Genomic DNA, 103,422 nt, shown 5'->3' with positions numbered 1-103,422 from the left:
ACCCTAACCCCCTAACCCCTGCCCCTAACCCCCTAACCCCTAACCCTAATCCCCTAGCCCCTAACCCTAACCTCCTAACTTCTAACCCTAACCCCCTGACCCCTAACCCTAACCCCCTAACCCCTAACCCAAACCCTAAAACCCTAACCCTAAAACCCTACCCCTAACCCTAATCCTAACCCTAAACCCTAACCCTAACACTAACCCTAACCCTGAAACTCTAACCCTAACCCTAAAACCCTAAACCTAACCCTAAATCCCTAACCCTAACCCTAACTGGAACCCTTAACCCCAACCCCAACCCTAACCCTTAACTCAAACCCCAACCCCAACCCCAACCCCGACTCCAATCCCAAACTCTAACCCTGACCTCGACCCCAATCCCGACACTGACCCTGACCCTAACCCTAACCCTGGCCCTTGCCCTGACCCTGACCCTAACCCTAACCCTAAACCCTAATCCTAACCTTAACCCTAGCCCTCACCCAAACACGAGCTCGGCCCTAACCCTAACCCGAACCCTAAACCTGAACCCTAACTTGAATTGTAACCCTAACCCCTATCCCTAACCCGAACCCTAATCCTGAACCCTAACCTGAATTGTAACCCTAACCCCTATCCCTAACCCTGAAACCCAAACCCGAACCCGAACCCTAACTTGAACCTGAGCCCGAACCCTAAACCCTAAACATGAACCCGAACCCTAAACATGAACCTGAACCCTAAACCCGGACCAGAACCCTAAGCCTGAACCCAAACCCTAAACCCTAACCGGAACCCGAGCCCAAACCCTAACACAAACCCGAGCCCTAACCCTAAGCGGATCCCTAAACTAACCCTAAGCCGAACCCTAACCTTAACCGTATCCCCAAACCCTAACCCTTAACCAAAATTAATCAAGCAAAAAATCTAAGAAAAATTACTCTTATTCAGTTATCAAATGAATTTTGCCAAACAAAACTTAAGAAAACACAAGAAAGAGAACAAAAAGAATAAGTAAAGGCTCATTTTTCGAGAGTACTCACCCCATCGGTGTTGAAGGGACATGGAGTGCAAACATGTGTGTCCAGAAGACAGGATATCTTTGCTGGCTTCTGCTCCACATTCCAGGTCTCTTTGAGGTCGATGGGATTCATGACCTTAGAATCCCTGCAATGACTACACCATCAGCTCTTCTAGGGTAAAAATACCACAAGGTTTGATGAAGCAAAAAGAAAGGCTTAATTTGGCATATATTTAAAGAGGCAAAAGTAAGAAATGGACAAGCATGCTGCCAGAGCCACGTCTGTCCAGCTCTCTGCTCCCAGTTCTTAACGATGCATCCTAGCAGGCTGCATTCCGGGATCCCTTGAACATCCCCCACTCTCCAGATACACACACTTACACACTCACACAAACTAATCCACCGCACCAAGCTAAAAACAGGTACCTAGAGCCTTTTACACCCTCAACGGTCAATTCCTCTTGCTGCTTGGGACTCTCCTGAGGCCTTACCTAGGAATTGCCCTGTTACTTACCAAATAAACTCAGATTCCTAATGCCCTCAAAGGCCAACTCCTGCCATTACCTGGGACTCTTCTAAGGCCTTAGCTAAAAACAATAAATAGCTAGGTACTTACCAAATAACCCGGGCACGTTTCATGCCTCCCATGGAGGAGTCACCATTGGTCCAAGGTGGATCAGCTTTCAGAGCTGCTCCAAGGTCTCCAGGAGAAATCTGGTGGCACCAGACATTGGGGCAGGTCTGTTGTCTGATCCATCTCAAGAACCAACCAGATGACTCCTGGCTGGCTTGCCAGGAACATTGCCCAGTGGAAACGTCAGGTTCTGCTTGGCATGACTCATTTGACCAATAAACAAGAGTCCGAGGGGGGAGAACACTAAGGTGCATTTATTTTGTTGTGCAAAGAAAGGAGTCAGTCAGACCTGCTGCCACCAAGACTGCTCCGCTAGGGCAAGGGGAAAACTTATTTTTAAGGGGCTTACAAGTAGAAAGTTTATACAAGTTAGGTCAGCAGCATTCTTAATCATACTGTGCAGGTGCAATGGAGTTTACATATAACTTAACACATTGCCAGGATTTTTACAGGCAGGCCAAGCAAGGAACTAGGCTTCTAATGCAAAGTTGTAAAGAAGAGTATGTCTGGAATTCAGGAGATCCCTTAGGGCGTCTCTTAGTATTTCCACGCCCTGTGATTAAAGTCAATGGAAAACTACAACAGCCCAATTCTGACATGACCGTTAATAGCACATACTCTTCAGGAATGAAAGTTTGGGTCACTCCATGTCTTAGTTATCTAGCGCTGCTTTAACATAAATACCACAAGCAGATGGCTTTAACAAAGAGAAATTTATTCTCTCGCAGTCTGGTAGGCCATAAGTCCAAATTCAGGGTGTCAGCTCCAGGGGAAGGCTTTCTCTCTGTTGGCTCTAGAGGAAAGTCCTTGTCATCAATCTTCTCCTGGTCTAGGAGCTTCTCTGCACAAGAACATCTGGTCCAAAGGATGTACTCTGCTTCCAGCATTGCTTTCTTAGTGTTAAAATGTCCCCCACTCTCTGCTTGATTCCCTTTCACCTCTTTTAAGATAAAAGGTGGTGCAGACCACACCCCAGTAAAACTCACTTTACGCTGGATCAGGGATGTGACCTGAGCAAGGGTGTTACATCCCACTTTAATCCTCTTTAACGTAATCTAATATTGCCTCATTAACCACAGGCAGAGATTAGAATTTACAAGAAAAAGGAAAATTATATCAATCACAAAAATGGAGGGCAATGATACAATACTGGGAATCACGGCCTAACCAAATTTGGGGTGACACAATTCAATCCATAACGCCCCACCAGGCAAAGAACCACGACCAGCTGAGGTGCTTGCTGAGGGCAAAAGAATATGGAATGGGTGGTGGAAGAAGACAGTTCTAAATACCAGTTGCGACCATGTGACCAGTTGCAGAAATGAGGACTGTAATTGTTGTGAGTATTTATGCTTTGTATGTGTGCATCAAATATTTCTGTTTTCTTCACTTATAAAATATAAGATGTAAACAGGGCTAGTGCATTCTCGGTTGTATGTGTGTTCATTGTATCATGTTATGCTCAAGTATGACTCTATAATTGTCTTTATTCAGTGATTATGTATAGTTTAAGGAGATGTGTACAAATGTCTACTTGACAAGGGGTGGCCCGTGATAATTAAGGTTGTGTGTCAGCTTGGCCAGACCATGATTCTCAGTGGTTTGGCAGTCATATGATGTTGTGATCACTTCCATCACGAGATTTGATATAAACTGAGCACCTCCATGATGGGATCTGCTTTGAGTAGCCAATCAGTTGAAAGGGAGTTTCCTGGGGGTGTGGCCTGCATCAAATATAAGTGGACATTCTGGCAAGGCTCCTGGAGTTTTCTTGCTCTGAATCCTGCAGCCGGCTCCTGTTTGTCTGACCTCCAGTTCTTGGGACTTAAACTAGTAGCATACCTGCAGTCTTGCCTGCCAATCCTGGGATTTGTCAGTCTTCCCAGCCTGTGAGCAAGAGCGCTGCTCTCTGACCTGCTGATTTTAGGTTCACCAGCCCTTGCAGCTACAGGAATCAAGAGAAGCCTCTACCCTGACCCACAGACTTGGGTTGTAGCAGCCTCTAGAACCGCATGAGGCATTTCTTTGATATAAATATATATATATATATATATATTTCCCCCACACGTCTGTCAGTTTGTCATACTGTGGGAGCTTCTGTGTTGCTGTAATGCTGGAAGTTATGCCACCCGTATTCAGATACCAGCAAGGTCACCCATGGAGGACAGGTTTCAGCTGAGCTTCCAGACTAAGACAGACTAGGAAGAAGGACCTGGCAGTCTACTTCTCAAAAGAATTAGCCAGGGAAAACCTTATGAATAGCAGCAGAACACTGACTGAAATAGTGCCAGAAGACGAGCTCCCCCAGGTTGGAAGGCACTCAAAAGATGACTGGGGAAGAGCTGCCTCCTCAAAGTAGAGTCAACCTTAATGACGTGGGTGGAGTAAAGCTTTCAGGACCTTCATATGCTGATGTGGCACGACTCAAAATGAGAAGAAACAGCTGCAAACATCCATTAATAATCAGAACCTAGAATGTGTGAAGTATGAACCTAGGAAAATTGGAAATCATCAAAAATGAAATGGAACGCATAAACATCGATATCCTAGGCATTAGTGAGTTGAAATGGACTGGTATTGGCCGTTTTGAATCAGACAATCATATAGTCTACTGTGCTGGAATGACAACTTGAAGAGGAATGGTGTTGCACTCATCGTCAAAAAGAACATTTCAAGATCTATCCTGAAGCACAACGCTGTCAGTGATAGGATAATATCCATATGTCTTCAAGGAAGACCAGTTAATATGACTATTATTCAAATTTACACACCAATTACTAAGGCCAAAAATACAGAAATTGAAGATTTTTATCAGCTTCTGCAGTCTGAAATTGATTGAATATGCAATCAAGATGCATTGATAATTACTGGTGATTGGAATGTAATTGGTGATTGGAAACAGAAGAAAGATCTGTAGCTAGAAAACACGGCCTTGGTGATAGAAACAATGCCAGAGATCGAATGATAGAATTTTACAAGACCAATGAATTCTTCATTGCAAATACCTTTTTTCACCAACATAAACGGTGACTATACACGTGCATCCAGCCAGATGGAATATACAGGAATCAAATCACCTACATCTGTGGAAAGAGAAGATGGAAAAGCTCAATACCATCAGTTAGAACAAGGCCAGGGGCCGACTGTGGAACAGACCATCAATTGCTCATATGCAAGTTCAAGCTGAAACTGAAGAAAATCAGAGTAAGTCCATGAGAGCCCAAATACAACCTCGAGTATACCTCTAACCATTGCCGTCGAATCAATTCTGACTCATAGCGACCCTATAGGACACAGTAGAACTGCCCCATACGGTTTCCAAGGAGCACCTGGTGGATTCAAACTGCCAAACTTTTGGTTAGTAGCCATAGCTCTTAACCACTATGCTACCTTGAGTATATTCTCCCTGAATTTAGAGACCATCTCAAGAATAGATTTGACACGTTGAACACTAACGACCAAAGATCAAACAAGTTGTGGAATGGCATCAAGGACATCATACATGAAGAAAGCAAGAGGTCACTGAAAAGACAGGAAAGAAAGAAAAGACCAAGATGGATATCAGAGGAGACTCTGAAACTTGCTCTCGAAAACATCAACCAGCTAAAGGAAAAGGAAGAAATGATGACGTAAAAGAACTGAACTAAGAAGATTTCAAAAAGCAGCTCTAGAACACAAAGTATTATAATTACATGTGCAAAGAACAGGATATAGAAAACCAAAAGGGAAAAGCACTCTTGGCGTTTCTCAAGCTGAAAGAACGGGAGAAAAAATTCAAGCATCAAAAGAAGATGGAAGGAATACACAGAATCATTATACCAAAAAGCATTAGTCAATGTTCAACCATTTCGAGAGCTGGCATATGATCAGGAACCGATGGTACCGAAGGAAGAAGTCCAAGCTGCTCTGAAGGCACTTGCGAAAAACAAGGCTCCAGGAACTGACGGAATATCAATTGAGATGTTTCAACAAACAGATGCAGCACTGGAGGTGCTCACTCATCTATGCCAAGAAATATGGAAGACAGCTTCCTGGCCAACTGACTGGAAGAGATCCATATTTATGCCTATTCCCAAGAATGGTGATCCAACCGAATGTGAAAATTATAGAACAGTATCATTAATATCACATGCAAGCAAAATTTTGCTGAAGATCATTCAAAAGTGGCTGCAGCAGTGTATTGACAGGGAGGTGCCAGAAATTCAGGCCGGTTTCAGAAGAGGATGTGGAACCAGGGATAACAGTGCTGATGTCAGATGGATCCTGGCTGAAAGCAGAGAATACCAGAAGGATATTTACCCGTGTTTTCTTAACTATGCAAAGGCATTCGACTGTGTGGATCATAACAAATTATGGATAACATTGCGAAGAATGGGAATTCCAGAACACTTAATTGTGCTCATGAGGAACATGTACATAGATCAAGAGGGAGTTGTTCTGACAGAACAAGGGAATACCGAGTGGCTTAAAGTCAGGAAAGATGTGCGTCAGGGTTGTATCCTTTCACCATACCTATTCAATCTGTATGCTGAGCAAATAATCTGAGAAGCTAGACCATATGAAGAATAGGGCATCAAGATTGGAGAAAGATTCATTAACAACCTGTGTTATGCAAATGACACAACCTTGCTTGCTGAAAGTGAGGAGGATTTGAAGCACTTATTGATGAAGATCAAAGACCACAGCCTTCAGTATGGATTACACCTCAACATAAAGAAAACAAAGATCCTCACAACTGGACCAATAAGCCACATCATGATAAAAGGAGAAAAGATTGAAGTTGTCAAAGATTTCATTTTACTTGGATCCACAATCAACAGCCATGGAAGCAGCAGTCAAGAAATCAAAAGACGCATTGCATGGGGCAAATCTGCTGCAAAGGATCTCTCTAAAGTGTTGAAAAGCAAAGATGTCACCTTGAAGACTTAGGTGGGCCTTATCGAAGCCATGAGATTTTCAATCACATCATGTACGTATGAAAGCTGGATGATGAACAAGGAAGACCGAAGAAGAACTGAAGCCTTCGAATTGAGGTGTTGGCAGAGACTATTGAACATACCACGGACTGCCAAAAGAACGAACAAATCCGTCTTGGAGGAAGTGCAATCAGAATGCTCCTTAGAAGCAAGGATGGCGGGACTGCATCTCACATACTTTGGCCATGTTTTCAAGAGAGATCAGTCCCCGGAGAAGGACATCGTGCCCGGTAAAGTGCAGGGTCAGTGGAAAAGAGAAAGACCCTCAACAAGACAGATTGACACACTGGCTGCAACAACAGGCTCAAACATAACAACGATTGTGAGGACGGCGCAGGACCAGGCAGTGTTTGGTTCTGTGGTGTATAGGGTTGCCATGAGTCAGAACTGACTCGACAGCACCTAACAACAACATATGTATGTATTTATGTGCTTTGCTGGTTTTGTTTCTCTAGAGAACTCAGCCTAAGACAGTTACTATGGAATATCTAATTTTAAAAGAAGCTATGCTGTAATGAGTGAGTTAGATATAAAATATAGATCCAAATAGCTGATAGGCTGAATTTAGATGGGATTAGTTAGGAACTGTAGCCTCAGACAACTGAACGAATTGAATTTAGGCAGGATTACTTAAAATCACATTTAAATACAGGTGAACGATTATCACTGAAACCTGCGAAAGCTGGAACTCAACAGGACTGCCTTGTTTTTCCAATTCTTGCAAGTTTTTTGCCTTGACAGGATGCAGTCTTACCACTTTTCTATCATTTGTTTTGGTGGAGTATATTTGAGTTTTCCTCCTCTGACAGTTTCTGCCTTACACAGTTTTCAGATTTCGGAGGTTTTACTGTATTTTGTGCTAACGATGTTAAACTGCTCTGTCCCATAGTAACAAAAGAGATAAAAATGTTAAAGACTTTTCTTGGACAAGGAAAGGACAACAATATTATTAGCATAAAACACTGGTTTTCTGCTTAAGAAGGACAGACGCTAATTAAACTAAGAGTTGTTATTTAGAAGCAGATTACAAGAGATACACTGGGACATGCCTGCTGAAGATGAACCCCCAGGGAGATGGCTTACGTCACAGGTCCGTTAGGCAGCTTTGGTGTTAGGAATATGTTTTATACAGACTTTGAAGAAGCATTAATAGCCTAAGACCTCATGTGGCTTGCAAAGAGTTACTATGTATTGATTAAAAAAAAAATTATTGATTACTATGTATTAATTCAAAGGCTAGTAAGAGATGGACAGCACAAGTAACCAAATTTCCACTGCTTTCTCAGGGACACGAACAAAGTCAAAGAGTCAGCAGGAGTGGAATAATCATTCTGGAATGCTCCTTGATCCTCAGGGTAATGCAGTGCTTCCATGTATTTGCAGAAGGTGAACTACAGTGCTGAAAAAGGTTTTAAAAGTTTTTTAAAAATTTAAGTTTTAAAAGAGGCAGATTTAAAAAGAGATAATGGGGAGATAATAAAATATTTCACCCTGTATTTGTAAGCCTCTTAGAACTCATCCTTGAAAACACAGATTTGAAGATTGATGGAGAGTGTTTCAAAGGGGATAACTGAAGACATCTTCTAGATAATTCTGGTGCTCAAAAAATCCTTTTCTTGGGGCTTCAGTTTTATGTGATTGAACAGATATGTTTACATCTATTTAGAAGGTTTCACTCAAGAAATTTAATACATCAAAAAGTAGGAAAGACAACAGTTTAGCTTAATTAGTAAAGATGTCTGCCTTGAGCATTGTGCTTTTTCAAAGATTTATCTGTGTGGGAACAAGTTGACAACAGCATCTCGAAAGGTTAGATGAGAAGCTAAGGGACCAGTGATTATACGTTGACGGTGGTAGAATAATTTGGAAAGGGATAGCAAGAGTGGTTACTTAACTTGAAGAATGTAATTAATGTCACTTAACTGGACAGGCAGAATTCGTTGAAACTCTATGTCCCGTGCTGCGTATATTTCCACAAAAATAAAATAAAATCTAGAAGAAATATGAAAGAGAAAATAGTTATATATTAGCTATTCACATTCAGGATGTATGTGCACTATCCTTTTCTATATAATAATTACTTAGCAGTTAATTAGTAATTATTATATAGAATAATTAACATGCCCAAAGTAAGTGAGACAAAGTCTCACTGTCCTCACTTCTAAGGGGCATTCTGGCTGTAATTCTTCCAAGACAGATTTGTTCATTCTTCCGGCAGTCCACAGTATATTCAATATTCTTCACCAATACCATAATTTGAGTGCATCAATTCTTCATTGGTCTTGCTTTTTCATTGTTCAGTTTTCACATGTATATGAGGCAACTGAAAATATCATGGCTCGGCACAGATACACTTTAGTCCTCAAGATGATATCTTTGCTTTTTAACATTTTAAAGAGGTCTTTTACAGCAGATTTTCCAATGCAATATGTCGTTTGATTTCTTGACTGTTCCTTCCCTCAGCATTGATTGTGGATCCAAGTAAAATGAAATCCTTGACAACTTCAGTGTTTTCTCCATTTATCATGATGCTGCTTATTGGTCCAGTTTTGAGGATTTTTGTTTTCTTTATGCAAGGCGCAAGCCACACTGAAGGCTATAGTCTTTGATCTTCATCAGTAAGTGCTTCAAGTCCTCTTCACTTTCAGCAAGCAAGGTTGTATTGCAGGTTATTAATGAGTATTCCCCTAATCCTGATGCCAAGTTCTTCTTCATACAGCCCAGCTTCTCAGATTATTTGTTCAGCATACAGATTGAATAAGTATGGTGAAAGAATACAACCCTGATGCATACCTCTCTGGATTTTAAATCTTGCACTATCCCCTTGTTCTGTTCAAACAACTCCGTCTTGGTCTCTGTACGGGTTCTGCATGAGCACAATTAAGTGTTCTGGAATTCTTTCTTTGCAATTTTATCCATAACGTGTTATGATCCACACAGTCAAATGCCTTTGCGTAGTCAAGAAAACACAGGTAAACATCTTTATGGTGTTCTCTGCTTTCAGCCAAGGTCTATCCGACATCGGCAATAATATTCCTTGGTCCCTCTTCCGAATCTAGCTTGAATTTCCAGCAGTTCCCTGTTGATATACTGCTGCAACCATTTTTTAATTATCTTCAGCATAATTTTACTTGAATGTGATATTAATAATATTGTTCTGTAATTTCCACATTCCATTGGATTACCTTTCTTTGGAATGGGCGCAAATATGGATCTCTTCCAGTTGCAATCCACCACAGTATGACAATCTGACAGACAAGTAGTGGAGACAAATAATCAAGCCAATCAAGACCAAATGTTAGCAACTATGTAAAGCAACAGTAATTCTCACCTATAGCTGATGGTGGTATAAACTGGTACAACCACTTCAGAAAACAGTTGGCATTACCTAGTAAGGTTGAATATGTATAGATAGGTCCAATCCTATAGCCCCACAATAGCTACAGAAATGTGCGTACTTGTGCACCAGGACACAAGTATTGAAATATTAATTAGCCACATCATTTCACTGTGGCAAAAACATCTAATATCAGTAGAATGGATAAGTGAGTTGTGGCATATTCAGACCATGGAATATTATGTAACAGTGAAAATGAATGGCCAGTAACTACATAAGTCAACATGGATGAATCTTTTTAAAATAATGCTGAGTGAAGAAAATTTCTGCTTAGTGCTGCATGTGGTGTGATGTGGGCTGTGTGCTGGATACTGTATGTAGTGGGAAGTTGTCATAAATTGAATTATGTCCTCCCAAAAATATATGTATCAACTTCGTCAGGCCATGATTCCCAGTATTGTGTCCTCCATTTTGTGATTGTAATTTTATGTTGAGAGGATTTTATGTAGAGTAAGGGTGGTGTATAGGCATATAGGTATACAGATAGGTACAGACATATACGTATGTGAGAATAGAAGTATCTATGCCAAAACCAAAACCAAACCCATTATCATCGAGTTGATTCTGACTCATAGAGACCCTGTAGGACAGGTAGGGTTTCCAAGGCTGAAAATCTTTACAGAAGCAGGCTGTCACGTCTTTCTACTGCAGAGCAGTTGGTAGGTGTGAACCACTAACCTTCCAATGGTTAGCAAATGAACACTTTAACCACTGTGCCAGTAGGGCTCTTTAGAAGTATCTCTATGTACATGCAAATGCTGATATGTGTGTACAAACACGTATTTTCGTTGAAGACACAACTACAGATACTCCTTAGACATAATCTAACACCTCCCAAGACTGGTTTTCTGGATTTGAAGATTCAGGACCACGGTCTCGTGCGACAACTCAGTAACTCAGTCAATTGGCACAATATAGTTCACAAAGCTTAAGTTCTGCATCCTAGTAAAGCAGCCATCTAAGATACAACTATTGGTCTCTCCTCATCAGGAGCAAAAGAGTTAGAAGGTAACCAAAATTTCAGAGAAGAAACAAATCTATAGCGCTGATAGCCTACTTGAGCCATGGCCTCATCTACCCTGGGACCAGAAGAACTAGATGGTGCCCAGCTACCGCCACTGATCATTCTGATCAGGGTCACAATTGATAGTCCTGGATAGAATGGGAGAAAAATGTAAAGCAAAACTCAAACTCTTAAGAAAAAAAAAAAAAAAAGGCCAGACTAGTTGAGACCAGAGGTCCCTCTTGAGACCATAACCCTGAGATACTCTTTAAACCTTGAACTGAAACTATCCCCTGACATCACCTTTTAGCAAAACAGTGGAGAGGCACACAAAATAAAGGATATTACCCGTAAGAATGGTGCTCTACTAAAAAATCATTTGTATGAAACCAAAAGGTCAACATTTACTCTAAAGCAAAGATGAGATGAAGGGGCCAAGAAACTAGAGTACTGGAAATGGAACAAACAGAACACAATTAAAGACAATGCTGACACACTGTGGAAAATGTAACTAATGTCACTATATGAGCTGTGCGGAAATTGTTAAATGGGAACCTAACTTGCTGTGTAACTTTTCACCAAAAACACAATAAAATATTACATTTAAAAAAGAACGCAATAATAAAAACCAATTGATCATCTCAATTCTTGCAGAAAATGTATTCATGAAATTTCAACATCCATTCATGATTTAAGAAAAAAGAGATAAAAGACTCAGCAGTTAAGAACAGAAACCTATAGTTAATAGTATATTTAATGATATAGAATTGAGGCCTTCTACCTATGAACTGGATTCAACTTCACAGTGGAAGCCCTAGGCAGTGCAATAAGGCAAAAAGAAAAAAAAGAAGGGAGGGAGGGATGGATGAAGGCATGGAGAAAAGGAGTAAGAAAAGAGGGAAAGAGAGAGAAAAAAGAAAGGAATACAGATTGTAAAGAAATAAAGCTTTGTGGAATCAAATTTATATTAAAATGGATATTTTATTTTAAGAAGACTTTTCCTATCCATAAACTTAAAAGTTCCTGATCCAAAATCAATTCACCAGTGGTTTGTTTGTTGTTTTTCTTTCCCTCTCACCAAAAGTGGCTCTTAGTTATCTAGAGCTACTATAACAGAAATACGACAAGTGGATGGCTTTAACAAAAAGAAATCTATTTTTTTACAGTCTAGAAGGCTACAAGTCCAAATTTAGGGCATCAGCTCCAGGGGAAGTATTTCTCACTCTGTCGGCTCTGGAAGAAGGTCCTTTTAATCTATCTTCCCTTGGTCTGGGAGCTTCTCAGGACAGGCACCTCCAGTCCAAAGGACGCACTCTGTTCCTGGCACTGCTTTCTTGGTGGTATGAAGCCCCCCTGTTTCTCTGTTCACTTCTCTCTTTTATACCTCATAAGAGATTGGATCAACACATAATCCAATCTTTTAGATCAAGTCCTGCCTCATTAACATAACTGCCACCTATCCCACCTCTTTAACATCAGAGGTAGGATTTACAACACATAGGAAAATCACATCAGATGACAAAATGGTGGACAATCACACAATACTGGGACTCATGGCCTAGCCAAGTTGATACACACATTTTTGAGGGGCCCAATTCAATCCATGACAGTTGCTAAATGACTTTTTTTTTCCTGTTCCAAAGAGCAGATCATAAGAAAACCATTAACTTATGATTAAATGAGAAAGGCTCTAACTTCTTTAATTTAATATTCTAGAGGTCTCAGGGCTGAAGGTGGATGAAGGGGGTGAATCTTCCCAGAAGTTCCCTTTTTAATGTTAACTCAGTAGCCATCAAATACTTCATCAACATGTAACCAGTACTCTTTAAGTAAACATTATTTAAGTCTCTGTGAATTCTCCATTCTCTGAGAGTGGTTTTCTTTTGCATGAGAGAACGTTTCCCCAACTTGCAGGTTGTTTATTAAACCACAAAGCAATCAAACATTGTGTTATTCTTTTGAATTAATACATGATTATATTTTTAACACTATTCAGAAACAACTTGATTACCTATGTGGCAAATCTCAAAGAATCTATAGAAATGCTCCCAGAACTAATGAGTGAGTTTAACTAGGTCACAAGACAGGTCAATATACAAAAGTCAATAATACCTGAAATGTACTAAAAAAATAGCAATGAACAAATGGAATCTGAAATTACAGCACCAGTGAAAATGAAATCAACCATTTGCCATGGAATTGACTCCAACTCAAGGCCACCCCACGTGTGTCACACTAGAGAGACATGCTCCATAGGATTTTTGAAGGCTGGATAGATTGCCAGACCTTTCTTCTGAGGTGCCTCTGGGTGGACTCAAACCTCCAACCTTCCACTTAGTAGCCAAGTACGTTAGCCATCTGTACCATCCAGGGACACCAAAAAATGATATTCTTGGGTATAACAAATACGTGCAGGATTTGTTTGTTGAAAACTACAAAATACTATATATATCAAAAAAGATCTAAATAAATCAAGAGATATACTTTGCTCATGGTTTAGAAGACTCAATAGTGTTATGTCAGTTCTCTCCAATTTGATCTATAGATTCAGTGCAACTGCCATCAAAATTTTAGCAAGTTTTCTGTGGATATCAACAAGATTTGGAGCGGCAGCAGAACTGGTAGAGACAAAACAATTCTGGAAAAGAAAAAGAAACTTGCAGAACTCCCACTGTTTGTCTTAGGCCGGCTTCTCTAGAGAAGCAAAACCAGTGAAGCGCACATATAGAGAAATTTATATCAAGAACATAGCTTCCATGGTCGTAGAGGCTGGAAAGTCCCAAGCCATGGGTCAGGTTGGGGCTTCCCCTGACTCAGGCAGCTGCAGGTGCTAGTGAACACAAGATTTCTAGGTCAGACAGCAGGTCTCTGGCTCACAGGCTGCAGAGGCCAACAAATCTCAAGATCGGCAGGTAAGATGGCAGGTAAGCTGCTAGCTCAAGTCCAAAAAATCAGCGGTCAGATAACAGGAGCCAGCTGCAGGATCCAGAGTGAGCAAAAGCCAGTGAGCTTTGCCAGAAAGTCCATATATATTGGATGCAGGCCACACTCCCAAGGAAACTCCCTTTCAACTGATTGGCTGCTCATAGCAAATCTCATCATGGAGGTGATTACATTATACCAGATCTCATTACGGTGGTAATTACATCATTAAAATGCTGCCAAACTACATCATAACTGCCAAACCATTGAGAATCATGGCCCAGCCAAGTTGACACACAACCTTAAACATCACACTATTCAACTTAAAAACTTACTATAAAGCTACAGTAATCAAGAATATGGTATTGATAAAAGGATGAACAGTAGGACAGAATAGAGAGCCTAGAAATAGACCCATATAAATGTAGCTAATTGGTTTTCTGCAAATACATAAAGGCAATCCAATGGAGAGATGATAGTCTTTTCAACAAATGGGGCTAGAACAATAGGACATCATATGCAAAAAAATGAATGCATACATCACACATTATACAAAAATTAATTCAAAATGAATTATAGACATAGAAGTAAAATGTAAGTCTATAAAGCTTTGTCTTAGTTATCCAGTGCTGCTGTAACAGAAATACCACGTGAATGGCTTTAACAAAGAGAAATTTATTCTCTCACAGCGTAGTAGGCTACGAGTCCAAATTCAGGGTATCAGTTTGAGGGGAACACTCTCTCTCTTATCAGCTCTGGAGGAAGGTCCTTGCCATCAGTCTTCCCCTGGACCAGGAGCTTCTTTGTTCAGGAACCGCAGGTCCAAAGGACGCTCTCTGCTCCCGGTGCTTGGTGGTATGAGGTCCCCATGTCTCTCTGCTTGCTTCTCTCTTTCAAATCTCAAAAGAGACTTGCTTAAGACACTACCTAATCTTGTAGACCTCATCAATATAACTGCCGCTAATCCATCTTATTGCATCATAGTGATAGGATTTACAACACATAGATAAATCACATCAGAAGATAAAAGGGTAGACAATCATACAAGGGAATCACGACCTAGCCAAGTTGACATATTTTTGGGAGACACAATTCAATCCATGACAAGCTTCTAGCAAGAAAACAGAAAAACTCTATCTGACTTTAGGTTTAGCAACGAGTTTTTTATATCAAATCCAAAGCACAGTGCATGGAAAAAAGAAGTGAATAAATTGGACTTAATCATTTTCATTTCCCTGCATAAGCTCTCCAAGTGCCTAAGGGAAAAAGTAGTAGGACATAAAGCCAAGAGGTATCAGGGCACTAGATCATCAAGGGCCTGGTTTTCACAGAGTGAAACCACATGGATTAATCTGAGAACTGCCGTTTTTACCCTGTTGTGTCTTCTTACCCATGAAAAGGGACTATCCATCATTCTGCAGTGTATAAGTATGTGGGATGAGATGAAGCTGATAAGGCAAGGTCAGGAAAATTCTGAAGTACTATTGCTGAGGAGTTTGAAATTTACCCTTTTTGCCAGTGGTTCTTAACTAGGGGTGATTTGCCCCTCGGAAGACATCTGACAATGTCTGGAGACATTTTGGGCTGCCACAGTTGGGGGCAGGGGAGTTGCTACTGGCACCTAGCAGGTACAGGCCAGGGATGCTGCTAAACATATGAGAGCCCTCCACAATTATCTGGCCCAAAATGCCACTAATTGCTGAAGTTGAGAAATCCTGCTGTGGGCAATGGCGAGTGTCATCACCAACTTTAACTTTTAGGGAGATCATGAATAAATAGGAGTGATAAAGGACTGTGGTCAGAGACACAAGTAAGGAGACCTCTCAGGAGTTTGGAGGCCTGAACTAAGGCAGTGGGGAAGAGAGAGCGGACCTCAGAGATTTAGAAATCAAATCATTTATTACTGAGAGGAAAGAGGCAATGAGGAAAAGGGGGAAGGAAGAGGAGTCCAGTTTTCTGGCTGGGAGGATGTAGGTGTGATGGTTAAGATTTTGTATCACCTTGGCTCGGCCATGATTCTCAATGTTTTGGCAGTCATTTAACGTTGTGATCACTTCTCTGTTGAGATTTGATATGCGATCACCCCCATAATGGGATATGCTGTGAGTCAGTACCGCCGGGGGCAGAGCCTGTGCAGGCTCAACGCCCCCCTCAGGCCTCAACTCTCTGCCCTCCGCTGCCTAGCTCTTCCTGTTTTTCTTACCGGAGGCTTTGCTCGTTATGGATCCTGCAGCTGGCTCCTGTTTGCCTGACCTCTGGTTCTTGTGACTTGAGCTAGCTGCTTACCTGCGGTCTTCCTGCCAGTCTTCGAATCCATCGATCTTCACAGCCTGTGAGCAGCAGCCTGCTCTCAGGCCTCCTGATCTTGGGTTCACTGGCCCCTGTGGCTATGTGAATCAGGAGATTCCTCCTTCCTGACCCGTGGACTTGGGATGTTGCATGCTCTACAACCACGTGAACCATTTCCTTGATATAAATCTCTCTCTATAAATATATTTATATGCATTATTGATTTTGCTTCTCTAGAGAACCCAGCCTAAGGTATGGGGTATGGTGGTACATCCCTCAAGATAGGAAACTGGGGAGAGATTGACGGGGTGCAAGCAAATTAATTGAGTGTTTGGGCCATCCAAGCAGACATTCATTTATTGCCATTCCACAATTATTTATTAAGTCCTACCTACGTTCCAGGGTCCCTAAGTGGTGCAGTTAATCCATTTGGCTGCAAACCCAAAGGTTGGTTTGAGTCCACCCAGAGGTGCCTCAGAAAGGCCTGGCGATCTACTTCTGAAAACTCAGGCACTGAAAACCCTAAAAGGCACAGCTCTACTCTAACACGTAGGCGGTTACCAGGAGTCAAAACTAACTTGACGGCAACTGGTTAGCTATATTCCAGGTATTATTTTAATTTCTACGAATGGGCTGTGAGCAAGACCCTCACAGAGCTTACATTCTAGTGAATAAAACAAATGTATTTATTACACATATAGTATTTTTTACATAGTGATATATAAATATGGAAACCCTGGTGGTGTAGTGGTTAAATGCTACGGCTGCTAACCAAGAGGTCGGCAGTTCAAATCCGCCAGGCGCTCCTTGGAAACTCTATGGGGCAGTTCTACTCTGTCCTCTAGGGTCGCCGAGTCAGTCGACTTGACGGCAGTGGGTTTTTTTGTTTGTTTGTTTGTTTATATACAAATATGTGTATATACACTGATTTTTGGAGATGTACAGTCAGCAATTAGATTATGGATTTCAACTGCCAAGAAAAATGTGAGTTGCACATAGATTTGTTTTTTAATTTTTATTGTGCTTTAAGTGAAAGTTTACAAATCAAGTCAGTCTCTCACACGAAAACTTATCACATACAGATTTGAGAGTTATAAATGTACAGATGATAGTTGAAACTGGAGTAGAACAGATTGCCTAGGGATCAATCCCCTACACAGAATCGTTTCTACTGTGATTTTCTCCACCTTAGGGAATGTCTGCAATCTGTGTTTAGGTGCTGTATCAGCTATCTATCACTGCAATAATGTACTGTAATAAACCATTTGGAAACCTAGTAGATTCCTAAAAGAAAAAACTAAACAGGTGTATGTAGTAAGTTTTGGGATGGTTTATTACGAGCAAATGTTAAGACAACTAGTTTCAACGTAGTTTTTATTATTACAAATAAAAACAAAGATGATACTCTGCCTTTGGCCAGATAGGGTTTACAAAGTCATTAGCCACTCTGAGGTATAAATCCGTGAGAGCAGTTGCCTTTTGAAATGAGTGCAGACTTCAGCAGTCAGCCTGAGTGCCATGAAAACCTGCTTTGCCAACACCTGCTGTAATGTGGATTATGTAGTGTGGCCTGTATAGAGGGGAACTTTGAGGTATCGTTCAAGTTCATATCTGGGAGTTAAACAGGGTCATGGTACCTGAAAACGAAGGTGTAAATAAGCACACTGAACTGGAGAACTAACTGGCTACTCACAATCATCAAACCATCAACAAAGGTTAGCCAGGGACCATAATTAACCTGATTAGTGACAGCTAACTCTTTGGGGACCTACCATGCGCCAGGTGCTAAGTACTATACAGACATTAACCCTGCAAAATAGGTCCCGTTTTTACCACCGCTCCTCCCCAGCCCCTGCCTTTTTTTGTGTGTGTGTGTGGAAGAACTTGAGGCTGAAAGAGAAGTAATTTGCAGGCCGCTTGCAGCCATGAAGCCAGGACTGGGGCTCCCATTTGCCTGCCCCTTAACCACGAGATTACACACCACCATGGGTCCGGCGTGGGAAGAAATGGGGCAGCCGGTGGCCTCAGATCTGGCGTGAGTGGGAGCGGAGCCTTCACGGCAGGGTGTGCAATTCCCATCAAGAGCTCTCAGGCTGCTGCAGGAGGCCCGACGAGCCACTTGGGGCTGAAAGATCTATCTCGACCCCACAAACCGCTGTCCTGTCAGGGCTTTCCTGTTGTCACAAAGTTAGAGGCTCTGAGCACTTGTATGGGTCAGACAAGAGATCGGGGGCTCAGGAAACTCACAATCTGGCGGAGAGGCCACCTCTCATCATGTGGAGCAAGGTCCCAGGCCCTCGGGCCGCTTTCCTTATTGTAGAAGAAAGTTCTGAATTCTGCATTTCTGTCTCTGTACATGAGGGATTTTCCTGGGTCTGTGGGGACTGCAGAGCACGGGAACGCTCCCCTTCTCTCCTCCAAAGTCTGATTCTCGCCCATGCAGATACAGTACGTTGTTTTAAACAGCAAAGGTCAAAGATTCCTTTTTAGGCAGACAGAAGACAAGCCAGCGCCGCGTTACGGCTGAGGAAGGGACGGTTCTCTCTTGCGGGCTGAAGTGCATCGGGCAGCTGTGGGGCTCAGTGACGGAGGGAGGATTCTCTACTGCACTCAGAAGACCTCTGCCTCAGGCTACACCAAGACAAAAAACCAGACGCCGGTGAGCCCTAACTAACGGCGCCCCCCTGCATCAGAGCACAACTGTGCCCCACAGGGGCTCCAAGGGCTGCGGTCAACCCTAACTCACTGCGCCCCCATGCATCAGACCACTGCTGTACCCCACAGGGTCTCCAAGGGCGGCGGTCAACGCTAACTCACCGCACCCCCACGCATCAGAGCACAACTGTACCCCACACGGTCTCCAAGGGCTGCGGTCAACTCTAACTCACCGCGCCCCCATGCATCAGAGCACCGCTGTACCCACAGGGTCTCCAAGGGCTGCGGTCCCATGCATCAGAGCACAACTGTGCCCCACAGGGTCTCCAAGGGCTGCGGTCAACTCTAACTCACCGCGCCCCCATGCATCAGAGCACAACTGTACCCCACACGGTCTCCAAGGGCTGCGGTCAACGCTAACTCACCGCGTCCCCATGCATCAGAGCACAACTGTACCCCACAGGGTCTCCAAGGGCTGCGGTCAACTCTAACTCACCGCACCCCCATGCATCAGAGCACAGCAGTACCCCACAGGGTCTCCAAGGGCTGCGGGCAAGGCTAACTCACCACGCCCCCAGGCATCAGAGCACGACTGAACCCCACACAGTCTCCAAGGGCTGCGGTCAACGCTAACTCACCGCGCCCCCATGCATCAGAGCACCGCTGTACCCCACAGGGTCTCCAAGGGCTGCGGTCCCATGCATCAGAGCACAACTGTGCCCCACAGGGTCTCCAAGGGCTGCGGTCAACGCTAACTCACCGCGCCCCCATGCATCAGAGCACCGCTGTACCCCACAGGGTCCCCAAGGGCTGCGGTCCCATGCATCAGAGCACAACTGTGCCCCACAGGGTCTCCAAGGGCTGCGGTCAACGCTAACTCACCGCGCCCCCATGCATCAGAGCACAACTGTAACCCACAGGGTCTCCAAGGGCTGCGGTCAACGGTAACTCACCGCGCCCCCATGCATCAAAGTACAACTGCACCCCACAGGGTCTCCAAGGGCTGCGGTCAACTCTAACTCACCGCACCCCCATGCATCAGAGCACAGCAGTACCCCACAGGGTTTCCAAGGGCTGCGGTCAACGCTAACTCACTGCGCCCCCCTGCATCAGACCGTAACTGTGCCCCACAGGGTCTCCAAAGGCTGCGGTTTCGAAAACAGATTGCCAAGCTTTTCTGAGGCGCCTCTGGGGGGACTTGATCCCGCAACCTTTCAGTCGCAGCTGAGCACATTAACCGTTTGCACCACCCAGGGGCTCTTCGGGTAAAACTGCCCCCCCCCCAACACTTTCAGACTCACCCATGCGCTCCTACTGGAAAACCCACACGCCGCCCCCCGACCACTGCCGACCCAGGCGCTCCTACTGGGAACCCACACGCCGTCCCCCGACCACCCGGCAGCCCGGTCCCGACACACGCGCTCCTACTGGGAACCCACATGCTGCCCCCAACCACCTCGCAGCCTGGCCCGACCCACGCGCTCCTGCTGGGAACCCACACGCTGCCCCCAACCACCCCACAGCCCGGCCCCGACCCACGCGCTCCTACTGGAAACCCACACGCCGCCCCCCAACCAACCCCGCACCCTGGCCCCGACCCACGCGCTCCTACTGGGAACCCACACACCGCCCCCCGACCACCCCCGACCCACGCGCTCCTGCTGGGAACCCACACGCCGCCCCCTGACCACCCCCGACCCACGCGCTCCTGCTGGGAACCCACACGCCGTCCCCGACCCACGCACTCCTGCTGGGAACCCACACGTTGACCCCGACCACCTGGCACCCCGGCCCCGACCCACGCGCTCCTACTGGGAACCCACACGTTGCCCCCGACCACCCGGCAGCCCGGTCTCGACCCACGCGCTCCTCCTGGGAACCCACACGCCGCCCCCGACCCAACCGTTCCTGCTGGGAACCCACACAGCGCCCCCCGACTACCCCCGACCCACGCGCTCCTACTGGGAACCCACGCGCCGCCCCCGACCACCCGGCACCCCGGCCCCGACCCACCCGCTCCTGCTGGGAACCCACACGCCGCCCCCGACCCACCCGTTCCTGCTGGGAACCCACACAGCGCCCCCCGACTACCCCCGACCCACGCGCTCCTACTGGGAACCCACACGCCGCCCCCGACCATCCGGCAGCCATGCCCCGACATGCGCACAACCTCTGACCCCCGCGCGCCCCGTGTGGCGGGAGCGCTGACTCTCGCGAGAGCCGGAATCTCGCGGAGGCCCGAGGCCGAGTCCGCACCAATTATCGCGAGAGGAACTGTAACCTCGTCAGACCCAGCCTGTGGCTCCGGCGCCGACGGCGGGAGGGCATGGCCGGGCCTCGGCCGCCTTGGAGCCGCCTGGAGCGACAGCAGGAGCTACAAGTGCGCGAGCTGGTCCGGCGAGTGACAGGCCTCCAGGACGAGGCGGACCCCAACTTCCAGCTCGCCCAGCACTTCGCCTGGTCCAACTTCAGGTGTGGTCCCCGCCGCGCGGTGGAGCCCCGGGTGCAGCCCGAGGGAGCTCTGGGCTCGGCGGGCGCTGCCGGTGGGGCCTGGGTGCCTGGGTGGCGGGGTGGCCTCGAGGGGGGCTCGCCGGTGCCCCCGTGCCCCTGTCGCGGTGACGTTCGCGCGCTGCAGCTGCGCCTGAGCCGCTGAGGTCGGCCCGCGTCCTAGGACGTGCGCCCCCGGACAGCGGGTCTGCCTGTCCTGTTCCCTGGGGTTCCCTGCGCTCGGGGGGTGAGCCCTTACGGGAAGACAGGATCGCACCCTGCTTGGAATCGTGCCCTCACTGGCTCAGTCCAGATCTGCCTCCCTCTGCGCTCCTTTTTCCCCCAGAGTGCGCACTGTAACGCGTTGGAGAATTTATCTGTCGTCCGCTGTTTGTATCGCCCACCTCCTGTGTAGGGTGGTACCTCCCTCAAGATAGGAAATGCGCGCCCCAGCACCCCCACCTCCAGTTAGAATGCAGATTCGACGAGGACAGGGACCTTCATCAGTTTTGATCATCGCTGTGTCCCAGCACCTAGAACAGTTACTGGCACAGAGTGCCCAAAGTCGCCGAATACAGCTTCTAATACAGCTCATCTAATTAACTTTTAATTAATTAAATTAAAGGTTTAATCATCTTTTAAAGATTTATGCAACTTAGATATTTAGGTTGAAGTAATCTTTATGGAAGATGTAAACTAGACAATACTGTTATGATCATTACCTGTAATGGAATTATTACTCAAAGATGAGTTAGTCAATGTTAATATTCTGTTTAAATTGAGTGAAAATCTTCTTGAACACTAAACAGTTTTTCAAAAATTATAATTTTGATTATTAACTTCAATGGTCATAAAGTGCCTAAACCACAGCCAGTGAGTCAATTCCGACTCATAGCAACCCTAAAGGACAGAGTAGGTCTGACACGTAGGGTTTCCAAGGCTGTAAATCTTTATGGAAGCTGCCACATCCTTGCTCACATAGAGTGGCTGGTGGGTTCAAACTGCCTACCTTTCGGTTAGCAACTGGGCTCTTTAACCACTGCACCACCAGGGCTCCTCCGTAAAGGGCCTACTTGGATTATAATAAGAATAGAGGGCTTCCAAACCCACGAAAGCATGCCAAGTTTCTGCAGTAAACTAAATTCTTAAATTTAACTTGTAGAAATAACACAGTGTGAAGTAGCTCATAGAAGACAAATTTAAATTCCCTGTCCCAAATGACTTTTCTATTAATATTTATAAATGGTGGTAGGTAGATGCCTTTTTAGAGTTAGGAAAGGCATTAGAAGTTACTGTCTTCTACAGATGGAGAAACTAAATTATGGTAGGTAAAGTGGTATTCCCACACAGCCAATTACAGGAATAGAATTAGATGTGGTTTTTGGTAGTATAATTTGCTTCTTATTTTAAGTACTGATTACTGGCTTTGATACTAAAAATGAAAGAAAAAGTAATTTTATGATGCTTTAAAAATAAACAATTCACATTTACATTTTGAAAACTGTGGCCATGTTTTGTTGTTATCCTTAGTCACCTGCTAAGTCCATTCTGACTCATGATGACCTGATTTAGGCCCGAGAAATTCACAGATAGGTAAAATATATCCTCTATCCTTGAGGAAAGGGGCCCTAGTAGCGCAGTGGTTAAGTGCTCGGCTGCTAAGCAAAAGGTCAGTCTTTCGAACTCACCAGCGGCTCAGGAGAAAGATAAAGATGTCTGCTTCCGTAAAGATTACACCTTGGAAATCCTAAGAGGCAGTTCTACTCTGTCCTGTAGGGTCACTATGAGTTGAATTGACTCAACAGCAATGGGTGTTTGGGTTTATCCTTCAGGAAGACAGAAACAAATCTAACAATTATAGCCCCCACCCCCCCCCAAAAAAAACTCAAAAACCATACCCATTGCCCTTGAGTCAATTCCAACTCATAGTAACCCTATAGTGTGAAGTAAAAAACCCATTGCTTTCAAGTCAGTTCCAACTATGGCTTCAAACTATTTCATTCTGTTTCAAACCGCTGCTGCAAATTTGCATCTCCAACAAGTTCCCGGGTCGATGCTAATACTGCTGGTTAGGGACCAGTTCTGAGAACCAGAACCGCTAGGACTGTAGTGGTTCTCAAAATTTTATCATACATAAGAATTACCTGGGGATCTTGTGAAACTGTAGATTCTGATTCCGTGTCTCTGGGGTGAAAGTGCATATTCTCAGCACGGGTTAGAACTGGAACAAACCGGTTTAATGCCCTGAGTCCGAATCATAGCGACCCCATAAGACAGGATAGAACTGCCTCATGGGGTTTCCAAGTCTTTAATCTTATGGCAGCAGATTGCCACGTTTTTCTCCTATGGAGCAGCTGGTTGGTTCGAAACACTGACCGTTTGGTTAGCCACCAAGCACTTAACACTGTGCCACAGGGCTCCTTCACAGTAGAACCAAATCCATAGCCATCAAGTCTATTCCAACTCAGCAACCCCATAGGATTTCCAAGGCTGTAAATCTTTATGGAAGCACACTGCCACATCTTTCTCCTGTAGAGCCACTGGCGGTTTCAAACCACAGACCTTTGAGTTAGCAGTCCATTGCTTTAACCGCTGCACCGCCAGGGCTCCTTACAGAACCAGGGACTCTTAACCTGAGGGTCTGAAGATATAATTTGGATGTTTGTGAATTTGAACGAGAAAAAAAAATTACCAGCTGAAAAGCAGCGTTTCTTTCCATTATGAACAAAGGCAACAAACCACAGTAGTGGTATTAGCCTACCTATGGCCTTGTCACCAGTAGAAACTACAGATTAATTTCACATCATATAGTTGCTGCAGATATTTTTAAATATCACTTACTATTACTTTAATGGCAGTTACTGGACCCACTGCTAGACCTTGTTGTTAGAAGTATATCTGTTACTGTACCAAAAACTTTTTTAATAGTTGAGAACTGTACTTAATATAGTTGGTTTCTGTTACAGATTGAATTGTATCCTCCAAAAATGTGTGTCAACTTGGCTCGGCCATTATTCCCAATATTGTGTGATTGTCCACCATTTTGTCATCTGATGTGATTTTCCTATGTGTTGTAAATCCTGCCTCTATGATGTTAATGAGGCAGAAGTAAAAGCAGTTATGTTAATGGGGCAGGACTGAGTCTACAAGATTAGGTTGTATCTTGAGTCAATCTCTTTTGAGATATGAAATAGAGAATCTAAGTAGAGAGACAAGGGGACCTCCTACCACCAAGAAAGCAGAGCAAGGGTGGAGCATATCCTTGGGATCTGGGATCCCTGTGCTGAAAAACTCCTCAACCTAGGGGAAGATTGATGACAAGGACCTTCTCCCAGAACCGACAGAGAGAGAAAGCCTTCCCCTGGGGCTGACACCCTGAATTTGGACTTCTTGCCTCCTAAACTGTGACAGAATAAACTCCTGTTTGATAAAGCCACGCACTTGTGGTATTTTTGTTATAGCAGCACTAGGTGACTAAGACAGAGTTTGGTACCAGGAGTGGGGCACTGCTCTAACAGATGCCTAAAATGTGGAAGCGGTTTTGAAACTGAGCGGGTAGAGGCTGGAAGAGCTTTAAAGTGCCTAGTAGTAAAAGCCTAGATTGTCTTGAAGAGACTATTGGTAGAATTGTGGATGTTAAAGACAGTTCTGATGAGGGCACAGAAGGAGGTGAGGAGAGCTGTTACATTGGAAATGGCACAGTTGGTGAGAAGCAGCAGCAGAGAAATGGCAGCAGCAGAACCAGGAGGCCAGCCTGAGACAGGGCTGGAGCCAGCCCACAGAGCAAGAGAGCCGAGTGCCTTTGTGTGGGAGCCTTCCTGGTGGAGTGGTGTGCCTCTGGGCACTTATTGGTGGAGCTAGGCTTGCCAACCCACGGACCAAAACAGTTGAGTGCTTTCTGGCTGAAGGTTGGTGGTAGAGTGGGGTGCCTCCAGGCACTTATCAGTGGATCCAAAGAGCTTTGGAACACTTGCCCCAGCAGGTCAGACGTGGGCAGCGAGACCCAAGGGGCCAAGAGGCCAAGGAACCAGGAAGCAGAAGTTGAAGAGACAATACAGGAAGTTGAGCTGCCTCAATCTCAAAGGGTAGGACCATGACCGGTGGCGTCTGAAAGGGTGGAGCCATGGCCTCTGGGATTTCAAAGGGCGGGGCCACAGCCTCCTAGGTTTCAAAGAGTCATATCTTTACCAGCTTAGTTCTGGAGTCTGGGGCTGCCTTTCATGAATGTCAGTGAGATGGGGCCAGATCCACCGCCCAAAGATGAGGAGCAGGGTTGCCACGCCCAATGGGCAGAAGGACGGAACCTGCTAGGACTGATGGGGTGGAGTCACCACTCAGATGGACTAGGAGAATGGGGCTACCTAAATCTGAGGGAGCAGAGTTGCCATTCCAGTGTGCCTGGAAGGTGGATCTGAAGCCCAGGGCCAAAATCTGGAGAGTGTGGCCAATACCCAGAGTCTGGAGAGCAGGACCATTGCCTAAATGGTCTCGGAGAACAGAAGATTAATTTCAAGTCTTGAGAGCTAACGTAATATGTTCTGCTGACTTGCTTGGTGCCTGTTATCCATTCTTTCCCTCCACGTTCTCCCATTTGTAATAGAAATGCTTACCTTGTGCCTGTTCCGCCATAGTACTTTGGAGGCAAATAACTTAAATTCTAGATTTCACAGATGAGGAAGAATTTTTAGATTTTGGACTTGGAGTTGATTTAAGACTTTTGGTATGATATGATGGGGTGAATGTGTTTTATATGTGGCAAGGAATGAATTTGAGGGGAGCAAAGGATAGAATATTATAGATTGAATTGTGTCCCCCAAATATGTGTGTCAGCTTGGCTAGGCCATGATTCCCAGTATTGTGTGATTGTCCACCATTTTGTCATCTGATTTTCCTGTGTGTTGTAAATCCTACGAGGCAGGATTAAAAGCAGTTACGTTAATGAGGCAGGACTCAATCTACAAGATTAGGTTGAATCTTGAGCCAATCTCTTTTGAGATATAAAAGAAAGGATCGAGCAGAGATACAAGGGAACTTCTACCACCTAGAAAGCAGAGCGGGGAGTGGAATGTGTCTTTTGGATCCAAGGTCTCTGCACTGAGAAACTCCTAGACCCAGGGGAGCATTGATGACAAGGGCTTTCTTCCAGAACCAACAGAGAAAGCTTTCCCCAGGAGCTGGTACCCTGAATTTGGACTTCTTGCCTCCCAAATTGTGAGAGAATAAACTTCTGTTTGATAAAGCCATCCACTTGTGGCATTTGTGTTATAGCAACACTACATAACTAAGACAGTTCCCTTTGTATTTTGTGCATTTAAAGACTTTATTCTGTAAACGGGTCCTTAGGCTTCACCAGGTTTCACTGTGGCATCAAAATGATTAGGAACTCCTGGTGTAGAATGTGCTATACTGGATGTAGACACAGGACGTGGGAGGACGGAGCTACAGTGCAGGGCTGGGGAGGCTCATGATGGACCTGAAGGAAGGGATGCTTGAGTAATCTCTGATGGAGTAGTGGTTTGCCTGGCTGATGGTGGAGGTCATGGGAAGGGAGAGGTCACTCCCATACATCCTGAACTCCTAGCTGAGTTTAGAATGTATGAGCAGACGCAGAGGGCTATGATAATAGCCTACCCAGTTATATGTGACAAAATTGACATAAGAATTGCATTTTTAACTTTATTAGATTTCATCGTTTCTTGGACGTCAACAGCCACAAGGTAGAAAAGACAATAGAAGGGTAAGTCATTTTTATTTGTATGTCTGTACTCACATATTCAGAAATATATGTATTTTCATTGTAGATCTTTTTGTTAACATGGCTCTATCAGTTGATTTTTTTTATATTTTAGAATTTATGAAAAATTTATCATTCATTCTGATCTCAACAAAGCTGCTAGTTGGAAGAGATTAACTGAGGAATTTCTAAATGCTTCACTTCCAAGCATAAAGGAAATAAAGGTATGCCTTCTGTTGTGAAATCTCTGCCTTGTATTCCACTATTTCCACTTTGATTATCTTCAGCTTGCTTCTGTTAATATTTAAACAGTCATTCTATTGTATTATTGCCCACTGGCTAGAGCAGAATCTTCTGGAAATTGACTTAAATATTGCATCAAATCTAGTGTGCCTCATGCCTGATGAATAAAAAGCATGTTCCTGTTTAAGCATCTTCCTGTCAGTACCAACCTCCTTTGAAAATAAGATCAGAGCCTGGCACAATTAATGGCATGGTCTGGTTACCTTAAAAATTTTAAGTTGCTTCTCAACACTTGTTGATAGTAACTACCTATATAATGTTTACTAGATTCCAGGCACTGTACTAATCGGTTTCATATTGAGTCAGGAGTATCTCAGGCTTGGTGATTCACCAGAAGTATTCACAGAACTCAGAAAAGCTGTTATTCTCACAGTTAGTTTACTGCCGCTGAAGGATACAGATTAAAGTCAGCGAAAGGAGAAGGTGCGTGGGGCGAAATGCAGGAGGAACCGGATACAAGCTTCCAGGTTTCCCTTCTCCGTGGAGCTGCAGAGGGTTGTACTTAATTTTCCCAGCGACAGTGTTTGACAGCGTGTGGGAAGTGTTCCAGCCAGGGAAGCTCACTGGAGCTTTGGCATCCAGAGTTTTTATTGGGGGTCAGTCACGTAGACATGTAGCACCTGCATGGCTGACCTTAGTTACTCAATCTCCAGTCCCCAAGAGGTCATGCTGGTAGAGCTTGGCCCAGGGCCGCAGGCATACAGAAACAGGTGTTCGCCGTAAATCTCACTGTTAATGTCCTGGTGAAACTGGTACAGCGTGGCCCAGGGCCGCAGGCATAGGAAAACACTCTTTATCAGGCAGGAAATTCCGAGGGCTCAGAGGGTATCTCCCAGGAGCAGGTCAAGGACCAGCCCTAAAGACCTTTAGAACCTTCAGGGTTTGGACAACCCAAGCCTACTGAGCTGAGTAACCATTTACTATGCACATATATTAACTTGTTTAATTTTGTGAAAAATATTCTATCATTGATAGGCTTTCCTTATGGGAAATAGGTGTCATAAGGAAGAGAGGTTCAGGTAATTTTTCTTCAGTTGTTCATTAACTGAGGAAAAGTGCTGTAGAGGTATTCCTGGAGGAGTGGGAGAGAACTGCAGTGCTTTGAATCCGCCCTTTGTTGTTGTACAGTTGCCATGGAGTTGGCTCCGACTCGTGACAGCCTTACTTAGAACAGAATGAAGTGTTGCCCAGTCCTGCACCATCTTCGTGATTGTTGATATGTTTGAATCCGTTGTCGTGGCTACTACGTTAATCTATGTCGTTGAGGGTTTCCCTCATTTTCACTGACCCTCTACTTTATCAGCCGTGATGTTCTCTTCTGGCAAGTGGTCTTTCATGATGACGGGTCTAAAGTAAGCAAGCTGAAGTCTTGTCATCCTTGCGTCTAAGGAGCATTCTGGTTGTAATTTCTTCTAAGACTGATTTGTTCGTTCTTCGGGCAGTCAGTGTTCTTCATCAGGACCACGATTCGAATGCGTCGGTTACTCTGTCTACCTCTTTCGTCGTCCAGCCTTCACGTGCATAGGAGGTGATTGAACAGACTGTGGCTAGATGAGGCACACCTTGGGCGTCAGAGTGACCTCATTGCTTTTTAAGATCTGAAGAAATCTTCTGCAGCACATTTACCCAGTGTAATGTCATTTGATTTCTTGCCTGCTGCTTCATGGACATTGATTGTTGATCCAAAAAGAATGAAATCCTTGACAACTTCAATTTTATTCTCCATTTATCATGATGTCGTTTATTGGTCCAGTTTGGAGGATTTTTGTTTTCTTGACATTCAGGCATAATCCATACAGAGGACTGTAGTATTTGACCTTCATCAGTAAGTGCTTCAAGTTGTGTTCATTTTTGGCAAGCAAGGTTGGGTCATCTGCAAATTGCAGGTTGCTAGTGAGTCTTCTAGGGAATAGAAGCACACCTCTTCCATGTACTGTTCTTGCAATGACTGTTTGGGAAGAAAAAGAGGCAGCTCTCTGGGTAGATTGTAGAATTTAATAATTTAAGCACTATGACACCATAGTATTAACAATATAGGCATTTTTATAGGCTTGCTATGTACCAGGCAGTGTTAATCCCATAAAGATTCTATTCAGCGAGGTACTATTATTTTTCCCTCTTGGGCAAGTTAAAACCGGAAACCCTGGTGGTGTAGTGGTCAAGAGCTAAGGCTGCTAGCCAAAAGGTCGGCGATTCAGATTCACCAGGCGCTCCTTGGAAACCACATGGGGCAGTTCTACTCTGTCTTATAGAGTTGCTATGAGTTATAATTGACTTGACGGCAGGGGGTTTGGTTTCGTTTTGGTTTTGGGCAAGTTAAATGACCTAATCTCAGTTTTATTTGTACCACTTGAAATACCGGTGGTGAAGTGAGTTCTTTTATGTGGCCTTTTGCCTTGGTTCTTTGTAAAAACAGCTTAAGATTTTTTTCCCCTAAGTCCTGAGGCATTACCTTTGCCCAAAAGAGTTTACTGCTTTTCTCCAGGTTGATGGATATTTTCTGGGTAAGCTATGAACAACTTGCTGGTTTGATACTTTTTGTCTAGCCCTGGGCTGCAGCCTGCCCTGTGATTAGTCTCTTTTATACACCTTGTAGATATTGATCAGTTTACTATGCAAACTGAGTCACTTGTGATCCACCGAGGGGATTGGTCAGTTCGTGGTTCTGCTGGGAGGGCCATTCCTTGAAATTGACAATGCGTTTGCTTATATAAGTAGCCAATCCTACAGAGGTTTTAGAAAGGCAAGAAGAGAAAAGAAGCAGAGAGAAAGGATATGAGGAACCTCCTAAAAGAGCTGTAACAAGGGCCAAGGGCAATAACACTGAAGACAGTGAGAGGCCCAGAAGAGGCCCTGCAGCAGAGTTGGCAGCGACAGGCCCGAAATGGGCCCTGCAGCAGAGTCAGTGGTGATGGCAGAAACCTACTGCCAGGAAGGCAGCTAAGAGAGCAAAGCAGGCTGCTCCACTGTGAGCTGTGTAAGTTAGCAGTGGACGGGCTGACGGCAGGGAGGCCGAAGGTAGAGTGGCCTGCGTAGGTGAGAGAAGGTGTGCATGGCCAAGAGGAGGCCTCTCTGAAAGGGGCTGAGAGAGGAGGCCTGCATGTCTGAGACGGGGCATGAATAACCAAGGGGAGGCCTGTCCTGAGGGGGCTGGAGGGGGTCCGTGTGGTTGAGAGAGGGTGTGCATGACCAAGAGGAGGCCTGCGTAGCCGAGAGGAGCTGTACGTGGCAGAGAGAAGGACCTGCTTGCTTGCGCGGCAAGAGAATCAGAGAGCTGCCCTGCACTGAAGAAGGCAGGGATGTGCTCCCCGCTTCGGGGGAGGCTTTCAGACTCTGCCTGCATGCCACCTGATCTTGCTTCCTAGCTGTAGCCTGCTAATCCTGATCCTGAGTTGTTACTTCGTTAATAAAGCACTTACCTATAGGTATAGTTTGTGAGCTCTGTGAGACATTGCCACGCATTGTTGAACTCACACTGGGGAGGGAAGAATGCCGAGGGGAGAGGGAGTGGCTGTTGTCAGAGGTGGACTGGCACAGCACCTTAGAGAAATGGGAAATCTAGGATCTGTTTGGCCTCCGCCTCATGGGAATTGGCTTTGTGCTGATTGTCGGATTTGAAATTATTCATATAATACCTGTGTTCTTACAGGAGAATTAAATGAAACAAATGAAACCTTTTCGTTGCCATCTCCTGTCGTTTTTCGGCATCACCTCTGCTGTAGGGCTGCCTGAACACAGTAGAACTTCAATTCCTCCCTCTGCTGTGACGCATCCTACGTTCATTACCTGATCTGCCATCCCCCTTCCCTCCTGAGGGACCTCATCTTTCAGTATTAGATTCAAGTATTATCTCTATGGAATCCATATTTATTTCATATATTTATTATGCTTATTATTGGAAACCCTGGTGGGGTAGTGGCTAAGTGCTATGGCTGCTAACCAAGAGGTCAGCAGTTTGAATCCGCTAGGTGCTCCTTGGAAACTCTATGAAGCAGTTCTACCCTGTCCTGTAGGGCCGCTGTGAGTTGAAATCAAATCAACGGCAGTAGGTTTGGTTTTGGGGGGGTTTTATTGAGCATTGCCTTTCTCCACCTCTAACATGTGAGTTTTACAAGTGTAGGGCTGTATGTCTGATTTGTTCTTGTTGTTAGGTGCCATCAAGTCAGTTCCGACTCATAGCGACCCTGTGTGTGATAGAATGAAACACTGCCCAGTCCTGCACCATCCTGACAATCAGTGTTACGCTTGAGCCCATTGTTGCAGCCACTGTGTCAGTCCATCTTGTTGAGGGTCTTCCTCTTTTTCGCTGGCCCTCTAGTTTGATGTCCTTCTCCAGGGACTGATCTCTCCTGATATCATGTCTAAAGTATGTGAGACATACTCTCACCATCCTTGCTTCCAAGGAGCTTTCTGACCGTACTTCTTCCAAGACAGATTTGTTCGTTCTTTTGGCAGTCCACGGTATATTCAATATTCTTCGCCAACACCACAATTCAAAGATGTCAGTTCTTCTTCAGTCTTCCTTATTCATTGTCCTGCTTTCACACGCATATGAGGCAATTGAAAATACCATGGTTTGGGCCACCTTAGTCTTCAAGGTGACATCTTTCCTCTTCAACACTTTAAAGAGGTCCTTTGCAGCAGATTTACCCAATGCAATGGGTCTTTTGATTTCTTGACTGCTGCTTCAAAGGCTGTTGATTATGAATCCAAGTAAAATGAAATCCTTGACAGCTTCAGTGTTTTCTCCGTTTTTATCATGATGTTGCCTGTTGGTCCAGTTGTGAGGATTTTTGTTTTCTTTATGTTGAGGTGTAATCCACACTGAAGGCTTTAGTCTTTGATCTTCATCGGTACTTCAAGTCCTCTTCACTTTCAGCAGGCAAGGTTGTGTCATCTGTATAACGCAGGTTGTTCATGAGTCTTCCTCCAATCCTGATGCCCTGTTCTTCTTCGTATAGTCCAACTTTTCCGATTATTTGGTCAGCATACAGATTGAATAGGTATGGTGAGTTCTTAGGCACCTGAAATAGAATAGATACTCGATAAATGTTTGTTGAAGGAATAAACAAATATGTGCAATCCTTTGTGCATTACTTTCTCTCTTTCTGCCCTACTCCTGCCCAACTTAAATAGAATCGGTCACCCTTTCTCCCCTGCTGGCCATCTTACACACATCTGTCGTAGAACTCGCCTCACAATTTTTTTTTTTCAGCTTTATTGGTATATCAATTACATGCCATAAAATTCATCCCTTGTGACTGTACAATTCACTGATTTTTAGTAAATTTATAGTTTTGCAACCAGCACACAATCCAGTTTTAGAATACTTCCATTATCCCAAAATTTCCCTGGACCCCATTTACAGTTGATCCGTGCTCCCACTCAACCCCAACAACTACTAATCTACTTGCTATATTTATAAATTTGCCTTTTCTGGACATTTCATGTAAATGATCATACCATATTTAGTCTTCTGTGTCTGGCTTCTTTCACGTAGCATGGTGTTTTGAGGCTTACCTAGGTTGTAGCATGTATCGTGTCCTGTTCCTTTGCAGTGATGAGTAATTTATTGTGTGAATACACCACATTTTGTTTATTCACCAGTTAATGACATTTGATTATTGCCAGTTTGGAATATTATAAATGATGAATTGCTATGAGCATTCTTATGTAAGTCTTTATGTGGGCATTTGTTCTCAGTGTTCTTAGGTTTCTAGGAATGGGAAAGCTGGTTTATATGTAAGTTTAAATTGAGCATTTTTTAAACGGCCAGATTGTTTTCCAAAGTGGCTGTATCATTTTATATTTTCACTAGCAACGTATATGTGTTCCAATTTCTCCACATCCTCACCAACACTTATTATCGTCTTTTTAATTATAGCCATCCTGGAGTCCCTGGGTAGAGCAAACAGTTAAGTGCTCAACTACTATCCGAAAGATTGGCAGTTCACACCCACCCAGAGGCACCTTGGAAGACAGGCCTGGCTATCTGCTTCTGAAAGGTCACAGCTTTGAAAACCCTACAGAGTAGTACTACTCTGCACACATGGGTTGCCTTGAGTCGAAATTGACTTGACAGCAACTAACAGCAACAAAAGAGGGTATATTAGATTCCTGGTGGTGCAGTTTGCACTTAATTACTAACCTAAAGATTGGCAATTCAAACCCACCCAGTAGTGCCGTGGGAGAATGCTCGCCTTCCATAAAGATTACAGCAAAGAAAACCCTGTGGAGTAGTTTTACTATGTAATACATGGGGTTGCCATGACTTGGAATCACTGGATGGCAGTGGGTTTGGTTTTTCATAAATATTTTCCTCCAGTCTCTGGCTCTTCTTGTCATTTTCTTAATGATATTCTTTCAAACTCAGATGTTTAATTTTAATGAAGTCCGGTTTATCAGTTTTTCCCTTTTATGTCTCATGTTCAAAGTGTCATGTCAGAGAACTCTTTGCCTAACCCAAAGCCATAAAGACTTCTTAGACGTTTTCTTCTAGTACTTTTATAGTTTCAGCACCTACATTTAGGTTTATGATCTATTTTGAGTTCATTGTCGTACATATGTAAGGAAAGGTCTAAATTCATTTTTTTACATATGGAGCCAGCACTATTTGTTGAAAAGACTGTCCTTTACCTATTGGACTATCCCTACAACTTTATCAGAAATGCAAGGGTTAATTTCTGGACTCTTAATTGTTTCATTGATCTGTAAGGCTGCTCTTACACCAATACATACACCGTAGCTTTATAGTAAGTTTTGAAATTGGGTTATTTAAGTACTCTAACTTTGTTCTTTTTCAATTTTTTTTTTGTCTGTTCTAGACTCTTTGCATTTCCGTACACATTTTCAGATAAGTTGGTCAATTTCTACAAAAAATCTTGCTGAAGGGGTTGTGTTGAATCTGTAGATCAATGTGGGAACTATTGCCATGTTATCGATAATAAGTCTTGCAATCTGTGAATATGATTTTTTTTTTCTCTTCCACTTCTGTAGATCTTCTTTAAGTTCTCTTGGCAATTAAAGATAAATTTTTGTAGTTTTCAGTGTCTAAATCTTGCACTTAAGTGTTTTATTCTTTTTTGGTGTTATTGTGAATGAAATTGTCTTCTTAATTTAATTTTTAGATTGGTTATTGCTAGCATGTAGAAATATAATTCATTTCTATACTGATTTTGTGTACCCCGACCTTGCTCAGCTCATTCATTATAGTAACATTCTTCAGCATTCCTTAGGACTTTCTATGTGTGGATCACGTCATTTCCAGATAAAACAGTTTAACTTCTTCGTTTCCAATATATACTTTTTGTTTGTTTGGTGGGATTGTTTTGGCCATTGCACTGGCTAGAATCTACAATATAATGTTGAGCAGTAGGGACAATGGACAACTTTGCCTTGTTCCCAGTCTTTTAGGAAAGTACTTAGTTTTTTACCACTAAGTATAATGTTAGCTATAGTTGTAGTTTTTTCATAGATGTGCTTTATCAGGTTGACGAAGTTTCTTATTATTCCTAATTGATTGAGAGTTTTTTCTCATCAGTGAGTTTTGGATTTTGTCGTTTTTTTTTTTTTTGTACCTATTGAGATGATCATGTGGGTTTTTTTGGTCGTTTATTTTGTTAATATGTTGTATTACATTAATTGACTTTTGGATGATAGCCCAATCTTGTATATCTGGGATAAATCCCACTTGGTATATTTGGATATATTGATGAAATTGGTTTACTAATATTATGTTAAAGATTTTTGCATCTGATTTTATGAGGAATTTTGGGTTGTTTTTGTCGTGTCTTTTTTTGCTTTGGTATTGGGGTAATACTGTTCCCCCCTTTTCTATTTTTTGGAGGAGTTTAGGAAGAATTAGTGTTAATTCTTTAAATGTTGGGTGGAATTTACCTGTGAAGCCATCCATGTCTGGACATCATAGGAAGATTTTAAATTACTAATTTAATGTTTTGTTATAGATCTATCTAGATTTTCTGTTTCTTCTTGAGTCAGTTTTGATAACTTGTGTCTTCTTAGGAATTTGTCCATTTCATTCTGAATTGTCTAATTTGTTGGTACAAAAAGTTGCGCATAATATTCTCTTAACCCAAAAAAAAAAAAACCATTGCCTTCAAGTGAGTTCTGACTCATAGCGACCCTATAGGACAGAGTAGAACTGCCACATAGGGTTTCCAAGGAGCAACTGGTAGATTCGAACTGCCAGCCTTTTGGTTAGCAGCTGAGCTCTTAACCACGGTGCCAACAGGTTTCAAATATTCTCTTACACTCCTCTTAATTTCGGTACAACCAGTAGTGACATCCTGTCCTTCATTCCTGGTTTTGGTAATTTGTGATTTCTTTTTTATTATCGTGCATGTGATGAGCCATTTTTCTCTTGCTTTTTGTAAGATTTCTGCCTGTCTTTGAATTTCAGCAGTTTGACTAAGATTTACCAAGGTGTGGCTCTCTTTGTCTTTATCATCTGTGAGGTTCATTGAGCTTCCTAGATCTATAGGTAAATGATCCTTTTGTCATGTTCAGAATGTTTTGGTCATTATTTTTTCCAGTTGTCTTTCTTGCCCTTTTCTCTCTCATCTTCTAAGACTCCTAGGATGCATGCTTGATATTGTTGCACAGATGTCCAGCACAGTTCCTTTCTCTTCACTCTTTTTGTTTCTATTCTTCAGGTTTTATTTTTTTTTTTAAATAATACCTACTTTGATATCACTGATTTTTTTCTTCTGCCGTTTCAGATTTACTGTTGATCCCCTATAGTGAATTTTTCTTTTATTTTACTTTTCAGTGCCAGAATTTCCATTAAATTTTTTTTTCAGTTTGTGTGTCTATTGATTCATCATCGTCATACTGTCATTTAAGTTTGAAACATTTTTTCTTTTAGTCCTTTGAACATATTTGTAATTGCTGCTATGAAGTGTGTCTCCTAAATCCAACATCTGGGAACACGCAGAAAGAGTACCTATTGACTGTTTTCCCCCCTCTCCTGAATATGAGTCATACTTTCTTGCTTCCTTATGTGTTTTATAATTTTTCGTTGAATACTGGACATTTTAAATAATATAGCAACTCTGGATTCTGACTTCCTCCATTCCTTGAGGATCACTGTTGTTTTGTTTGTTTAGGAACTCATTTGGACTTAGAAAGTGTGAAGACTGTCTCCCCAACAGCGTGTGACCACTGATGTGTCTGCTCAGTTTTTATTTTTTCTCTTATTTTTGAGCCTTTTATTTATTTTGGATTTTATTATTACTCTTTTTTTTTTTTTTAATTTTTATTGTGCTTTAAGTGAAAGTTTGCACATCAAGTCAGCCTCTCATATAAAAATTTATTTACATGTTCTCCCCCTAATAAGACAGGACTCTCCTCCTCTCCACCCTGTATTTCCATGTCCATTCAGCCAGCTTCTGTCCCCCTTTGCCTTCTCATCTCCCCTTCAGATGGGAACTGCTCACATAGTCTCAGGTGTCTACTTGATCCAAGAAGCTCACTCCTCACCAGTATGGTTTTCTGTCCCATAGTCCAGTCAAATCCCTGTCTGAAGAGTTGTCTTTGGGAATGGTTCCTGTCTTGGGCTAAGAGAAGATCTGAGGACCATGACCCCTGGGGTCCTCCAAGTCTTAGTCAGAGCATTATGTCTGATCTCTTTACCAGAATTTCAGGTCTGCATCCCACTGCTCTGCTGTTCCCTCAGGGGTTCTCTGTTGTGGTCCCTGTCAGGGCAGTCATTGGTTGTAGCCGGGCACCATCTAGTTCTTCTGGACTCAGGCTGGTGTAGTCTTTGATTTATGTGGCCCTTTCTGTCTCTTGGGTTCATAATTACCTTGTGTCCTTGGTGTTCTTCATTCTCCTTTGCTCCAGGTAGGTTGAGACCAATTTATGCATCTTAGATGTCCACTTGCTGGCTTTTAAGACCCCAGGCACTACTCTCCAAAGTGGGATGCAAAATGTTTTCCTAATAGATTTTATTATGTCAATTGACTTAGATGTCCCCTGAAAGCATGGTCCCTGAACCCCCAGCCCTGCTATGCTAGCCTTCGAAGTGTTCCGTGTATTCAGGAAACTTCTTTACTTTTGGTTTAGTCCAGTTGTGCTGACCTCGCCTGTATTGTGTGTTGTCTTTCCCTTCACCTAAAATAGCTCTTGTCTACTATCTAAATAGTGAATACCCCCGCCCTCCCTCCCTCCCTCCCCACTCTCGTAACCAAAAAAGAATATTTTCTTCTTTTTTAAAACTATTTCTTGAATTGTCATAATAATGGTCTCATACAATATTTATCCTTTTGCAGCTGACTAATTTCACTCAGCATAATGCCTTCCAGATTCCTCCATGTTATGAAATGTTTGAAAGATTCACTGTTGTTCTTCATCGATGCGTAGCATTCTGTTATGTGAATATACCATAATTTATTTATCCATTCATGGGCACCTTGGTTGCTTCCATCTTTTTGTTATTGTACACAGTACTGCAATGAACGTGGGTGTGCATATATCTGTTCATGTAAAGGCTCTTATTTCTCTACGATATATTCCAGGGAGTGGGATTGCTGGATCATATTTTTTGGGGTTTTAAGGGTAGTTCTATTTCTAGCTTCTAGTTCTATTTCTAGCTTCCAAAGTGATTGTACCATTTTATATTCCCACGAGCAGTATATAAGTGTTCCAGTCTCTCCACAACCTCTCCAACATTTATTATTTTGTGTTTTTTGGATTAGTGCCAGCCTTGTTGGAGTGAGATGGAATCTCATTGTAGTTTTGATTTACATTTCTCTAATGGCTATTTTTTTTAATGGCTAATCATCATGAGCGTTTCTTCATGTATCTATTAGCTACCTGAATGTCCTCTTTAGTGAAGTACCTGTTCGTATCTTTTGCCCCTTTCTTAATTGTCTTTTTGTTCTTGAGTTTTTACAGTGTCATGTAGATTTTAAAGATCAGATGCTGATCCGAAATGTCATAGCTGGAAACTTTTTCCCATTCTGTAGGTAGTCTTTTTATTCTTTTGGCGAAGTCTTTGGGTGAGCATAGGTGTTTGATTTTTAGGAGCTTGCAGTTATCTAGTTTCTCTTGTTTGTGTGTTGTTAGTAATGTTTTGTATACTGTTTATGCCAGGTATTAGGGCCTTTTTCATTGTCCCAATTTTTTCTTCCGTGATCTTTATTGTTTTAGCTTTTATATTTAGGTCGTTGATCCATTTGAGTTCATTTTTGTGCATGGTGTGAGGTATGGGTCTTGGTTCATTTTTTTGCAGATGGGTATCCAGTTATGCCAGCACCATTTGTTAAAGAGACTGTCTTTTCCCCGTTGAACTGATTTGGGGCCTTTGTCAAATATCAGCTGCTCATATTGGATGGATTTATGTCTGGATTCTCAATACTGTTCCATTGGTCTAGGTATCTGTTGTAGTACCAGCACCAGGCCATTTTGACTACTGTGGCGGTATACTAGTTTCTAAAATCAGATAGTGTGAGGTGATTTGTTTCTCCATCTCATTAAAAAATGTTGTTGGAATTTGGATGGGAATTGCATTGTATCTGTAGATAGCTTTTGGTAGAATAGACATTTTCACAATGTTGAGTCTTCCTGTCCATGAGCAAGGTATGTTTTTCCACCTATGTAGATCTCTTTTGGTTTCTTGCAGTAGTGTCTTATAGCTTTCGCTGTGTAGGTTTTTATGTCCCCTGTAAGATCTATTACTAAGTATTTTATCTTCTTGGGGGCTACTATAAATGGTATTGATTTGGTGATTTCCTCTTCGATGTTCTTCTTGTTGGTGTAGGGGAATCCAATTGATTTTTGTATGTTTATCTTGTTTCCTGATACCCTGCTGAACTCTTCTATTAGTTTCAGTGGTTTTCTTGAGGATTCTTTAGGGTTTTCTGTGTATAAGGTCATGTCATCTCCAAAAAGAGATATTCTTATTTACCAATCTGGATGCCCTTTGTTTCTTTACCTAGCCTGTTTGCATTGGAATTGACTCGACGGCACTGGGTTTTTGGGTTAGGACCCCCAGCACAATGTTGAATTCTGGGGGTCCTAGCCAGAGTAGTTAGGCATAAGAGTAGTGATAAAGGGCATCCTTGTCCAGTTCCTGTTCTCAAGAGGAATGTTTTCAGACTCTCTCCATTTAGGATGATGTTGGCTGTTGGCTTTGTATAAATCCCCTTTATCTTGAGGAATTTTCCTTCTGTTCCTATTTTGCTGAGAATTTTTATCATCAGTGGGTGTTGGACTTTGTCACATGCCTTTTCTGCATCAATTGATAAAATCATGTGGTTCTTGTCTTTTGTTATATACATATTATGGATTACAATAATTGTTTTTCTAACATTGAATCATCCCCTGCATACCTGGTGTGAATCCCACTTGGTCATGGTGAATTATTTTTTTGATATGTTGTTGAATTCTATTGGCTAGAATTTTGTTGAGGACTTTTGCATCTAAGTTCATGAGGGATATAGGTCTGTAATTTTCTTTATGGTGTCGTTACCTAGTTTTGGTATCAGGGATATGCTGGCTTCATAGAATGAGTTTGGGAGTGTTCCGTCCTTTTCTATGTTTTGAAATGCCCTTAGTAGTAGTGGTGTTAACTCTTCTCTGAAAGTTTGGTAGAACTCTGCAGTGAGGCCGTCTGAGCCAGGGCTCTTTTTTTGTTTGGAGTTTTTTAGTTGCCGTTTCAATCTCTTCTTTTGTTATGGGTTTGTTTAGTTGTTCTACCTCTGTTTGTGTTAGTTTAGGTAGGTAGTGCATTTCTAGAAATTCATCCATTTCTTCTAGGTTTTCAAATTTGTTACAGTACAATTTTTCATAGTAATCTGATACAATTCTTTTTATTTCAGCTGGGTCTGTTGTAATATCATGTATCTGATTTCTTACGCGGGTTATTTGCTTCCTCTCCTGTTTTTCTTTTGTCAGTTTGGCCAGTGGTTTATCAATTTTGTTAATTTCTTCAAAGACCCAGCTTTTGGTTTTGTTAACTCTTTCAATTGTTTTTCTGCTCTCTATTTCATATAAGTCTCTAGTTTTTATTATTTGCTTTCTTCTAGTGCCTGAAGATTTCTTTTGTTGCTCTCTGTTTGTTCAAGTCGTAGGGATAATTCTTTGATGTTGGCCCTTTCTTCTTTTTGGGTGTGTGCATTTATTGATCTAAACTGGCCTCCGAGCACTGCTTTCCCTGTGTCCCAAAGGCTCTGATAGGAAAGGTTTTCATTCTCATTGGATTCTATGAATTTCTTTATTCCATCCTTAATATCTTCTATAACCCAATCATTTTTGAGCAGGGTATTATTCAGTTTCCAAGTGTTTGATTTCTTTTTCCTGCTTTTTCTGTTACTGATTTCTACTTTTATGGCCTTATGGTCAGAGAAGATGTTTTGTAATATTTCAGGGTTTTGGATTCTGCTAAGGCTTGCTTTATGCCCTAATATGTGGTCTGTTCTGGAGGATGTTCCATGTGCACTAGAAAAGAAAGTGTACTCGGCTGCCGTTGGGTGGAGTGTTCTGTATATTATGCCTATGAGGTCAAGTTGGTTGGTTGTGGCATTTAGATCTTCCATGTCTTTATTGCGCTTTTTTCTGGTTTTTCTATCCTTTACCAAAAGTGGTGTTTTGAAGTCTCCTACTAATTATCGTGGAGCTGTCTGTCTCACTTTTCAGTGCTGTTAGAGTTTTTGTGTATCTTGAAGCCCATTCATTGGGTGTGAATTTAATATGGTTATATCCTCCTAGTATATTGTCCCTTTAATCATTATATAGTATCTTTCCTCATTGTTTGTGGTAGATTTAACATTAAAGTCTATCTTTTCAGAAATTAATATTGCCACTCCTGCTCTTTTTTGATTATTGTTTGCTTGATATATTTTTTTCCATCCTTTGAGTTTTAGTTTATGTCTCTAAGTGTAAGATGTGTCTCTTAAAGGTAGCATATAGACGGATCGTGTTTGTTTTTTTTTTTAATCCATTCTGCCACTCTCTGTCTCTTTATTGGTGCATTTAGTCCTTTTATATTCAGTGTTATTATGGATAGATATGAGTTTAACTCATGAAATCCTTTTTTGTGTGTTGTTGACAGTTTCTTTTTCCCACTTAATTTTTTGGGCTGAGTAGTTTGTCATTATATATTGTCTTTTCCTCTTAGTTGTTCTTGCTGATTTTGTTTTTGCTGTGTATGTTTTTCTTGTACTTTATTTTGATGAGTAGGATTGTTTTTTGTGATTACCCTAATATTTACCCTTATTTTTCTAAGTTGAAACCTAACTTTTATTTCTTTATATTGCTTTGACTTCCTCTCCATATGAAAGATCTATGACTACATTTCTTAGTCCCTCTTTATTGTTTTAATGTTGTCTTCTTTTACATAACAACATCAATGTTTCCATGTTTTGAGTGAGCTTCTTGGCTCAAGTGGACACATGAGACTACGTGGGCAGCTCCTGTCTGGAGGGGAGATGATAAGGCAGAGGGGCTCAGAAGCTGGCCAAATGGACATGGGGAATACAGGGCGGAGAGAAGGAGTGCGCTGTCTCATTGGGGAGGAGCAACTTGGAGTACATAGCAAGGTGTATAGAAATTTTTGTGTGAGAGACTTTCTTGATTTGTCAACTTTCACTTAAAGCACAATTAAAAAAAAAAAGTACAAAGGGCCAGTTGTGAAAACAGGCCCATTTGGAGAATGTGCAAAGTTTCAGCAACTCAGGTCTGCTGAGTTAACTCTTTCCTACATAGCCAATATCTTCATTTAAAAGTCAGTCTTTTAAATGAAAAAAAGTCTGACAGTCAGATAGAAAATCTAGCAGAGTATCAAAAGACGATAAAGGAAAATAAGAAACCTTTTAACATGAGAGAGATGTAAACTAAAGCAACACTGAGATATCATTTTTTAGTTATCTGATTGATGAAAGGTTTGTGGGCATGGGTAATATTATATTGGTAGGAGTGCAGATTCATCTAATCTCTGTGAAGGGCATTTTGGCATCATTTCTCGCAATTATATATCCAAATACTCTTCAACTTAGCATTTCACCTTTTTTGGAATTTATCATACAGGTAAAGTTCATAATTAGTGAGATGATGATGACATACATTTTGTGATAGTAAAGATTGGAAAAAATCTAAATGTCCATTAATAGGGGACTAATGAAGTAAAATGTGGTATATATACTCTAAATTATTGGATTCCAATAATTTTTATTAAAATATTGTGTTTTTGGTGAACGTTTATCCAGCAAGTTAGGTTCCCATTTAACAGTTTCTGTGCAATTTGTCCAGTGACATTGTTTACATTTTTCACAATGTGTCAGCTTTCTAATTATTTCTCAGACAGTTCTGGTTGTTCTGTTTCCAGTAATCTAGTTTCCCTGCCTCTTGCTTCTCATCCTTGCTTGACCATTTGATCTCATATAGATGATTTTTTAAAGGAGCACATGAATGATATTGTTTATTTTATGAACCAATCTGTTACTAGCTAAAAGACGAACTCATGGAATAGTTTTGGTTCAGATTTTAAAGAGTACCTCAGGGCAATAGTCTCAGGGAGTCTGAGACTCATCCGGTCCGGTAAGTCTGGAGTTTTTAAGAATTTGAGTTCTGTTCCACATTTTGCTCCCATTCTGTCAGGATCCATCTGTTGTATTCCTAATCAAAACAGTCAGTAATGGTAGCTGGGCACCATGTAGTTCTTCCCATCTCAGGGAAGATGAGATTGTGGCTCATGTAGACTATTAGTCCTGTGGACTAGTTTGTCTCTGTCCTTGGTTTCCTTCTTTCTCTTTTACTCCAGATGTATAGAGACCAATAGTTGTGTCTTAGATGCTTGCTTACAAGTTTTTAAGACCCAGATGCAACTCACCAAACCAGAATGTAGAACATAAACTTTGGATACTATATTATGCCAGTTGAGTGAGTTGTCCTACAAAACTATGGTCCTAAGCCTTCAGACTCTGTAACCCAACACTGCGAGATGTTTGTTTAAGTCTAAGTACCGGTGTTTGTGCCCCCTACGTGCTTTATGTGTGAATTTAGATGGATGCATATACTTACATATATACACTGGCATATAGATACATCTTTTTATGGCCACATGTATATACCTATAACACTTGTATGCATACATATATGTGCATGTAACCACACTCCTTTTTTTGGTTGTTCCACACTTGTATGTGTCATCATTTACCAAAAAAGTCTTTTTTCTTTGCGTGCTTCTTAGCGACATCATTTACCTTGGTCAGGCTGTGCACTCTTCACCCACATTTTGTGCTATATTTCCAACTACCAGAAATAAAAAGCGTCTCCCCGACACACACCCCTCTATCCCTAATAACCACTAGTGATCGTTGGTTTCAGTATGTATATTCTATTCTTGTCTTTTTATAATAGTGAGATCATGCAGTGTTTGCCATTTTGTGATTGACTTATTTCACTCAGCATCACGTCCTCCAGATTCATCCACGTTATATTTTGAGAACTGATCCTGACTCTTTATGCCTGCTCGGTATTCCGTTGTATGTACGTACCACATTTTGTTTATCCATTCATCCACTGGTAGGTACGTAGGTGGCTTCCATCTTTTTGCCGTTGTGAATGATGCTGTAGTGAACGTAGGCGTGCATATGTCTGATTGTGTCTTTAAAAATTAGGTCTCTAGCGTATTTACCTAGAAGTGGGATTGCTAAACCATAAGGTTTTGTTTCTAGTTTTGTAAGGAAGAGCCATATCATTTTCTGTAGTGGTTGTACCATTTTGCAATCCCATCAGCAGGGGTAAAGGTTCCAGTCTCGCCACGTCCTCGCCAGCATTTGTTGTTTTCTGTTTTTTGATCAGTGCCATTCTAACAGGGGTGAGATGGTCATTGTAGTCTTGATTGGCATCTATATGTGACCTTTTTTTTGTTGTTGTTTAACATAATGGCTATTTATTAATTTACAGTATGAAATATAATGATCAAAGAGAATAAATGTTCATTTCAATTTAACAATGTATGATCAGAATGTTTCTAGGCGTGCCTAGAAACATAACCAGGAGAAGTCTATGATTTTAATAGCCTGAAACACTCAATCATAAAAGTCAGTTGTGCAGTTTGTGCCTAAAACATCCCCACTTGTTCATTTCTACAGTATACATGAGTCTACTCCAGGATTAAGTGCCCTGGGTGGGCACATTCGACATGCGCCTTTTCATTCCTCTACCTCTGATCAACCCAACATCCCATTAGTATCTTCTTTGCCTGGAAATGAATCTTCAACCTAATTAAAATAAATTCTTAGTCATTTTCCACAGCCATCTAGTATTTATTGAATATTACTGGCCAAGACTGTTCTTAGAGTAGGGAATATTTTTAGTAATCATCCTCTCTTTTTAAGATTTTGAAATATCTCTTCTTGAATGCATTTTATGTTGCTGTATGGTCTAAAGGGATTCCTGGTGGTGCAGTGGTTAAAGCGCTAAGCTGCTAACCGAAAGGTTGGAGGTTTAAACCCACCAGCCGCCCCGGGGGAGAAATGTGTGGCAATGTTTTTTCATAAAGATTTACAGCCTGGGAAACCTTATGGGGTATTTCTACTGTGTCCCATAGGGTCTCTGTGAGTCAGAATCAACTGGATGGCAGTGAGTTACATGGTAGACTCCTAGGGGCAGTCTTATTAATCAAGTCTTGATGGGTCGCTTCGTTGTGGTTCCCATGCACTGACTTAGAACATGTGTTCTTTGAACTTGGATGATTGTTTTCTTTTGTCTCTTTCTCCGTAACTCCTGGTTTCAAACATCACTAATGTGTGCCTGCTTCTTAAGTCTCGGTTTTTGGTGAAACACGTTTGCTCTCTGAGCTAAATCCGTGAGTTCAGTTGGCAAGACATCACCGTCTAAATATTCTGTGAGGCCATTAAATTCAGTTTGACTCAAACCAAATTTGAATTCTTCCTCTCATAAATTGGCTTTTATTTTTTATCTGTTTTCTGGGTGGCGCAAATAGTTTGTGCTCACCATCTAAAGGTTGGTGGTTCAAACGCACCAAGCAGCACCACAGAAGAAATCTTCCGTAAAGATTAAAGCCATCTTGGATCCAGTAGACACACGAGACTATCTGAGCAGCTCCTGTCTGGAGGGGAGACGTGAGGGCCGAGAGGGCCAGAGGCTGCTGAATGGACACACAAACACAGGGTGGAGGGAAGGAATGTGCTGTCTCATTAGGGGGAGAGCAACTAAGAGTGTGTAGCAAGGTGTGTATAAGGTTTTATATGAGACTGACTTGATTTGTAAACTTTCACTTAAAGCACAAGAAAAATTTAATTAAAAGGCAAATTTGTTATATTAAAAAAAAAAGATTAAAGTCAGTATATGTGAACATTTCTAAAGTTCATAATACATATTGCCACTTGAGAATAATCAGTTTTTAAGTATTAATGTTACCCTCCAGAGACATTTCAGTTTTCTGAAAAAAGTCTCATCCACTCATATAACTTTTTCTTGTTAGAAATATAGAACTCAGACCCTCATGTCTTTGTGAGGCTCATTTTGGGTACACATTTGCTATTAAAAAAAAAAAAAATGTTTAGAGGCTAGGATTTATTGAGATATGATTCACGTTTCCTCAAACCAGAAAATAAAACTGGGGACATAAATGTCATGGGGGTACCTTTTCTTGACTCAGACTAGAGAGCGCTTACAAATGTCCGTAATCCACATTCTTTATGTTTTGTTTTAAAGACAGATGCACATTATTCCATACTGTCACTTCTCCTGTGTCTTTCTGATTCTCCTTCAAACAGCAGTTATGTGGAAACACCAAGAGAGAAAGAAGTGGGTACGTTACCAAATGGCTTCACATGTAAAAAGGAAAGGGAAATTGATTTTATTACTTAATTGCCAGACCCTGAAATTTTTATACGAAGTTGTAACGGTCAATGAGATTAAAATATTTATTTTACTCTGGATACAGTTGTGTCTTTCAGAAAAGCAGAATTTCATTTAAAATGTGACTTTTAACTTTCTAAGTTAAGCTACCTGCAATTATATCAGAAGAAAAATAATTTTTGAAAATATGAAAGTTTAAATATAAAATGTAATAGAGTAGCAATTTGAGTGTTCCAGTATTTCTGAACTTTCATTTTCTGAGTACATTTTATATGGAGTCTTATTAGACATTTTTTTATAGCCTTGACTTTTTTCAGAGATTTACGATGAAGCTGATGAGGTTTTTCTTTTAAATTTTAGAAAAGAAAGATGATTTTGACTGGGGAAAATACTTGATGGAAGGTGAAGAAATGGACTTTGTTCCAAGTGTAGACACACCGGTAAGTGACAGTAGTTTTGTATTCAAAATATAAATACAAGTGAGATTCAGAAAAATACGTTCTGATGTAGATCATTCTTGTGGGTCCTTCTCGCCTGGAGCAACGTAGCTAAAACGGGAATACTCTTTACTCAACTAGAGTAGCGAATTGTGGAAGATTTATTAAGATTTTGCAACAAATTATTTATACTAGGAAGTTACACGGGGTGAATACAAAGATCCTTAAGGAGCTATAAATAAATCTTGGGATATTTGCCACCAAAAATAATTCATTCATGTACTAACAGGTACTTTGGAAACATTAAGAAAAAAATTTCATTTGGTATAGTTTTTGCTTTTCTGAAAAATCCTTAATCTTTCTTCCTAAATAGCTCCAATTTTTATATTCTCTGAAGGTAAGCTGTGTTTTATTTTGTTTTCATCAGAATTGGTCTGAAGAAAGTGAAAGCGAAGATGACCAACAGCCCATAAGCAGAGAGGACTCTGGGATTCAGGTGGACAGGACACCACTAGAAGAACAGCATCAGAACAGAAAACCAGGGCCTTGTGTCAGCTGGAAAGGTAGTCTGTGTTCTTTTACGTTGGCATCATTTTCTAGTAAAGGAATTTCCTAGAAGGAAGGCAAGTTTTGAGAATCAGTTCCATGTGATTCAAGATATTGATCAATTTTGCCATCCTTATAAAATCTTTTTAAACCATTGTTGCTGTTGTTAGCTGAGTCGATTTTGACTCACGGTGACCATTCGCAGGTGTTTTTTCCCTAGTGCCTAAAAAGTACCACTATAAAGTTAATGTCGAATAGGGGTTTAGAGTGCAGTGTTGTTCTTTAATAGTTCTGAGAATTTTCTCTTAGTCCTAAATGTCTCAGTTTATCTGTTATTGGAGGATTGACTTTGCTGAAGTTAACCAGCTGCCATGGAGTTGACTACAACTCATGGCAACCTCATGTGTGTCAGAGAAGACTGAGCTCTATAGGATTTTTAGGGGCCGCTTCTTCGGACGTAGATTGCCAGGCCCTCTGAGGTGCCTCAGAGTGGACTCGAACCACTAACCTTTGAGTTAGCAGCCAAGCAAGTTAACTGTACTACCTAGGGACTCCTTGCTGATGTTAGGAACTAAATAAAAGGAAAAGATCTATACGATTTAATTCGATTGTCTGTTTTTTTAGTTTTTAGTGAGAAATTATGAATTGGTAGAATCTAGAAAGAGCAGAGCTGGAAGCAGCCTTAGGAAATAAGTTATCTAATCCTACTTTTTCATTGTGTAGATCAGGAAAAAAGGCTAAGTTCCTCATGGTCACATGGGAGAGACTAGCATAGGTGTCTGTGGCTGTGGCTGGGCCCCACTCCACTTGGACCTTGCTAAATTGGATATAAAGTAATTAAAGCTCATGTAACACATTAATGATTTTCTGGTTTTCTTTTTTCTTTCCTTTTTTAAAAATTCTTAGATTGGACCTCCAGGGCATAGTGTGCAGTTAATTCTGTTCAGAGCACATGCTCGTCGTTAGTCTGTGCAGAGCCTTTTAGTTTACTTTATTTCTTCTCTTCTGCTATTTCAGACTCCCACTCCTGTTTCTTTCCCTGCCAGCCTAGTCACAGGCACCTATTCCAATGTGTTTGCTATCGTTGTCCTCAGATCTGCTGAGTTCTTATACATTGTATTGATTGGTATATTATATGTTTCTAAATTACATAATTAGTATCGTGCTATGTGTAAGTTTTGTTCAAGTCCCTGGGTGGCGCGAACAGTAAGCATTCAGCTGCTAACAGAAAGGTTGGCAGTTCGAATCCACGTAGAGACACCTCAGAAGAAAGGCCTGGTGATCTTCTTCTAAAAGAGCACAAAAAAAATCCCAAAAAACCAAACCTGTTGCCATCGAGTCGATTTCAACTTTTAGCGACCCGTATAGGACAGAGTAGAACTGCCCCATATGGTTTCCAGGGACGGCCTGGTGGCATCAAACTGCCAGCCTTTTGGTTAGCAGCCGTAGCCCATAACCACTACACCACCAGGGTTTCCCAAAAGATCACAGCCGCTGAAAACCATATGGAGCGCAGTTCTACTCGGACGCACGTGGGGTAATCTTGAGTTGGAATCAACTTGCAGCAACTGGTTTTTTGGTGTAAGTTTTGTTCTATTTTTTTTTTGTCCTTCAACTTTCTTTTTAAAATCCATCCACATTGCTGTACGTCCATCTCTTCTCTTGCTTCTGACTGCTGTGCTGTGTGCTGCAGTTTGCAGCCACCATGGTTCTGTTGTCCACACCTTCTGGATAGCCTCTCAGGTGCCGTCACTGCCCGTCCACTGCGTCTGCTGCTGTGATCCACAGTCCCACGAGTGTCCATTATGGGCCTGTGCGAGAGCTTCTCTGAGTTGTAAGTTCTTGCCCCCTGCAGTATCATCAGCACTTGATAAAATTCACCCTTCTTACCGCGGCTGTTGTTGTTTTAATTTGCATTTGCCTGACTATTAGTGATTTGGGGGATGTTCTCACGCCCTCGTTGGTCACTCAGGTTTGCCCCTTCTCTGAATTTCCCATAGATGTCAATTGCTCGTTTTTTCTTTTGAAAAAGGTTTCATGTCTTCCCTGCGTATTCCCGCGCCCTAAGAGTTCTTTTATATTTAAACATTAACTTCTAGGTTTTAGAAGTTGCAAATATCTTCTCCTGGTCAATCACGTGTTAACATTTTTCATGGTATCCTTCAAATAGACTCTGATTTATTACACTTTTTTGTAATCAAACCCATGAATTTTCATGATGCAGTTAGTATTTGGGTCTTGAAGTTTTTCCATACAACGATACACCCCTGTGTTTTTCTTCTATTTGCTTTTTTTTCTTTTACGTTTAGGTTATTAGTGAATACCAGTTCTACGTTTGTGTATGAAGTGAACTTAAAAGGTCCAGCTTATTTTTTCCCGCGTTATAAGTCACTTTTGCCGAAAACGTTCTAGTCTTTTCACGTTACTTTGTGATTTTACCTTTATCATATGTCAAGTTCCCATATGTACATATATTTCTTGCTAAACTTTCTATTCTGTTCCCTTAGTGTGAGCCTGACCCAGGAACAGACTTTTTAATGCTTTGTGGCTTTGTAATGTGCCTTAATACATAGCGGGCAAGTCTCCCCCCACCCCCTTTCTCGTTCTCAAAATTGACGTAACTATCTGTGAACCTTTAATACATATACAGGGAGCCCTAGCGGCACAATGGTTAAGTGCTTGGCTGTTAACCGAAAGCTTGACGATTCCAACCCACCTAGCGGTTCTGTGGGAGAAAGACCTGGCACTCTACTTCCAGAAAGGTTACAGCTTATGGGGCAGTTCTGCTCTGTCACGTGGAGTCGCCATGAGCCAAAATCAACTCGATGACACCTAACAACAGCAACAATCCGTAAACGTTTTAGAAACAGTATGATAAGTTTCTCTTTAACCTTCATGCGAAATTTATGGATATAACTTGGGGCGAATTGATGTATTTGCTATGATAATATTTTGTTTATTCCTTTTTTTTTTTTTTATGTCTTTCACCACATTTTGGAAATCTGCTTTATAAAGATCTTAAGTGTTCATTTAATAATTCTACTAATGTTTTAGTTTTTATTGTTGTGAATGGTGCCTTTTTTGTTTTGTGTATTGCTGGTGTTTTTAGAAGTTTTATGATTGTCTTGTGTCCAGTATCCTTGCAGAACTCTTATATTAATTATAATATTTTGTTGATTGTTTTGGATTTTTTTTTTAATATAAATGAGCAGTAAATATGGACTGTTTTATCTCTTCCTACCAATTCTTTTTTTTTATATAATTTTTGTTGTGCTTTCAGTGAAAGTTTACAAATCAAGTCAGTCTCTCACACAAAAACCCATATACACCTTACTACACACTCCCAGTTACTCTGCCCCTAATGAGACAGCCTGCTCTCTCCCTCCACTCTCTCTTTTCGTGTCCATTTTCTTCCTACCAATTCCTATATCCTCTTTGTAACATGGTGGTTGTGTCTTTTTTCTGATGTGTTAGTCTAGTTTGTGTACTAAGCAGTGGCAGTGAGAGTGGACGTCCTGGACTTGGTCTCGTCCCAAGAGGGTTAACATAAAATTCCTGAAAGGGATTGCACCTGAAGTGGGTTTTTTTTTTTTTAATAGGTTTTGGGTATGTGGCCTTACCAAACTAAGACAGTTTTTTTCTATTCCTGTTTTTCTTGGAATCCTGTATCGTAAAATAAATGTTGAACATCAATAAAATACTATTCTGTATTTATGAGCTAATCTTTTTTTTTTCTTTATTGCTACACTGAGGAGCCCTGGTGGTGCAGTAGTTAAGCACTCAGCTGCTAACCAAAAGGTCAGCAGCTCCAGCCCACCGGCCGCTCCGCAGTCCGTTCCTGTAAAGATTTACGGCCTTGGAAACCCTGTGGGGCAGTTCTGCTCTGTCCTATAGGGTCGCTGTGGGTCAGAATTGACTCGACAGCAGCAGGTTTGGTTTTGGTTTAATCCTTGAAAGCTTAGTACCAGACCTGAAGCTTGGGGGTAGTTGAGGAACGTCTTTGATTACCATTTCAATGCCTTTAATGGTTATTGGACTATTCAGATATCCTGTTTGTATCTTCATTCATGCAGTCATTTTAAAATTGAACAATATTTTTCTGCTTTCTAGTCAATGGCATTTAGTATGTGTATCTCTATATATATGGTTTTAAATTAATGAATATAAAAATGTTGTTGGGTTGCTATTATTTTAACAGATCATTTTCTATTACATATTTTAATGAAACTACAGTCTGGATATTGTGGCAAAATTGACCAAGAGTTCTTTTGTTAACTATTGAACTTAAACTTTTTATTTTTCTTCCTGTAGATGAGACAGATGGCCGGAGCTGGCTGGAAGAGCATGTGGTCCTTCAGTACTGGGCAGCCAGGCCCTTGTGGTTTCCTCATAGTTTACATTTACACTCCAATTTAGCTGCTGTCTGGTAAGAAGCTAAATTTTTCGTTTAATGTAATGGTAGAAGAGACTTTGATTTATGATTTAAATCACTGAGTACTTGCCTGTAATTTAAACTTACTAGGGTTTTCTTTTTTTTCTTTAGCAATTATAATGAAATACAGTTTTTGATTATTAATTATAATTAAAAATAATGAAGTTATTATAGAATTATAATCTGTTTTGATTTTTTTGTTGTTATGTCCAAAATGAATTGATTGGTGTATATTGGCTTATATTTGGTTTGTTTTATTGCCCTTATTACAAAAATACAGTTACTGTTTTCCAAAAAACAACAATGCATACTTTTAAAACGTTTGCCTAAGTCAGCAATAAACATAGCAATTGAAATTGTTCTGAAAGTGCTTCTCTGAGAGTATTTTAATTGACTTCTGAAAATGAATATGGGAGAATACCTGAAGTATTTGTTTATTCTCTAATTGATTACTGGTTACTATTGAATTGCATATATTCTTTGAGACATGTATTTTTACTTAATTACGTACCTTTATGTTGGCATTTGGTATTTATTCTCCAATAGGGATCAACACCTGTATAGCAGTGACTCATTGTACGTTCCAGATGACAGAGTTTTTGTCACTGAGACTCAGGTTATTCGGGAAACCCTATGGTAAGACCTCTTAACCTAATTAATAGTCTGGAAGACTTTATTTGTGAGATACAAAATCATTGTTTTTTAAAAGAGAAGTGTTCAGGGATTTTCACGTGCAAACTAAAAGCAGGCTGTTAGGTATGAGCCCAAAACAGTTCCCAGGAGACAGAATGAAGAAGTCCAGACTTAGATTTGACACATTTACTTCTTTTCTGTTTTAAACAATTTAGTATGTGATTTAATTAGATTAAACCACTTTTTTTTAAAATAATTTTTATTGTGCTTTAAGTGAAAGTTTATGAATCAAGTCAATCTCTCGCATATAAACTTATGTACACCTTACTACATACTCTCATTTACTCTCCCCCTAATGAGTCAGCCCACTCCCTCCTTCTAGTCTTTCCTTTTGTGACCATTTTGCCAGTTTCTAACCCCCTCTACCCTCCCATCTCCCCTCCAGAGAGGATATGCCAACATAGTCTCAAGTGTCCACATGGTACAAGTAGCTCACTCCTCATCAGCATCTCCCTCCAACCCATTGTCCAGTCCATTCCATCTGACAAGTTGGCTTCGAGAATGGTTCCTGTCCTGGGCCAACAGAAGGTTTGGGGACCCTGACCACCGGGGTCCTTCTAATCTCAGTCAGACCATTAAGCCTGATCTTTTTTGAGAATTTGGGGTCTGCATCCCACTGTCCTCCTGCTCTCTCAGGGGTTCTCTGTTGTGTTCCCTGTCAGGGCAGTCATCGGTTGTAGCCAGGCACCATCTAGTTCTTTTGGTCTCAGGATGATGTAGTCTCTGGTTCATGTGGCCCTTTCTGTCTCTTGGGCTCATAATTACTTGTGAGCTTGGTGTTCTTCATTCTCCTTTGATCCAGGTGGGTTGAGACCAATTGATGCATCTTAGATGGCCACTTCCTAGGGTTTAAGACCCCGGAAGCCTCTCTCCAAGGTGGGATGCAGAATGTTTTCTTAACAGATTTTATTACGCCAACTGACTTAGATGTCCCCTGAAACCATAATCCCCGAACCCCTGCCCCTGCTACGCTGGCCTTCGAAGCATCAGTTTATTCAGGAAACTTCTTTGCTTTTGGTTTAGTCCAGTTGTGTTGACCTCCCCTGTATTGAGTGCTGTCCCTCCCATCACCTAAATTAGTTCTTATCTGCTATCTAATTAGTGAATGCCCCTCTCCCACCCTACCTCCCTCTCCCGTCTCGTACCCACAAAAGAATGTGTTCTTCTCAGATTAAACCACTTTTTAAATATCTGAGTTTAAAGCAAGTCTCTAGATTGTTGCTTATTGCTTTTAATAGAGTATTATCCCTTACCTGGAAACCAAGAGCTGATAGGATAGCTCTAAGAATTTACATTGTAGTCACACAAAAACAAAAGTGAAAAATGCTATATGTGGTGCTGTTACTATTGAAATTTCCAGGTTTCGTTGCTCTCTGCTATAAAGCATAGTATTGATATTCCTTAAAATTGGAAGATCTGTTTGGATCAAGTTCGCAGGTGGAATGCTTTGAGAATATCCTTTTGGATGCCTCTCCAAGGTTATATTGAAGTATCTTGAGGAAATCAGATACAAAGATTGATGTCTTCCAATTTCTTATTATCTGACCTTTGGGAGTTGCGTTTTCTTTTTTGCCCCCAGATTCTGAATCTTTAAGTAAAATTTCTTAGGCATTACTATAATGAATGTTTTTCTAGACTTAAAAATACATTTATCTTTTTTATGTCATTTCAGGTTACTTTCAGGGGTAAAAAAGCTCTTTATATTTCAGCTGGTAGATGGGAAGATAACTGTGAGAAACAATATTGTAGTAACTCATTTGACACATGTAAGTTATTTGCGTTTATTGTAATTAGAGAATTAAATGAGATATGTTGTTCAGGCATGGACCAGCAACGTGAAATTTGCCCATAAAAATGGATGGTGCTGAGAGACGGAAGAAAGAGGTGGGCAACTCCAGGGTGGCAGCAAAGGGGTTTGATGGGGAGACTTACAGAGGAGGCGAGTCCTGGGTGGCCACAGGACCACAGCAGATCTCTGCACCCCGCAGTGGGAGGGCAGAGGTTTTATAGTGGTGGTGGACAGTGCTGGCTACAAGCCAGGGGCTTGCATGAGGACGACTTAGCAAACTGTAGTGAACTCGTGGGCCACATGAGGGCACTCAGGTTCAGCCTCGCAAAAGCTGTTTCCCCTTCATATGTGTAAACCGTGGTAATGTAACTTTAGGACATTTTATGATATTAAAATTAACTATTAAATATATTTAAAATCTAAAAAGAAAAATTAAGTTGTGGACCTATATTGTGTTTAGAGAATTCTTTAATTTTGTTAGTGAAGTTTATACTCAGTTTTGATTTGCGTTTCTGCTTTTTATTTCTGTCATTCAGTTTTGGAAAAGGCTAATAACTTTAAGATACTGAAATGATCAGAAAGCTGTACAGTGTAATTTTCTTGACTGTAGTACATTTATCTTATGTGTGTTTAGAAAATATAAACTACACTTCTACATTCCGTGGAAATTAATGCCTTCTCTATTTCCTTTGAATATAAAATTAAATTTTAATCTTCTAACTACTTCATTTTTTGATAAGCGTAAGGCTTAAAACAGTCATGGGGAACTAATTTAAAGTGAGAGGAAAATGAATTTGATTATTTACAGAGGATGGAATTTTATTAATTGTGGTTTGCTTCTGTTACAGAACTGCTTACGGTCAGTGCTAGAACAAATAGCAGCATATGGCCAGGTTGTGTTTCGACTCCAGGAGTTCATCGATGAAGTCATGGGGCACAGTTCTGACTGTGTATTACCTGGACATAATTCCGTTCCTAAGAAGTCTACCGAAGCCCCCTTTAGGACCTACCAGGCTTTCATGTGGGCCCTGTACAAATACTTCATTAGTTTCAAAGAGGAACTTACAGAAATTGAGAAGTGTATCATCAATAATGGTATTTAAATGTTCTTCACTTTTACTTACAAGACGTACAGCTCTGCATGCTATTTAGTTTATTAATTGATACAACATTTAGAACTTACATGGCAAGTAAGTAATTCTCAAGAATACATGCATTATTTATTACTATTTTAAATTTCTTTTTTAAACCATTTATATCACTAAAAATCCAAAAAGTACAAAAAAATTTACAGTGAAAATTATTTTTCCTGCTCCAGCTCCCCAGCCACTCAGCTCCCCTCTCTGGAGGTAACTAGTTTCTTGTGCATCCTTCCAACAAATGCACCTACATGCATACTCAGCCGTCTGTTACACTACTGCTTCACGTTGCTTTCTGGATTATACCACAAAAAAAACATATAATTAGCCTCCTTATTCTTTTTTCTGAGTTTAGTATTTCATCATGTGAGTGTATTTCCTTCTTGAAATGGACTTATAGATTGCTGTTGCCAGCAGTGCTGCAGTCGTAACCACGTATATATTAGTAACTGTACCCGTATGCAAACAGGTTACCTGCAGGATGAATTCTTAAAAATGAAATGGCTGGGTCAAAGGATATGTACGTGCACTTTTGGTTTCGATAGAAAGCACCTTGCTTTCTATGAGGGTACATATTTAAATTTACATTCTTGTCAGCAATGTACATGAATACCTGTTTCCTTGCACTCTCGCCAACAGTATGTTATCAAACTTTTTCGTCTTCTCCCAGTGTGCTTTTTCCTTTTTAACTTTTATTTTCAAGTACAACAAAAATTATACAGAGCAATCCCACGTTCCCATCATTGAGCTCACCAGTGGTAATTATGACGCATGTCAAAACTAGAAGGAACCCTGGTGGCTCAGTGTTTAAGTACTCAGCTAATAGACAAGTCAGCGGTTCAAACCCACCCGCTGCTTCTTAGGAGAAAGATGTGGCAGTCTGCTTCTGTAAAGCTGTGGAAACCCTGTGGGGCAGTTCTACCCTGTCCCATACGGTCACTGCGGGTCAGAATCAACTCAACAGCAGCGGGTTAAGTTTCGTCAAAACTCAGAAATTGACGTTGGCCCAAAACATCAGCTAAGCCGTAGACCTTACTTAGATTTCGCCATTTCATGCAGACATTCTCTTTGTTTTTGTTTTTTGAAGGGGAAGCAGTGTGTCTGTCTATAGTTCTGTGAGATTTAATAGCATATGGATCCGTATCAGCGCCTCTGTATTGAAGTACAGAACTTTGCCATCCCCTCAGAGAAACTTGCTCCTGCTGCCTCTTTGTAGTCATTCCCTCCCCCGCTTTCCCTAACTAGAACGGTAGCTCAGTGTAGCTTGTGTTTTAACTGGTGTCGTTTTAATTCGCATTATTTTGTTGTGTTTATGTTTTTGTATGTTTAAGAATCATTTGTATTTCCTTTATTGTGAACTGTCAGTTCCTTTATACATTATTTTTCTGCTAAGTTGTTTGTTTCTCCTTGACTTTGAGGATTTCTTTCTTCATTAGGGAAATAGGTTCTTGTGATGCGAGATTAAAACCTACGACCCTCTAGTTTGTTACACATATTTCCATAAGTGGCTTAGCATTTATATCAAATTTTAAATGCAGACATTTTTCTTTGTTACTGAGTTTGATTTATTCATATTTGCAGATACTACAGTAACTCTTTCTATAGTGGTGGACAGGTTATCACCTCGACTGGCTCAGCTCAAGGTTCTGCACAAAGTATTTAGCACTGGAGTTGCTGAAGTCCCACCCGACACACGAAATGTTGTTCGAGCATCTCACCTACTCAACACACTATACAAGGCCATTCTTGAATATGACAGTGTTGGAGAAGCCTCTGAGCAAACTGTATGTGGGACCCCTGTCTGGTCTAAAATGTGTGGCCCCTTTCTGTGTAGTCAAGGATGTGATGGGTAGCCTGTCATACTTCTTTGTACAAATGATACTTAAATCAGACCGTTGTTCAGAACTTTAAAATTAGCTTCTCTGTTGGACTTAATTTACACGGGGACCCTTTGTGAGCAGCCTGCCAAACAGAAGGCTGTATGAAATCGGTTTTTCAGCTCTAATTGCCAAGATCACCAGAAGGATGAGGCAAGGACAAAGTAAAACATGAAAAGCAAGATATGAAAAATACCTATATGACTTACATTAGTATTTATAATAACCCTTTCTTAAAAATACAAATTTAACTAGAGACTGTAACCTGGAAAATTATAGGTTTGAGAACATTTTTTAGGTGTTTTTACAAGTTTGTTGGTGTAACTTTTTGTTAAGCCAGTTTGGTATTGCAGTTTAAAATAAAGTTGTTAAAATTTTTATTACTGCTGGAAACTATAGCAGAATGAAATCATTTTCCATTCCTAATACACAGCTTGCTGGTAGTGCTTTTTAGATAGGAACAATATCTCTGTTTCTCTGGACTATTCCAGTTTATGCCTGCTGTCCCTGTGTAATTTTCACTCTTAAGAGGGACCTGGTGTGGGCTACAAACAATATGGTCATCCCAGATTCAGGTGAGTTTTTAAATAGGTTTTTTTTAGTGTACATATGTTGTTGGATCATTGGTTTCTTATTTTGTTCCCGAAAAAAACATAGAAATTAGGTCACTTTTTAAAAGGGAGTTTCAGAGCTGTTTAGACATCGTTTTATCTAGTGACAGGGAAGTTCCCAAAAGTTAAGTGTCCACGCTCTCGTCTGCAGGTCTCCCTGCTGTTCTCCCTCTGGGTGGAAACCGTGCGGCCCTACCTGCAGACTGTGGATGAGTGGATAGTGCACGGGCACCTTTTTGACTGTGCAAAGGAATTCATCATCCAGAGGTGAGCTGGAGAAGTCCGACACCAGTGCTGGTTCCAAATCGTGTGCTTTGATCAGTGTCGGATGACAGCTGTGTAGTCGCCATAGGCAAGTTTTGTTGCATTTTTATAGGCGACATCAGGTCACCAGCCAATGAAAAATACCTTTTTCTGAGTTTTATGTCAGTTCACAGCTTTTCTTAGGAAATTATATTTTTGAATGATAATATTCTTATGACAGGTTGGTATGTTAAAAGGCACACTGCTTCCCATAAAATGAATTTAGGTGATACCAAATGGCTTCAACTATTCCCATTATAAGTTATTGATAAGAATAAAAGATAGAAAAATGCTACAGGATGTCTACTAATATATTTATTTCTCAGAATTAGCTACTTATTTTTTCTATGCTTTTAAACATTCTAAACAATAAAGGAAAATTTTAATCCATTTGTGACAGTTCCCCTTCAGTTAGTTGGCTTTTCTGAGCAGAACCCTGCAGTCTGTGGTGTAGGGCTATATGCACTCTCATCATTCAGCTTTAAGCAGTGCAGTCTGTTGAAATACGTGGCTTTGTGAATAGCTGCCCATATAATGGAGATCTTGGGTGGTGTAGGCAGTTAAGCGCTCCACTAGTAATTGAAAGGTTGTTGATAGGAGTCCACCTAGAGGTGCCTCACAAGAAAGGCCTGGCACTCCACTTCCAAAAGTGCGCAGACATTGAAACCCTACGGAGCAGAGTTCTACTCTGACAGTCATGGAGTCGCCATGAGGCAGAATCAACTTGACAGCAACTGGTTTCGTTTTTTTGGGTCCATGTCATTCACGAGAAGGAATATTTGTACACATTTAGGGTTCTGGAAAGGTGCCAGTGCTCACGTACGTAAACTGGCCTTCCTGCTGAGGTTCATCTTTAACTGAACCTTGGGTACGTTATTATGTTCCATTTCATCGATCCCACGTGAGCGTTTTTAGGAAAATGAGATTCAGACTATTCTTCGAGGATGATTAGTTAAAAACGGTGCAGCCACTATGGAAAACAGCTCGGTGGTTCCTCAAAAATAAATAATTAAACACAGAATTGCCGTAGGATTCATCAGCTTTGGACAGTGGTACAGCAGTGTTCATTGCACAGCGCCGCTCACAACAGCCGAAAGGTGCAGACAACCCAGGTGTCCATCAGCAGATGAACAAACAGGATGTAGTATGTCCATACAATGGAACATTACTCACACGTGAAGAGAAATGAAGTCCTGATACGTGCCACCACATGTCTGAACCTTGAACACATCATGCTGAGTGTAAAAGCTAGACACAAAAGGACCGATATTCTATGATCACCTTTGTATGAAATATCTAGAATAGGCAAATGCCTAGAGGCCAGGGTCCTAGTGGTTACCAGGGGCGGGTGGGAGGGGAAAGGAGGAGGTACTGCCCAAGGGGACTGAGTTTCTGTTAAGGGTGATGAAAAAATTCTGAAACTGATGGTGGTATTGGTTGTACATCATGGTGAATGCATTTAATGTCACTGAACCGCACGTGTCACAGTGGTTGAAATGGTAAATGCTTTGTTAAGTGTATTTCCCCACTGTGAAAAAATAAAAAGAATTTTCCTCCATGTGAGGGGTGGGGTAGAGGGAAAACAGGTATCGACATCTGAAGATTACCGTCACAGGAATCGGTGAGATGGGTAATACCTCATTCTGCTCTTAAAGAAGATCAGATTAGTTTAGCCAGCTCCAATTTGGAAAAACATTTGCTTACTTAAATTTTACCTACGCCACTCGGAATGATTATCTACTTTTCTATGTTAAACTAATACTGACATAGGGGTATTGTTTTGGGACCCACTTTTTTTTAACAATGGATTCTTAGGTATGACACCAAAAAAACAAAATAGGTAAATTAGACTTCATCAAAATTAAAAACTTTTGTTCAACAAAGGACTTTAACAACAAAGTGAAGAGAGAACCTACAGATTGGGAGAAAATTTTCAGGAATTATATATCAGATAAGAGTTTAACATACAGAATATATAAAGAACTCCTACAAAAAAGACAAACAACCCAATCAAAAATGGGTAAAAGATTTGAATACTCATTTCACCAAGGAGAATATACAGATGACCAGTAAGCACATGAAAAGATACTCAACACCATTAGCCAGTGTTGCTGTTGTATGCTGTCGAGTCGATTCTGACTCATGGTGACCCTGTAGGACACAGTAGTGCTGCCCCATACATTTCCCAAGGAGCAGCTGGTGGATTTGAACTGCCGCCCTTTTGGTTAGCGGTGAGCTCTTAACCTCTGTACCACCTACCCAGTCCCAGAGTAGAGCTGCGCCACCAGGGCTCCTCATTAGCCATTACCAAAAAAATAAAACCAAACCCATTGCCATCGAGTAGATTCCAACTCAGCGACCCTATAGGACACAGTAGAACTACCCCATAGGGTTTCCAAGGAGTGCCTGGTGGATTTGAACTGCCAGCCTTTTGGTTAGCATGTGTAGCTCTCAACCACTACGCATTAAAAAAAAAAAAAAATTTTTTTTTTTTTTTTTTACGCTTTAGGGAAGTGCAAATCAAAACCACAGTGAGATACCACTTCATTCCCACCAGAATGGTTAAAAAAAGAAAAAACAAATGTTGTTAAGAATGTGGAGAATTGGAACCCTTGCCCCTTGCTGGTATACAGCGGCTGTGGAGGACAGTTTACCAGTTCCCCCAAAACTAAAAATACTTTCTGGAGCCATGAAGGGTGGATGAACCCTTAAAACTATTTTGAGCCTTTAAACCTTAAATCAAAAACATCCCCCAAAGTCTTCCTAAAATTGAACAATAGTTTAGCTTAACTGGTAAAAAAAAAAAAAAATGGTTTTGCCTTAAGCATTATGCTCTTTTAAGAACTAACTATATCAGATCAAATTGACAACAGCAACTTAAAAGGTTAAAGTAGGAACCTTGAGGGGCAATGAGTTTATGTCAATGAAAAGGAGGGTGAGAATGGTCGTACACCTCAAAGAATGTAATCAGCGTCACTAAGTTCTACATGTAGAAACAGTTGAGTTGGTATATGTTTTGCTATGTGTATTCTCAACAACAAGAAAATAAATAAAATTTAGAAAAAAAAAAACTGAAAGTAGAACTACCATATGACCTAGCATTTGTGTACCTAAGAGGCTTGAAAGCAGCCTCTCAGACATACGCATGCCCACCACTGTTCTTTGTGGCACTATTCACGATAGTCAAAAGATGGAAACAACCTAAATGTCCGTCATCAAGTGCACATTTTTTTTTTTTTCAAATCTCTTTGAATTCAGCCCACATTTACTACACACCGACGCATCTGTGAAAGGCACAGTGAGACTTATTGCAGAATTGAAAGGAATAGGCCTCACCCTCTAGTGGGGGAGAAGATGCAAACAACCATGCAATGTTAGAAAGAGATGTGAAACATTTTGGTTTTGTTCATAGTTGCTGTCAAGTCCTCTCCAACTCATAGCGAACTTACATACATCAGAACAAAATATTGCCCAGTCCTGCACCGTCCTCACAATGTTTGAGCCCATAGTTGCGGCCATTGTGTCAGTCCGTCTAATGGAGTTTCCTTCTTTTTGCTGACCCTCCACTTTACCAAACATGATGTCCTTTTCTTGTGATTGGTCTTTCCTAATCATATGTCCAAGTAAGCAAGATAAAGTCTGGCCATTCTCATTTTTTAAGGAGAATTCTGGCTATACTTCCTCTAAGATTTGTTGGTTCTTCTGGCAGTTCATGGTATATTCAATATTCTTTGCCAACACCGCAATTCAAATGTGTCAGTTCTCCTGTGATCTTCCTTTTTCATTGTCCAGCCTTTACATGTATGAGAGGAAATTGAAAATAACATTTCTTGGTTTGGGGTACTTTAGTCCTCCAAGTCACGCCTCTTCTTTTTAGGACTTTAAAGCGGTCTTTTGCAGCAGATTTTCCCAAAGCAATATGCTGTTTGATTTCTTGACTGCTGCTTCCATGGGCCTTGGTTGTTAATCCAAATAGAATGAAATCTTTGACAACTTAAATTGCTTAGCCATTTATTATGATGTTGTATATTGATCCAGTTGTAAGGATTTTCATTTTCTTTATGTTGAGGTGTAATCCATATTGAAGGCTGTAGCCTCTTACCTTCATCGGTTAAGTGCTTCAAGTTGTCTTCAGTTTCAGCAAGCAAGGTTATGTCATCTGCATATCACAGGTAGTTAATGAGTCTTCCTCCAATCTTGATGCCATGTTTTCCTCATATAATCTAGCTCTCAGATTATTTGCTCAGCATACAGATTGAGTAAGTATGGTAAAAGGATGCAACCCTGCTGCACACTTTTTCCAGTTTTAAACTACTCAGCGTCACCTTCTATTCAAACCATTGCCTCTTGATCCATGTACGGGTTCTGCATGAGCACAAGTAAGGTTTCTGGAAGTCCCATTCTTCTTAGTGTCCGTAATTTGTTATGATTGACACAATCAAATGCCTTCTCGTAGTCAATAAATCAGCTAAGCATCCTCTTCTGAATCTGGTTTGAATTTCTGAGAGCTTCCTGTCAATGTGTGGCTGCAGTTGTTTTTGAATTATCTTCAGCAAAATTTTGCTCACACCACCACCCAGTGCCGTCAAGTCGATTCTGACTCATAGCGACCCTATAGGACACAGTAAAACTGCCCCATAGAGTTTCCAAGGAGCTCCTGGCGGATTTGAACTGCTGACCTTTGCTTAGCAGCCATAGCACTTAACCACTACGCCACCAGGGTTTCCAAAAATTTTCCAAAATTTTGCTAGCATGTGATAATAATATTTTTCCCTATAATGTGACACCACACTACTTTCCACCCCAGATTTCCCTTGTCAATTGAACCAGCTCCTGCCCCTTTTTCCCTTCTCATCTTGCCTCCAGACAGGAGCTGCCCATTTACTGCTCGAGCTAAGAGGCATTGTTTTCATGAATATCATTTTATGTCTTATAATCCAGTCTACTCTTTGAAGAATTGGCTTCAGGAATGGTTTCAGTTCTGGAGTAACAGAGTCCAGGGGCCATGTATTCCGGAGTCTCTCCAGGCTCAGCAGACCATTAAGTCTGGTCTTTTTACTGAAATTTGAGTTCTGCACCCCACTTTTCTCCTGCCCTGTCAGGAACTTTCTGTTGTGTTCCCTGACAGGGCGGCCATTGGTGGTAGCCAGGCACCATCTAGTTCTCCTGGTCTCAGGCTGTTGGAGTCTTTGGTTTATATGGCCCTTTCTGTCCTTTGGGCTAATATTTTCCTTGTGTCTTTGGTGGTTTTCATTCTCCTTTGCTCGACATGGGTTGGGAACAATTGATGTATCTTGGGTGGCCACTTGCTAGCTTTTAAGACCCCAGACTCCACTTGCCAAAATGGGATGCAGAACAGTTTCTTAATAAACTTCCTCATGCCAGTTGGCCTAGAAGTCCCCTGAAACCATGGCCCCAGGCCCCAGGCGCCAGCCCCTGGTACTCTGTCCCTGAAAGTGTCTGGTCATATTCAGGAAACTTCTTAGCTTTTGATTTAGTCTGGTTGTGCTGACTTCCCCTGTATTGTGTGTTGTCCTTCCCATCACCTAAGATAATTCTTGCCTATATCTAGTTAGTGAATTCCTCTCTCCCTCCCTGCCCACCCTCGTAATCATCACAGAATGTTTTCTTTTCTGTTTAAGCCTTTTCTTGGATTCTTTTAATAGTGGTCTCATACAGTATTTGTCCTTTTGCGACTGACTAATTTCACTCAGCATAATACCTTCCAGATTCATTCATGTTATGAGATGTTTCACGGATTCATCGTTCTTTATCATTGCATAGAGTTCCATTGTGTGAATATACCATAATTTGTTTATCCATTCGTCCATTGATGGGCACCTATGTTGTTTCCATCTTTTTGCCTTTGTGAACAGTGCTGCAGTGAACATGGCTGTGCATATATCTATTCGTCTGGTGGCTCGTATTTCTCTAAGGTGTATTCTAGGGAGTGGGATTCCTGGATCATATGGTACTTCTGTTCCTAGCCTTTTTTCTTTTTGGTGGTGTCTTTACCTGGTATGGTATGAGGGAAATGCTGGCTTCATAGAATGAGTTTGGGAGTATTCCACCCTTTTCTATGCTCTGAAATACCTTTAGTACTAAGTTAACTCTTCTCTGAAAGTTTGGTAGACTTCTCCAGTGAAGCCATCGCAGCCAAGGCTTTTTTTTTGTTGTTGGGAATTTTTAAATTACCTTTTCAGTCTCTTCTTTCGTTATGGATTTATTTAGTTGTTCTACCCCTATTTGTGTTAGTTTAGGTAGGTAGTATGTTTCTAGAAATTTGTTCATTTCTTCTAGTTTCCCAATTTGTTAGAGTACACTTTTTCATAGTAATCTGATATGATTCTTCTAATATTCTGTTGGGTCTGTTATGGTATTGTCCATCTCATTTCTTATTTGGGTTTTTTTCTTCATCTCCTGTTTTTCTGTTGTCAGTCTGGCCAGTGGTTTATCGATTTTTTTAATCTTTTCGAAGAACCAGCTTTTCCTCATGTTAAGTCTTTAAATTGTTTTTGTATTTTCTATTTTGTTTAATTCTGCTGTAATTTTTTATTATTTGCTTTCTTCTGGTGCCTGAGGGTTTCTTTTGTGGCTCTCTTTTTCTTTTTGAGTTGTAGGGATAATTCTTTGATTTTAGCCCTTCTTTTTGCGAATTTATTACTATAAATTGACCTCTGAGGACTGCTTCAACTGTGTCCCAAAGATTCTGATATTAAGTGTTTTCATTCTCATTGGGCTCTAGGAATTTCTTTATACCGTCCTTAATTTCTTCTGTAATCCAGTCCTTTTTGAGAAAGGTGTTCTTCAGTTTCCATATGTTTGATTTCTTTTGTCTGCTTTTTCTGTTATTGATTTCTACTTTTAAGTCTTTATGGTCAGAGAAGATGCTTTGTAATATTTTGATGTTTTGGATTCTGTTGAGAATTGCTTTATGGCCTAATATGTGGTCTGTTCTAGAGAATGTTCCATGTGTGTTGGAAAAGAAAGTATGGGTAGATGTGTAGAGTTGTCAGTCTCCTTTATGGTTGGTTACCTTATTATTTACCCCTATTTTTCTAAGTTTAAACCAAACTTTTATCTCTATATTGCCTTGACTCTCCATATGAAAGATCTATGACCACATTTTTTAGTCCCTCTTTATTGATTTAATGTTGTCACCTTTTACACGATGACATCACTGTTTCTCTGTTTTGAGCATTTTTTTTATTTCTAACTTTTTAAGGAAGTGCCAAATTGATTTCAGAAGTGGTTGTACCATTTTACATTCCCGCCAGCAGTGTATAAGTGTTCCAGTCTCTCCACAACCTCTCCAGCATTATTGTTTTGTGTTTTTGGTTTAATGCTAGCCTTGTTGGGTTACGATGCTATCTCATTGTAGTTTTGATTCATATTTCTCTAATGGCTAATGATCATGAGCATTTCCACATGTATCTGGTAGCCACCTGAATATCATCTTTGGTTAAGTGCCTGTTCATATCCTTTGCCCTTTTTTAATTCAGATTATTTGTCTTTTTGTTGTTGAGGTGTTGCAGTAACATGTAGATTTTAGAGATTAGATGCTTACCAGATTTGTCATAGACAAAAATTTTTTCCCAGTCTGTAGGTTGTCATTTTACTCTTTTGATGAAGTCTTTTGATGAGTATATGTGTTTGATTTTTAAGAACACCTAAGTTCTCTAGTTTCTCTTCTGGTGTTTGTACATTGTTACTAATGTTTTGTATTCTGTTTATGCCACATATTAGTGCTCCTAGCATTGTCCCTGTTTTTTCTTCCAGGATCTTTATCATTTTAGATTTTATATTTAGGTCTTTGATCCATTTTGAGTTAGTGTTTGTGCATGGTGTGAGGTATGGGCCTTGCTTCATTTTTTTGCGGGTAGATATCAGTTATGCCAGCACCATTTGTTAAAGAGACTTTCTTTTCCCCAATTAACGGACTTTGGGCCTTTGTCAAGTATCAGCTACTCATAGGTGATGACTTTACGTCTGGATTCTCAATTCCGTTCCGTTGGTCTATGTATCTGTTGCCGTACCAGCACCAGGCTGTTTTGACTACTGTGGCAGTATAATAGGTTCTAAAATCAGGTAGTGCGAGGCCTCTCACTTCGTTATTGTTTTTCAGTAATGCTTTACTAATCCAGGGCCTCTTCTCTTGCTGTATAAAGTTGGTGATTTGGATGGAGATTTCATTGTATCTGTAGATTGTTTTGGGTAGAATAGACATTTTAACAATGTTGAGCAAGGTGTGTTTTTTCACTTAGGTACATCTCTTTTGGTTTCTTGCAGGAATGTCTTACAGTTTTCTTTGTGTAGGTCTTCTAAGTCTCTGGTTAGATTTCTTCCTAAGTATTTTATCCTTTTGGAGGCTCTTGTAAAAGGTATTGATTTGGTGATTTCCTCTTCAAAGTTCTTCTTGTTAGTGTAGAGGAATCCAACTTATTTTTTTATGTTTAACTTGTGTCCTGATACTGTGCTGAACTCTTCTATTAGTTCCAGTAGTTTTCTTGTGGATTTTTTCGGGTTTTCTGTATGTAAGATCATATCATCTGCAAACGGAGATACTTTTACTTCTTCTTAACAATTTGCATGCCCTTTATTTCTTTATCTAGCCTAATTGCGCTGGCTAGGACCTCCAGCACAATGTTGAATAAGAGTCGTGATAAGGGGCATCCTTGTCTGTTTCCCGTTCTCAAGGGGAATGCTTTAAGACTCTCTCCATTTAGGATGATGTTGGCTGTTTGCTTTGTATAAATGCCCTTTATTATGTTGAGGAATTTCCCTCCTAGTCCTGTTTTGCTGAGTTTTTATCATGAATATGTGTTGAACTTTGTCAAGTGCCTTTTCTGTGTCAATTGATAAGATCATATGGTTCTTGTCGTTTGTTTTATTTATGTGATGGATTACATTGATTTTTTTTCTAATGTTGAATCATCCGTATATACCTGGTATGGATCCCACTTGATCATGATGAATTATTTTTTTGATACGTTGTTGAATTCTATTGGCTAGAATTTTGTTGAGGATTTTTGAGTCTATGTTCATGAGGCATATAGGTGTGTAATTGTCTTTTCTTGTGGTGTCTTTACCTGGTTTTGGTATCAGGGATATGCTGGCTTCATAAAATGAGCTTGGGAGTATTCTGTCCTTTTCTATGCTCTGAAATACCTTTAGTAGTAAGGATTTTAACTTTTCTCTGAAATTTGGTAGAATTCCCCAGTGAAACTGTCAGGGCCCAGGCTTTTCTGTGCTGGGAATTTTTAAATTACCTTTCCAAACTCTTGTTGCAGGTTTATTTAGTTGTTCTACCTCTGTTTGTCTTAGTTTAGGTAGGTAGTGTGTTTCTAGAAATTTGTCCATTTTCTCCAGGTTTTCAAATTTGTTACAGTTTTTCATAGTATTCTGTTATGATTCTTTTAATTTCAGTTGGGTGTTTTGTGATATTGCCCATCTCATTTCTTATTCGAGTTATTTGCCTCCTCTCCTGTTTTTCTTTTGTCAGTCCGGCCAGTGGTTTATGGATTTTGTTGATGTTTTCAAAGAACCAGCTTTTAGCCTTGTTAACTCTTTGAATTGTTTTTCTATTTTCTTTTTCATTTAATTCTGCTCTAGTTTTTATTATTTGCTTTCTTCTCATGCCCGAGGGCTTCTTTCGCTGCTCTGTATTTGTTCAATTTGTAGGGTTTATGTTTTGATTTTGGCCCTTTCTTCTTTTTTGGTGTGTGCATTTATGTCTATAAATTGACCTCTGAACACTGCTTTTGCTATACGTTCCAAAGGTTCTGGTAGGATGTGTTTTCATTCTCATTTGCTTCTGTGGATTTTTTTATTCCATCCTTAATTTCTTCCATAATCCAGTAGTTTTTGAACAAGGCGTTATTCTGTTTCCATGAATTTTTCTTTCCTTGCTTTTTCTGTTATTGATTTCTACTTTTATGGCTTTATGGGTCAGAAAAGATCCTTTGTAATACTTCAATACTTTGGATTCTTTTAAGGCTTGCTTTATGGCCTAATATGTGGTCTATTCTGGAGAATGTTCCATGCACACTGGAAAGGAAAGTATACTTGCCTGCTCTTGGGTGGAGTGTTTTTTATGTGTCTGTGAGATAAAGTTGGTTGATGGTGGCATGTAGATCTTGTGTGTCTTTGTTGAGTTTCTTTCTGGATGTTCTGACCTTCACTGAAAGTGGTGGGTTGAAGTCTCCTACTGTTATTGTGGAGGTGTCTATCTCTTTTCATTGCTGTTAAGGTTTTATGTATTTTGTAGCCCTGTCATTGGGTGGGTATACATTTATTATAGTTATGTCCTCCTGGTGTATTGACTCTTTAATCATTATATGATGTCCTTCCTTAGACTTTGTGGTAGATTTAACTTTAAAGCCTATTTTGCCAGAAATTAATATTGCTACTCCTGCTCTTTTTTGATTGTTTGCTTGATAGATTTTTTTCCATCCTTTGAGTTTCAGTTTCTTTGTATCTTTGAGCCTAAAGTGTTTCTCTTGTAGGCAGCATATAGACGGATCGTGTTTTTTATTCATTCTGCCACTGTCTGTTTCTTTATTGGTACATTTAGTCCATTTACATTCAGCGTAATTATTGGTAGGTATGAGTTTAGTGCTGTCATTTTGATGTCTTTTTTTGTGTTGTATACAGTTTCTTTGTTCCACTTAATTTTATGTGCACAGTCGTTTTTCTTTGTACGTTTTCTTTTCATCTTTTTCATTGTTGCTGATTTTGTATTTGCTGAGTCTTTATGTTTTTCTCGTTTATTATTTTGACGCGTAAGATTGTCAGTTTCCTTTGTGGTTACCTTAATATTTACCCCTATTTTTCTAAGTTTAATCCAATCATTTATTTCTTTGTATTGCTTTGACTTCCTCTCCATTGAAAGATCTATGACTACATTTTTTAGTCCCTCTTTTTTGTTTTAATGTTATTGTCTTTTACATATTGATGTCTCTGTTTCCACATTTTTGCTTTGATTTATTTTTGTAATTTCCCTACCTGGGTTAATATCTGGTTGCTCTGTCCTGTATTCTTGTCTTGGGTTTTTATTTGATGTTATTGGTTTTCTAATCGGAGAACTTCCTTTAGTATTTCTTGTAATTTTGGTTTGATTTTTGCAAATTTCCTAAACTTCTGTTTTTCTGGAAATGCCCTAATTTCGCCATCATGTTTTAGAATTTTGCTAGATATGTAATTCTTGACTGGCAGTTTTCTTCCTTTGAGGTTTTTATGTGTGTCATCCCATTGCCTTCTTGTCTGCATGGTTTCTCCTGAGTAGTCAAAGCTTAGTCTTATTGACTCCTTTGTAGATGACTTTTCATTTATCCCTAGCCACTCTTAAAATTCTCTTTATCTTTGGTTTTGGCAAGTTTGATTTTAATATGTCTTGTTTTATTTCTTTTGGGATCTACCATGTGTGGGCTTTGGTGAGCATCTCGGATAGATATCTTCTCGTCTTTTCACGGCATCAGGGAAGTTTTCTGCCAACAAATCTTCAACAATTCTCACTGTATTTTCTGGTATCCTCCCCTGTTCTGGTACTCCAATCACTCATAGGTTATTCCTCTTGATAGAGTCCTAGGGTTTCTTCATTTATTTTAATTATTTTATGTGATTTTTCCTCAAATAAATTGGTGTTAAGCACTTTATCTTCAGTCTCACTAACTCTGACTTTCATTGCCTCAATTCTGCTCCTGTGACTGTCTATTGAGTTGCCTAATTCTGAAATTTTATTGTTAATCTTCTGGATTTCTGTTTGCTTTCTCCCTCTGGATTCTTGCAGCCTGTTAAATTTGTCATTGTGCTTTGATGGAATATTGACTCTTGTCTCCAAGCCATCAATAAGTTTTTATATGTATTTATTTTATGTTTGCTTACTGTGTTCTAGCTTCTTGTTTTCTTTTGTTTGATATGTCCAAATAGGCTGCTCATGTGAGCTAGTTTGATCATTGGCACCTTTGAAGCTCTAACATCCTGTCACCAGGTGGTTAGGTTTATTGCTAGGTATGTGACTCCAGGAGTCTGTTTACTTTTTTTGTATGAATTCAGCTCATGTGTTCAGATAGTCGGTCACCAAGTGTGTGGTGCAGGCTCTCACCTACAGTCCTAGGTGGACAGGGGCGTTTGGAGTAGGCATTGGTATCTGGCTGCAGTAAGAGGTCACATGCTGAGCAAAGTTGTGGGCTGATAGCTGCCCCGAGTGTCTGGGAAGAAAGTGTGTCCCTCTTCTCTAGAGTGCATAGGTGAGAGCCATAGTGGGACTATGGCTACCCAATACTGTTGGCTGTAAGGACTGGGAGGCAGCACTTACTCTTGAACCCCTCTTGCAAGTAGCTAGGTGGTGTGGGTGGAGCCACCAGTCCTCAGGCCCCTGATGTGGGTAGGTGAGGACCCTGCTTATTGGACAGAGTGGAGTCAAATGTCACAAACCTGCCACTCCACCATATAGCTGATACAGTGAAGTTAGGCTTCAGGTATACACCCTGCCGGGATGTGCTAACGAGGGCCTATGCTGTTGAAATGTGCCCACACAGATCTGTGCAGGGGTGAAAGGCATGCGAAGTCCACGGACTCCTTATGCTTGTGCCTAGGCAAAGGAGCTGTACCTGTCCTGAGTTCCTGGCTTAGGGGTACTGACAGATCATTTTTTCCTGTTTGTTAATGTGTTCCCTCTCCCAGGCCGGGAGGATGGTCAGGGCATGTGACAGATCCTACATCCGGCCCAGGAGAAGCAACAATCGCTGAAGTCGGCGCAGGACCGATGCAGAGCGGGGAGGGAGCAGGGAGAGAGGTTCTTCCCAAATGGGTTGTTTTTTGATCCGCACACTAGGTTAGATGCACGTACTTATCCTTTGCTGATTAAGGGCTGCTTTTTGCTGGTTCTGGAGCATTGAGCAGACTCTCCACCACTCGATCTCTCTCAATGTAGACAACGTGTCCCAAACACCACTGCTTGCCTCCCTGCTCTTGTCAGCCGATCCAACCTGTGGGGTGCTGGTTCCCACTGGGTCAGCTCTGGCAACTCCTCGCTCCTTCCGAGCCATCTCTTCCTCCTCCTGCTACTCAGTCTGATTCCTAAACTTTGCCTCTGATGTTCAGGGATCCTAGATTATCATTGTAATCGATTCACTTGTTTCTTCGGGTCTTTGTTGTAAGGGAAACCACCAGAAGTGTCTGATTGCTCCACCATCTTGGCCGGGGACCAGCTTATTAATGGTAATGAGGGGCGGGAGGGAGGGGAAAAGGGGGACTTGTTTGGCAAGCATTGAGTTTCCATTTATGGTAATGGAAAGTTTAGCAATAATTGTTGTGAATGTAAATGATATCATATGGTGATATCAACATGGTGAATATAATTAATACCACTAAATTGTGAAAAACGTTGAATGGGCAAATGTTGTTATATATATTTTTACAAGGAGCCTGGTTGGGGCAAGCAGCTTGTGATCAGTTTCTAACCCAAAAGTTGGTGGTTTGAATCCACCCAGCAGCTCTGCAGAAAAAAGACCTGGCGAGCGGCTGTCATAAAGATTACAGCCAAGAAAACCCTACGAGGCAGTTCTACACTCTAATACACAGGGTCACCTTGCGTTGAGGCCCAGCTTGATGATGTTTGCCCGTTCAACATTTTTCCACAATTTAGTGATATTAATTACATTCACCATGTGATATCATCTACATTCCAGTAATTATTGCTAAACTTTTCATTACCATAAACAGAAACTTGGTGCTTGCCCAACAACTGCCCCCCCTTTCCACTCCCTTCCACCCCCCTGGTTACCATTAATATTTTTCCAACGATAAAAAAAAAAAAAGATTGTTTTACTGATATCTGATATTACTGTGTTTTGGAGTGCCTGTAACAAAAAGCCTAAGCTAGAACAGATATTTATTGTTGCCTTTGTTCTTTTTAAGGACGAAAAATTTAAAATTCTTTTGAATCTCTTTAGAAACAAAAATGTTCCGGTAAATCATAGAGACTTTTGGTATGCAACTTATACATTGTATAGTGTGTCGGAAAAGACTGAAAATGAAGAAAAGATGAATGATAACGCTAGTGCCAGCTCTGGTAGTGACCAGGGACCTTCCAGCAGGCAGCACACCATGGTGTCCTTCCTCAAACCTGTCCTAAAGCAGATCATAATGGCTGGCAAGTCCATGCAGCTGCTGAAGAACCTACAGTGTGTGGAGAGCGCCGGGGGCCAGGCAGCGGCGAGAGGTAACATGCCCCTCCTTCACGTATGTAACCGCAGCACCCTGATGACTGCTCTGTTTGCTCTTCTCATCCTGAGATGTGTAATCATTTTATATTTTGAAATTGTCAAAGCCTATTTGCTGTGAGTTGGAATCTACTCAGTGGCAACAGATTTGTTTTTTTTAGTTTTTGATTATTTTAATGGAAATCATCACCATGATCAAATTAATAGATGCTGCTGTTCTTGATTGAAAAAAATATTTGTTTTCATTGGAAGCTCTTTGAAAAGGCAGTGATACTAAGTTTTACACGTATTTTACTTACTCTTGGTTTCCTAAATTTGATCCTTTAAAAAATAACTCTCTGGCATCTCTTAATGTGGCCCAGTATTTAGCTCTTGAGGACTGTTAACTCTGACAGACAGGAATTTATCAATGAGCAGTTCAGACTTGATCATGAATTTTGAGAAAATCTTGATATAATTTCTTGTATTTGTTGATGTAGTTTAAGCAATACGTTTAAAGTTTTTTTAACTGATTAAAAAGGTTTGAATAGCATAGACATAACTTTAATTGTTTTGTAAATCATTTTAATGTTATACTAATTATGTTGCTTTATTAGATCTATTTTAAATAAGGGACGTTTCCTTTTTTACTGAATAATAAAATGGACTTCCCAGGGCCACTGTGAGAAGCATTTTTTTCCCAGTGAAATTAATGACTCCTACTAGTGTTGAAATAATGTTATGGAGTGGCAGCTAATAACAACAACAACATGGCGGTAACTTTTAAGAGTCCTGTTTAGGGTACTGCTCTATTCAGAAAAACAATCAGCTTATACTTCTTGGTATTTAAACCATGAACTTTGTAATTGCTGAACAGAGGATATAAAAATGTTTCTTTGTAGAGTCTGGGTAAAGAAACTGGGACAGACCTTTATATGCCAAAGGAAAAATACCAGGCTGTAGTACAGTGAAATTACTTAGTATTTTTTAATATCATTTGCTATAACATAGTTTGCCATATATGTTTTTTTGTATTTCAGATGCAGAAAGAAAAAGTTTGTATAACCTTTTTTTGGAATCTGTACAATCCCGTCTTCAGCGTGGTAAAGATACCACTCCACGTATCCTTACTGAGCAACAGACAACCAAAGAGAACCTAATTAAGATGCAGTCCATTGCTGAAAGACACCTTGGACTGGATGATGTTCATGACCCACTGCTAGCTATTAATTTTGCAAGGTTATGCACACCTGCAAATTTTTTTGACAATTGAAATGATGGAGTCTGTACAATACTTAGTAGCTGTTTATTTCTGACCAGTAGAGTTTTCTAGCCTTGCTGCTTGTAGAAGTCCACAGACTTGACCATGTTCTTTGTCTTTGTGCCTTCAGGCCCGTAAAGAGTGCTGTAACTCATACAAAAGCTGCTTGTTAAAGTGCGGGTCATGGGTGGCGTCAGACCCATAAATTGAGAGTCTCCCTCTGTATAGAATGCACCTCAGGCTTAAGGGGCTTTTAGATGCTTCATTCAATGAAACAAGTCGTTAATACCCACAGAGTGCTATCTCATCGATGGCTGTCGTTCGCTGGGCATGGCCCTAGTGGCTAGAAAGACTTGCTCAGGAGCTGTCCCTGCAGGCAGAAGTGGCTCTCTGAAGGACTCTGAGTCACCCGAAGTATATTTGGGGAAGGATATTTTCTCTTTGTGTAATGGTTGGTAATTTTAAGACTGAAAATGAGACTTTGGGGTTCTATTGACAGTATCATAAAAAGAAGATTCACAATTTTATCTTAAAGGTTGTATTTGGAGCAGAGCGACTTCCATGAGAAGTTTGCTGGTGGTGATATCTGTGTGGATAGATCATCCGAGTCTGTGACTTGCCAGACTTTTGAATTAACACTGAGATCTTGCCTCTACCCTCATATCGATAAACAATATCTAGATTGCTGTGGAAATCTCATGCAAACTCTAAAAAAAGATTACAGGTAAAAAAGAGAAATGCATTTTGGAAATAGTAGTTTATTGTATTTTAAGAACTGTTGTAGAAATTATTATAAAAACCTATATTTCAAGTTAGTTTTTTTAGAGTAGGAGGTTGGATATGCAATAAACAATTTTCTTTCAAGAGAATTTCCTTAACTTTACATTCTGAAATTTAATTCTTTTGTTTATTTTCTGAGAATCTATTCCAAAAGAAATACAGAAAAAAGCTCGTTGCGCAAAAATGCCCATCACAAAATGCTTTAAGACTGAAAAATGTGAAATTACTTAGTAATGGATGGCTAGTTCTTTAAATTATGGTATATCTATATGATGGACTTTATAAAATTAGTACAAGTTATGTTTATAAAGAGCTTCGAATAACGTAAAATACTCTTAAAGTTTAAAAAGCAGGATATATGGTAGCAACTATAATTTTTAAAAATGCATAGAAAAAATTACTAAAAGAAATATTCTTAATATTAGTAGTGCAAATTTACCATGGATGGTGGGATTTGGATTGAAGTTTTTTTTTGTTACACTTTTGTGACTTTGCCTAATTTTCTGCAATGTTGTATAGCAAAGTGACATTTCTTTCTGATTATTAAAGTAGGACATATACTACTTTTATTATTTAAAAAAGTGTTTAAGAGGTGTTAGCATTTCTAATTTTAGTAAATTTAGGGTGTGAACCTGTTTCACTTAAAATGGTAGTGTACAAAACCTGGCGTTGATCAAGAATCCTGTCTTGTGAACTTGAGATCTTTCTCTTGCTCATTTTCTCCCCATTCAGGCTGGTGGAGTACTTGCAGGCCATGAGAAATTTTTTCTTGATGGAAGGTGGAGATACCATGTATGACTTCTATACATCAATTTTTGATAAAATAAGAGAAAAGGAAACCTGGCAGAATGTGTCTTTTCTCAATGTCCAACTCCAAGAAGCAGTAGGACAGCGTTATCCTGAAGATAGTTCACGGTAAAATACGGGCGGCCCCTTTTATTTAAGATACTGTAAAGTAAACCACATGCTAAGAGCACTTCTGTGAATTTTTGTATGTATTATCCCATTTGGAACCCTGGTGGTGGAGCGGTTAATCCTCACAAAAATGCTCTGAATTGTTGCTCTTTTACAAATCGGTTGAAACAGAGAGTAACCCAAGATCACTCACTACAGTGAGAGAAAAAGATGAGATGGGATCACACAGCCACTGGTGATGGTTGGCTTGTGGGAAGTCCAGGGGCCTTCCTCATGTGACTAGCAAATCGGTGCTGGCCATTGGCCATAGCACCTCTGTCTCTCTCCGTCCCCCAGTAGGCCACACTAGCCTCCTTACATGAAGGGCTTTGGTGGCATCCTGAGGAAGTGAGAACAAAGCGCCCAGGCCTCCAGAACCCAGACTCCAGGACTTGCCCTCACTTCCACCACATGCTGTGGCCAAACCAGCTCACCAACCTACCCCAGGTTCAGGGTATGGGAAGTAGATTCCACCACTTCATGGGAAAGCTGCACGCAGCCAAACTGCCACTTTGGCTTATCCCTGACCGTGGAGCTAACTGGCCACTTTTCCTCTCTGCTGCTCAGCCTACTGAGCAACTCAGCCAGGCCTATGGATTGACGCCACTAAATCTTTGTATATGAGAGACTTCATCTTCCATACAGCTTGACAGTCCTTTGTCCTTTTGTATGTCCCTCCTCACCTACCTTTCTCAGTTCCCTTAGTGGCCCTTCAAAAGTAAGGTGAATGGTTAATGTTTATTATGTGCCATATAAGACATTATCCTCTCTATCTTCACAGCCACTCTAGGGAATTAACTACTTTCTAACAACTCTGTAGTCCCTCTGTTATCTGTTTTATGGTTGAGGGTTAAGCCTTGATTTGTCTGAACTTACACAATGATGGCCAGAATTCAAGCCCAGTCTAACTCCAACACTGGAGTTACTTCCTCTTCTCACACTCGTCTGCCTTTGCCAGGTGCCTTGCTTTCCCTTTCTCTACAACAGAGACCATTGGTGACTGCAGCCCAGTGTGTGCCCCTGTGCTTACCCCAGTCCTTGGTTAGAGGTGGACTCTCTCCTGTCCCCAGTTGCCTCCTCTTGGGTCTTGCGCCATGGTTCCTCCCCCATAATGTGTAAAGATGCTACCCCTCCCCACCACGGCACCTGTTGTTTAGGACACTGTGTTCTGCCCTCCTCCACTATCAGCGTTGGTTCTTTCCCCGAAGCTTGCGAACATCCTGGGAGACTTCCTCTAGCTGTCATTATTCATCTCTTTCTTCAGAGCCAGACTCTTCAACATAGTTGTCTACGCTTGTGGTCTCCTTTTTCACACCTTCCATTTTTCCTCTTTCTACTCTACCTGGACTTCATTTCTCAGTCTGATAGGTAGTTTTATGGGGTAGGTGAGTTTTCTCGTTTTTTTTTTTTTTTTTTTTAGCCAAATGTGTATTAGATTATCATGATATGTTGTATATTTGCTACGTGGAAACTCAATTTCTTTTCATCTTTTTCCTATGGAAATATTCCTGCTCACACAAACCTAGAAACTTACACAGTGAACTCTCATGTACCCAGCTTCAATAACTGTCAACTTTCTACCATTATTATCTTTTCCCCCTGCTTGGAGAGTGGATGGTAGAGTATTTTAAAGCAAATCCCAGACATATGTATCATTTCACCCATAAATACTTTAGCAGATATCTTTAGCAGATTGAGGCTTTTTTTTAACATAGCCTCAGTACCATGACTACACCCAGTAGTGATAGCAGTAAGTTCTTAATATCCTGTATGCTGACAATGCTCAGTTGTTTGTCGTTGTTGCTTTTAATTCTGCTTTAAGTGAAAGTTTACAGTTCAAGTTAGTTTCTCATACAAAGATGTATGCACACATTGTTACGTGACCATAGTTGCTCTCCGTATAATGTGACAGCACACTCCTCCTTTCCGCCCTGGATTTCCCGTGTCCATTCAACCAGGTCCTGTCTGTTTCTGCCTTCTCATCTCGCCCCTGTACAGGAGCTGCCCATTTAGTCTCAAGGATCTACTTGAGCTAAGAAGCGCTGTCTTCACGAGCATCATTTTATGTCTTAAAGTCCAGTCTAGTCTTTGTCTGAAGAGTTGGCTGCGTGAATGGTTTCAGTTCTGGGCAAACAGAGACAATGTTCAGTTTCCCCCAGCATCTCCAAAATGGCATTTCATCTGACTTGTTTATACTGGTATCCTGACAGGGTCCACACATTGTTTGGTTTCTATGAATCTTTGTTGTTGTTAGGTGCTGTTGGGTCAGTTCCTACTCATAGCGACCATGTGCACAACAGAACAAAACACTGCCCGGTCCTGCGCCACCTTTAAAATCATTGTTACGCTTGAGCTCATTGTTGCAGCCACTGTGTCACTCCACCTCGTTGAGGGTCTTCGTTTTTTCCACTGACCCTGTGCTTTACCAAGCATGATGTCTGTCTCTAGGGACTGATCCCTCCTGACAACATGTCCAAAGAATGTAAGATGTAGTCCCGCCATCCTTGCTTCTAAGGAGCATTCTGGTTGTACTTTTTCCAAGACAAATTTAGACAGATTTGTTTATTCTTTTGGCAGTCCGTGGTATATTTAGTATTCTTCGCCAACACCACAATTCAAAGGCGTCAATTCTTCTTCCATCTTGAATCTTAAAAAATGAATCTTAGGTCTTTTTTAATCTAGAATACTTATTCTCTTCTTTTTTTCTATGTCATTTATTTGATTATACTAATCGCATCTCTGAGTTTTTGCTTAACATTGCTCAGTGCCCCAATTTTCCCGTAAATTGGTAGTTAGATCAAGGCTTAATTAGATTCAGGATTGGTTTTTCTGGCAAGAGTGTTTTCTAGGTGGTACTACATCGAATCAGGAGGCCCCTCCAGGGGGTGCATACGTGATTGGGGCCAGGGGTATTGGTGCCTAGCAACATTTCACCTCACAGTTCTGGAAGACTGACAATCATTGCTTGGATCCAATAATTTTATAATTTCTTAATTTTTTATTTTTGTGTTCTTTGTTACCTTTGATTCTTCCATAAAAGTAGAATTTTCATCAGTTATTTGGTTTTGCTAAAATACAAGTCTCTATAGTAAAAGCAGGGTGATGCTGGACCCTTTTCTTTCGCGAATCCATTTTGATATAAAGAGAGTTCAGCAACCTCCAGAGGGGCCAGTGTGGGTTATTTTGTTCAGTATCAGTAGTAACTTATGAATTTTGTTGTATTTACTACATTTCAATCCATTATGGTTTTTCTTTTTTGTTGTTGTTACTCCTCAGACTGTTGTGTCTTTACCCAGAGGGAAGCTCTTCCCATTACCTAGTAATAGCGGGTAGCATCCTTGCCTTCAGGACTTGATGTCCAGGCTCATCTTGTGTACTGCCTGCTCCAGGCCTGGAATTTTTCTCAGGACCGCTGGTCTCCTTTGTTGGTGGCTTAATAAGCGCTTCGTCTGGAGACTGGTGGTATCGTTGGCACTGGATGGTCCCTGCTTCTGGGCTCCTTGCAGAGCTAGGAAATGTCTACAAAGAGGAAGATGAGTCTATTTCATATTGATATTTTCAGCTTTAAAAATTACAGGGATTAAGTGGGATGCAGACCTTAAATTCTAGTAAAAAGACCAGACTTAACGGTATGACTGAGACAAGAGGGACCCCAGAGGTCATGGCCGCTGGACTCTCTGTTAGCCCAAAACTAAAACCATTCCTGAAGGCAGCACTTCGGACAAAGATTAGACTGGACTATAAGACCTAAAATGATACCAGTGAGGAGTGAGCTTCTCGGCTCAAGTAGATACATGAGACTAAATGGGGAGTTCCTTTCTGGAGGTGAGATGAGAAGGCTGAAAGGGACATGAGCTGGTTGAATGAACATGGGAAATACAGGGTGGAGAGGAGGAGTGTGCTGTCACATTGTAGGGAGAGCAGCTGGGGTCATATAACAATGTGTGTATAAGTTTTTGTATGAGAAACTGGCTTAAATTATAAACTTTCACTTAAAACACACAAAAAAATAAAAATTACAGGGATTTACTTCTTTGAGTGGTTCCTAGCATTAGCATAAATACATGTTTTATCCTATGATAGATAGTTCCAAAATAACAAGCCCGCTGAGTTTAAAACGCCCTGTGAAGTTTTTTTGTTTGTTTGTTTGTTTTTCCTTTCATGTGAACTCACCATACCTTTTGCTAGTATTTCTTTCAGTATCAGGTTATTGGTCTTTGTCTTCAACTTTAGAAGCTCTTTATAGGTTAAGGATTTTGGCCCTTTACCTGTGTTATAGTTTGGAAATAATATTTCCCAATTTGACATTTGTCTTTGGAATAATAATAGTTTTTTGTTGTTGTTCTTTGTTTTTTGCCGTGAATAAGTTTTTTAGTTTTATAGCATATCAGTCTTTTCCTTTATTATTTCTGGACTTTGAGTCATAGTTAGGGAAGTTTTTGTCTCTCCCAGGTTATAAAGAAGTCTGCCCATTCTTTCTTGTAATACTTGAATAAGTTTTATTTTTTGCATTTACATTTTGATCCATTTGGAATTTACCTGACTGTGCAACGTGAGAAATGGATCCAGTTTTATTTTTCTCCAAATCTGGGTAGCACAAACAGTTAGTACACTCGGCTGCGAACTGAAACGTTGTAGGTTCAGGTCAACCCAGAGACACCTCGAAGAAAGGCCTGACAATCCACTTCTGAAAAACCAGCCATTGAGAGCCCTGTGGAGCAGACACATGGAGTCTCCATGAGTTGGAATTGACTCAGTGGCAACTGGGAGCCATCTAGTTGTCTCTCATCACTTCTTTAAAAAAAAATCCATCTTTTCCACAGCCATATAAAATGTTCATATGCACTTGGGCATCTTTCTGGACTTTCTGTTCATTCATGTACCAATTGTTGTTGTTGCCGTCGAGTCGGCTCTGAGTCTTGGTACCTCGTGTACAGCAGAATGAAACGTCGTTGGTATGCTCAAATCCATTGTTGTGACCACTGTGTATTTTGAGCTCCTTGCAGCCTAGGGAGCTCATCTTCTAGTGCTTTATCAGACAGTATTCTGATATGGTCCATAGGATTTTCATTGACTGACTTTCAGAAGTAGATCACTGGGCCTTTTTTCTTAGTCTGTTTTAGTCTGTAAGATCTACTGATACCTGTCCACGTGGGTGACCCTGCTGGTATTTGAAATATCGGTGGCATGGCTTCCAGCGTCATGGCAACTTGCAGCTACCACAGTACAAGAAACTGACCAGTATTTAAAATAATAGAATTTTCCTGTCTAATATTGCTTATTTATTTTTCCAACTGTACTTTATTGCCAGCTTGTCTAGCTCCAGAAAAACCAGACAGACAGCCCTGGTGGTATTTTTATTGGGATTACGTTAGATTTGTAGATTATCTCAGGAAAGCTGGGGCCACTGTGGTGTTCATTTGTCCTGTCTGATGACTTGCTCTGGGGTGGCTTCCTGTGCGTCCCAGGTGTACTCGTGTGTCCTCCAGTCTTGTTCAAGACAGGCCTGGTCTCTCCTTCGCTACGGGTGGTCCTACCACCCCTTTTGCACCTGTCCCATGTCCCTGCTGCGCTCTCAGCAGCCTCCCTGTGGCTGCCCACCCACCACCTGCCGTTCACATAGCATGTCCATTCCACGTTGATGGCTTCAGCTTCCCTTCCTGACCTCACGTCAACGCCTTCAGCCAGATGTCTCTGTGAAGCAGCCATTGCCACATGGCTATACATTTTTATTTAATCTCACTTTTTTTTCCTAAATTTTAATTATTTTGTTGTTGTTGAGAATATACACAGCAAAAGATACACCAATTCAACAGTTTCTGCATGTACAGTTTAATGACATTGATTACATTCTTCAAGTTGTGCGACAATTATCACCGTCCTTTTCTGAGTTGTTCCTCCCTCATTAACATAAACTCACTGCCCTCTAACATTCCTGTCTCATCTTACCAGTTGCTGTTGTCAGTTTGCCCCCATGTCGTTCTTAAAACAGCATAATGTTCAAGGCAGGCATTTCTTACTAGTTAAACTATTGTTCAGTTTTAAGATGACTTCAGGGAATATTTTCGGTTTAAGATTTAAAGATGATTTCAGCACAGTCGCTTCAAGGCTTCATCCACTCCCCATAGCTACAGAAAGTCAAGTCCGTGAGAATTTGAAATTCTCTTCTGCATTTTCCCTCTATTGATCAGGATTCATCTATGGAACCTTTGATCAAAATGTTCAATAATGGTAGCCAGGCATCATTTACTTCTGGTCTCGTGGCAAAAGAGGCACTTGTCCATGGAGGCAATTAGCTACACATTCAGTATCCTCTTATTGCTGACTCCTTTCTCTCTTGCTCCAGGTGAAAAGAGACCAATTGTTGTGTCTTGTGTGGCTGCTCGCAAGCTTTTAAGACACGAGGCACAACACAGTGAAATAGGAGGGCAGTACAGAAGCACTAAACACATCCTTAGGCCAATTAACTGGGATGGCCCATGAAACCATGCCCCTAAACTTCCAAACTGAGGAACCAAATCCCGTGAGGTGTTTGGCTGTACATCAGCAGCCTCAGCAGCTGCGCTTTTGTGTTTATTTTATTTTTTTGACATTGTTGTAAATATATCTATCACACAACTTTTGCCAGTTCAACTCTTTACAGGTATACAACTTACTGACAGTGGTTACAGTAATCAGCTGTACAAGCCTATCCTTAATCAATGCAATTTTTCCATCACCATTAACCCCTCTTTTCCCTTTCCCTATCTGTGGTAACCATTAATAAACTTTGGTTTCTATACATTTGCCTTTTCTTTTTATATAAGCAAGGTCATGCAATATCTAATTGGTTTATTTCGCCCAGCATAATGCCTTTAAGCTTCATCCATACCGTACCATGTATCAAGACTTCATTTCTCCTACTGACTGAGTAGTATGCCACTGCATGTATATACCACATCTTTTTATCCATTCAGCTGTGGATGGGATTTAGGTTGTTTCAACTTTTGACTGTTGTGAATAGTGCTGCGGTGAACACTGGTACACAAGTTTCTTTTTGAGTCTCTGCTTTCAAGTCGTTTGGGTATATACCTAGGAGTAGAATTGCTGGATCATATGGTAGTTCTAAAGGTTATGCAGTGGTTAAAGCGCTTGGCTGCTAACCAAAAGGTTGCAAACGACTCGATAGCAATGGGTTTGGTTTTGGGGGTTTATGGTAGTTCTGTGTTCAGTTCTTTGAGGAACCCCGCCACACCATTTTCCAAAATAGCTCTACCATTTTGCATTTCCACCAGCAGTGGATAAGGGGTCCAGTTTCCCCACATCCTCCCCAATGTATGGTATTTTCCTTTTTTTTTTTTTACCTTAGCCATCCTAGTAGGAGTGAAATGGTATCTCCCTGTAGTTTTGACTTGAATCTCTCTGATGGCTAATGACCCTGAGCATCTTTCCATGTGTTTGGTAGCCATTTGAATCCCCTGTTTGGTGAAATGTCTATTCAAGTCCCTTGCACATTTTATGATGGGAATATTTGTCTTTTTGTTATTAAGTTGTCAAAGTTTTATGTATATTTTAGTTATTAGATTTTTGTCAGATATATGGTGTCTTAGGCTGGGTGCTCTAGAGAAGCGAGACCAGTAAAGTGTATAAATATAGAGAAAGATTTATATTAAGAAAATGGCTCACATAGTTTTAGAAGCTGGAACGTCCCAAATCCATGGGTCAGGCTGGAGGCTTCTCCGGATTCATGTAGCCACAGGAGCTGGCAGACCCAAGATTGGCACGGCAAACAGCAGGGCTCTGGCTCACAGGCTGCAAAGACCAACAAACCATAAGATTGGGAGGCAAGACAGCAAGTAATCTGCTCACTCAAGTCCCAAGAACTGGGGGTCATATGAACAGGAGCCAGCTACAGGATCCAGTGAGAGCAAAAGCCCATGAGCCTTGCCAGAAAGTCCACCTATATTGAATTCAGGCCACACCCTCAAGGAAACTTCCTTTCAACTGATTGGCTACCCACGACGGATCCCGTCATGGAGGTGATCACATTTTATCAAATTTCATCATGGAGGTGATCATATCCCAATACGACTGCCAAACTATATCGTAACTGCCAAACCACTGAGAATCATGGCTCAGCCAAGTTAACACATAACCTTAGCGGTTATATGTGGTTTCCAAAGAGAGTTTCCCAGTTGTTAGTTTGTTTTTCACTTCTTAGGTAATGTCTTTTGATGAACAAAAGTTTTTAGTGTTTATGAGGTCCCATTTATTTATTTTGTCTTTTTTGTTTGTGCTTTTGTTATTAGATAATCCTTTGTTAAAAGCTAGGCCTGACAGCGTTGCCCCGATTGTTCTTCTAATAATTTTATTGTTTTAGTTTGCACATTTAGGTCCTTAATCCATTTTGAATTTGTTTTTATATGTGGTGTGAGGCATGGATCCTGTTTCATTTTTCTGCATGTGGAAATCCAGTTTTCTCAATACCATTTATTGAAGAGACTCTTCTTTCCCAATCAAATGGACTTGGCATCCTTGTCAAAAATCAGTTGACCATAGATGTGTGGTATTTATTTATGGACTCTCAATTCATTCCATTCGTCTATGCGTTTATTGTTATGCTAGTACCAGGCTGTTTTGATTACTGTAGATGTATGATATGTTTTAAAATCAGGAAGTGTGAGTCCTCCTACTTTGTTCTTCTCTTTCAACATTGTTTTAGCTATTTGGAGCCTTTTGTCATTCCATATAAAGTTGAGCATTAGTTTTTCTATTCCTGTAAAGAAAGTTGGAATTTTGATCAGGATTGCATTGTATCTATAAATCTCTTTGGGTAGTAATGACATCTTAACAACACTAGGTCTTCCAATCCATGAACTTGGAACAACTTTCCATTTATTTAAGTCTTCTTTAATCTCTTTCAGCAGTGTTTTATAGTTTTCATTTTATAAGTCCTTCATGTCTGTGGTTAGATTTATTCCTAGATATTTTCTTCTCTTAGATGCTATTGAAAATGGGATTGTTGCCCTAATTTCCCTTTCAGATTTCTCATTGCTAGTGTATAGAAACCCAACTGGTTTTTGTTTGTTTACCTTGTACCCTACAACTTTGTTAAATTCCGGTATTATCTCTAGAAGTTTTCTTGTGGATTCTTTGGGATTCTGTGTATATTGGATCATATCATCCGCAAATAGAGAAAATTTTACTACTTCTTTTCCAGTGTGGATACCATTTATTTATTTATTTTATTTTTTGGTCTTATTTTTCTGGCTAGAACTTCTGATGCAATATTGAATAGAAGTGGTGTGACCGGGCACCCTTGTCTTGTTCCTGATTTCAAGGGAAAAGCTATCAGTATAATGTTGGCTGTTGGCTTTTCATATATGCCCTGAATCATATTGAGGAATTTCCCTTCTACTCCAGTCTCCTTTAGGAAAGGAATGTTGGATTTTATCAAATGCTTTTTCTACATCCATAGATATGATCGTGTGGTTCTTTCCTTTGTTCTGTTGATGCGGTATGTAGTGATTACAGTTTTAACACCATGTGTCCGGATGTAACTTGCTGTTTTCTCATCCTGAACCACCCTCTGTTTCCTCTCATGGCCAGCACTACTCTCATCCCAGGTGCCTTCCTCCTTCTCGACTCCCACACATGATAGGTTGCCGAGTTTTATCATTTCTACTCCTCACTAAAGCTTCCTCCTTACCTCTCAGTCTCTCTCAAGAGCTCATCTCTGACCCATTTTGTTCTAGGAGCTTCTATACTGGTCTTTGTGTCTCTCAGCTTTGCAGCCTTCCACTGGACACCCCCACACTGCCATCAGAGTGATCTTCGTAAAACAGAATTTTTTACATCCCACCATTCCATGTTCACATCTCAGTAGCTCCTTATAACAAATCAGCTAAGCAGCTTCTCACAGAGTAGAAAGCTTTTTACTGTCTAGTTCATCTGCCAGCCTCCTTTCTTTTTTTCTTTTTAATTTTATTTACTGTAGGTGAAAGTTTATAGCGCAAATTCATTTCTCATTCAAAAATGTATACACAAATTGTTTTGTAACATTGATTGCAATCCCGGGATTGTGTCAGCCTTCTCCCCATTTCCCTTTCCACTTCAGGTTCCCTGTATCCATCCAGTTTTTGCGTTCCTTCCTGTCTTCTCATCCTTGCTTTTGGGCAGGTGTTGCCCATTTGGTCTTATATATGTGATTGAACTAAGAAGCAAAGAAGCACATTCTTCACATAGTTATTGTTTGTTTTATAGACATGTCTAATTTTTGGCTGAAAGGTGGACTTCAGGACTGGCTTCAATTCTGAGTTAAGAGGTGTCTAGGAACTATAGCCTCAGCGGTTCCTCCAATCTCTGTCAGACCAGTAAGTCTGGTCTTTCTTATAAATTTGAATTTTGTTCTACATTTTTCTCCCTGTCTGGCATCCTCTGTTGTGATTCTTGTCAAAGTGGTCAGTGGTGGTAGCTGGTACTGCCTAGTTCTTCTGGGCTCAGGCTGCTGGAGACTGTGGTTCATGTGTTCCATTAGTCCTTTAGACTAATATTTTCCTTGTGTCTTTGGTTTTCTTCTTTCTTCTTTGCTCTGGACAGGCTGGGACCAATAGATATATCTTAGTTGGCTGCTCGCAAGGCTTTTAAGACCCCAGACACTACTCAGCAAAATAGGATGTAGAACATTTTCTTCATGAACTGTGTTATGCCAGTTGACCTAGATGCCCCGCAAGACCATGGTCCCCAACCCTCAGCCCCAGTAACTTGGTCCCTCAAGGTGTTTGGGTGTATCTAAGAAGCGTCTATGACTCTGCTTTGGTCAAGTTGTGCACATTTCCCTATGTTATGAGGTTTCTTACCCTTCACAAAAGTCAGCACTTGTCTATTAAACTAGCTAGCGATTTCCCCCTCCCACCCGTCTCCTCCCTTGTAATCATCAAAGTTTATTTTTTTCTGTGTGTAACCCTTTTTGGGGGGTTTTATGATAGTGGTCTCAAACAATATTTGTCCTTTGCGATTGACTTATTTCACTCAGCATAATGACCTCCAGATTCATCCCTGTTGTGAAATGCTTTGTGGATTCACCGTTGTTCTTTATCCTTGTGTAGTCTTCTATTTGTGTATGTACAATAATTTATTTATTCATCTGTTTTGGGGCATTTAGGTTATTTCCATCTTTTTGCTATTGTAATGATGTAGCAATGAACATGGGTATGCATGTCTCTATTCATGTGATGGCTCTTATTTCTCTAGGATGTATTTCTAACAGTGGGATTGCTGGGTCGAGTGGTATTTCTGTTTCTAGCTTTTTAAGGTGGTGCCATGTTGTTTTCCATAATGGTTGTACCATTTTGCATTCTTACCACCAGTGCACAGGAGTTCCAGTCTCCCTGCAAGCCCTCCAACATTTGTTGTTTTCTCTGTTTTTGATTAGGACCAGTAATGTTGGGGTGAGATGGTTATCTCATTGTAGTTTTGAATTGCATTTCTTTAATGGCTAAAGATTGTGAGTGTTTTCTCATGTCTGTTAGCTGCCTGAATGCCCTCTTTGGTGAAGTGTCTGTTCATATCCTTTTCCTGTTTTTTAACTAGATGATTTGTCTTTTTGATGTTGTAATGTTGAAGTATCCTATAGATTTTAGAGATTAGACCCTTGTCAGATATGTCATAGCCAAATTTTTTTCCCAGTCTATAGCTTTTCTTTTTAGTCTTTTGGGGGAGTCTTTTGATGAACTTAATTGTTTAATTTTTAGGAGCTCCCAGTTGTCTGGTTTACTAATCTTCTGCAGTTTGTACATTGTTAGTTATGATTTGTATTGTATTTATGCCATGTGTTAGGGCCCCTAGTGTTGTCTCTATTTTTTCTTTCATATTCTTTATTGGTTTAGGTTTTATATTTAGGTCTTTGGTCCATTTTGAGTTAGTTTTTGTGTATGGTTGAGGCATCGGTTCTGTTTCATTTTCTTACAGATGGACATCCAGTTTTGCCAGCACTGTTTGTTAAAAAGACTGTCTTTTCCCCATTTAATGAAATTTGGCTCTTTGTCAAAGATCAGCTGACCATAGGTGGATGGATTTACATCTGGGTCCTCGAGTCCGTTCCATTGGTCTATGTGTGTCATTGCGCTGGTACCAGGCTGTTTGATTACCATTGCTGTATAGTAGGTTCTTAGACCAGGTAGTGTGAGGCCTCTTTCTTTGTTCTTTTTCTTCAGTAATCCTTTGCTTCTTCGGTCCTCTCTCCTTTCCATATAAAGTTGGTGATTAGTTTTTCCGTCTCATTAAAGAGTGCTGTTTGTATTTGGATCAGGATTGCATCATCTCTATAGATTGCTTTGGGTAGAATTGACATTTTCACATTGGTGAGTCTTCCTGTCCATGCGCATGGTATGTTTTTCCATTTACGTAGGCCTCTTTTGGTTTCTTGCAATAGTTTTTTGTAGTTTTCTTTGCATAATTCTTTTACGTCCCTGGTTAGATTTATTCCGAAGTGTTTTATCTTTTTACGCACTATTATAAATGGTATTATTTTCCTGATTTCCTTTCAAATTTCTCTTTGTTCGTGTACAGGAATCAGCGAATTTTTATGTTGATCTTGTATCCTGCTACTCTGCTAAATCTTTCTATTAGTTCCAGTGGTTTTCTTGTGGAATCTTTGGGGTTCTGTATGTGTAGTATCATAGCATCTGCAAATAGGGATAGTTTTACTTCTTCCCCTCCAATTTAGATGCCCTTTATTTCTTTTTCTTGCCTTATTGCTCTAGCTAGGACTTCCAGCACTATGTTAAATAGAAATGGTGATAAAGGGCATCCTTGTCATGTCCCCATTCTCAGGGGGAATGCTTTCAACCTCTCTCTGTTGAAAATGATGTTGGATGTTGGCTTTGTATAGATGCCCTTTATTATTTTGAGGAATTTCCCTTCTATTCCTGTTTTACTGAAAGTTTTTATCAGGAATGGGTGCTGTACTTTATCAAATGGCTTTTCTACATCAGTTGAGATCATGTGATTCTTTTCTTTTGTTCTATTTATGTGGTGGATTACTTTTACGTTGATTGATTTGCTAATGTTGAACCTTCCTTGCATACCTGGTATTAATCCCACTTGGTGTATTGTTTTTGATACTACGCTGAATTCCATTGGCTAGAATTTTTTTATCTGTATCCATGAGAGATATTGGTCTGTAATTTTCTTTTTTTTTTTTTTCATGGTGTTTTTGCCTGGCTTTGGTATCAGGGTTATGCTGGCTTCATATTCCTTTCTTTACTTTGCTCTGAGAGCTGCATTTCTTATACATATACACAGACATAAACATTAAGTTTTTCTCCTTCCACACTTTACATTTCAGAAATTTGGAACCATTTCTGGTTTGCCACAAGCATTTTGCTCTTGTCCCCCTTCAGAGCTTTAATGTATGACTCCTCGAGCTACAGCGCTCCCCCATTCTGGTGGACCAGCATTGACCTGCCCTCGCACAAAGCTCACTTCAGTCCTTCTTGGTGCAGCCTCAGGCCCTCCCCTCCACTCCGTTGTCAGCAGCTGTCCACCTGCTTTATAGCAGGAGAATGAGCCCATGTGTTTGCACTGAGCTGGGAGCTGCTAGAGGGAGAAGGGATCAGCTGCAGATCACCTTGCTTAGGGTGGTGCTTAACAGGTAACTAAAACATTTACTAGGTCCTATTAAGTATTTGGAAACCCTGGTGGTGTAGTGGTTAAGTGCTACCGCTGCGAACCAAAGGGTCGGCAGTTCAAATCCGCCAGGTGCTCCTTGGAAACTCTGTGGGGCAGTTCTACTCTGTCCTATAGGGTTGCTATGATTTGGAATCGACTCAGTGGCACTGGGTTTGGTTTTTGGTTATTGAGTGTGTTTAGTGAATTCTGATGGAACAGCCTATAATCTAAAATAATTCTGGCTAGTACCTGTGGTGTGGAAAGAGTTGGCTACTTTATTATTCACATGATGCCATTTATAGCTCTGATGTGAAGGCTAAATTCCCCCCTCCCCCGCCACCTTATTTTAAATCTTCTGTGCATTTTCAGTCTTCCATAGTTTATATCCAGACATTACCACTGATGGGACCTAAGCACCCCACACATGTACATTTCTAGGTACTCTGCTAGTTGCTTTCTTTCTCTTGAGGATACTATTGAAACCAGTATGAGGAGTAACTGGATAATGCAGTGTACACCATCTTTGCTTTAGAGGCAGACCACCTTTCCCGACTTAATCAGGCCTCCCCTTCCGAACATGGGGGGCTGTCAAGCAGACAGACTTGTCTCACACTCTGTCCACAGCAGAGACCACTCTGGCCACTTGCTCCTCTCTGAGTCCTTCCAGGTTCAGAAGAGCAAGTCTCCCTCCTTGGGCCTGAGCGAAGGAGTCCATTTTCTGAGCTCGTTGCCTGAATTTTACCAGAATTAAGCCACCAGCCTGTTATCGTTCATATCTTTTTCCCTGACCTTGTCCTTTTTAAGTAATCTCTCCTCTTTTATAGTTAAACCCATTATTTAAAAAGTTTCGTCCTCTTCCTTATTTCTGAAACCAAATTCCTATTCTGTAATATATAGTAAAAATATGAAGATTTATTAGAATATTTGCATCCTTTTTATGAAATTATAGTCTTTTGGAGTATTATGTAAATAAAATGTTAAAATGCCATTTTTCTGAAGAGAGCTGTTTTTCATATGAATGTAGTACTTTCACAGGCTAAAACTAAAATTTCTTTATTTAGTCTATCTATATCTTTTGAAAATGTTGACGTGGCTAAGAAGAAACTCCCTGTTCATATGTTAGATGGTCTGACCCTGAGCTACAAGGTATGTGATTAAGTTTCTTATAAGAACATCATTTTCTATTAAAATTTTAAAAACATGCAAATTATAGGTACTTTCTGTTTTGATTTTCTGCTTTTTGTTCATTTTTTATTGTGTTTTGTTTTCGTAGGTCCCGTGGCCTGTGGACATTGTTATAAGTTTGGAATGTCAAAAAATTTATAATCAGGTGTTCCTTCTTTTATTGCAAATAAAGTGGGCAAAATACAGCCTGGATGTTTTACTATTTGGTGGTAAGATTTTATTTCAAAGATAAAATTATAATTTAATTTTAGCCCTGAAAAGAGGGTTTTGTAGTCTTTGTTCATTTTTTATATATACACAAATGCCAACATGACATGTATTTATAGCAACAGTTTTACAGATGTCAGAACTAACGTCTCCAAGTGAAATCCTAGGGAACTGCATGTAAAATCAGTCTGAGGTGCAATAACTTGATTAGGAATTCAGCTAGAATAAATATTCTTCTTAGGTCCTGCAAAAATTGTTAAGAAAGGTTAATGGGACTTGACATCTATGTTTTTGTGAGAGTGATAATAAAGACAACAAGGGGGCCTTTTCGCCTTTCAGAGACACTGATGTTGGGACCCCTTGTCTGCTTCATCGGAGCGCTCTTGGCGGTGTCAGTAACCGCTGCATCAGAGTTCTCCTTCGCTTGTAGCGGTGGGGGTGGCATCTTAGCAGGTGCTCTTCCGATCTTTTGTAGAACTGGTTAGCACTGCTGAAAAGTCACAACGTACAGAAGGACTGTTGCCTGAACCAGACACGAATGCTCGGCTTGGACCACGAAAGGAATCAAAGCAGCAGATTCATCGGATGTTCCTCCTGAGAGTGAAGCTCATGCACTTTGTGAACAGCTTACACAACTACATCATGACCAGGGTTTGTGTCTGTCCACTGCCTCCGTTCTGTTGCCTTATGTACAGTTCATCACAGAGAATCACTAGTAAATATATTTATAAATACAGAGGGTCCCACAGAATACTTATCGACTATGTAAATATGAAAATAAGGCATATACTTTTTTTATTATAAAGTAACGTGACAGCAGGGGGATTTTTGTAAAATATACCGAAGCGCGTGTACCCAGCAGACCACTGTCTTCTTGTGCAGCCCCCTGTAGGCGGGCAACACCAGAGCTACTCTTTTGGAATTACCTTCAGTTCTTGCTGCATATTTTCTTGAGTTCCTTTAAATTTCATCAGTGGTGACAGAAGTATCCTCTGGAAATGAGTTCAATTTTTAGAAATGGTCAAATTCTCTCAGGTTAGTGTGGTGTGTAAAGAAGAAGGAAGATGCAACCAGATTATATACTTTCGCTCTTCTTAAAAACAAGGAGTAACTACAGAGTAAATGGAACTACTCTTCTTACACGTCTTAAACCCAGTTCTAGACGAAGTTCTCAAAGAGAGGTTCAGGTATTTGAACAGTAGCTGTATTATTGGAGGGCAGCACTCATTTAGGGTTTAAATTTTGTTTCTTAAAAAAAATCTCATTTGTAGTTGTTCTGGTATCTAAGTTATAAAACCTGTCTTGTTTGGATGAAGTGAACATTTGAAGGCAACAGAAGTGCTCTCTGTTCCCAGGCTGCAGTCATGGCCTTCAGAAGGCTAGCCTCGGCCATCTAGTGCTAAGAGTAAATGGTAGCGCTTTAAGTTTTTTCTTAGTTTGCTTTTAGTTTTCTGTTTGAAATCCATCATGCGTCCTTTCAAGAAAGACTAATATGTGAAAAGTGGAACTTAGAGAAACAAAATTCATGGTATTTGTTTGTATTATAAGAATAGTGCTTATATTTACAACAAATTTACCTGAGTGTTTTTTTTTTTAAATCAAGTTCCTCCATGTGTTTTATAAACAGTTCAGTTTACTTGCCCTTCTGCCCTCCAGGAACAGTCTGGGAGTACAAAGTGAGGCATTCATTCACTTATGCAAGTGGATGTCCTAAAGGACTGACTCATAACATAGTTTTAAGATAAGCACCCTAAGGTCAACCGTTAAAAAATGGTACTTTTTAACTGCTGAAGAAAGAATTTGAAAGGAGTAGAAGAGGTTGGTAAAAAGTTCTTTATGCAGCACAAGTCCCCAGAGAAGAAGTCTGCTGAATAAACTTTTCCTCTTTCTCTTTCAAGATTCTTCATAGTACAGGGCTGGAGTTTCAACATCAAGTTGAGGAAGCCAAGGATTTAGATCAGTTGATTAAAGTTCACTATAGATATTTGTCCACCATCCATGATCGATGTCTGCTAAGAGAAAAGGTACCTGAGATGTCACCTGGAAACTTGGCTACTGAGGCGGGAAATGACGCCGGGCAAACGAGGTTTATCTGCTTTGGAATTTTATAGTTATTAAGCTTCTGTTTTGCAGAATACTCTTTAAGAAAGAACCAGCTCAAATTTGATTACACATGTGTGTCACATTCCTGGAAATTGTACTTAAGAGGCACAGATGAGAACTGTGTTGCACAGTCCCGTTCCCTCTGTACTCAATCTGCATTACATTGGGATTCATTTGGAAAACCTGAGCTGCAGTGTAGAGTAATAGTGCATTAGACAGAAAATGTGTCCAGTTTAGTGTGAGTATATGGAGTTAAATATTACATCCACTGGAATTACTTGACCTGTTCTAGTGGTGAATTTAAATGGCTGTCCCAAGAGATGGTAGCTTGCTCAGTTGGTTAGACCATCCTGCTAATAATGCCTATATTGTGGGTATAAGCAGTGTATGGGCCAGATTTCAGTGGATTGGACATGGATGGTATTCAATAACGTGGTGGTCTTTTTCTGTGATTCGTTTAAATTAGGTAAAAGATGTTGATGTCACTGTCCAAAACATGATGTAGAACCCATATTATCTCCATGATTTTAACTTCCAGGTTAGCTTTGTGAAAGAAGCCATCATGAAGGTGTTGAATTTGGCACTCATGTTTGCAGATGGTTGGCAGGCGGGTCTAGGGGCTTGGAAGTAAGTATGTAGCTTGTGAAACATTTGTATCGTGACCATTTTAGCTTCCCTTTTGACAGGTTTTCATCTTGGAAACACATATAGGAAGTCCTCGCTATTCTCTGATTCTTTATTTGGGAATTTGCCTACTTGCTAAAATTATTGTTTGTTTTTTTTTAACCCCCAAATCAGTACTTGCAGTGATTTCCAAGTCATTTGTGAACGTGCTCTAAGAGCAAATACAAATTAGAAGGCAAAAAGAGAGCCTTCTTAATCCTCGCTTTTGAACAAAAAAGAAAAAGACTTCCCCTTTCCCTTTTCTTAAAGTACTTACTTTAGAAAACTTCAAAGTTCTTTCTCTGCCTCTTTGAAATGTGTTGTTGCCATAATAGAAATACCAAAAGTGGATGGCCTTAACAAATTTATTTTCCCACAGTACAGGAGGCTAGAGTTCTGAATTCAGGGTGCCAGCTCCAGGGAGAGGCTTTCTGTCTTTGTTAGCCTCTGGGGGAAGGTCCTTGTCATCAATCTTCTCCTGGTCTAGTAGGCTCTCAGCACAGGGATCCCAGGTGCAAAGGATGCTGTCTGCTCCTGGCTCTTCTTGCTTGGTGGTAATAAGGGCCCTCTCTCTTTCTGTTCACTTCTCTCTTTTATATCTCAAAAGAGGTTGACTAAACATACAACCTAGTTGTGTAGGTTGTGTCGTGCCTCATTAACATAACCACCTCTAATCCTACCTTGTTAACATCATAGAGGTTAGGATTTACAACGCATAGGATAATCATATCAGGTCACAAAATAGAGGACAGCCACACAATACTGAAACTCATGGCCTGGACGAGTTGACACACATTTTTGGGAGACACAATTCAACCCATAACAAAATGTACATAAATCTTTTTAAAGGCTTTTTAAAGGCCTTTTGCCGGTTTTACAACCTAGGAAAGTTTCCTCAAAGACCTGGAAGCCATCTCTTAAATGTAATCAATCAGAGAAGATAGCACCTATGTCTTTCAGTTTCCTGGGAGGATAGGAGCCTAACTTCAGCTGGCTTTTGGCTCCAAGTTACATACTTACCTCCAGTCATAAAGATAGGAGTAATTTTTCCCTCCTTTGAATAAAAGCACTTAACAAACACAGGTGGCTACCCCAGTTACCAAGTGAATTTAGGATGCACTTTGTGTGACAAAAAAGTGCTGTCAAGTCCTCTTACTTGAAGACTAGTTATCATTTATCTTGAGAACATTTATTAAAAGGCTTGGCTATATAAAATGATAAAATTCCTTTCTGTTTTTGCAATCTCTTCAGTGCATTGTCTGTGATGTGTATCACATTCTGGTTTAATGGTTATTCAGTAATAAAACTTGTTTCCTTTGTCTCCTACATCTGTGGAGAGGTTTTGTGGGTTTGCAGGACTTTTTTTTTTTTTTTTTTAATTATACTTCCCCAGTCATGTGTGTAGAACAGTGAAAATTTTGAGTTGCCTGACGCACACTTTCCCAGCTGAGGTTGAATAATGTGATGCCCTACCTTCTTGTTTCATACTGCAAATAAGTGTCTTTTTCATGGTCTGTTTAGTGCTGTGTTTTTTACATTTGCGTGCTTTTTGCTGGATTTTGCAGCCCCTATTTTATGCCCTTAAGCATAGTGCTGAAGTGCTGTCTGGTGTTCCTAAGCATAAGAAGACTATGGTGTGCCTTCTAGAAAAATAATGTGTGTTAGATAAGCTTCATTCAGGCATGAGTTACAGTGATGTTGGCCATGAGTTCAGTGTTGACGAATCAACAGTATAAAACAAGGCTTCGTGTTGATCAGCTGAAATTGTACTAAAGTAGTAGAGGCTTGCAGGAACCCAGTCTTTATTTCCCCCCGAATAGCGATTCAGCATTTGCTAGTTCAGGGTCCATGGTGACGGTATGTAATATCATGTTTGGTGAAGTAGAAGGTCAGCGAAAAAGAGGAAGACCCTCAATGAGATGGATTGACGTAGCGGCTGCAGCAGTGGGCTCAAGCGTAACAGTAATGGTGAGGATGGCACAGGACGGCAGTGTTCCGTTATCTTGTACATAGTACATTGCTGAGTCGGAACCCCACTCAACAGCACCTGACAACAACTGCAGTTTAACAAGAATTGACTGTATCATCTACCACTTATATTTAAGGGAAGAGCTGAGGGCTTGAATGTGTTCATGTGAACTAAACAGTATCAAGAACTGTGAGATTCTTTTTGAGAGAATTAAGACAAGAAAAATCTAAAGTTTTTTAATTAGGACAAGCAAATATTCTTATATTCGTGTTTGGCTGTATAGGTTTTCTTAAATTTTATTGTAGACAACCTTCAAACATATGTAAGAGTGGAGAGGATGGCATAAGGAATCCACAGGTACCCTTCACTCGCTTCAGCAGTCACCAACATAGGACCAGTTCTATTTCCTGTCTGTCACCTGCCCCCCCCAACTTGCAAATTCTGGATATCATGCTAGATTATAGCCCAAAGTTGTATTCTGAGTGAACTTTAAAAGATGCTATGTACTTTTACTTTTTAGAGTGTTTGTTTATTCACACCTGACACATAAGAATGTAAGTGCTCTCAGGTCAGGTCACAGATGAGGACCCAGCAGCTCTTTCCTTCTAGTTAGCAGTACCATCCTTGTTGTGAATTGAATTGTGTCCCCCAACAATGGATGTCAACTTGGTTAGGCCATGATTCCCAGTGTTCTGTGGTTGTCCTCCATTTTGTGATTGTAATTTTATGTTAAAGAGGTTTACGGTGGGATTGTAACACCTTTACTAAGGTCACGTCCCTGATCCAGTATAAGGGAGTTTCCCTGGGATGTGTCCTGCACCACCTTTTATCTTACAAGAGATGAAAGGGAATCCAGCGGAGAGGGGAGACCTCATACCAAAAAAGAAGGACTGGGAGCAGAGCAAGTCCTTTGGACCAGGGGCCCCTTCGCAGAGAAGTTCCTAGTCCAGGGAAGATTGATTAGAAGGACCTTCCTCCAGAGCCAACAAAGAGAGAAAACCTTCCTTTGGAGCAGATGCCCTGAATTTGGACTTCTAGCCTACTTTACTGTGAGGAAATACACTTCTCTTTGTTAACACTATCCACTTGTGGTATTTCTGTTAAAGCAGCACTAGATGACTAAGACAGTTCTTTACTGCTAACTTGAATGTACAGCTCAGTATTGTCACCCTGTATTCTTTAGAAAATTAATGTAATGATAATTCTTCTATCTCTTCCCTAAAATAAAACTGCAAGTCTGATTGAATAGCTTGTGCTTTGTTGAGGTTAGGTGCCCACAAATAGATTCCAACTCATAGCGACCCTCTGTACAACAGAATGAAGCACTGCCCGGTCCCGTGCCATCCGCACAATAGTTGCTGTGTTTGAGCCCACAGATGCAGCCATTGTGCCAGTCTCTCGTTGAGAGTCTTCCTCTTTTTCACTGACCCTCTACTTTACCAAGCATGATGTCCTTCTCCAGGGACTTGTCTCTCCTATTAACATGTCCAAAGTAAGCGAGATGAAGTCTCTCCATCCCCACTTCTAAGGAACATTCTGGTTGTAGTTCCTCCGAGACAGATTGGTTCGTTCTTCTGGCAGTCCTTGATACATTCAGTATTCTTCTCCATCATCGTAATTCAAAGGTATCACTTCTTCTTGAATCTTCCTTATTCATTGTCCAGCTTTCTCGTGCATATGAAATGATTGAAAATACCATGATTTGTATCAGGCGCACTTTAGTCCTCAAGGTGAAATCTTGTTCTTAGCCCTTGTCAATAAGGAGCTGAGAGTTCTTTTTAGTGCTAGTCCAATTTAAAATCTTTTTTTTTAATTTTATTTATTTTGTTGTTTGAATATACATAGCAAAGCATACACCAATTGAGCTGTTCTTACATGTACAATTCACTGACATTGATTAGATTCTTTGAGTTGTGCAGCCATTCTCACCCTCCTTTTCTGAGTTGTTCCTCCTCCATTAATAAACTCACTGCCCCCTGAGGTTCTTATCTAATCTTTTGAGCTGTTGTGGTCAATCTGATCTCATTTAGTTCTTAAAAGAGCATAATGCTCAAGGAATACTTTTTTTTCCTAGTTAAGCTAAACCATTGTTTAGTTTTAAGAATACTTCAGGAGATATTTTTGCTTTAAAGTTTAGTGATTATTTCAGGGGTTCATCCAACCTTCATGGCTCCAGAAAGTCTAGATTCCATGAGAATTTCAAATCCTGTTCTGCATTTTCTCCATTTTGATCAGGGTTCTTCTATAGAATTTTTGATTAAAATGTCCAGTAGCTGTAGCTGGACACAGTCCAGTGCGTTTAGTCTAATGGCAAAGGAGGCCGTTGTTTATGGAGGCAATTAGTCACACATTCCATTTCCTCCTCCTGTTCCTGACTCTCCTTCTTTTTCTGTTGCTCCAGGCCAATAGACACCAACTGTGCCCTTGATGGCCACCTGCAGGCTTTTAAGACCCCAGGTACTAGGTAGCAAACGAGGAGGTAGAACAGAGGCACTATAAGCATGTTATTAGGCCAGTTAACTGTGATATCGCATGAAACCATGACCGTAAACCTCCAAACCAAGGAACCAAATGCCGTGAAGTGTTTGTATATAAGCAGCGTCAGCAGCTACTTTTTTTTTTTTTTGTCATTGTTGTAAATATATCTGTCACACAACTTTTGCCAGTTTAGCTCTTTACAGGTATACAACTAATTGACAGCACTTAAATAACTGGCTTTGCAACCCTACTTTTAATGCAATTTTTCCATTACCATAAACCAAAACACAGTACTCCATGAGCAGTAACCACCCTTCACCCTCCCTCCTGCCCCTGGTAACCACTAATTAACTTTGGTCTCTATACATTTGCCTTTTCTTGTCTTTTTATATAAGTGAGGTCATACGGTATTTGTCCTTTTGCGACTGACTTGTTTTACTCACCATAATGTCTTTAAGCGCCATCCGTGTTATAGCATGTATCAAGACTTCATTTCTCCTACTGGCTGAGGATATTCCATTGTATGTATGTACCACATATTGTTTCTACTTTTTAGCTGTTGAGAATAGTTTTTCAATGAACATTGGTATACAAGTCTCTTTTTGAGTCTCTGCTGGATCATACGGTAGTTGTATTTTTTTTCTTTTTTTGGATTTGTTTGTTTTTTTCTCTTTTTGTATTTTTAGTTTTTCGAGGAACCACCACACTGTTTTCCACAATAGCTTTACCATTTTGCATTCCTGCCAGCAATGGATAAGGATTCCAATCTCCTCACATCATTTGCCAACATTTGTTATTTTCTGTTTTTTATCTTAGCCATCCTAACCAAAACCAAACCTGTTGCCATCAAGTCGATTCCAACTCATAACGACTCTATAGGACAGAGTAGAACTTACCATAGAGTTTCCAAGGAGCAACTGGTGGATTCGAACTGAAGACCTTTTGGTTAGCTGGCAAGCTCTTAGCCACTGTACCACCAGGGTGAAATGGTATCTTATTGTGGCTTTGACTTGCATCTCTACGATGGCTCATGACATTCAGCATCTTTTCATGTGTATCTTAGTCATCTTGTGCTGCTATAACAGAAACACTACAAGTGGATGGCTTTAACAAAGAGAAGTTTATTCTCTCACGGTCTAGTAGGCTAGAAGTCCAAGTTCAGAGTGCGAGGTCCAGGAGAAGGCTTTCTCTTTCTGTTGGCTCAGGAGGAAGGTCCTCGTCCTCAGTCTTCCCTTGGTCTAGGAGCATCTCAGTGCAGGAAACCCAGGTCCAAGAGATGCACTGCTTTCTTGGTGGTATGAGGTCCCTCTGCCTCTCTGCTTGCTTCTCTCTCTCATATTTCAAACAGATTGGCTTAAGACACTATCTAATCTTGTGTATCTCATCAATATAACTGCCACTAATCCATCTCATTTCATCATAGTGATAGGATTTACAACACATAGGGAAATCACACAAAATGGTGAACAATCACACAATACTGGGACTCTTGGCCCAGCTAAGTTGACAGATATTTGGGGGGGGGGGGGCACAATTTTATCCATGACAATGTGCTTGATGGCTGTTTAAGTGTCCTAAATGGTGAAATTCTATTCAAGTCCTTTGCACATTTTATGATTGGGTTGTTGAAGTTTTATATATATTTTGGTTACTAGATTCTTATCAGATGTATGGTTTTCAAAGATACTCTCCCAGTCTGTAGCTTGTCTTTTCACTTTTAAGGTAATGTCTTTCAATAAAAAAAAAAAGTTCTTAATAGTTACGAAGTCCTGTTTATTTATTTATTTTGCTGTTTGTGCCTTTGCTATTACATTAGATAATCCATTTCTAAAAGCTATGCCAACAGCGTTGCCCTTGTATTGTCTTCTGAGAATTTTATGGTTTTAGTTTTCACGTTAGATCTTTAATCCACTTTGAATTTGTTTTTGTGAATGGTGTGAGGCGTGGATTCTGTTCATTTTTCCGCGTGTGGAAATCTGATTTTCCCAACATCATTTATTGACGTGACTCTTCTTTTCCCACCAAATGGACTTAGCACCCTTGTCAAAAATCACCTGACCATAGATGTGTGGGTTTATTTCTGGACTGTCATTTCTGTTTCACTGGTCTTGCATATATTGTTATACCAGTGTCAGGCTGTTGTGATTACTGTAGGTGTATAAACTGTTTTAAAATCAGGAAGTGTGAGTCCTCCTTTGATGTTCCCTTTCAATACTGTTTTAGCTATTTGGGGCCTCTTACTATTCCATATAAAGTTGAGCATTGGTTTTTCTATTTCTGTAAAGAAGTTGTTGGAATTTTGATCAGGATTGCATTGAATCTGTAGATTGCTTTGGGTGGTGTTGACATCTTAACAATATTAAGTTTTCCAGTCCATGAACATGGAACATATTTCCATTTATTTAAGCCTTCTTTGATCTCTTTCAGCAGTGCTTTATAATGTTTCATTGTGTAAGTCCCTAACATCTCTGGCTAAATTAACTCCTATACGTTTTATTCTCTTAGATGCTATTGTAATGGGATTATTTCCCTAATTTCCCTTTCAGCTTTTTCATTTTTGGTGTATAGAAACCCAACTGATTTTTGTTCGTTGACCTTGAACCCTGCAGTTTCCATTTAAAATTTTAAAATTTCAACAATTTTAACATTTAATCTGAATGAAAAAATTAAGATGATAGTAGGTAAATTCATAATTGTGGGGATGAAAATAGAAGTCTTACATGCTTCATTATTGCTGTCTCAAAGTGTATAAATGCTTTTTCACATAAAATCTAGGCTAATTCTAATACTTATCCTGCACTGTGAGATGGAGGAGAAAATAACACTACTGAATATGCTCTAATGGGCTCAAACATACCGAAGATTGTGAGGACAGTGCAGGATTTGGAACGTTTTGTTCAGTTATACGTGAGGTCGCCGTGAGTCGGAGCCCACTCGGTGGCAGCTAATAACGACAGCAAAGCGTGTGCTCTACTGAGATTGCACGGTTTCCGTTTTTTCAAATAAATTGTAAGAAAAAAAGCAGTAGGTGAGGGAAGCTGAAGCACATCACTAATTGCAGTATATGGAACTTAACTGAATTCTGCTTTCAACTTTTAAAAAAATACATGAAGCAGTATGAAAATTTTGAACATTGACTTGTTATTTGATGATAAATAATTGTTAAATATTTTTAAGCAAATAGTATTATGACTATGTTTTAAAAGGAATCTTTAGAGTATACACACTGAAATATTTATGGATAAAATGCTATAATGTCTAAAATTTGGTGGAAGTGGAAGAGGTGTAAGCAGAGTTGCTGCGGGTGGGTGATTGCTGAAGCTGGGTGGTGCGTTCACTGTGTAGTTCTCTCTCACATACTCTTGGTATTTCCCATTTTGAAAGTTAAAGACAAAAGTTTCTGTACTTAGCCTGTATACCTTTAATGTGTACTTTATTTCAAAAAGAACTTATGCTTACAAAAAATTGAAAGGCAAAAATGTGTAATGGAACTAGTTATCCTAGCTCCAGAAAGAAATACTATCCTGCTATCCCCCAACAGCAGAGTTTTATGTCTTGATGCATCTTTTTCTTAGGACACTTTGCAAAACTTATTTTGAAGTAGTACAGGAAATATTTATAATCTCTAGGCTTAGGATTTTTAATAATTTAAGACATATTTGAAATTATTTCCAGAGGTATTTTGTAGCCTACCTATTTACCTTATACACTTATTTAAGTTGGAATTTACTTTCTTTCTTAGGATGGAATCTATAGAGAAAATGGAGTCTGATTTTAAAAATTGCCATATGTTCCTTGTAACCATTTTGAACAAAGCCGTCTGTAGAGGGTCCTTTCCCCATTGTAAGTACATCATGTTAAAACATTATGACTGTTATATTTTCATGTAGCTAAGTCTGTGTGTCATTATTCTAGTGTTGATAGCATGAAGAATTAGGATATTTCACCATTTTTAAACCTGTAAAACCTCTTAGCAGTTGTGCCATACTTGGAATTGTTTTTCGTTTTTGTTTTTTTAGAATTTCAGTGGAGTGAGTGAATATCAAATGTAAAGCACTAAAACTAATGACCTTGCTTTCTAGTATAGAATTTATTACACCAGTGAATTTCTAAAAATTCTGTTAAATAAAGCGAATGGTAGAATGCCTGTAACATTTTCTTACCATGTATAGCCTTTGCAACTATTCCTTTTCAAAACACAGGATTTTTTTTCAGCAATTTTAGAACTCCCACAGCTGCCTCTTATCATAAGGAAATGTGAACTTGACAGTTCAGAATACAGCCTGTGAAGTAGAGAGGGCTGTGGAGTGAGTCATCGGGAGAAGAGACAGCTGGTTAATCTGTAGAGACGAAGAACTAAGTAATATCTCTTCGCAAAACTTGTTTTTGAAAAGTTTGAAGAGCTCTACTAACTCTTCAAACTTTTCAAAAACAAGTTGGATTTATAAATGTTCCAAGTTGGATATACTTATTAAAAGTAGTTGAACATTTAAATAATATTGGTTAGAATTGTGTTAAATGAAACATTAATACATTTGTCCATTTTTGCATTGGGTAAGTGTTTTTTTTTTTAAGTGTTATGCAAGTTGATTACATTCACAGGTTAAACTCGTTGCCATCGAGTGGGTTCTGACTCACAGTAACCCTATAAGACAGAGTAGCACTGCCCATATATGTTCCCAAGGAGAGCTGGTGGATTCGAACTGCTGACCTTTGGGTTAGCAGCCAAACTGTTGACCGTTGTGCCACCAGGGCTCCCATTCACACGTTAGAACATGGCATTTTGTTATGGACTGACCACAGATTTTTTTTGACGTATGGAACAAATGTGTTTGTTCAGTGAGATGTCCAGATTTTTTTCTTTTTAAAATTGCAGTTATCTGAATAGGATTGAATCTACTTTACTTTTTGAATTTGCATTTAATAAATTAAGGTTGTCATCTTTGTTATACATTAAAAATAATCAGCATTTGGATTAAAAATAGAAAACATCTTTAAATACTTTCTATTTAATTTATTAAAGCCTTATTCACACATTTTCAAATACTAAATCTATTTTTTAACCTTTTTTTATTTTTCCCACAGTGGAATCTCTAGCACTATCACTCATGGCTGGCATGGAGCAAAGTTAAATATCTTAAAATACAATAAATTCCTCAAGAATTGACCTTCATATATTTCCATTTCCATCATGTGTAACTGAGACATTGGAATGTTTTTATTCTGGTTTATTTAACAACTGTTGTCCACTGTCTAGATGATAGACAGTTGTAGAATTGTGTTTTCTGTGGTTCTAGGTATTTTCTCTGGAGATTATCAGCTAGTATATGTATATAAAGTTGTATAAAAACACTGTGTATATAGGATGTTTACACTTAATATTTTCTACTATAAACTAAAGATTCATGTCATTGATATCTCTGAATGTGAATTATATATTTTGAAAATGTAATTGTTGATAATAAAAGTAAATCACATTAAGACATTTTAATGTGTGGTATTATCCTTTTGCTGTCATACATCCATCACAAATTCTTTATGTAGAGCTTTACATGGCATCTTCCCTAAAGATTATTTTATATTCAGCTGTCTGAAAATTGTTTATATTTTTATATATCTGGAAAGTTCCAAAATGGAAAATAGCTTTAAGCACTATCAATAAGCAAAGCATGCCAACTTCACGTAGGGCCAACTATTGGTACATACTGTGGTTTGACATTTCTCAGCAATTTTTGTGAACTAACCGGTTATTTCTTAAAACAAAATTAATGCTTACCATTCCGTGTTTCCACAATTTCATAGTAAAATACTTGCCATATCTCTAGCACTAATGATATTTACTACTTACTTCTTCTTTAAAAACAACCACTTGAGTTCCAAATAGCCCTC

General features: G+C 40.4%; 1 protein-coding gene across 4 annotated transcripts; it reads left to right on the top strand.

Moving 5' to 3' along the window:
* Nucleotides 1-21,155: 21,155 nt before the first annotated feature.
* Nucleotides 21,156-102,970, top strand: TUBGCP5 (tubulin gamma complex associated protein 5). Of its 4 annotated transcripts, XM_049905474.1 has the most exons (23): nt 21,156-21,351; nt 27,050-27,103; nt 27,216-27,324; nt 46,106-46,202; nt 46,613-46,692; nt 47,117-47,252; nt 51,547-51,661; nt 52,214-52,303; nt 54,033-54,126; nt 54,998-55,244; nt 56,870-57,072; nt 57,928-58,043; nt 72,035-72,303; nt 73,324-73,522; nt 74,080-74,268; nt 75,057-75,239; nt 89,990-90,074; nt 90,202-90,322; nt 90,796-90,971; nt 92,219-92,344; nt 92,962-93,050; nt 101,276-101,376; nt 102,619-102,968. In XM_049905474.1, the coding sequence occupies exons 1-23, from the start codon at nt 21,206-21,208 to the stop codon at nt 102,663-102,665; spliced, it is 3,072 nt and encodes a 1,023-aa protein (XP_049761431.1). In that variant the 5' UTR covers nt 21,156-21,205; the 3' UTR covers nt 102,666-102,968. The 4 variants fall into 4 exon arrangements, 3 of the variants coding, with proteins under 3 accessions (XP_049761431.1, XP_049761433.1, XP_049761432.1); XR_007519847.1 differs by lacking the exon at nt 102,619-102,968 and having other exon boundaries at nt 92,219-92,406; nt 101,276-101,366; XM_049905475.1 differs by lacking the exons at nt 21,156-21,351; nt 27,050-27,103 and having other exon boundaries at nt 27,242-27,324; nt 46,110-46,202; nt 102,619-102,970.
* The last annotated feature ends 452 nt before the right edge of the window (nt 102,971-103,422 follow it).

This window comes from Elephas maximus, chromosome 13, assembly GCF_024166365.1.
Source record: "Elephas maximus indicus isolate mEleMax1 chromosome 13, mEleMax1 primary haplotype, whole genome shotgun sequence".
Classification (NCBI taxonomy): Eukaryota; Metazoa; Chordata; class Mammalia; order Proboscidea; family Elephantidae; genus Elephas; species Elephas maximus.
This window is presented reverse-complemented; position numbering and strand designations above follow the sequence as displayed.

What these genes read in the sequence shown, in the direction of transcription:
- TUBGCP5 (XM_049905474.1), top strand. Translation starts at nt 21,206, where the DNA reads ATGGCCGGGCCTCGGCCGCCTTGGAGCCGCCTGGAGCGACAGCAGGAG. An exon ending in GTCTGACCCTGAGCTACAAG is followed by an intron (nt 90,075 to 90,201) that starts GTATGTGATTAA and finishes TTGTTTTCGTAG; the next exon opens with GTCCCGTGGCCTGTGGACAT. An exon ending in GCGGGTCTAGGGGCTTGGAA is followed by an intron (nt 93,051 to 101,275) that starts GTAAGTATGTAG and finishes TTTCTTTCTTAG; the next exon opens with GATGGAATCTATAGAGAAAA.